Raw genomic sequence first — 144179 nt, 5'->3', positions numbered from 1 at the left:
CTACCAAAAAGATTTCGATTCCCGTTATAGGGTCTTAAAAATTACTTGATTGCTAGTGATTTAAAATCTATCCAAACAAATGTACAAGAACCACCTTGAGCGCACGGTCACACAGTGGTCCACGACCCAGAAAGTTGATTTTTGAAGTGGTCAAGATTATCCATCCATATATTTCACAGAGTTCCGGCATTTTTTGGCAACACGAAACCGTGGAGCTGATAGTCATAAGATTACTCTAGGAAGGGAGTTGAAATATTGTTTAAAATTACACAATAATTTGCTAACATTGAATGAAGAATAAATAATAAGATCCGAATGTATTTTGCTTTGCTATAATTTTTATATTTTTACTAGGCATACTTTACACCAAATTTTATGAAAATTTGTTTGATTAGACGAAGCTGAAATTTTATAATTTCTCAAAAATTTCTCAAAAAACTATAGAATTTGTGGGTTTAGCCTCAACAAACCTTTTTAAAATATGAGACATTTTGCAGCAAGCTGTGAGAAAACTTTTACACTGGGAATACCTAACTGAGGTATTAAAAAGTTTCAAATTCAGTCGATAAAGTTTTTAAAAAATTTGGAGTAAATATGAAAACAATAAATTGTTTTCAGAGGAATAATGAAAATTGAACAATTCTAGTAAATTTCCGTGCGAAAAATGTAGAAAACATATTTTTTGATAGGTTTTTGGGAATTGGACTACTGTTGACCGGCTCACAGTTTAGATTAAGGTTGACAGAATTTTTTCAGCACATATCCGGGCCGGACAAACCAAGCAGTGTTTATATAAAAACCTAGCAAAATCTGGGCATTCGATTTCAAATTGACGACAATAATATAATTTTTTTTTCCATCAGGCTTCCAAAAACCTTTCATGATTATTTTTATAAAACTTGCTCAAAAAATTTCGTTTTGAAGGTGTTTGTTGTTATTTTTTTTGTTAAATTTTCCAAATAAAGTAAATAAATCCGGACAAAATCAGGGCATTTTTCAATGAAATTCGGGCAACCGGGCCGGGCCGGACTGTTCTCAAATTTAGTAACAAATATCCGGGCAACCTGGCAACCTTAGTTTAGATTGATTGCGGCCTTAAAGTTATTTTTCAGAAAAATATCCATTTAAAAAAAATTTGTCTATTCGAATTTTAAAGTGATTGACAGTCGCCTTATGGTGGTCCATAGACACTTTCATATTTTTTATTATTTTTAAATACTTTGGAATTTGTAATCTACAGATTGAATGTTCAATAGTTTCAAAATGCTACCTTTCTCTTGGCTCTATTGGGGAAGAGGAGGCCATGATTCGTTGGAAACAGACAAGTTTTATTTTCACACCGTCAGGAAAATTTTTATTTTTAAATATTGTAGTGGTCAAAGTTGATTCAAAACATGAAAAAAATGAAATAACGTACTTCCAGGTGTGTCAATTGTGAAAAGTGATCATCAGGAAAGTAACAGTCTCCCTCGGCGAAATAAAGACTTTGAGCGTGGTTTTCCTCAGACGCTGTGTAGAGCGGGAATCCGCCAAGAGTTGACTGGAAAGTTGAATCGATCAACGACTATCAGGGCCCAAAGATTATTTGGTGAGTACATTCCATTATAATTATTACCAATACGTAAATTTAGAAGAATATTTTCCTGGAAATTTCTCATGGAAATATCCAAATTTTCAATATATTTGAGTATCTCAGATTTTTAAGAATAGTTAGCTAAATGTGGTTATGTGGTTCACTTATTTTTTTTAATCGTGGTCCCTTCAATCAATCTATTTTTAAAGGTTTTTATTTTTTTTTTTGTATTTTGGAAGTCTTTTATCTATTTCTGGGGGATTTTTGTTTATTTAATGTTTATTACATGTTTGTGACTTACGTGCGAGCCAGTGAAAACTTTTCGGAGTGCTGCGATTGGAAAAAAAAAATCTGCGATCGTAGAGCCAATGCACTTAATGCATTTATTAGTAAGGTTGAAGTAGGGAGCATTCAAAGAATTTTTTGGTTCCGTTATTCGTGAAAACAAAAGTTTGGCTAGTTAATTCTTTTAACACTAAACATACCGGCACTTTGTATATACCTATTTATACCGCCGGGGGTCAAATGACCCCTTACACATTTTCCACTAAAACTCTGTTGTTTCTCAACCGATTTTTACAAATTTTATAGTTTTGGAAAGCTTGTAACGTGACTCAAATATTGTTCTCAGACAATATTCAGCTACAATCATGGATTTTGAAGTTATTCGTAGTATAAGAAAAAAAATCCAAAAAAACATGCTTCGGGAAAATGGCTGTAAGTCAGTTTATAGGAGCGCGAAAAAAAATTCATTTGGTGCCTAAAAAACCTGAAGTTAGAAGCTATACGTTGCACATATGAAAAAAAAATTAAATTTTTTTTCAAGATCATGAACACAAAAAATGTAGAAAAGTGGTGTAAAAACGTACTTTTTAATGAACCAATCACCAAAGCTGTCCCAGTCACAGTAGAAATTTTTTGAAAAGTGAATTGGAAAATTGACATTATTTGTGACATTTTGGCATCTTTAGATTTATAAAACACGAAGCACAGAATTTTTTACAGATATTCAAATGTAGCTGTTTTTTGACTTTTTTATTAATTTACTTTTTCTGAGACTATTCTTACACTTACGATCGGCTTTGCACTGGATTTTCAGTATGTTAACAAAAGATTTAAAGAATAAGTTTATATGCACAAAAAAGGAAATTTCATACCAATTCTAGTGATGTAATTATATTGGCGGTGCAATGCGTGACAAAAATATGATAAATATATTTCTGAAAGTAAAACCAGAAAACTTGAGCGAATGCTCGTTTGTTTTTTCGTTTCCTTTCGCCCGTCTTCGTGTGCAAAATAGCTGTGAAATATTACCACCCACAGCGCCCGTCTGCCAAGCAGGAATTGGTGCTGACTTTTCAAAATTCTGAAACTACTTCACTATTTTATTTATCATATTTTTGTCACGCATTGCACCGCCAATATAATTACATCACTAGAATCGATATGAAATTTCCTTTTTTGTGCATATAAATTTATTCTTTAAATCTTTTGTTTACATACTGAAAATCCAGTGCAAAGCCGATCGTAAGTGTAAGAATAGTCACAGAAAAAGTAAATTGATAAAAAAGTCAAAAAACAGCTACATTTGAATATCTGTAAAAAATTCTGTGTTTCGTGTTTTATAAATCTAAAGATGCCAAAATGTCACAAATAACGTCAATTTTCTAATTCACTTTTCAAAAAATTTCTACTGTGACCGGGACAGCTTTGGTGAATGGTTCATTAAAAAGTACGTTTTTTACACCACTTTTTTACATTTTTTGTGGTCATGATCTCTAAAAAAAAACTTAATTTTTTTTCCATATGTGCAACGTATAGCTTCTAACTTCAGGTTTTTCAGGCACCAAATGAATTTTTTTTCGTGCTCCTATAAACTGACTTACAGCCATTTTCCCGAAGCATATTTTTTGGATTTTTTTTCTTATACTACGAATAACTTCAAAATCCATGATTGTAGCTGAATATTGTCTGAGAACAATATTTGAGTCACGTTACAAGCTTTCCAAAACTATAAAATTTGTAAAAATCGGTTGAGAAACAACAGAGTTTTAGCGGAAAATGTGTAAGGGGTCATTTGACCCCCGGCGGTATAAATAGGTATACCACATACGTATTTCGAAATCTACAAACTTAAAAAATAATATTTTGATGCAAAAACACGTGCATTTTGAAAATAAAAATAGTCATGAAGAAAAATTTCTGAAAAAATGAAAACAATAGGAGTTATAGACATTTGAAGTTCAAAAAATGTCATTTGACCCCCTCCGGTATAAATAGTGTTAATTTACCATGAACTCTTTGGAAAGGGTAAAGTACCAAATGTTACAATAATTCAAGAAATACAAGATAATACAAGAAATTCAAAATTGATATTTGGAATTTCTCTGTAAAATAACCCCTTTTCCACTCACATAAGAAATATTTATCGGGGGTCGGAGTCTAGAAGCTCACTACTTTCTAGCATTTGTGCTCCCATTTGTCTATGCATCCTATACTGCACAGTGGGCCTGGCCTAGTGAAGATGAGTAGTAAATGTACCTTCATTAACTACTCACCGGAATGCTAACATGATCTGACTGTGTATGTATCATAAGCATAAGCAAGCAGCCTTTTCTTTGACTCTATCTCCCTATCTATCTATTATTCCCTATTTATCTATTATTCCCTAAAATCTGGCTAAAATAAGTTGTTTACACTCTTCTGATCATGAGATCTAAACAAACTGATTAATTGTTTTAAAATTATCGTGGATGTTCTAATAAAATACAATCATCCATTAGAGAAACAATTCTAAGTAGTTTAAACATAACTCAGCTCGGAAAGTTGGCAACGGCTTTAATCGTGTCAATAATTCTGATTATCTCCACTTCAACTGTTAATCACGCTTTTCCACGAACCCGAAACACGACATCAACAACCATAAGAGAGGGCTAGCAAGAAGGTGGGCAGAAGGGAGCACGAAAAATGTTGTAGGCTTCGGTCCAGCTGCTCAACGATTTGAGTGAATCGTCTAAATTATTCATTTTAACACACCAATTGATCCAGACAGCTGAATGGTCTGGTAGGAGGCTTCTTCTTCCTGATTTCCTCCTGTTTGATGATGTCTGCCTTTAATTGAATGAATGGACAGACGATTCTCGTGTTGTGACTGTTTTTTTTTCTCTGCTTTGAGTCCTACAAAACGATGTCGTCATCGTTGATGATCTTCCTGCGAGCTGCGGCTGATAGCAATTTTGCATCCCCATAAAATTAACCTCAAACACTAACTTAAACGAACGAATCTGAGTTGCGCACGGATGAGTCGACAAACGTGATTCAGCTGCCGTTTTTATAATTTTTTTTTTTTTTTTGCGGGTGCTGCTATGTCTGGTTGGTTGAGCGAAAAAATGAAAGGAAGCATAAATTATGTACGTGTTGATTTGTGGCGAATGGGCTATTGATCCTGGACTCTGTATCGAACAATGGTCAATTCAGCGCGCGAAGCTTGCTTAACGTGTGCTCTGCTCAGTGAGTCCCATTTTTATTATCAACCACATTAAGGTGCTAGGTCAAGTTGTTCAATGATGGATGTATTTCCGATAGATAACCGGTATCAGACGTTTTTTTATTTCATTTGTACACTCAGAACTGTAATGAATCATTCAGGCCAATTGAAACGTTGCTGTATGTGCGTACATCAATTTAAATATTCCAGTTTTTATTTGAAACCAATCATTTCGAATGATTTCCACTCATCGACCAGGAACAAAAGCTAAGAGCATCTCGTCGAGATTCGAGAATTATGCAAAAACATGTGTACATCATCAGCAACCTACTTAAGTCAACAGAGACTCTTTTTCCTACTCCTGTAGTTGTTCCACTTCGGTCTGTTTTATATTTTCAACTGGTTTGGCAAGTGCGAACGGCAAGCCTAAAACAAAAGAAAGGTGTAGGGACAAGAAATCCAACGCTCCCAGAGACCGAGACCGAGACCGACGACAGAGAGATTCTGTTGAGCAGGAAAATACAAACAGGTCATGGGGAAAATTCTAAACATGTTTTCCATCCCGCAACACACCACTTGCTTACTTGAATACTTTCCACTCACTCACTCAGGCTAAGCGCTACAACGTTTTGACTATGGTGTGGAGAGTCTTCAGTTTTGTCGAGTGCTATTTTTAGTGTGATGCTTTTACAACACAATTCAACACCTTACTTTACTTACTCCTTTATTAGGGGGGAAACAAGATCAGTTGGCAGCTGCAGGGCAAGAGCAAAAAGTTATCTGGTACTTTACTCAAACGTATCAAATAAATATTAGGTGTATGCAACTGATACCTTACTAGCTGGTTGGCATGTTTGGAGACCGTAGATTCAATCCTACACAAGGTAGGTTCCTAGTTGGATGCATTCCACGAAGTCTGGTTCCTACGCCCATGCCAGAAGTTAGACCGGCGTCATGTCTAGACATGTACAAAGAAACCACTTCAAAGGTGAGGGAATGCGAATGAAATCAACTAAATGAATGTGGTTTTGAATAGTACAATCGAAATGTTTTCGTTTGAATTATATCTAAGAACTAAGATACTTTATTGCCCAATTAAGATAGCGCGAATGTTGGACAAAAATCTATCTTGTCATAATAAGAATCGATTAACAATGCTGAAATTACGACGGATATGAAACAAAATTTCTGGTTTATCATACTAAGGCTGGAACAAATATTAATTTCTTCTTTTGTCACCCCCCCCCCTTCGAAATTTCCAAAAACCTGTAGGGGGAAATAAATAAATTTTCAAGTATGTAATGTAAATTTCGAAAAAAAAATCAAGAATCCAAAAGATTACAAGAAGAAAAAAACAATATTTGGAAGATGGAAGTTATTTCACCTCCTGTATTCTTGGTTTTATTGAATTTTTCGATAAAAAATTATTTGTTTTTTTAGATTTTGTGCAATGATACTGTATGCAACTTGGTTGCATACAAGCTTCCGTGTAATTTATCACAATTTATTTGTTTTTCGCATTATTTTTTATTGTAACCCTCCCCCCCTCGCGATGCTCCAACTCCGAGTGACAAACGAAGGATTTGAAATTTGTTCCGGCCTAATTTATGTTGAGATAATGATCGATATGCCATTTCTTGAATAATAATTCTAAGACTTATTCTATGGTTCTCAAAACATTTGATAATCTCACAACAAAGTAAGCCATGAACACCGGTGGATGACAATTTTGACAATTTTGACAATTTTGAAAATTTTGACAATTTTGACAATTTTGACAATTTTGACAATTTTGACAATTTTGACAATTTTGACAATTTTGACAATTTTGACAATTTTGACAATTTTGACAATTTTGACAATTTTGACAATTTTGACAATTTTGACAATTTTGACAATTTTGACAATTTTGACAATTTTGACAATTTTGACAATTTTGACAATTTTGACAATTTTGACAATTTTGACAATTTTGACAATTTTGACAATTTTGACAATTTTGACAATTTTGACAATTTTGATAATTTTGACAATTTTGACAATTTTGACAATTTTGACAATTTTGACAATTTTGACAATTTTGACAATTTTGACAATTTTGACAATTTTGACAATTTTGACAGTTTTGACAGTTTTGACAGTTTTGACAATTTTGACAATTTTGAAAATTTTGAAAATTTTGAAAATTTTGAAAATTTTGACAATTTTGACAATTTTGACAATTTTGACAATTTTGACAATTTTGACAATTTTGACAATTTTGACAATTTTGACAATTTTGACAATTTTGACAATTTTGACAATTTTGACAATTTTGACAATTTTGACAATTTTGACAATTTTGACAATTTTGACAATTTTGACAATTTTGACAATTTTGACAATTTTGACAATTTTGACAATTTTGACAATTTTGACAATTTTGACAATTTTGACAATTTTGACAATTTTGACAATTTTGACAATTTTGACAATTTTGACAATTTTGACAATTTTGACAATTTTGACAATTTTGACAATTTTGACAATTTTGACAATTTTGACAATTTTGACAATTTTGACAATTTTGACAATTTTGACAATTTTGACAATTTTGACAATTTTGACAATTTTGACAATTTTGACATTTTTGACAATTTTGATAATTTTTTCAGAGCGGTTGCTTCAGAATAATGTTAAAATCTGATTTTAAAAAAGTATTAAATCTTCAAAGAAAAATCGATATTTCTGGCCTGATCTTTTATCACGTCGTATGAAACATCTTAAGAATTCACTGAAAACTGCTGCAAAAATTTGTATTTCACATATAGAATATTCTATATGTTGTCCAGACTACAAATATTTCAAGTGGAAAAAAAGTTGCGACTAATTTATGTCAGTTTTTGTATTTAATTTTAATTTGTATTTTGTATGTAATAAAACTGTAATGTGTGTAATAAAACGGCGAAAGTAGGCGATGGCTGATTGATATGACACGTGTTGTTTCGCTTTGCTGAAAATTCCCTTAATTTGTGTAGTATTATAACCTGCTGTGTAGAATAACATCAAGTAGTCAATGTTTATTCCAAATGACATTTTAAATTTAGTTCGTTTCGAAACGGAAGAAACGGATTGTGGAACTCAGGAGGATTTTTTCTGCTAGTTAGTCATGTCAATATTGTTAACACATCAGAGCAAAACTATTAGGTGCTATTAGTGATAGTTTTTTGACACAATTCTTCGTTTTCAGGAATGTTGGCCCATGTTTATCGTCGATGCAAAAGACATTCGCAAAAATTAAAAATAGCTGGATCTGAAAGTGAGTATTTTATGATCAACTTTTATCCTCTTCATGAACTATTTAATTTGATATTTAAACAGGAATGGATTTTTCATGGCGTTTTCAAAAGCGAAATTTTAAAACCAATGACCATCCAAGGGACAGAACATTGCCAAGTCTCGACATGCGTGCAAAAAGCTGGAAGAATAACGTAACGTGAGATCGTTCAAATTCTGGTATTCTGGTATTCTGGTAAACTCGCCGGTGCAGGTTTGGCTGAATCTGTTTTTAACGGGTTCTCTTTCTAAGACCTTATCAAAAAAGCTTCCCGTATTCAAACAGTCCAAGAAGAGAAGTGCTGTTTCAAAAACAAAGCTTACCAGAGAAAATGTTATTCTAAAGGTTAAAAGGAAAACAACAACATTAACAATGAATTTTGTGATTTTTTTTTTTTAATATTTATCATTATATTAAAGAAATAAAACCATCTCTTTAAATTTTATTGCTGTGTTTAAATCTGATTTCACTTTCCAATCTCGTTATACACATAGAAGTTCCAGCCTGAAACTGATTCCTATAGTTAAATTCTTTAGTCGAATAAAATTGTAAAAGCGATCGTGTAAGAAATTTAGCGAAATTTAGAAAAAAAAAAAAGAGGTAACGGCATCGTTATTTTCGTGCTCGAGTTCATCTATTTACTGCGATACATACTTTAAGTGTAATTTTTTTTAACTAAATCTGGCTTCAAAATAACATTTTAAACACAATGAAATAAAAAATGTGGAAATGCTACGTAATATGTATGTATGTATGTATGTATGGTTCCCCCATCGGTAGCTAGGTCCAGCCTATGTCTTTGTGGCTTGGCCTTCGAATTGCTTCTCAGGCTTCCACGGCCGATGGTTCGTCGAGGGAAGGCATTCAACCTTCAGAGACCTACAATGGTTGGCAATCCACTCCGCTTGCAATAGTCTCTTCAGATTAACCCCAGATGCATTTCCTCTGAAATATATGATTATCTATACAATTAAACACATCTTACCTGTCGGCAACTTATGGGATTTGAACCCAAAAGTTTTTCTTGCCGATATTGGTAATCGAACCCAGTACGCCTGGGTTACCAGACTCGCGCCAGCCTATCCACTAGACCACATCAGCGCTAAAATGTAGAAATCAAACGGAATATCACATGAAATTAATGTTAAGTCTTCTAATTCACACATATCAATATTAATAAAAATATCAACTGAATTCAGTAGCTGATTGTTAATGTCATTGGAACTGAAGGCCCAAACTTACAATCCGTTAATCTAAGTTTTTTATTTTTCAATTGAACGTAGTATTTTTAATTCACCTCGAAATATACATTGTTCTGGAATTTTTAAGCCAGATTAAATAATTACATTTTTGATGATTGCAATTGCTGAAACATCAATACTTCAAACAATCATCATTCCAACTTACTCACTTCTGCCACTCATCACACCATTAAAATCGTCCGTAAAATTTTAACTGTCCGACAATGTGCATCCCCAATAGCATTCGCTAAAATTCGTTGCAAATGTCACTCGCCCAAAGACCCCCAGACGGGGAAAATAATATTTATAACTGTTGTTGTTCCACTCGATGCAAATAAACCACACTTCAGAAATAAACTGAAGGTATAAGTTAATATCCCTTGTCATAATTTTTTTTTTTCACTTCTCGGTCCAAATCCTCTCGGCACAATAAACAAATCATTAATTTACACACATTTGCTTCGCGATTAATCACACACTTTGGAATGGGATGGAAGCCACCTGGGATCTAAGCTGGGTTCACTTTTTTCATAAATACGTACACTCATTGCAATAGCTAAAAAAAAATTCAACTCACCTAATTAGTCTTAGAAGAAGATAAGTTTGAATTGAAAGTATGCGTTACGTTTAGTATCTGTTCTGGCTTTGGCACGATCCGTTTGCGTCGACTTGTTGGCTTAAACTAACCAACTTAAACCGCGTGCTCCTGGGCGATGGTCTCCGGCTCGATGATTGTTTCACAGCTTCTTAGATTTTCACGATTGTTGGTGGTTGATTTTGACAACCCGTAGAGATTCACTCGTTTCGCGACGATTTGGTTCTTCCTGTTTCACCACACTGACGACTGTATTGTTATTTTTGGGACCCAAAATACACTGATGTTCGAGGAATTTCGTGAACTCGCGCTGTTGTACTCAGCAAGAATTTTTTTTATCGTTTTTCTAAGAAGGAAGTAAAAGATTAGAATCGGCAGAGGAAGAACGTCCTTTGCTCTGAGATCACACACTAACTATGCTAGTAAGCTTGTTGGCCCGTTGGTGGTTTGGTAAATTCTGCTTCGATTGGCGCCCTCGGCAGGTCGTTTTTATTCATCGGTGCAGATTATTTCTCTCCATTTCAGACGTCGTTGTCGTCGTCGCGCGGCTTGATTTGACCGGCGTCTTTTGCTTACAAGCGGCATGAGTCGACGACGGCATGGCAGGATGAATGTATTATTTTGCGATAAACTGTCGATTTGTGTACAACGAAAAAACGCCCGCCCAAACACTTTCATCGCGACGCCACTTTTCGCGGGGGACGCGACGAAGCTTCGAGATGCACCCCACAGCACAGCACATGTTGATCCAAGTGTAATGACACTTACTTGCTTACAGTTGTTACACATTGTACTAACTAAGTGCTCTATGGTGACATCAACATTGGTTTGGAATTCGAGAGGAATACCATCGTGGATTGGTAATTTACGGTTCTTAATTCAGAATGCCGGATTCCCTTTTCTGGATGCTGGATCCAAAGTGTTGGATCCAAGGTCCAAGGTCTTTGGCAACCTAAGTTCTGTGCTAGGATTTTGAATATTCGCATCCAGAGTCTAACTGCAGAACCAATTGTGTAGACTTACATATTGCTTACTAGACAGATTGTTTCTAAAAGTATAAACTATGACTATTTTGTGTCAGATAAGTTAATCGCTCAATGAAAACAATTGATTGAACTTTCTTAAATTTCTTCGATTAACCCTCATCAGGTCTAGTATGTAAATTTGACTCTATTTTAAGTTTGACAGCTTGTAACTTTTTTCATGCGCTGCAGAAAAAACAAATATGTTCTTAGTTCCCTAATGAATTCATGAAATCTTTAATTCTGCATCATTACATTCTTTTTTAGGATCCATGGAAAGCAAGTCCAAAAAATTCCTGATTGATTTCAGAGTAATAATTTCACACCTCGACGGAAAATCGCATTATACAGTACCGTTCATAATTGTAGAGAAATTGGAAGCACGCGCAATGTCACTTCGACTTTGAACTTCCATAACTTTTTATTCTGATGATATTTTTTGATCAAATTTTTTGCGTTAGATAGATCAACTATCACACTGTCATATCACAAAATTTGAGCTTTCTGGAGTTTGTGTGGCTTAAGAAACAGTAATTCTATGAAAATCGGACTTTTTGGACTTTTGTCATTCAAACTGCAATATCTCTGAAATTACGCTACATTTTTTATTGAAATTTTGCACAGTGATTGTTGAAATATAAAGCTAGCATGTCTGAAGTTTTCGAAAAGTTCAATCGATGAGATCAAAAGTTACGAGAGGTGCAATATTTCAGGCATGAACCTAGAAATGCGATTTCTATAGAATTTTGGACGAATTTTTCCATAGGAAAATTAGGAAGGAAGGTAATTAAATGCCTTATAATTAACTACAATTTGCGTTACTAATTTAAGGTCCATCTCTGATTTGTGTTTTGGTAAACTAACTAACAATTCTATTGAAATATCAAATCTTTAAAATCTACGAAAACTGCTTTCTTACATTGAGGAAGTTTCTATAATCTCGTCTAAAAGTTAATAGAGAATTACAGTTTCGTAGGTTATTTGGAAGCTGATACCAAATACCTAAGCCATTGACAAAAATGGTACGGCCATATGACTCGGTACGATGATGCGCAATTTTGAAAAATCTTACTCGAGAACTTCATGATCTAACGATTTTCTCGTTGAGATAAGCTAATTTACCTGAGGATGATGATGGCTCACTCTGTGGAATCGATTAAAATTGAATATATAGCAAACACAACCATTCAAAGCTAAGCGAAGACGATTATAGACTTTGCTGTAGCTTGTAACAGGAATTCAGCCCCGAAGATGAAGTGTAGAAGGATGAATGCTTTAAAAAGAGTTAATTTAATGGTCGGAGGAAGAATACTAGTTGTAAAATATTCTATATTTTGGTACACTGAGCATTTACGAATTAGTTCCGTTGTAAATCTCTTTGAATAGGTAGCCTAAGCTTGTTGCTTTTTCGACATACTGAATGTTTTGATTCCCAAGGACTAACTGTGAAATACTGGTCAAGTCGAAGGTCGTAGGAAAAAATAATGTTTTGACCTTATTATTGTTGATAGGTAACGAATTATGTGTGGACCATTGAAAAACGCTTCGTAAGTCTACATTCATCAAGTTATTTTTTAATTATTATTAAAAATCAATTCCTTTCGATGGTTTTTCTCATTAAGTTTTTCATAATAATAAAATTTACAAAATGAACTCAAATTTATTTTGATTGGAACCCGCTTACGAGCTGAATCTAAATCTGAATTCAAAACTTTAATTTTCAATATTTTTTAGAATTTCAATTCATTTTCTCAAATGAACATCAAAAACGGTTTCTGAATTTGAAAATATAAACTAAGAATTAAAATAAGTTCCAGAGCCATCAATCATGAATCCATAAGTATAGTTCGGATGTTTCGGGTTTCAATGATTTTTCTTCATTACAATTATTTATTTCTAATCCGACTTGCAAATTTAAATAAAAACAAACAAATAGAATGATGATTCTATATCTCCATTTGAAGCTATGTTATGTTTTGAAAAACTGTAGTATAAAAATATCCCATAAATCCCAGAAATATACCTACGAAAATGTTTGCTGGAATAGTAATCCAATCTGAAAAGGTAAACCAAGGATAGGCATTTAAAGCTTTTGCCTAGAAGTTAGGAGAGGATCGCCTAAACTTTGCATTGTGGTCGGCTTGTCAAATATGAGTTGCACATAAACATCATCGTTTGTTGGTTGGAATACAGTTCAAACGAAATCTTATGAAATAAAAAAAAACCGATTTTCTATAACCGGACACCATATTGTTCTATGACCAGACAAGAAAATATTTAAAATAAAATATAATTTCAACTTGAAACTTTCATTTTTTTTTCTTCTATTTTGTACCCTCAAAGGGTTTGCAGAAGATAAGGATTCCAATACGAAAATATTTTGGTCTTCTGAGAATCTTTAAATTTTGGTGTCCAGTCACAGACAATTTTCTCTATTTTTTTCGAAAAAAATTGTTCATTCTGGTGTGTTAAAAAAGCTTTTATGAAAGGCTCCATAGAATGTTCAGTGTCGAAAAACACGTAGGTACTCACAAGACCTGTGCAAGTAATTTGAGGGCATCCATAAATTACGTAACGCTCCTAGGGGGGGGGGGGGGAGTAAGCTCTAGCGTTACGAAATGTGACATAGGGGAGGGGGGGAGGTATGCTCATCGTTACGTAACGATTTGTTTCCTAAAAAATTTCAGTTTAATCGCAGCTTTTTTGATATCATGCAATTTTTGCTAAATGATAAGCAAACTAAAATCACCTTAAAATTTGTAAGCATTAAGGGGGGGGGGGGGGTAGGGTCTAACACTTTCAAAAAATCGATTTTTTTATTTCTTTATTTTCTTATTGTAAAACATTTCAAGAATGTTGTGTCAAATTTTCAAGTCAATTGAAGCAAAACTGTAGAAATTATAGGCCTTTATCTCCTCCTATCTAATACTGCAAGAAAGCAAGAGCAGAAACTTCAAACGCGTTTTTCTCGAAAGCACATTTTTAACGTCCGTGGACATCGTCATTTGAAAACTACTTATCCGATTCTTTTCAAATTTGGAACATATTTTCTACATATAAAATACCACACCCCAACGTTTTTCTTTTCTTTTTTTACTTTGGGGAGATTTTACAGATAAAAAATGGCGGATTTTTTCGTTAAAAATCGTAGTTTTTACTTCAAACAGCCACAAAAATGTCATAAAAAAATTTTTAAGCTAAATAAAAACGCTGGGGTCCAGAAAAACATCTATTAAAAATATTTTGCTCTGATTTTTTGACCTCAGATGATTCTGTGCTGAGATTCAGTGTCCACCGCAAATCCTGTTTTCTAAAAGGCATCCTCGAAAGTGCTCCGTCACCGGCTCATTTTTCAATATTTTTCTACGAAAAAATTACTAAATGTTCTTTTAACAATGCTTTGTATAATGCAAAAAATTTGAATACATTTGTTTTAACGATAGCTCTAGAAAAAAAATCGTGAAAATGGTGTTTTTTTATACAATGCACACTGATATAGAACATCAATCTAGCGGAACTAAATTAATAGCGCCCAGGAATGAAAAGATAGACTTTTGATGTCTTCGACAACTTTGCATAATTTTATAAGGCGCATACTTTGAAATAAAATATAGAGTCGAGGGCAATAGCAAGATAAAAAAGCTAACTTTTTTGTTAAGTGTTTTAGAGCTTTGGTTTCTTCTACAAAGTTGCTTATCTTAACAAAATACATAACTTTGCTCAACAAGTTAAAGTTCTACAATTTCATTCTAATTGAAATTAAAAATAAAACCTTGAAAAAACAGTTTTTAAAATCTGAAACGTTGTAGGTAAGGCAAAACCATTTTCAGTCTTGGAAACAAAGTTGAAAAAAGTTAAGATCTACAATCTTTTAGTACATTATGATGTGTTTTGAAATTGCTGAAGTGCTGTAGAAAGCATTTAGTGTAATATATTAACGATTTTCAAAGAATAGTTTATCGAATTGCGCATATTTTCGCACCATCAGCCAATGTGGATTTTATTTTTGGTGTTAAGAGGAATCATTACCATATAAAACTAGCGTGGAAATCGGTGGAACTCGAAGTAATTCTAAGATTCAAAATCTAGTATTTTGTTCACAAATATCACTTTTTTTAGACACTTTATTAGTTTCTTAGTTAATTTGATGCAATGAACTTGTAGAATTTGAGAATTAGAAATAATTAGATGATTTAACCGGTTTTCCGTTTCGAATTTATCAATAGAATCTGTTCTAGTACATCATTATATAAATGATATCTGTACCAACACGTGAAAGTGATTTAACTCCAAAAGTAAAGTAGCTTTCAGCTTTCAGTAGCTAGTGACAGGCCATTTTTTGCTCTATTTAACGAAAAAAAAAACACTTTTGAGATAATAAGTTTTCGTTGCATTACAAACTCAATTTGAGTAAAGGATCTATGACCATTTTGTAACCAGAGCTGTCAACATGTTGATATACACCATTTACTCCTGACCGAATCAAATGTTGTAAAAACAAGTGTCTAAAAAAAGTGATATTTATGAACAAAATACTAGATTTTGAATCTTAAAATTGCTTCGAGTTGTACCGAGTTCCACGCTAGTTTTATATGGTAATGGTTCCTCTTAACACCAAAAATAAAATTCACATTGGCTGATGGTGCGAAAATATGCGCAATTCGATAAATTTTTCTTCGAAAATCATTAATATATTTCACTAAATGCTTTCTACAGCGCTTCAGCAATTTCAAAACACATCGTAATGTACTAAAAGATTGTAGATCTTAACTTTTTTCAACTTTGTTTCCAAGACTGAAAATGGTTTTGCCTTACCTACAACGTTTCAGATTTTAAAAACTGTTTTTTCAAGGTTTTATTTTTAATTTCAATTAGAATGAAATTGTAGAACTTTAACTTGTTCAGCAAAGTTATGTATTTTGTTAAGATAAACAACTTTGTAGAAGAAACCAAAGCTCTAAAATACTTAACAAAAAAGTTAGCTTTTTTATCTTGCTATTGGTGGACCCCTCGACTCTATATTTTATTTCAAAGTATACGCCTTATAAAATTATGCAATGTTGTCGAAGACATCAAAAGTCTATCTTTTCATCCCTGAGCGCTATTAATTTAGTTCCGCTAGATTGATGTTCTATAGCAGTGTGCAATGTTTGCATTTTACCCTGCGATGAATAAAGTGTGAACTAGTGACATAATATGAAGAATTTCAATAATAAATACAGGGAATATCGGAAGAAATAGTAAAATCACAAAAACAATGTAAAAATACAAGCCATCATAGCTTGAACCACAACTGGAACTGAAACAATCTTATCCCATCGCAGCATGCCAAGACCCCTACGGCATTAACCCGAATGAAACCTTTTTCCTTCACTTCTTATTCTAAAATTTCTGCAAAAATATAACGATGTTCACCAAAGTATTTATAATGGATTGAAAGCATTTGCGGATGAAAAAGAAATTTTTTTGAGGTGGATTTTCTATTGAGATAAAAAAAAATTGATACTAATGTTATGAATTTGTCTTGGTACATCTTTGTACCTGAAAAAAAATCAAATTTTTGAAGGTTATTAGTGATACATGAGGAATCAAAGAAAGAAACACCATAAGCCGTTATATCATAAATTTTTCGAAAAAGATACAACGGCTCACCGGCTGGCAAGGCCGTTTGAAGGGGGGGGGTTAACAACCCCCCCCCCCCCCATGAAGATCTTTTCCAAGTAAAATTTCCACCGTTGTAACGGAAAATTACTTGGTCTTAAATGTATTTGAAAATAAGTGTTAACAAGCAAGTCAGAAATTAACATACATCACCCTTGACTTGAGGCATTTCGATCTACGACACTATTTGCCGTTCACGAATTGAAACTTACTTTGATTGTAGATTTCAATTTTCAGTTCAATCAACATTTTGTATTGAAACTCACAACTTGATATAAACAAACCCTGCCTTGTCTTTTGAATTGGTTTTGAATTAAAAGGTGTAACTAAATAAGAACAGAGTTTGAAACGAACCATTTTTTTATTTAAAAAACGTTTATGCCATTAAAAATATTATGATGATATAAAATATTCTTAAAAAACCAATTTCAGACTCAATTTTATTTCGTGGTTTTGGTTCTTCTAAATGCTTAACAAAAAGGGTTTTAATAATGAATTTAAACGGTAATTTTAACTAATTTGGGTGCCCCGAATCTAAATATGCAATTATTTCTTTTAGCTTTTGTCATTGAAATGACTTTTGAAAATAAATAAAAATCATTACACAAATTTCTGTACTTTTTTAACAAAAACTCAAATCAAAAACATATTATTCAAAAATTAAAGCTTTATATGAATTAAGAAAATATTCGTAATGTTATGTTTTAATTTTTTAACTGATAAATTTTATAGTCAAACTTTTTAAATTTTTTGACATATTTTTAACCAATTTGTCTTTATCTTATAATTCTGAATTTTGGTTTTCTTGAACCATAAGCCTTTAACTCCAAATTTTTAATAACAAAACATAGTTTCTACCTTCTGTTTTTTCTAAGAGCCAATATTTCAATCGAAACTGACAAAATACTCAGAGCTTGTAATTTAAAGCTTAAAAACCTGCGATTGAAAATTTAAAAACTTTTTATTAATATTTTTTTACATGAAATCTTGTTTTTTAGATCGATCATGATTTTTAAATTAATCTAAAAAGTTTGAAAAAAATGTTCGAAGTGGCAACTTTAAAACTAATTAAAAATGCGCAGTGTTAACTAACTTTGATTTTTGCTTTCAATATGAATAACAAAACTTTGAACTCCTTATTTTGAATTTTTTATCACTTTTTTCATCATTCACGTTATTACCGATTTCACAACATTTCTTTTTCAGATTGATTGAACATGAAGTTAGTATTTAAGCTTCAAAAATCAACTTTTTAAGCCGTTTATATTGATAACTGGAGGATTTTACGTTATAAAAGGTTTTCTTTCTGGCTTCTATAACTGGTACTTTTTAACAATATTCTTCTTTTTATCAAATTATATTGAACCATCAAACATTGAATAAATTCTGTTCAAAATTAATTTCTTCTTCGGTAATTGGTAATTTACATTTAAAATAGCGATTAAATATTTTTTGTACAAATTTAAAATAAAATACAGCGGATTTTTTTTTTTATTAAATTTTCAGTTGAAGATGAAGAAAAGAATTTAAGTTAAGATGAATAAAAATAAACAACTATTATCATTTTCCTAACAACTAATACTGGTAAGTTTTGTACCAGATCTAACATTTTTTTAAGAATTCAGATTTGATTTGAACTCTGTATTTTCAAATGTTTATTTAAAATTTGCTAAAACATTCTTTTGAAACAAATTTCATTCTTACTTTCATGACTTATGGAAAATTTGAAACTTTCGTTTTAATATGTTTAGAAAATTTTGTTTTTTCATCAGTCCTTTTTTTTTTGTTTGTGTGTTAATCATGACTCATGAGTGAGAAACGGTGTAAGAAATCCCTTTTCTTTTTTATTGTTTATTTTTGGTATTGTTATTATTTTTATCTAAATTTGAATTTCGAACCCCCCCTCCCTCCATGGACGGGTCCTTCGCACAGGCCTGCCGGCTGGACTTGAACCCGCAATCTCCACTTCATTACAACGGCGCGTCATGAAATCGACCGACACGAACGTACATATCGAGCTCCTGAAGCGGAGATTGCGGGTTCAAGTCCTGCCGGTGAGCTGTTGTATCTTTTTCGAAAAGTTCATAATATTAACGGCTTATGGCCTTTCTTTCTTTGATACCTCATGTTTCTCTAATATTTTCCGTCACCTTCGAAAAAAAAATAGCCTCCCATCAAATTCCTTATATCTGATTTTTTAAATTTTTTTTTGAATCTAAAATACAGTAGCGTTTATCACGAGATGAAATGAGTCATATTTACGAATATTTTTACAATTTCATTTGAAAAAATGATTACCGAAATTCGATTATTTTGCTGATTTACACTGCTAGATTTCCAAAGAAAAACTGTCACGTAGTCAGAATATAGTAAGATTTTGACTTATTTTGGCTTATTGTCGCACAAGTTATGTAAAAGAATGCGACTGACTACAAATTTGAACAATAAGAGCCCTCAATTTTCCATTACCTAAAAATCGTAATCCAAACACAAATTTCAACATTCATGCTTGAAATTTAATTTTTCTTGAGTTTTGCAATAGAATTGGATTCCTCAATTTGATGTTTGCAATTCGATCAACACACGTTTATCACCAGATATGGAAAACTTCCAGTCACAGCGAATTTTTAATCAACAATTGCAGATTTTTAGAGCGATGAAATACGCTTTTTCGGCAGAATTTGTGAGCTCCGTCAGAAGTCAGCACATTTTCGTAGTGATTTGTCAATTTTGTCAATTTTGTCAATTTTGTGAATTTTGTTAATTTTGTTAATTTTGTCAATTTTGTCAATTTTGTCAATTTTGTCAATTTTGTCAATTTTGTCAATTTTGTCAATTTTGTCAATTTTGTCAATTTTGTCAATTTTGTCAATTTTGTCAATTTTGTCAATTTTGTCAATTTTGTCAATTTTGTCAATTTTGTCAGTTTTGTCAATTTTGTCAATTTTGTCAATTTTGTCAATTTTGTCAATTTTGTCAATTTTGTCAATTTTGTCAATTTTGTCAATTTTGTCATTTTTGTCATTTTTGTCAATTTTGTCAATTTTGTCAGTTTTGTTTTTTTTTTGTCAATTTTGTCAATTTTGTCAATTTTGTTTATTTTGTCAATTCTGTTTATTTTGCCAATTTTGTAAGTTTTGTCAATTTTGTCAATTTTGTCAATGTTGACAATTTTGTCAATTTTGTCAGTTTTTTCAATATTGTCAATTTTTGTCAATTTTGTCAATTTTGTTGATTTTTTTTCAATTTTGTCAATTTTTTCAATTTTTTATTTAAAATTCATTTTTTTTGTGATTTTTTCTAATTTTGTTTATTCAACTGCTTAGAAATATTCACCTTCCTGTGAATTGCTGTTCATTAAAGCTTTCGACTTTTGAGATAATTTCGAATTATTCATTGAACATCCGAAACAGGCACTTTTAGAAGATGATTCAGTATCATAAAAATATGGAACAATTTGCAATATGATCGTAGAATCTCAAAAAAAAAAACAAAACCTTCCTTAACCTACCTTCCGCTGCTAGGAGGCTTCAAGCGGTTTCCTTCTGCAGTTTTCCTCTCTCAATTCAATTGTCCCAAAACATTTCAGTTTGATAAATTATGTCGAACAAACTCTTTGCGTGACATCCTCCCAAGCTGAGGCAGGGGACAAAGAAAAGGTTTCTTGCTCTCTCCGGTCGTGTCTTGCAAACAGCAAACACGCCAAGCATCCGAGCAGCATCACTAGAAGATAATCTCATTTTTCACACAGTCGCACACATCGTGTCGTCGTCTTCGTCGTTGTTGTTAATTCGTGAATGTTCCTTTCCGGGACTTACAATATGATCCCCTTTTTCGTCCACCCCAAGTTGGGGCTGATTCACTGAGTTATTCACGAATGGAGTGACTGGTTGTGTTAGAAATGCGCTTTTTGTTGTGCCCGGTTCACATTTAGTGTGACAGCTCGTGACAAACACTCACGACGCCCGCCGTCGTTGGGAAAATCGTTCTTCGGATACGATGACGACGGCATGAGACGACTCTGAATGATGGGTTGGTTAAAATTTTTGATCCACTGATTCATCTTGTTTTGTGTGAGGGGGTTTTCCTTTTCCTAAACCTGTGTGGGGTGCTTCTAGTTGATTTAAAGCTTGTTTGGCGGTTAAACGATTGTTGTTTGAAAACTAACTCCAATTTGTTTCAAGCGGTTTTGGTTGAATTCACAGTTGAAAGCTGGTAAAAGTTAAACCTTGATTTCTAGACACTTCAACAAAAATCATAGAAATGATGAAAGAATATTTGAGTTTCTAGAGACCAGGTTTGGTTGCCAACTGAGGACAGAGCAATCTGTAACACGACAGTTTAAGGGTTACCTCAGCGAGGCATTGAATGCAATTGTAGCATATTGTAAAATGGCCAGATTGATTGCATACCAAAAGGCGTTTAAAACCTTCAGAGAAATTCATCTCAACGCAATGAAGAATGTCAAATTTTTGGAGAGACATTTCGGTCGCAAATATGACAAAAATGACAAAAGTGACAAAAATGACAAAAATTTAATGAAAAAAACCAAAAATGACAAAAAATTCAAAAAAATTACAAAAATAACAAAAACTGAGAAAAAAAAACAAAAATGACAAAAATGGCACAAATGACAAAAATGACAAAAATGGCAAAAATGACAAAAATGACAAAAATGACAAAAATGACAAAAATTTAAAAAAATGACATAAAAAAATGACACAAATGACAAAAATGACAAAAATGACAAAAATGACAAAAATGACAAAAATGACAAAAATGACAAAAATGACAAAAATGACAAAAATGACAAAAATGACAAAAATGACAAAAATGACAAAAATGACAAAAATGACAAAAATGACAAAAATGACAAAAATGACAAAAATGACAAAAATGACAAAAATGACAAAAATGACAAAAATGACTAAAATGACAAAAATGAGAAAATGATAAAAATTTAAAAAATGACACTAATGAAAAAAAAATTTAAAAATGACACAAATGACAAAAATTAAAAAAAATGACAAAAATGACAAAAATGACTAAAATGACAAAAATGACAAAAATGACAAAAATGGCAAAAATGACATAAATGACAAAAATGACAAAAATGCCAAAAATGACAAAAATGACAAAAATAACAAAAAAGATAAAAATGACAAAAATTACAAAAATGACAAAAATGACAAAAATGACAAAAATGACAAAAATGACAAAAATGACAAAAATGACAAAAATGACAAAAATGACAAAAATGGCAAAAATGACATAAATGACAAAAATGACAAAAATGACAAAAATGACAAAAATGACAAAAATGACAAAAATGACAAAAATGACAAAAATGACAAAAATGACAAAAATGACAAAAATGACAAAAATGACAAAAATGACAAAAATGACAAAAATGACAAAAATGACAAAAATGACAAAAATGACAAAAATGACAAAAATGACAAAAATGACAAAAATGACAAAAATGACAAAAATGACAAAAATGACAAAAATGACAAAAATGACAAAAATGACAAAAATGACAAAAATGACAAAAATGACAAAAATGACAAAAATGACAAAAATGACAAAAATGACAAAAATGACAAAAATGACAAAAATGACAAAAATGACAAAAATGACAAAAATGACAAAAATGACAAAAATGACAAAAATGACAAAAATGACAAAAATGACAAAAATGACAAAAATGACAAAAATGACAAAAATGACAAAAATGACAAAAATGACAAAAATGACAAAAATGACAAAAATGACAAAAATGACAAAAATGACAAAAATGACAAAAATGACAAAAATGACAAAAATGACAAAAATGACAAAAATGACAAAAATGACAAAAATGACAAAAATGACAAAAATGACAAAAATGACAAAAATGACAAAAATGACAAAAATGACAAAAATGACAAAAATGACAAAAATGACAAAAATGACAAAAATGACAAAAATGACAAAAATGACAAAAATGACAAAAATGACAAAAATGACAAAAATGACAAAAATGACAAAAATGACAAAAATGACAAAAATGACAAAAATGACAAAAATGACAAAAATGACAAAAATGACAAAAATGACAAAAATGACAAAAATGACAAAAATGACAAAAATGACAAAAATGACAAAAATGACAAAAATGACAAAAATGACAAAAATGACAAAAATGACAAAAATGACATAAATGACATAAATGACATAAATGACAAAAATGACAAAAATGACAAAAATGACAAAAATGACAAAAATGACAAAAATGACAAAAATGACAAAAATGACAAAAATGACAAAAATGACAAAAATGACAAAAATTACAAAAATTACAAAAATGACAAAAATGACAAAAATGACAAAAATGACAAAAATGACAAAAATGACAAAAATGACAAAAATGACAAAAATGACAAAAATGACAAAAATGACAAAAATGACAAAAATGGCAAAAATGGCAAAAATGACATAAATGACAAAAATGACAAAAATGACAAAAATGACAAAAATTACAAAAATGACAAAAATGACAAAAATGACAAAAATGACAAAAATGACAAAAATGACAAAAATGACAAAAATGACAAAAATGGCAAAAATGACATAAATGACAAAAATGACAAAAATGACAAAAATGACAAAAATGACAAAAATGACAAAAATGACAAAAATGACAAAAATGACAAAAATGACAAAAATGACAAAAATGACAAAAATGACAAAAATGACAAAAATGACAAAAATGACAAAAATGACAAAAATGACAAAAATGACAAAAATGACAAAAGTGACAAAAATGCCAAAAATGACAAAAATGACAAAAATAACAAAAAAGATAAAAATGACAAAAATGACAAAAATGACAAAAATGACAAAAATGACAAAAATGACAAAAATGACAAAAATGACAAAAATGACAAAAATGACAAAAATGACAAAAATCACAAAAATGACAAAAATGACAAAAATCACAAAAATGACAAAAATGACAAAAATGACAAAAATGACAAAAGTGACAAAAATGCCAAAAATGACAAAAATGACAAAAGTTGAAACAATTTTAGCACCACTGACTCTCAGTGTGTGCTGCACGGCTAACTAAATCCCAAAACACAAACACTCAAAACCCAAAACTTGTAGCAATTTACATTTTTACTTATACGACACATTAAAAACCTAGGCTAGCTTAACATAATTTCTACTCACGGGCCCGTTCCTACTCTAACATCAAACGCACAACAATCATATCACAGCTGCTTGGACGGCACAGAGGTATCACAGCTTTCTTTCGTAATATCACAGTCGTATCTGGTTTACTGGCAACCCTGCCTGGCTGCATTGCTTCGACGGGCGCGCACCACTGCCCGGAGCACCTCCGCTGTCTGCTTCCGGCTGGTTGTGTTGCAGCTTGGCCAAATGAGCTGGGCCCCATAATGCGTTGAGCTCCCGAACTCGGCTCTCCAACAACGACCTATTAAACAACGATCATGGCTTAGCATTTCCATTTTTCGGCACAATGTTTTTGCTACTCACCCACTTGGGGTCGTTTTCGTTATCCAACTTCTAACTTCCACCGTCGGTTAAATGGATACAAGGCTTATGTTCTGTAAAACCGAGACTTTTCAAACACCATTTCCGGAAGGGGATTTTTAGTTTGTTTCACTCACCCTTTACGGCTGTTTCTTTTTGTTTTCTTTTTCCGGTTATTTCCTTCGAGCTCGGTACTGTCCTCCGTCTGCGTTTCCGCTGGGATCGTCTCCAGATGCCTGAAGGTTTATATAAAGATGTCTGCTTGTTTCCGAAACAGTAAGGTTAATCAAATGTTCTCACCTTAAAGCCTTCCATAAACACTTGCTTCCTTGTCAACAGTGGCTCTGGGACGCGAGCGAATCGTAGATTTCAATGGCGAATCGGACTTAACAAATAATTTCTTCTGCTGGTGTCGTGTTTAATCGTTGATTGTTGTTTACGTTCATCATAGTTTATGTTTCGTTGCACGTGTACGCTCGACAATATACACTCTTAATTCTAAACAGTTAATTTTGGCTCGAATAAATACAATTACTACACTCTCGAAATTTGATAACCACAAATACTTAATTATAACGCTACAAAGTAACAAAAAAGTTAAAAATGACAAAAATATTTATTGAAACATAATTTCTGAGTGAGGCTTGAAATCAGAATAGGGATTTAAGTTAAACGGTCTCGCTGTATGATAGAACTGTTCTGCTTAATTTTCAATCGGATACTTCTTTTAACCAGGAGTTTCAGATGGAAATTAAGACATTCAATTTTTGAGTAGAAAAGGTTTCAAATGGCATTGGGAGTGTACCACTTGGTGGAATCTAAATAATTTATCATGGTCAATTATAAGAAAAGGTTTCAAGTGGCAACATCATTTACAAAAATGATTTCCATGCCACATCACCCTAAAAACCCCAAACAATCATCACATGACCTGCACCTCCCTTTCTCTATCGAATAAATGGACTAGACCAGCATCGTTATTCGTTAATTTAGAATAAGGAGATCCGCCTAACAATACAGTGAGGTTGTATTGCTTTTTCTCAGCAATTTTTCATTTAATTCATAGTACAGTGTTGAATATCTCGAACCAACTTCGGTGTGCAACCATTATTCAATTATTGACCAGTAGGGCTGCAGGTGGACCGTAGTTGATAGCAAGCTCAAGCTCAACTCAACCTGAAGTTCCTTTTCGTTTAGAACACTGGCCTTATTGTGCGACGCGCGTGAGATGACATTATTCAAGTCACCTTTCCATCACGAGACTCTACACTGTAAATTTTTGCCTCGATTTCCAGCAAAAAAAATTGCTGGAAACGTTCAGCAATCCCAATTTTTGCTGGAAACCAGCAATCAGTTTTCGAATTGCTGGTTTTTTCAGCATTCGGTTGTGTTCTTGTCATTTTCGCTGAAAAATCAGCAATCGGTTTTCAAATTGCTGGACTTTCCAGCAATTGATCTAGTTTGCTGGAAAATCAGCAATCGCGTTGTCAATTTGGAGTTTGTTTTTGTTTCGTACGCTGAAGCAAGGTGAGATTCTATTTTATGAATATAATTATTTTATTTTCCTCTATATTCTAGCAACCAGACAACAAGTCAAGGATGATTTTTTCTTGGACAGGATTGTGGATTTCTAAGGATCTATTGGATTCTCTAAAATATTCTAATCAAAACTATTTTTACAGGTAGCGAATGATCAACACTTTGGCACGAAGCTGCCAGCCCAGAACCGGTGTTATAGAATATTGAAAAAAAATATCGTGTTTCAACAAATAAATATATCCCTTTATTGAAAAATGGGAGGAAATAATTGTTTTTATTGCTTATTATATGCACAGCCAGTAATCAAAATTTAATTTTGAATTAAAATATAAATTCAATACTAAATACAGCCGGTTGTGTTGAAAGAAATAGCTGGTTTCCAGCAATCTGGATTGCAATTTGAATTGCTGGAAACCAGCATTAACGTTTGCTGTTTTGTCCAGCAATTTAAATTGCTGGAAATTTTGCTGGAAAGTCAGCGGGACAAAACCAGCAAAATTTTGCAAAAAAAAAATTTCTATGTATTCACCTTATTCCGATAGTCGATGCCCGGATAAAAAAAAAATCGGACAAAAATCGGTCGGAATTTGGTTCTTTCAACTAGTGAATCGGGTCGAAAACACACCAAGAAACGAACCAAATTCAGACCAATTCAGTTCTTTGCTGACACATTCTTGACCGAGTTATTTCCAGACCAAAATCGGTAAATTTTCCGACCAAAATCGGTCAGTTTTCCGACCGAAATGGTTCCGAATTCAGACAAAAATTGGTTTGTTTTCTGACCAAAATCAGCTTGTCTTCTAGATCAAAATTTATGCTGGTGATTAGTGTTGGAATTTATCAAAAAAAAAGTCGCAGTCTTAAATAACATTTTTTTGTTCACACATTAAATTCATATAAAATTACATATAAAGATCCGATTTGAAACAGTTGTGGCGACCGTGTGGTTTATGGGAGATCCTGCGGAGGAAGCAAGTTTGGGAGAACGGCCTCATAGAAATTTCTCGCTGGTATCGCTGGTGATTGTCATTGTCAGAGTTGATTGATCCGACAGAAAATCGGACAAAAATTGATGGGGATTTGGTCCGTTCAAACGAACGAAACATGTCCGGGAAAATTTTTTAGCCCGCCAAGAAAAAATTACCGAATTCGAACCAAAATCGAACCGATTCAAAATGATCAATTTTGTTGTCTGTCATTTGACTCTGTTGCTGCGGCAACCGGAAAATGGTTCGGAAAAACGAAAAAACCCAGACATATTTTAACTGACAACCATTACTTAGACATTCATCGGTCCGGTTTGACAATCTCTACCGATCTGGAAGTGAGTGAAGGGGAAGAGATTCATTCCCAAATTTCATCCGAAATGAGGTTCCTCGGGCCATTAAAATTCCTATTTCGTACCAGCACATATTAGATATGTAACTTTTATTTCCAAAAAATTCTACTCCATGCAACACATGGTCATTTAAATGTCAGACCTATTCCATAAATGTAATAAAACAAAGTACTTTTTATTTATTGAAATTTTGATTTATCAACTGATTTCGTTTTGTACAAATAATATTATATCGTACTACACACAATAACCTACTTAAAACAATATTAAAAGCACTTCAAAAGTTTTACTGACTAAAAGCTCATTCAACATCACATGGTACCCACGCTCATATCACATTTGTTGATTACGTTTTTTCTGATGAAAATTTCGAATCGAACTGTCATATAATCATTCTGTGTTCAAATCGATCACAAAATAAAAGTCCTCAAGGAATGATTAAAAACTGAAGCTTTTCAACTTTAATATAAATCTTTCCAGAATGCAAACAGATCCTCATCGAGTCCCGGAATGATCCGCACATCGAAGGGTTGGTCCTCGTTCTCTCCGTTGATGAATTCCAGCACGTCACAGTCCATCGAGAGGGTCACTTTGTTGCTGTCGGTGCAAGGTTGATACGGCGCCAGCGGGGTTGTGGCCACTCTGCGTTGAGAGAGAAAGAAATTGGTATAATTAATTTATCAAACACTTTATTCAGCCTTATGTTTTATCGTCAGTCTATCAGAAATAGCAAAAAAAATGCGGAAATTTTATTCTGTGCAGGAACTTTTTCGCTTTGAGTTCATTATCATGGTTATAAATAACTTTGCCTCAGTTTTGTACACCATGCTCAATTATCGTAATTGAAATTGATTAGAAAGCTGCATATGCACCCGATCATATTTGAAATATAAGCCAAATTTTTTGTTCAACTCCAGTTCCGAACTTTAAAGTGCCAACTTCAGTAGATGAATAAGTCACTCTCGACCGTTCGAGACATCCATCACTCTCTAGCATCAGCTAACCCACAATGGAGCAGATAATAAATCTGTCACATACTTTCCGGTTCAAGATGGCAGAACTAAAAGAAGAACGGAAAAAGTTTTACCACTTTCCCGCCAATTCAAAAACCTCGTGTTTCCGGCATAATCCGGCAACGCTCGTCGGAGCAATTTTCCGCCCCATACAAATTCGAACATGCCGACGTTCGCAAAAAAAGATTCCCAGACTGACGATGCGACGAAGCTAATTCCCAAACCCAGGCACAAAATGCCGAAATCTCATTAAAAACTTTAACCCTAAACTGTTCTGGAGCGCGACGCAAAATGAGACCATTTCCGGTTTTTCAGCTCTTTCTACACTTCCACATAGCTTCTTGCTTACCCGTTGATGGCAAAATCGATGAAGAAGTTGACAAAATATCGCGCCATCCGGGCCTCGTCGGATTTGGGTGGGAAGTCCGGAAAGAGCGCCGGCGACCGGAACAGGTACAGGAGATCGTCACAGTGCACCACGCCGTAATCCTCGAGCGAGGCCGTGTAGAATAACGAGTACGAGTGGCGACCCCGGAAGCTGAACTTGTACACACTGACCGGAGCGAGGTTGGTGTTGGCGATGGTCACGTACTGCTTCACCGCCGCCTGGTACGGGTAGATGAAACCGGCCTCGGTGTACATCTGTTGGGGAAGTGGGGGAAAATAGAGGGTTAAAATTTAAATACATTTTAAGAAATCAAAAATGCCAAAGGATTTATTGTATTTCAAGATATAGATACAATAAATAAAGATTTTTGGTAAAAATTTTAGATGTTTCTTAATTCTATTTTCCAACTTTTTCGTTTTAATAGAAAATTCTATCTCTGGAAACACATAGAAAATTGTATGACTTTTTTTTTTGTAAATGGGTATAGCGATGCGACTGATGCGATATGTGGAGTAGGCGACGACTTTCACGAACGTCAAAAATTATCGCTCCTTAAAAAAGTTGTTCTAACTGAGATAGAGAAAAGTTTCGATTTATTTCATATAGAAAGAATTAGTATAGAATCCAGTTGAAAATAATCGCAAAGGTGAAAAAAATTGTGATGTGTGCTGTATCAGAAAAAAACTACAGATGTGGGAAGAAGCAAACCAGCTTCAGAAACTTTGGTTGCAGTAGGTTGCTTCCTGCCAGCTGTCGAAGATTACCTTTTTGATGAGATCCAACCTTTTTTACGATTTTAGACTTTTGCATTGTATTATTGTACATAAATCATATGAAACGTTTGGTAGGGAGCTTCAAGCTTTATTTCTCCCTTAGTTTCAGTTGGTTTTGCGATATTTACCACATGGTTGGCCTGGCCGTGGTAATCTCTGCAATGCAATTTGAAATGTAACAGAGATGACGTTGAAAAGAAAAATGAAGGACGCAAGTCTTCCATTTCCAGGATTTTTTTTTTAATGTTTTATGCAACATGTTTCGACAATGTTGGTGGAGGAAGAAGAAGATGAGGAATGAGTAGCTGATGCAGTTAAATAATATCTTTTATATTCGAATATCACAGCTTTTTAGATTTGAGTGTTGAAAGTTGAAAGTTATATTACTCACCAGAGTTAAAAAATAATTTCTGAAATTGCTATTTTTTCGGTTTTGCAAACTGCAACCGAATATTGCTCATGAGATGCAGGATGATGTTTGTGATTGATTCAAACTAAAAGTTTTGATGGAATTTCAAATCTGTAGAAATAATGATTTTTTTTTATATTTGATTCAGAATTTCGCATGTACAAATAAAAACCCACCAATAAAAATACCACGGGTAACATCTTCTTTTTTTAGAATTATACGAAATAAATTATCCACGCATTTCCGAGATATTTGGATTTTAGTAAGTTGGTGTTGTTTCAGCTTTGATTATGGGACTTGAAAGTATCGAAAAGTACTCAAATTTGAAGCTTAGTAGAATGTTATACAGCCTTAAACAGGACTGAGAAAATTTCAAGTGACCGGTTTATGGAACTTTTGGTTACCAATCATTCTCACTTACACAAATTTAAAACTTGTACTATCTTTTACAGAGAATTTACTTACAAGATGAGCGTTAAAATCTGTAGTAAATGGGAAGAAAAATATTCATTGAAACTTTTCCAAAAAAAATACAGCCTAATTTATATCTTTTGAAATGTTGGAACGGATATTTCGCAGCAAAATTATTAATAGCTATAAGCTACAGCTTTGAACTAATAGGAAGTTTTTCATTCAAGTTGACTCCTCACAAATTTGTACCCCATTCGCTCCAGACATAGAAGGCACCCGCTTTGCTGCTTTTCTTGCGAGAATCAATTTTAAACATCCAATGAAAGGTTTATAACCTAGGTTTTTAAGAAATGTGTAGATGAATAATATTTGTTCTCATTTGGTAAGCTTAACTTATAGCTAACTAAATTTTCTGTACAAACTGGTAGCTTAAGAATACAAAAAAAAAGTTTGGTTTGATTTCAACAAAAATTTTGGATTTTTTTCGAGGCCCCAATACTCAAACATGAATGAGCTCTGAGAAGTGTGTATGTGTTAGCTTTTCTCCTCCTCTTTTTGCCAGTATTTTTTGCTCTGTTGTGTTGTGAGCCTACTTGGTTGAATGATTCAACTGAATCAAAGCAATCGAAAGATTCCTTTTAATTCAACCTCGAAAACGCTCACTGAAGAAGGTAGTAAGTTGCTATCGAAATACCAGTATATGAACTTTTCATTTACCGTGGTTGAATAAAAAGGAATCTTTCGATTGCTTTGATTCAGTATTTTTTGTTTTTTTTTTATGTTTACCCAGTTTTGCTCAAAATGCCCTCGAAACAAGAAACGTTTGCGATCGCATTGTACAGTTCAACGAACTGTACAATGCGATCGATGGGACAAACAACAACATACACATAATTAATAAACAATTAGTAAAGTAACCATGGAGATGGCCCATCACTAGTGGAAAGAAGGAGAAGAACAACAGTGGCAAGAAGTGCCAGCGCCGAAGGAAGGACCACGAGCCAAGAACTATTGGAAGGTAATCGAGACAGGAACCAGAACCACTGGAAGGTCGTAGGTGCAGATCCATTGGGAGTTCATTGTACCGGGGCCATTGGAAAGTCGGCGATCCGGGAATCGTGGAAGGTTGTCGGACCAGGAGCCAACTGGAAGGTCGTCGGACCGGGAAGCCAGATGTAGGTCGATAAGCCAGAAAACACGGGAGGTCATCGGACAGGTGCCACGGAATATCGTTTGGTCGGATCGTTAGAAGGTTGGCGAGTCGAGAGCCAGCGGAAGGTCGTCGTCCCATTGGGGAGGCGTCGGACAAAAATAAGAGCGTCGAACCGGAACCAACAAGGTCGTCGGAGCCTATGGGAGATCGTCGAATTGGTGCCATAGAAGGTCGCTGGGCTGAGACGGGCCAGATTCACTGGTAGGTCGTCGTACCAAAACCCATGGAAGTTTGGCGGGCCGATGGAACTTCTTCAAGTCAGGAACCATGTAGTTGTCATCGAACCAGGAGTCACTGGTGGACTTGCAAACGGGTACCCCGGGAGATTGCCAAGCCATGGCAGGTCGTCGGTCCGGAAAGCCAAGTGATGGTCGTCGGACTGGGAGGCGCAGGCCTCAGTAAAGGCGTCGAGACGAAGAAGAATGCTTCGAGGAAGGGAATCGAAACCAGCAGTCAGATGGAAGGTCGCCGGATCGGAGCCAGATGGAGGTCGTCGGATCAGGGATCATGAAAGGTCGACGGACTAGGAGCCAATTGGAAGATCGTCGTACCTGGAGGCCAGTTGGAGGCGTCGAGCCAGGAATCATGGAAGATCGACGGGCTAGAGCCACTGGTCGAATGTAGAGCCGGAAGCCAGAAGTAAGGACGTCGAGCTGCAACAGGGGCGAGAGCGTTTTGCAACGAATGCGGCGTATGAGGGCGTGCGCAGAAGAGGAGCAGCCCCATCTTCAGGAGGAGGCGCCGCAGGCAGTAAGGAGCTTGCGAATGTGTATGTTGAGTAGAAGTGTTGAGATTTGTCTCAACGTATCAATCGATCGGACATATAACAACATACGCATAATTAGTAAACAATTAGTAAAGTAACCATGGAGATTGTTTTTGTATAAAGTACAGTTACCAGAACAGATCCCACCTTTCCACTGCCCAAAGTGCTGCTACAACACTTCCACTATTTACCATATCTTAAAATCCTCAACAACTACTCGCAAGCAAGGTAGCGGCAGACCAGCGAAAATTATGGACCTAAAAGGACTTCGTTCTCTTTCTCGTGCCTTCAACAACAAGGATTCACTAAGCCAGCGGGATGCCGCTAAAAAGTTCGATTGTTCTCACCAGTACATTGGCAAGACATTGAAAAAAGTTGAGATTGATTGCCGAAAGACAAGAGCCCCAGAATACACTGAGGATCAGATTTCGACTCTTAAATCTCAAAGCCGCTGGATTGGACGACGAAAGTTACTTTCCTCTTTCAAAGATGCACATCCCCGGAAACGATCGATACTATTCCAAAGATAGTTCTAGCACAAGCATTATGGGGCAAGGATGCAAATGGCCTTTAAAAATGTGTTGAAATGAGTTATCCTTGTTTTTTTTCAGGCCCCTATCAAGAAATAGTTATTTCCCTTTCGTCGATATTCTTCCCCAAACATGGTTGCTAGCGATTTTTCGTTTTGAAATTCCAAAGTTTTTCCCGGTTTTTCCAGTTTTTTTCCCGGTTATAAATGATAATTTTCATATTTATTATAATCGTTTTTTAATATAAAATCATGTTGAATAAAAAAATCACTGTAAAGGGCCTCAAACTGTTTGTAAGAATTGTTATTTGTTTGTAAGAATGTAAGATTTTATTGTGTAACAGGGTAGAGACCTTAGATTTTAACATTAGCTTGTTTTCGATACATTTTTTACATAAGACATATATTTCAGCCTAGCAAACTTTAGAGTTTTGCTTAGGCAAAACTTTTACGTAGAAAGAATTTAAAACTTAACACTTGCGACATAATGCGCTTCGTTCCTCAGGCCAATTCAAACTAAATATACAACAACATTGGAAACCCAAAAGATATCTTTTTCTGGTGTAAAAGAGGTGTAACTCTGCTTAAAAACGTCTCAAACTGCCAAATTATTGTATATCGAACACTGAATCATTCGGAACTCAAACTCAAACTGGTATAGTAGCACCTGGATAAGCGAGAAACCTTTTTAAGTGAGAGAAAACACCCAGTCCCAAGCTTTTAAAGCACAAAACCTCTTTAAGTGTGCGCGTAAAACCTCTATAAGCTAGAGTCGTTTCCCTGACAGAAATTATACCAATTTTGTATTGAATTTTCGATACCAAAACGATTATCAAAGAAAAAAAAATCCAACTCACTCGAGAAAACTCCGAACTGGTGCTTCAACTGGTTTCTTATAAACTAGTGGATTTTTATCAAATACACATTGTTTTATTGCATTTGTAGACCACTTTAATGCATTTGTAAGTTCTTGACCCTCTATTATAGAGAACCTGGTTAAGTTAGAAACCGCTTTAAGCGAGAAAAAAAAAATAAAAATAAATAAATAATTAAATAAAAAGAAGAATTAAAATTTGCTGTTAAATTTAGTCCTTCCGCCTTCGGACTCTCACTTATCCAGATTCGACTGTAGTTAGTTTTGTCGATAATAGTTTCATTATTAAATTTTGTAGCATTTGAGTTATTATGTCATATTGCTTCGCAATTAGATGAAAACGCGATTTAAACTTTATTGTTTACTAAAAAAATATATAATAAGCGTTTATGAGATAAATCTATATCGTGAATGTCAAAAACTACTCTTAAATTTAGAAATAACTTTAAAAGTATTTTGGAAATTCCGTAAAAAAGTTCAAACATGACCATTTTTCCGGTAAGGTGCCGAAATTCCAGGTTTTTCCCGGTTTCCCGGTGGCACGATGAAATTCCATAGTTTTTCCCGGTATTCCCGGTTTTCCAGTTCGCTAGCAACCCAGCCCAAATCATCACAGCTGACGTATTTTGATATCGCTCGACTGCTTATTTTTCTTGTTCGATGTTGCCTCCAGAGTAAACAACTTTTCGCTCGATAAAAAAGTTGTGGCCTGCGTGCGTTTTCAGCAGAAACCGAGATCTACATGAGCAAGGCTGTCGAAATCACAGAAAAACCTGTTTCAACACTGAATTTTGAGCAAAATTCCGTCATCGAATCTGTGTCACAGATCAAAGAATTTTTAAATTTTTCCTGAATTTACAGAAATTTTGTACAGATTTGCAAAATTATATATTTTGTTGTCACTTATGAATTTTTATTTCTGACTTGTTGTTTTTTTTTCTATTAAAATTGTAAGTATGTAGTTTCCCATTTGTTGATATTTGACATGATTTCCCAATGAACTTCATAGAAATAGTGTAATAGAAAACCAACACAGACTTTAAGGTTCAAATCATAGAATTAGAGATATTTTTTAGTCGAAAACACAGATTTTTTTTTCGGCAAACTTGCATATGAGTGGTCATTAAACACCAGATGAAAAATTTGATTGTAATTTTACTACTTTCAAATGGAAATAACAAATGGTTTAAGTTTTACCATTTTTTCAATTTTTGTAATTTCTTGTCATTTTTATCATTTTTTTACCTTTTTGTCATTTTGAGATTGTCTGTGAATCCCAAAGGCGCAAAAAGTAAAATCTGCAAACTTTATTATCATTTTCCAAAAGAGACAAGAAGGTTATGGCAAAATTACATCCTGACGTATTTGTGATGGAAACATATGTATTCCAGAAATATGTTGTTTCATATGTTGTTTATTTTTAAACTGGCTCTTTTGGCTATTAAATTCAATTCATCTATTAAAGCCATTCTTCCTTGCGACTTAAATCTTTAAATGATTTGGGTCACAAGTGGAATATTCAATGTGAACTTCACATCTTTTGTAAAAAATTTTAAAGTTCAACTGAAACGCTCTGCTCCTACATACTTACATCAATAAATCTTTGTCCATTCTCCTTGGAAATCCATTGTCCATCAGGGCGGCCACTGAAGAAACGAGCCTTGATTCGGGCCAGCAGTTCATCGGAACTATCCTTCTCGAGCAAAAATGGCAGCAGATGAGTGATGTTCCGGTTCAACTGGTTCAAAAGTACATCATTCGCCAGTATAGCTGTAGCTCGAACCGCCCCCTCGTTTGGCACGGTACCAGTCATCCAAGGAATTTGCTGAAATCTACCGTTCTGCCAGGAAACTCGTGGATCCTCCACCAGGAACGATTGCTGCTTAGATTTCGATTGCTCAATAACTGGTCGGTACAGTGTAAGAGGATCGATCGACCACCCTTTCAGTTTGTCAATGCTTCCGGCTATCGCATCCGCATCGATCGACCTCAGGGCGTCGACGATTTCTTCTGAGCGGAGTTCCTTAGCATTACGAACGCCAACGGCCTCCGCTTGTTTACGAGCCAATTCCAAAGGTTCAGCCGTGGGTATATTCCAAGGAGCGAGCGCATTTCCACTCATGGGAATAGCTCGAGAGAAGAGACCTTTACTCATAGGACTGATCATGTGCATGTGAACCGATCCAGCGCCCGCACTCTGTCCGAATATCGTCACCAGCTTGGGATCTCCTCCGAAACAACGAATATTCTTCTGAACCCACTGCAGCGCCATAACCTGATCCTTAAGGCCAACATTTCCCGGTGCCTCGTCGTCACCCGTCGATAGGAATCCAAAGACCCCAAGCCGGTATTGAATCACCACCAGTATGACTCGCTTGGTGTCCATAAAGTACTCCGGCCCGAGTACGGCAGGAGTTGCTGAGCCCGCAAAATAGCCCCCTCCATGGATGTAGACCATCACGGGCAAGTCGGCAGCATTTTTGTACCCCGCCGAAGTCTGTTGACCCTGAAACATGAGATGTTGAAACGGTTAGACATGAGGGGACACTGACGAAAAAAGGGTTAACACTGGAGAAACAAAACACGCCGACTAAGTAGGCGAACAGACGACACGTGCTCGTGAATTTGCTACGCTGCAACATATTCATAGTAGGCCAGGCCATCGAATGATGATTCAGAAAGAACCTCATCGGCTTTCTGTGTGCCTATTTTATTTCGACTTACTTCCGATTGTTTAAAATTACATTCTAAAACAACCGGGCGATCCGTGTTTCTGTGACAGTAAACGATTTTTTGTATAAAATAAACAGCTTGTCTAGCATTACACATTTTAACCCCCTTCCTCTACTATGTTGGTTCCCAGGAAAGTAAACTTACATTCGCCAAGATACGGCGTTATCAATTGTTCAACAAGTGTGAAGCGTAAACTAAACACAAATTGTAAACACAAATTTCATTGAACCCGATTGAAGTTGATGCTGGGAAAGACACTTTTTTTCTGAAAAAAACAGAAGCTCTGTGAACTTGACCTTGTCTAAAGCGGAGCGCATTATTATAATCAGCGATTACAAAAACAAAAACACCGACCGACGACTGCATTCTCACTAGGCGATACATTTGCGTGATCTTGGAATGTTTTCCGCACGTTTATAGTTCTGTTTAGCAAATGCCATTAATTGTCAGGCGGCTGTCCCGGACATACATTGTATTTTCTTAGCAAATTCAATTGAAACACCATTTGAGGAATGTATCTTCATCTCTGTTTAGGGGAGATGCATTGTTTTTGGGCAAAAAAGGTCTGGTCAAGTTTTTAAAGAAGTTTTCTGGAATTTTTCCTAAATTAATAACAAAAAAAAAACAAAAAAAAACCTGCTAGGAGTCGCAGTCGATAAGACAAAAAGTTGAACCCATTTCAAAGTATCTGGACCAATCAATCATCGAAATGTTACTGCCCTTTTTTTCTATCAGGTCGGCAACCAAAGGTAGAAAGCAGCTTGACGGCTCTTTTCTGAAATGTTACAGCCACCTTCATGTGTACATGCACGCTGTATACTAAATAGTATGCAAACAGCAGCTCGTTTTGTTGATAAACAGGAAATTTTTGTATATCAGTTACTATTAACATAGCGAATCAGCCTACTAGGTTGGTACACCAGTATCTTAGTAGGCGACGCACGTGTCGGCACAATTTCTCACGCTGATAAAGTTTTGCCTACACGTGTGCGTAAAATATGCCCGCCTGCTAAGACGACGACGATGCCGAGCCCTTCCGCCAAGCCAAACATTTTCCACACTCGCATGGAAAGCTGCTACCTAGTTAGTTGGGTTCGTACTAATACTTTTCCATTCATAACAAGTGGCGCGGAGATGAGGCGCCGGCTGTTTTTCTTCTTCTAGCCGAGGGATGATTGTTGTTGTTTTCCAGGTTTTATTTAATAAAGATTAGGCTATCCGGAAGGTCGCACGGTTGTCGGAAAAAACAGTATCGATTGTCAGGTGATGATCGTTAAAAAGTCGTTAAGAATTTTTTAATTAAACATGTGTTGTCTTCGAAAAACAAATAACATACGTTAATTATTTCTGGATTTAGATAACCAATAACAGGCAAAGTTATACAACCACTCTGTTTACAGTATAACAATTATATATCTGTACATTTAAGGTTCTGGTACCAAAAAGGGTTAGGCTTGATTGTTGAAAGTTCAAAATTTTGCAAATATTTCCAGCGGGAAAACAAAAAATTTCAAAGTTTTCAGAAATATTAAATGCCCAATTAAAAAAAAAACAAAAAAGGAACGTAGGAATTGATCTAATACATGGGTTTTCAGTTTTCATTTGGCTCCAATTTTTTACTTTTTCCGATATCAAAACGTTTTAAATTTATTAAATATGCCATTTTTTGTTACTTTTGCATTTTCTTCACTTTTGTCAATTCTGTCATCATAGACTTTTTTGGATTATTTTTTTCATTTTTGTCATTTTGGTCATTTTTGTAATTTTTGTCATTTTTGTCATTTTTGTTTGTTTTTTTTTTGTCATTTTTATCATTTTTGTCGTTTTTGTCATTTTTGTCATTTTCGTCATTTTTGTTTTTTATTAACTTTTTTGTCGTTTTTGTCATTTTTGTCATTTTTGTCATTTTTGTCATTTTTGTCATTTTTGTCATTTTTGTCATTTTTGTCATTTTTGTCATTTTTGTCATTTTTGTCATTTTTTGTCATTTTTGTCATTTTTGTCTATTTTTTACTATAAAAATTGAAAAAATCACACCGATGTAATTGATATTACGCTAATCTAGTTTGTAAACCTTTGATTGACAAAGAAATTTTCTTCACTTTTGTCAATTCTGTTATTATAGACTTTTTTGGATTATTTTTTTCATTTTTGTCATTTTGGTCATTTTTGTAATTTTTGTCATTTTTGTCATTTTTGTTTGTTTTTTTTTGTCATTTTTATCATTTTTGTCGTTTTTGTCATTTTTGTCATTTTCGTCATTTTTGTTTTTTTTTTTTGTCATTTTTGTCATTTTTATCGTTTTTGTCATTTTTGTCATTTTTGTATTTTTGTTATTTTGTCATTTTTGTCATTTTTGTCATTTTTTTTACTATAAAAATTGAAAAAATCACACCGATGTAATTGAGTTTGTCAGCCTTTGATGGACAAAGAAACTAGCGGGTATTTTACGATCATAGAAAGCGTTGTCTCTTACCGTCGGCTTTTCAACACCTACTCTTATACTGATTTCATTGATAAACGAAAGGCTAACTAGATTGTATATTTTTCTTCGGTCATTGTTTTATGGAATCATTAGCTAGTGATGAGTAAAACTTCTGATCACAATGCAACCCAACTGGGAAATTTCACTAACGTCTCGTCAGAAAAAAAATCCAACCGGGTTTCGATACATTGTATCAACCAGCTAAATTCCCGAGCAGTTAGCTTGTTACAGCATTATCCATATCGTAACAAGGGGCCGACCGATTATCGACGATAGCGCGTGTACAAATTAAAAAGCACGTGTCACGAGTTAAGACGACGATCACCTTCGTATTTTGTTTCTCTTTAAAAACAGTTGAAAAATATACTGTATGCTACGAAAATCCAATTCAACCGATTTACATACTCTATAAACATACCTTGGGTCGATACACGTTCAGATACAGACAGTCCTCGCTACCTTCAACCTTTGCATTAGGGATTAAGTCGTTCTTCTGTACACAGGCCGATTTTTCTGAGCTCGCATCGTAAGGCAGTCCTCTTGCTCCTACTTCTCGGGCGTTGTTGCCATCCCAAGGCTCGTTCGGAACTGGATTCTGTAAGAGGGTGAGGAGGTCGAACATGAGAATAAATTTCTATCCAATAAGCGTGCAAGCACGTGTAATATCATTAAACAGAGAGAGAGGAAAAAAAATCCGATACTCTGGGCTGGATAGAAATAATCGGTTGTTAGGAGAAGACAAGACAAATTATCGCCACATGTAGCAAATCTCCCCGACTTTTGGTCTATTATTTCGCTATGATACCGTTGTTTATCATCGATTGTTGCTGGAAAACTGTATCCCTATCAATAAACGGAGCAGATTTTAAGACGAGACATGTGTACACATTTTGTTCGAATGTTTCAACATTTATTTCAGTTTTTTTCTATTGACGACCTATTCGGAAATGTACGAACAAATACGAGTTTTCAACTAAACATTGATAAAATTTGTACTGATAGAACAGAAAAAGCTTTTATAATCCTTGCTTATTCACATATGTACATAGCAAAGGGTGAGTTAATTATGCTGGTTTACTGAACTTTAAAGAAAATATTTGCCACCTGACTAGTCAGTCATAGCGCTTGTTGTTTAACAATGGGCACCAACTTGCCATAACAATGCTAGAAATGTTTTTGATATCCATGCACGTGACACTGTTTGTTACATTTTATCCAAACATTTCCAGGAGCCTGGTTGAAGGCTTGATTCAGTGTTGTTTAGTGCAGATTTCAATATTATTTGGTTGGGAAACTATATCACTAGGCGCCAACAGTGATTTCTGAATAACCGGCATTCGTTAACCTTCTGGCACAGAAGCACATTTAACTCTAATCCGATCTTGAGTGTCAATATGCGACGCTGTTGGAAGTTTGGCGACTTGTTACATCATTCGGGTGCATCCGAAAATACAATTTCTTTGGGGGCCCTCAATGCTTGAGCACTAAGTGAAAATTTGGTTTGAGCATTCCATAGCTGATCTACAGTCTTTTTCCCAAAGCATGTTTTCTAGGATTTTTTTTCTGAATCAAAGCAGTCGAAAAATTCCCTTTAATTCAACCGATTGCTTTGATTCAGTAGAATTATACAATCAAGTAGGTCTACAACACATATAAAAGGATTTTTTCGTAGACTTTTAATAACGAAAAACTGTTGTAGCTGAATTTATTTATGAACATTATTTCAGAAACACTACGAGGTTTCCTTTTTAGACACGAATGCCACAAGGTGGTAAATAGACTGGCCCAAATTTGTATGGGATGATTTTTACAACATTTTTTTCAACGCGGCACCCCCTAGGTTGGTGCATTTAGGTGAAAAAATGACTTTCTGAAAGTTTCAGGTCATTTGGAAGAAGCACGAGCTGGCGCAAAGGACTTAAAATTTGTATGGAGATTTTCGGCAAAATGTATGAAAAATCGACATACTTTCACTCTTTGTGTTCTAAAATATTTTTCCAGTAAGCTAAACAGCTCAGAATTTCAGGAATTGTAGTTCAAACAATGATAAACAAGTTTGTAGAAGATTTTGACGCGATATGATTTGACTGTGATGAGTTATCCGCAATTGAATGTGTAATTTTTTTCGCATTTCTTTGATATATCGTGAACGGTGTATGGGCTAATAATCGCACTAACTTGATCGCGTCCTCGCACAATGCAGCAGTTTATAGTTTTTCAAACCTGTCTTTAATTTTTTGCAAAGATATTTGTTATAAAATAAGCTACAACTTTGCCGAAGACTCAAACTTTCTATCTGTAATTCTCATTGTGTGACAATGCGATCAAGTTAGTATTAATAACCCAACTATACACCGTTCACGATATATCGATAAAATAAGAAAAAAATCACACATTCAATTGCGGATAACTCATCATAGTCAACTCGTATCACGTCACAATCTTCTACAAACTTGTTTATCATTGTTTGAACTACAATTCCTGAAATTCTGAGCTTTCTAGCATACTGGAAACATATTTTGGAACACAAAGAGTGAAAGTATGTCGATTTTTCATACATTTTGCCGAAAATCTCCATACAAATTTCAATTTCTTTGCGCCAGCTCGTGCTTTTTTCAAATGATCTGAAACTTTCAGAAAGTCATTTTTTCACCTAAATGCACCAACCTAGGGGGTGCCGCGTGGAATATAGGGATTTTTTTTGTTATGGGCCAGTCTAGTGGTAAAGTGTCATAAATAAACCTTAAAAAAACTACGAGGTTTCCGAAACTATAAATTTTGTAAAAATCGGTGGAGAAGCAAGAGAGATGTATTGGTTTTAGTCAGAAGCGTCAAATTGACAGGCACTGTAACGGGTAAAAATTTCTGGGACGGATGATGTTCAACTTGTAAGCACTCAAAATCGTTTCGGGTGTTGAGATTTTTATCCAATCCAATGGATTTCTTTAAGCACCTCCTGCGTAGTTTTCCGCTAGAGAGATACAAATCTGCTATCTGTCGTATTTATGAAAAACCTTTTTATTTTTATCAGATGGCGGTACTGAAGCGAATCAGGTTAGGGTGACATGAAATCATTTAGATTTTATATAAATTCAACTGTGAATTGAATGCTAGTGAATTGATCAAATGACTGGCCATAACATTTTCATTCATCAACTGTTGAATAAATGGAATGAAAAAGATGATTTTTTATAATATAAAAAACTTCTCCGATGTCCCAACCGACATTGAGCTATATTGAAATTAAGCTAGATTAATCTATTCAAATGCTTTTTTTAAACAAGTGTCCATTTTAACCATTTTTATCTACAAAACAATTAATTATTTTCAATTTACCTATTTTTTTCTTATGTTTATCAATCAATTTAATATATTACTTAATCGGTATAAAACATTTCTAACATCGACGGTTTTTAGAACGTATAGCATTCTAGATTTCCCAGATATTCAAGAAAAATATCGAGGCGAGTCCGTATCAGCCCGGATTCCCTGATTTTATTACAATGGTCCGATTTTTGTCCGGATGTATTCACATAATTTGTTGAATTTACCAAAAAATCAAATTTAGTAATAATTTGTTTTAATTTCTGATCCGAAAACAGATATTTCATAATTATTTTCATCAAAATTAATAAGAATTTTTTTGAAGCATTGAACACATTTGATGTGCTTTTCCAAAAAAAATTAGAGATACAAGTTTCTCCTATCTTATCCTGATTTTGTTTGATTAATGATTTGTCTCTGGCTCTGATTTGTCCGGATAATACCCGGTTTTTGTATATGAAAATTTCAAATTGAATGCACGGTTTTTCACCCGTTTATGAAAAAAAAATGTCCAGGCTCATAAACGTGCTGAAAAGTTCTGGAAAGCATAATATAAAATTCCATTGTTTTTCGCACCACTTACACTCGATTCATTAAGACTAGCACGCACATAGAATCGCTTGATCAGATAATTATTTTTACTTTGTTAAAAAAAATCATTTCAATACGAATTAAAACCTCATAAAATCTGCCAGCCTAACTTTTCATGTTTGCTTCATGCCTATCCTTGGCGCTCATTCTTGTTTATTATGAAAATAAAACAATTCCTTTGGTAACTATGGCAACTATGATAACGCACTATGAGAGATAGTCATACAAGCAAGCGGACAAACTTATATTAATTGGAGTTTTGGTTTTATCAACGCTTTTGTTTGTACTTCAAAATTATCGACGATGTCCGGTGAGTTTTAATAATAATTAAACAAAATTTACGAGCTACTCGAGAAATAGCTTTTGTTTGATTAATATTAAAACTCACCGAAAAATTTCGATAATTTCGAAATACAAACATGTATTGAAATATTTTTAACAATTTGACTGTCATTTCTTTTGGTTACGATCGTAAGATGAAAAGGTTATATTTCACGATCATATTTTGGGAATTAAATAATAAAATTTAAATTTTATAAAAAAATGGGAAAAATATACATGTATTTGAGCGGAACTCAGGCCCCTATCCTTTCAGTGGCTGCCCTTTTATATTTTAAACACTTCTAGCCAGCTCTAATTTTCACAAAATCACGTTTGAAAAGTATGGACTATATAGGTAGCCCGTTAGGATACCTAGTTTCAAAGTAAAAGACGGGTGACCTGGGAATCTGAAAAACTGATCTGATCGTTTTATAAATACTTTTCATAGAGAATAGATAAAAAAAAACTGACCCTGGTGAAATTCTAAAAAAGCTTCAAATCTTAAGATCGGAACTGAACTTTTCAGAACTTGTTAAATATCCACGTAAAACATGAAAAAAAAATCAGCCGGACCTAAATAAACTCGTCCGAAAACTTTATTAATTTCATTTTTTTCTGATTTACTTCATTTTCTCATACTTTATATTCTTATTAGTGATTCTGAAGCCTCTCAACACTGTATTTTCATAGAGATTAACGTGTGCATCAATGATTTGTACGTAGAAGTTGTTTTGTAATAACTAATAAGTGATCATAAATTTGCCTTGTTACTTTTTTATCAAACATTTATATCTTTGCAATTTTTCCTCATTTTTCTATATCTTAAGAATGGAAGAGTTCTGAAACACGAGCTTTTTTAAACAAAGATTAAATGAAATTTAGTTGATTTTTTTTCCAATTTTTGTCCGCGTGAGTTCTCATAGTACAACACAGTGCCATATTTTGTTGATTTTTCTGTGTTTCCTCTGCTACTTTCATCATGAGGTTTGACAGCTCTGAGCGCTAGTGGCGACTCCACTCGGAAAATTAGCTTTTTCCAGTGATCCATTGTTATGAACTGCTGATGTCCTCACTTATTTGCCCCGCTTTTTGGGATAAGTGGGTACGGTAGATTTTCCCTTAAGTTTCTCAGGAAATTTTCAACCAACTTTGTTTTTTTTGTTGAATGCGTTACTTTGTTGCTCGAACAACCTAAAATTTTGGAAAAAGCACATGGTACTATTAGTAAGGCATCTTTTAATGACTATTGTGGGTAATATATGTTGCAACGCACTAGAACCGATTTTATCGAAAATATATACTTATTCTACAACAACAAGAACTTTGCCCAACTTTGTATCATCCGAACCCTAAATACAGTAGTTTTTCGATTTTATCACTGTTTGATTTCATCAATTTTTTACCACGGACATTGTTTCAATTTTATCATGCTTTTTTAGAAATCATTCAGAAACCATTTCCAGGGCCTTAATTTTCTTTCAAAAGCGTAGAGCGTTTTTGTTCATGATATTTTTTTGTATGGTTGATGTTATGGTATAAAAGTGTACAATAATATTTAAAAGTCATTGAACTGGTCCCGAGCAGACATTGATGCCTAAATTGATAGCAAACTGAGACCATGATAAGGTGTCAACAGTAAATTGATAGCATCTTTTGCTATAGAATTTTGAATGAGAGCAAAATGAGGCATAATTAAGGTTTCATAAATTTTTATTTGATACCCAACTGAGACCACATTTTAGTATCAACAGCAAACTGCAAGCGAAATTTGATGTAGAAGTTAATTTGATAACAAAATAAGGCATCATTGAGGTATCTATTTCTTCTTATGAAATACAAACTTTAAGACTAAAACTATCTTGATAGCAGAATTTGACATCATTAGGGTATCCATATTCAAAAAAAAGTACAAATCTGAAATCAAATTTTATAATGTTATTTCACATAATGGTGTAAACTCACATGGTTGTAAGTACATAGATAGCGGTCACCGATCCATCCACGCTCTCAATTTCAAAATCAAAATAAGCTTCTATGATTAAAAATAGTAATTTATTAGCGTCCCTTAACTTTGAGCTCGTCTAGGCATTCTAAAAATTAAGTTCTAACAGGCATTTTAAAAGTTATGCAAGTTCACTTACTTTAACTTGACTTATTTTTGAGTCTTTTATTAGTTTACATTTGATAGCTAACTGAGACCACAATAAGATGTCAACTACAACTTGATTTCCGCGAAAGTTAAACTAGGCATTATAAACGTTTAAATTTCATGTGATTTTAAACTGAGAATATGCGGAATGAATAGTAAGGTCATGGTCATGATCATGGGGAATCGTGGTCAATGGTTTTTTTAGAAACAAACTGAAAAAATTACACGCCAAGAACAAATTGATTGATTTCACCGTTTGCAAAACTAAGAATAATAAAAGTATCTCTAATGTAAGGATATATATTTATATAAAATATTGGAATGGTTTCAAATGAGGGATATTTCGGGTTAATATTTTACTTTTTCAAAAATAGGATTTATATAGTTCACTTATCTATAAACAGTAAAATTCCAAGACTGAACTGTTTTTGCATACAGAAAATGGAGGTGAGATAAGATGAAGAATTGAACTTCAGCTTTAAGAAGTATTCTGAAAAACGTGATTTTCGAGCAGCCTTATGTTGGAATATGAGGAATATGAGTAAATACGAAATCGAAAAAGTCATTTCTAAATCTTATCCGAATATTTGGGTAATTCAAAAATTCACTTGAAGCACTAACAGATTGTTCAACGCATTTTGATGATATCCACATAATCCTTCAATAAATCTTGCAGTTTCAACCGTTGTTGTTTTGTTTTGTTCTGAACTTAAAATTAATAAGAGAATGTTCTGATATGTTGAATAAGAAATATCCTTATATTCGTTGGAATATGTTCAATTTAAATAAACAAATCTAATAGTTTTTCGAAATGAAGAGTTAATCACCGTAAATTTATTTTTATGAAATTATTGTATCGGCTATATCGGGGAAATTTATATTCTTTGAGAAAGAATATTTAAGAATTGAAAGATTATAGACGGATAGAAGATTAGAATAAGGTGAAAGATGTTGAAAATGAGCGGAAATGTAATTTTAATTTGAAAAACTTTTCACTTTTGTTCGTTCGTACTGCAAGTTTCCGCTTGTGAGATGAACCACGCTAGGCCTACTATTGTGTGGTGGTAGCTACAAATCTATCCCGTATCTACCACTGCAAGGTAGTAGGCCCGTGAGGAACTAAACGATGAAATGTGATGAAAAGTTTTTCAAATTAATATTACCCTTCCGCTCATTTTCAACATCTTTCACCTTATTCTAATCTTCTATCCGTCTATAATCTTTCAATTCTTAAATATTCTTTCTCAAAGAATATAAATTTCACCGATATAGCCGATAAAATAATTTCATACAAATCTAATAGTTTAATTCGATAATTTTTATTAATTTTTCCGCAAATAATTCAAGAATGAAATGTTTTTTGTCACATTTGTAAAGTACATCATTTTAATTCAAACTCTTATTGAAGATGTATTGATACAAGAAGCAGTGGGTATATGCTAAAGGTTACTGAACCACTTTGTTTTGATACCGACAGTGTTTTCGTTTTGTCGATTACGTAAGTTTTTATTGCGATAAAATCACCACGGCAAAGGTTGCAAAGGATTCAGCTGCAACCAAAATATATCAGAACCAATTTCAACGGCTTGGTGATGGTGAGTAAAACAGGAAATAAACTGAATAGTATTTATAATAAACTTCCGCTTCCCTCACAGGAATCACAACTAGCCCAGCCGCAAAAATCGCCGAATGTTAATCCCGTCACCCATCCCGGGACCCTGGATGTGTTCGTTTTGCATACTATGATATGTCCACACAATAACAAAATCAGCAGCCGAAGAAGGAAGACTCCTGCCGGCAACGCAGCGTAGAAACGGACCACTCCCGTTTCCGTTCAATCGTCAAAATGCTCCAAGTGTATGGACGAAATAAGAGAAGGAAACGGTTTTGTGGAAGGAGCATCAACTTGGCCTTAAAATCTTTGTAAAAATGTGTCCGAAGACGTAAACATCACTATTTTGATTATTAAGCAATTGGGCTTTGGGAAAAGATTGAAATTTTGACCGGAATCGATTCCAGCTTCGCCAAGATTTTCCGATCTGCTTGAGAAAGAACAAATAGAAAAGGTTACTTCATCTGCTATAAAGGTGTGTGTCATTCCATTTTTTTTTTAGATCAGAATCTAAAATGAGCTACAGGGATCAGCATCCTAAAATTAAGTGAAAACAAATCATTTCGTTAAAAAAATATTCTTCAAAAAAAAATGGCAAAAGGGCATTTATTCAATTTCATTAGGCTTACACTACGCGCAATGGAATAAACGATTTGTTCGTTGCTGCAGAAAAACTGAATCCACCCCCCTTTTGCTCGGGGGACAGGATAAAGTACCGACATATGATAAGAGCCTTCCGATTAACATGAGAGATCGGCAACTAATCTCATCAACGAACACAACGCCTTCGACGCCTAGTGGAGAATAGGATTGAACTAAAATTATATATATAATATCATTCTTGTTAGTTTACGAAAATTGAAATATTAAATCTAAAACATTCATGACATCGTCACAATTTCCACCATCAGATTTTTTCATAACAGTATTTCAATTGTATATATTCAGGCGTTTCAGTGTGTAAGCTTATTTATAGATATACTATGTATATTGCATGACGGCAAACAAACTATGGACTTCATAGTATTATGAACATTGCAGTGTGCCTTCGTACTTGCATAAGCGTAGGCGATATTCATGATTCATTTATATCTTGAGGAGTTGCTATAATATCCTCCTCATCCGATATAGTAAATGCCATGTACTTGACATATCAGATTAATCTGAAGCTGATTTACATTTACAATATGACATGCAGTTTTTTTTAATTAAGAAAAGCTACTCACAAAATAAAAAAAAAATCGCTTTACATGTCATGACGTTTGAAATCATGCGTGCTGAAGTACATAATTTCTCTTGCTTTTCCGATAAAGCTGAAATTTTTTACCTAAATTTCTGTTATAAAATTATTTTTTCAGCCTTAAAATGAAAATAAAGCTATGCTAGTAAAATGTAATCGTTTGATAATTGAAAAATTGAATTCAACCTCAACAAATAAGGAATTATTGAGAGATATAAAGTTCAAAATGGAAAATTTTCATTTACAATATTGCAGTTCTAGCTAGCCTACCTTTATGTATGTTGTTTGTCGATTTTTAACATTTATAATAATTTATATTATCAGATTACTTTATTATGAATCTGCTAACAGAGAAAACTGATGGGAGCATTAAATCTACAGGTTTTGATTTCGAAATTCATGACAATGACATAGTTTAATCATCTGTAATTTTTATATAAAATCACTAACTCAACAAATGTAGGCTTACAAGTGTATAGATTTCATACACAATATATCATCGAAGAAATGATTTAAATCAGCATTTCTCTTGCACGGTGCATACCACCCCCAGTCCCCCTTCCGTATATGAAACGCCTGAATTTATACAATTTCTTCTGTTAATGTCTACTTTTATAGTTGGAAAATATAAAGACCAATTTCAGTGATTGGATGATTTTTTAACTTTCTGGTTCATGTTAAAAATTGGCTTTGATGATTAAAGAAAACCCCGAATAGAATTTAATGCCAATATAATAAAAAAAAAATTGCTATCACGTTCTCTGTACAAATTTTGTTATCCTTTGATTGACTTAAGGTGGTAAAGCAAAGCGATGCCTAACTTAACTTTTTTTGAAAACGAAATATGCCTCGATTTTGAATATTTTGAGGGCATATCAATGCCAAGTTTTGCTATCACAATAGATTTATTGATGCCTTATATTGACGTCATTATGCTCTCAAAACGTTTAAAAAGTGAGGTGTCATTTGGGTCTCGAAAATAGCAAAAATTGGTCTCACTTTGCTAACCAAGTATGAAAATTTATGCTCTCATTTTTGCTGTGTACCACCTTATGTCAAGCAAAATGATAGCAAATTTGGCCCTCAGGGCGTGATAGCAAAATTTGCTGTAATTTTGCCATAAAAGTCTGCTCGGGGTTACTTTAGCAGTTAGCTGTATAGTTTTTTAAATCGTCATTTGCATTTTAAAAACATTTGTAATAATCGACTTAAGTATTTTAACGTCACGCAAATGCTAGTGTTGTTGTTTGTGCTTGTTGAGCCACTTTTAAAAAGTACACTTTTTTGTTTATGCGAATCATATTAAGATGCGGGTGAATTTAAGCGTTTTTGAAAAGAGATAAATGTCTCTGAGAGATAAGTGATCAGAAAGTATGTGTAAAATGGCCAAACCCAACTATTTAAAAGCGTGTTTTCTCGGAATAAGCTATAATGCGCTTATCTTAAGGTTGCCAGATTGCCCGGTTCTATCCGGGTTGCTCGGATATTCAATACAAAATTTGGAAAAAGTCCTGCCCGGCGCGGTTGCCTGGATTTCTTTAAAAAATCTCCGGATTTCATTGAAAAACCCGGGTTCATTCACTATATTTGCCAAATCAGAACAAAAAATAATCAAGAAAGGTTTTATGGAAGCCTAAATACGATTTTAATTTGCTGAAAGTTTTGATAAAAATATTTTTTTTCTTGAATTTTGCAAAAAAAAATCTTTGGTTTTGATCAAATTTGCCCGGATATTGCCCGGATTTTTAATCGACAATTTAGAGATAAATTGACCGGATTTGTCCGGCTCGGATACGCAACTTTAACTTATATCCTTTGGCTCCAATAAGTCATTCTTGGTGTCTCATAATTGAAAGCTTTCTTTAAAATCTCAATTTGAAAAACAATTTTTATTCACTGTCATGTAACAAAAAAAGCTGTTCTTAGTTCTGAAGGGGTGTTGTATGCCAAATAGTTTGCTGCAAATCGCCAATTTATTTATAGAGGATTTTAACCAATTTGGTCATTTTGTCATTCTTCCTCTTGTATGTTTCCAAATACACGAAGAAATGTTCAAATTTTAGCCATATTTTAGGTATTTCTATGAAAGAAACATGGTTCAAAAGTGTTTATAACGGAAATCATGCAAAAACTAATCGTTAAAAAAATAACAAATAAATCGGATCACAAATTCCACCTTAATCTTCCATTTTTAGAGGGAGTTTCTAAACAATTTGAAAGTATTTTGATTAATTTGCATAGATGATCTGATTTTTAAGAAAATGTTACCGAAATAGAACACTAAATTTTATGTTTATTTGAAATTGACATGTTTTGTTACACAAACTCACTTTTTGTTGTTGTGACAAGTGGAAAACTATCGCTCAACTAGGAAGAAGGATCAGTAAAGGAATTTTAAGTCGAATGCAAGAAAATCAAAGTTAAAATTTTCCTTTTTTACCTTTTTTCACCGTTTTTTTTTAAATTAAAAGCCAACAGGTCTTCAGAGCAAAAAAGCACAAATTAATTTTGAAATTCACTTATACAAGCTCATTCTTTAATTCTAAAGTAACAATAACACAATAAACAAAATAATCTTGCACAATGAATCACATAAATTCACTGCCAAACTTCACAGGCTGATTCGCAGGAAAACACGTGCAATCAAGTCAATGCCTACTTCTCCTGCAGCTCAATTTGCACACAATAAATATTGTAATGATTTAAAATTGTTGATCAGCCAGGAAAAAAAAACAAAGAAAGATTGTAATATTAAATTAAAATGTTTGAAAAATTATATGATATAATATTCAAATCTCATAGATGAAGGTTATCTTTTTCAAAATTATGTCGTAAAATAACAATGCGTTCTATTTTATTATCGATTTCAGAAAATGTTTAACTCAGAAATAATTGAAATTTCTAGAAAAGACGTAACAAAGTTGAAAAAAAAATACAAATGTCGATGACTGAAAGAAATATTAAGAAAAGAATTCACTCCTTGATCTACCAATTGAACAAAATCTATGCCTTCAACAAACTTCCTCCCATGTGAGAGAAACATAAGCTCAAAGTAACGGCTAAAAATACTCAAACCTGATATGGAAGAGGAAATAAATTCAATGGTTCAGTTGTTTTCTGCTAAAAATAGATTCACAGAATTTTGATAAGTAAACACTTATTTGCTAGTCGTTTTTTAATTTCAGCAATGTTCCCGAAACACATCGACCGTACTATTCCTGAACTTGTCTCAAAACAAATAAGCCACTGTGTGTTTTTTATTCTGTTTGTCTTCTCTGTCCGAATAATTAAAAAAAAAGTAAATATTCAAACACACTTATTTACGTAGAATAGTTTCCTAAAACAACGACTTACCGCAAATCGTAGCTTTCCGACCGGTGGACTCGCAAACGGGATCCCGAGGAAGGCCTCAAAGGGTCCGGCACGCAATCCGTCCATGAATTTTCCCACCAGACAGCCATCGGCGATGCAAACTTGAGGAGGAGGAGCAGAACCTTCTGTTGTTTGCTTTTGCTTTTGTAAAGCTTCTGAAGCTGCACCGGCGAAAATTGCCAACAGCAGCAGCGCACCTTTCTGCACGTTTCGTTCCATTTTTCGCACTCTGGTGCCGATGTCCTGTAGTTACTTTGCTAAATCACTTAATCGATGGCACTATTTGATTTGATAGTCTACCACGCTTTGGTCCAAAAAAGGTTTAGGCTTGCAAATTTATGTAGTTTAATGCGATTTTTCAATAAAATATAGGTGTCACTAATTATCGAAATGCATCGCCCTCAAAATGAATCTACTAATCGATCAAAAAAAAAAAATTATCCGTTTGTTTGGGAAGTTTCGAATCGGACTGGAAAACCACCCGCTCTCTTAACCCGACCACACTGTTTTGTGCCGGAGGATTGTTGTGTTGTCGCGATAGCGGCTCGAGAGTCACTGATCGCTTCGTAAAACGACGATGCTTTTTATGAATGAAAAACTACTACTCGTCGCGCGCGCGACTCGATTACGTTTTATGGTAGGCGCGTTAAACAGTATTGGAATCAGAAAGCAACCGAATGTACAGTGCAAAACTTCCCTACTCATACAGGTCCATAGGCAATGTTTTGAGGAAACCATTTCGATTTGTTTGTAAATTGCAAATAAAACTATTTGGAGGAGCTGTAATCAAATTTGTTATTAAAAAATCCAAGATTGATCAACTTTCAATACAAATTCACACACTTAACCCAAATCCGCTCTAAAGTGTCAATATGACACTGTCAATATGACTTGGTTGTATCTTCATTCAGACAAATCAAAAGGAAAAAAAATTCTGGGACCCTCAATGAATTCATGAAATTTTCAATTTTGCATTATTAATTTTTTTTATGGAAACATCCAGACAAAAATCTCCCTAATCAGACCCTGAGTGTCAATTTGACACCACCGTTTTCCATCGCTATATCTCTCTAGTTTTTCTAGAAACCTCAGTAGATCAGCTAAAAAAAGATAAACAATTATATCATTAAATGATCATGAAAGCGAAATAAACTTTTTCAGTGAAAATCATTTGGTAAAAATTAGTAATGCAGCATTTCGAGTTCAATGATTCAGGTGGATGTGAGTAGTCAATCAAGCTAAGCTAAGCTAAGCTAAACCTCAGTAGATCAGCTAAAAAAATTTCATTTAGTGTCCAAGAAAGCTGAAGTTAAAAGCTATACGTTGCTAAACGTTTTTTTAATTCATTTTTTAAGATCATCACCACAAAAAATATAAAAAAAGTGGTATAAAAACCGTACTTTTCAATCTATGGACCGTAAAAATTGTTTTACTCATAGTTGAAAAATTGTGAAAAGTGCACTTAAACTTTTGATTTCTTTTGTCAATTTACAATTTCCCAAATTTTCTAAGGAGGAGGCCATGAATCGTTGGCAACTAACGCGTTTCATTTTCACTCCGTCGGTGAAAATTTAATGTTTTGATATTTTAGAGGTTAAATTTATTCAAAACTTGGAAAAAATTAAATATCGTACTTTCAAATGTGTCAATCGTTAAAAGTGATTTTCAGGAAAGTAATTGTCTCCATCGGCGAAGTAAAGACTTTGAGCATCGTTTTCCTTAGGCGCAGTCCGTCAAGAGCTGACTGGAGAGTTGAATTGATCAACGACTAACAGGGCCAAAAGATTATTTGGTGAGTTTGTTCCATAATGATTATTACAAGTAAATTTGAAAGAATAAATGTTTTCTGGAAATTTCGCATGGAAATCTCCAAACTTAAAATACATTTGAATATCTCCGATTTTCAGGAATAGTTAACAGAAAAAAGGTCGTAAGTTCCAGCATTATCTGGCTCAGCAATTTTTTTGTTCCAAAACGTAGTCCCTTCAATCAATTGATTTTGTGGTTTTTTTTTTGTATGCCTGTGTGTTCTAAGGACTATTTTCTGATTTTGATGGCTTTTCGTTTATTTTATGTTTGTGACCACGTGCGCGTGTTTAAAAACTTTTCGGAATGCTGCGATTGGAAAAAAAATCTGCGATAGTTGGGCAAACGCATTTAATGCATTTATAAGTAAGGTCGAAGTAGTGAGCTTTCAAAGAAATTTTTGGTTCCGTTATTCGTAAGTACGAAAGTTCGTCTTATAAATTCATTGATATTTACCATGAAATCTTTGGAGAGGGTTGAGTTCCAAAAATTGCATGTTACAATAACGTTCATTCTTTTTTTTTATAATTTTTCTTTCCAATGTTAAAATTATTAAATCATAAGAACGTAAGGTTTATGACAGGGTAAGTACTCAATAAAAATGTTTGATTTCCCGCATTTTTCCCGCATAGTTTCACAAAAATTCCCGATTCTCAAAAACAAACAAAAACTACTCACAGAAGCTCTATTTAACGGTTTTCTGCCATTTTTTCTAAATTTTTTAACTTACAGTGTCGGACAATAGAATAGGACCACAGCTCAATCCAAAACAGAAAGTGACAAAACTTTGAGAAAAAAAAACCATTTAAGTGCATCAAACCATTTACAAATTGTAAATTCCATTCTTCGAAGAAATTAAAATCATCCATCGTTAAAACAATTTTCCTTTATTTAAAAATGCGTTTTAAGCATACTTACTGACTAAAATGACGCGACATAAAATAGGACCATAGACCTTTAGAATTCATGGTAAAAAAATTTAAAAAAAAGGAAATTCATACCGTGATCGATTTGCAGGGTTAGTACTTGGTGGTATAACCCTTATTACGCATCACTTCTCGCACCCGGTTCGGCATCGACTCCACCAGCTTTTGGCACGTTCTCACCGGGATAGCGTACCACACCGCCTGGATTCTCTCCCACAGCTGCTGCTTGTTTTTTGATTTTTCGGTGTACACCTTATTTCCCATAGGTTCTCTATGGGATTGAGATCAGAGGACTGTGCTGGCCACTCCATAACGTCTATCTTATTATCCTGGAACCACTTTTTAACCGTTTTAGCGGTATGTTTGGGGTCGTTGTTCTGCTGGAACTGCCACTTTAGGGGCATCTCCCACCCGGCGTGTGGCAGCATTACTTCCCGAAGTATCTGGGCGTAGAGATGCTAGTCCATAATCCGGTCGATCCAGTACAAGGGACCCACCCCGCACCAAGAAAAGCACCCCCACACCATGTTGCTACCTCCTCCATGTTTGAATGTTTTATTTGTATACTGGGGCATATACGCACAGCCGAGTGGGCGATGGACCCAACTCTTTCCGTCTGAGCCGATGAGGTTCACTTTGGTCTCATCCGACCACAGCACATTTCTCCATAGTTTCTCCTCTTCCGGACCGACCCAATCGAAGTGATCCTTCGCATACTTCAGCCGCGCCTTCAAGTGCTTCGGCGTCAGCATCGGCACCTTCCGGGGACTTTTTCCTTCTAGTCCCTTCTCCGCCAACCGTCGCTGAATCGTCCAGGAACTCACAGATAAGTTCAGCTCGTCTCTGATCTGCTTGGACGCTTTGAAAAGGCCCTTTTGCGAGGCCCGCTTGATTGTCGAATCGTCCTTTGGCGTCGTTTTGCGGGGGCGGCCGGTCAGTTTTCGTTTGCCGGTGCTGTGAAGTGCGTTGAAAACGAAAGTTTTCGACCTTCCTAAGTAGTCGGCAATCTCGCGTTGGCTTTTGCCAGCCTTGTACAGATTCCGGATGATTGCTCGCTGGACTTCCGTGCAGTGCTGTGCCCGACCCAGCGCTTTTTCGCTGAAAACAGAGTAGGAGGAAGGAAATCTTCATTTTTTGTTTGTTTTCATGATTTACATGATTAATTTTATGGGAAATACTTACCAGGGCACGAAAATGGACAAACAACACCGAAAACAACACCTTTTCTTCAAATCTAGAGCGCTGAAAATGCCGGAACAGCCGAACCGATGAGCTGGTCTTATTTTATGACTTTTTTCACCCTCTGACAGCTTTCTGTTCGAGTAGAACAAACGGGTTGCTTTGATTGCAACAAACGTGCAGTATACAAAGTTGGCATACTACAATAAGTGCTTGCCGCTAGGTGTCGCATATTATTATATTTGAATTGGTAGTTTAAAGGTGATTTAAATATTTTGCATTAGAGCGGTCCAATTCTATTGTCTGACACTGTAAATCAATTTAAAAAAAAATCCATCGTGACGGCCCTATTTCTGCGCATTTTCATATCTCGCTAACATGAAACCCAGTTTAAATATCAATAAGATCATTTTAATCCTCCAAAGCTGTTCGCAAAGTATCCGTTTCGGGAAAATTTATTCTAGTTTCCCAATGTTTCAAAATTGAGTAGATATGTTTTATCAGGTTATCTGTAGGTGGTTCCGAATGAAAAGAGCTCTAGAAAACAATTTTATTTTCCAAATATTTATATATTCGGATAACTTTGCTGTATTTAAGTATTTTTTTTTTAGTTTTTGAAATTATCAAGAAAAAATCTATCCGACGATGTGTAAATATGTGGGAGGTCAAATGAAAAATTAAACCGCTGCCCCGAATTTTCCGGACAAAAAGTTCTACTAACATGAATGAAAATGACTTCTAATTTTGACTTTACTTCGCTGTATTTCATTTCTTAATGAACCGACTATTTAGACTCAAATTTAAGTTTTTTCTTGTTAATTTGATTATCATTTTCATAGACCATACTTGGTCTCTCAAAAATCTCAGTTTTTCAGTATATTGGGATGATCCTTAAGATAATTGGAATTGACAAGAACAACTTTGGAAAGCCAAACAAAGCCAAATAAAAATGAGAAAATGCTCAAAGTTTGGAACTAAAGAGAAATGGTAACGGTGTGGGTAATTCAAGAGAATTTTGAAGTCAGTGATAATATCAGACCAGTGCTGAGAAATATCGCTCATGGTCGTACGACTTTAACAAAGTAATCTATATGAATATCATCTCTTTGAAAATCCTGTCATAAAGCAACGCGATCAGAGCATTCAATGTTTCTGTCATCATGTTGCTGACAGGAATTAATGTTGCATGACCTTTGTAGCATGCCAACCCAGTTAGATCGCGTTTGTTTATTTACAATATGTCTGTTCAATCAACTCTAGTCGAAACGGGTCGAATCAAGTAGAAATGGATTGACAGTTGATCACCTGTCTCTTTCCAATTGACTTCGACCGATTTCTACCAAGTCGAAACTAATCCTGCTGCCGAGCTGGATTGGTTTCGACTAGTTTCAACTTGCTCCATTGAACATCGACCTGACTAGTTTCGACCAAAACATTGGCTCGTTGAACGTCTATCAGTTAACAGAAACCAGTTGAAACCGATTTTTACTAACGATTGAACGAAGCTAATAAAAATCTCGTTAATGCATCGACAGCAAGCAATAAAGTTCGAGCTGTTTTCGGGACATGAACGGATAAATCTCAGAAGGTTAACTTCTACAGACCGGATCAGGTAAGAAGTGTTCGTTTTTTGTCAATAAAAGTCTGAAAACGAAATTTGGTTTAACAGGAACGTGGAAGTCTAACTTCCACTAACCGTTGGCCATCTAGCATCGACAAATTTTCCTCAGAACCGCGTCAAATTTTCTGACTTCGAGGAAACGTCAGTTTTTTCATTCCAGAAGCTTTCAGTTGGTTTGGAAGATAAAATACCCACTCTAGTCCGGATTCAGGTATTATCCAGCATCTCGGATAATCAAGAGCTTGCTGATCCTGTTCCGATTGTCGTTGAGGAGTAGTTCAGAGCATCAACCACTTCCGTCGATTTACCAGGTCTTCCAAAATGAAAATCTTAGGCCACCGTTTATTCCGGAAGAGATTCAATATGGATCGGCACTTGGCAAATAGTTATCACTGGGTGTGGTGAAGCATTTTTAATAATTTTTGTAAAAAATAAATGTTTTGTTTTGTGGGTCAGTTTCAGTTTTTTATTTAGTTAATTGAACAACAAAAAGATCCCCTCATTTGATTCCGATGATCTCTTTTAAATTTTATTTTGCCTCTAAAATATTGGTTTTTCATCGATGGTATGCGCAGTTTAATTCAAAATCATATTAACCAAAACAAAGATTTCAAGCCGAACTGTATGCCTAAATTCCTTTAATCCATTAAAAAAAATGCTATGAAAAGTTTAGTCGACAGACAACGTAAATAAATGACCATCATGCTAGCTTGGATGTCAGTCATTTAAAAATGTCGCGATATCCGACAATATGTAACAGTGATATGATACATATGTAGCATGACAGGGATATTTACGAGTGTATCAATATCACGTGACATTGTATGTTTGATGGTTACCGTTTGCCTGCTCTGTATCAGACAAAATAAGTAATTTATCATTTTAAACTTATTGTTTTTTTAGAATAGAGGTATTCAAAACAAAGTGCTAAAACATTGTTTTTTCGAAAATTCTGTACTTAGAGCATGAACATCATAAAAAGCTGTATTATAGTATAGCGAACGATCATCAAATGGCACATTTCGTACAAACGATTCAAAACAGCCGGAAATAAGGAAAATCAAGTCACAAGAAGGTAATTTTTTAATCTTATGTACAATCATATGTGTTATAACTAACATTCCAGCAAACATTTTTGTAAGTATATTTCGCAACAAACTTCGTTGTACGTTTCATACACATTAAAGAATCATCGCATAAAACTCGCAAAAACAGCATTAATCTACCAAAGTGGAGGCAATATACATATGTACATATTTTCAAATTCTGGCTTAAACGATAAGAATTATATAATTATTTTTTATTTACATACACACAAAATTTTCGAGGCCGGAAATTAGCAAAATTTTGCTCAAATTTGACCAGCTAAAAAGTTAGCAATGAAATTAGCAATTTTTCATAACTAAAATTTTAGCAAAATAGTCGAAAAGTGTCCGGACTAAATTTTTACTTATTTTTCAGTATATAAAATTATTTTTGCTGAAATTTTAGCAAAATTGTTTTTGTCCAAAAATTAACTATAATTTTAGTAAAATGAAATTTTTCGATAATTGTTGGTGCTCTAAAAAAAGATGAAGATATCAAAAATGAAAACTCGTTTATTGACGCCCGACTTACAGATTATAATCACATTCATTTTTATCACAATTTACGATCAATACTTCAAATTTATTCTTATTCACTTTGTCGATATTCTTTACGTCTCCAAAATCGACCACCAGCGTATTGACCATATCGCTTCCATCGGCCCCATGTTGCAGATTCCTTAGACCTATCCAATGACCACGTACGCCACCGTTTGCACAAATGGATTGCCTAATCGAATTTCATGACAATGGAATATCAATCAAAATTTTAATTTTTTGCATTACACTGACTTATGGAAACAGTCTCCATGGTTGAGATAGCTGTACGTGGTAGGATAGAAAAGAATTGACCAATCTGGAATATGAAATGAAAAGATCAGCAAAAATTCTATTAGGAATTTCAACTTTTCAAGCAAACCTATATTGTGATATTCTTGAATTAAATCCAGTGTAACGAGTGTTATTCCAATTATCCAGCGGCACCCATTTTTCCACGGGTAGCATTCTGACCGTTTGCATTAGTTTTTCACTGGTAGGTTGACTAGGTTTTTATGGGTAAAATCTGCGAAACAAAATTATTTACAATTCGAAAAGGCGTATTATAACTTGGGGGAAATCCACTTTAAAAACGCCTCCAGGAGTAACGGTTTGATCAATCAGGATATTGTATATGTCTATTTCAATCATAAATAGAGCAAATTGTTTTCGTTATCATCCTTCTCGTCAGATCGCTCGTTTGACTATGTTCCTAAAATAAATCAATTGAAAGATTAAAAAAAATAAAGAACTGAAATAAATTCTTACCTATCACGGATATGCATAAATTCGCTGCCTGGAAATGATGAAAGCAGAAATAGAATAAAAATGAAATGGTTATAATATGCATTTAAATGTATTTAAAATATTTATAGTAATATAATAGGTTTAAGATTCAGAATTCAGTATAATCAAGATAATACAAACAAAATTATCTTACATTTACAGATTTAAGGAACAAATTACAGGATTTAATTTAAAATGCAAAGTTGAGATTCGATTCTGAAAAAAATAAAATATTTCAACGGAGGATAAAATACAAAATTGATAATTAAGAATGGAATTTCAATGTAAGCTTTGAAATTCAAATCCGGGATACAAAATCAAATACACATTTTTAATTTAAACAAGTATTCCTTTCTCAAACGAGTAATCTTCTTAACATTAATTTTTCATTTCAATTCTTACTTGAATTCTAAATTTTAATTATCTTAAACAACGTCGTGATAAGCATTAAAACAAAAACTTATTTGATGAAATAAAAAAAAGATTACCTTGTCGTGAATTCGTTTAGCTGGTAGATTCGAAGAAAAAGAATAGCAAGCAGAGGCCGATGAAAGGAAAAAATGCCAGAATATTTGATTGCCGATCGAGGATTCTGGAATGGATCGATTTACGCCTGTTTCCATCAGGTGTATTGCTGGAGCTTCCTTTTTTGCCGAAACAAAGTGGGGCCTGTGATGCGAAACAAAATAAGCCTTCATATAGGTTTCAAGTTTCATTTCGAGTTGTGACCATTATTTTGTTCAATCTTGAAAATGGTTATGTTAAAAAAAATCACTAATGAACGTTGCGGTATAGACACTTTTACTTACCTTTACATATTACGGAAAAATCCACGGGCGGTACGTTGATCAGTTGCCGGAAGCGAGCTGAATACAAAATGAAGATGACCCAAAGATAGATCCGGGGCGACATAATGTTGTTTTTACATCTACATGGTATATAAGAAAAGAGGCGTTCGTAAAAAAATTGGATTTCAAAAAACATAATTTGCAACTTACAACAATCTTTGGCTCTACCTTCCAAATTGACCGCCTCGATACAAAATTGTCATCTTAGGGCTCGGCCAAAACCACCGGCTGTTCGTTGCCACTCCGGAAGATGATTTCGTTAACCAGAAACACAACTTTTAAAGTTTTACGGGAACACGATTCAAAACAATAACTTATCAAAACAAACCGCACCATCGGGAACGAACACGTTTCGAGCGCAGACAAATGGTTTGAGTCGGTGCTAATGAAAATACTGAAAATAGTAGCAAGTGAGTAGTTTTTACTCAAATTGAGCTAAAGCCATGACAATATGGGAAAATGCTAACTCGAGAGTAAAAAAAAATTTTTGCTAACAGAAAGTAATGGAGTATTTTTGCTAAGTTGAGGCCGAGAAATTTTGTGTGTAGTATTCCGTCTCATGACATAACTTGACGAACATAATTCCTAAAATTCACTCGGTCCATGGCAACCGTTCTCCAATTTCTCGGGCACCCCACGTTCGCCAGATCACGCTCCACTTGGTCTAACCACCTTGCTCGGTGCGCCCCCGCTCGTCTTGTTCCTACCGGATTTGTAGCGAACACCTGTTTTGCAGGACAGTCGTCCGGCATTCTCGCAACATGTCCCGCCCAGCGTATCCGGCCAGCCTTCACCACCTTCTGGATACTGGGTTCGCCGTAGAGTCGCGCGAGCTCGTGGTTCATCCTTCGCCTCCAAACTCCGTTCTCCTGTACGCCGCCAAAGATGGTTCTTAACACTCGTCGCTCAAATACTCCGAGTGTACGCAGGTCCTCCTCGAGCAATACCCATGTCTCGTGCTCGTAGAGAACAACCGGCGTCGTATACAGGTTACACTTCGTGCGAGGGCTAAGTCTTCTCGACCGCAGTTGCTTGTGGAGTCCATAGTAGGCACGACTTCCGCTGATAATTCGCCTCCGGATCTCACGGCTGGTGTCATTGTCTGCGGTCACCAGTGAGCCGAGATAGACAAAGTCTTCGACTATCTCCAGCTCGTCCCCGTCGATCGTGACCTTGTAACTACTGGACAAGCGGGTTCGGTCGGTCTCGGATCCGCAGGCCAGCATGTACTTCATCTTGGACGTATTAATCATCAACCCAATCCTTCCTGCTTCGCGTTTCAGTTTGCGATAGATGTCTTCCACCGCCGCAGATGATCTGCCGACTATATCAATGTCATCGGCAAAGCAGATAAGTTGACTGGATTTGTTGAAAATCGTGCCCCGCATTTCGCCCACCGCTCGTCGAATAACACCTTCTAGCGCCACGTTGAACATCATGCAGGATAGACCATCACCTGAATTATATAAATTAGACGATATTCAAATCTCTATCCGTACATCCTGAAAGTATGCGAGAGAGCTCAAGTTTTGCTCTCAATGCATGCTAACCGTTGCGAGAGACAATATTTGCAGCTTCTCTCTTGAAATTTTTTTCCAAATGAACCATCTGATTTTTAGCAATCTGGTTGCACTGCTTATCGTCTAGAGAACAACAATTCGCATTACCATTGTTAACGATTTGAGCTGTCATTTCTAATGCGATTTTATGATTGCTGGGATATAGTTATGAGTTAGTGTTCATATGTTTCCAAATTTAGGAAAAAAAATGTTGGAGCGTGTGAAAACAACAACCCGAAAAGTAATGAAAGTCGAGTTCAGTATCCTCTATGCTTATGCAATTTTTGAAAAAAAAAAATGGGAAAACAATTTTCTTATTTATAAAGTTGTTTGTAATCATAATACTAAGCTTCTGCGAATTTTTCAGCACAAAAATGGGTTCTAAAAGTTTAAGAACCGCTGTTTTACTGCGATATCAATCATTTGAGAACCAAATTGAACGTTTACGACGATTCAGGGATCTGTTTCATGTAATACTAAAGCTTAGCTCATGTGCCACCATGTTTCAAAATAATATTCGATCTCACAATTGCTTTTTAACTAAAAAATATTTAGATTTTTCCGATTCAATGTCAAAAAGATAAAACAAAGTTGTTCTGTACATGATATGAAAGCACTTTTCTACACTGTTTTTAAAACTGTATCGAAAAGCACTACTTTTCGATAATGTTTTTTTTTCGGAAGAAAAAGTAGGCCTTTGCAAAACCCAACTTCGTAACGAAAAACAAACATTTTGGGACGGTATACTCGATTTTTCACTTTTTTTCGAATTTGCATAAACAATTTTATGTATACACATGCATACACAATTTTATGTAAATTCGAAAAAAATCACCTGGAAATATAAATTCGCAAATGTAAATTTGAAAAATTCACCTCAAAACTCATTAATTAACAAACGCATCCCAACAAATAACAACATGTGGGTCTCCTTGCCAACGACTGAAAATCTATGATCAAGTAGGTCGTGGAAAAAACTTTTTGACACTGAATTCAGTGCTGGGAAGAAGCACTTTTCGATACAGTTTTCACTTTTCAACACTGAATTGCATAAAAAAATTTCAACTGAGTTTTGCCCCAGGTCTGAGATATGAAAAATCGTTTGGTATACTTAACTAAATATTGACGATTTTGATTCTAAGGGCCTCAATTTTTCCTAAATTTTTCAACAAAATGGGACTTATAAGCAAGCTGTAGCAACACCAAATCCTTAATAGTAGAATTTAGAGTACTTTGGAAGCTTTTGTGAAGCTTTCGGGAACACGCAAACATTTTCTCTTAACTAAAAAAACTCTGTTCTTGGGGTGACACTAAGCAAAAACTGAGAATCTCTAGAAATGAAAATTGAATAACTCTGTGTTAAGTTCAACAATACACTAAGAAAAACAATCTGCCAATCATTCTGGTTGCGGTAGGTTACATTCGCAGAACCATAAGCATCAGTAGTGTGATCTTTTAAGTGCGCAAAGGCACCGATCTGACCTCTTTGCTTATAGGGTGTCGCATTATGTCTAAGCAGCGATGCAAAATGAACAGTTTAAACACAATTTAGAAGAAAACCTAATTATTTTTCACGTTTATGTTCTCTAGTCAATTTTGACCCCTTTTTTCAGTCTTTTGGAAAGTTTTCGATAGAATCTGCAGTAGACTGCCCCTAATTTGTATGAGAAATTTCAAGCTTGTGAAATGTTATCCTAGACTTAGAACAAGGTCTAATGCCAAATTTGGGCCAGATCGGATCACGGGAAGGAGTCGCTCGAAGAGCCTAAAGTTTATATGGGATTTTGAGACATCTTGTTCGGGAGGAACATAAAAATCTAGTTTTTCATGAATAACTTTGGTCCCCTTCGGCCGACTTTTTTTGCAAACGGTATTTCTTAAAGCCTAAACTATGACAAATATTTTATTTATAGACTGCATTTCGATTTGACTTATGATAAAAAAAATATTAGGCTTCAAAAATGGGGTAACTTTTTTCAGGGTGATATTCATCACTGTTAAAGCTGCGTCAAAACGTTCGAAGCAGTGTTTCTCACTAAAAGTGATGAAAATAATTTTTTTAAGCTTAATAACTTTTGTTCTTAACTTGAATCGAAATGCGGTCTTGAGATAAAATATTTAGTTTAGGTTTTAAGAAAAAACGTTTTCAAAAGGAATCGGCCGAAGGGGACCAAAGTTATTCTTGAAAAAACTGGATTTTCGTTTTCGAACAAAATGTTCCAAAATCCCATACAAACTTTAGGCTCGTTGAGCGACCCCTTCCCGTGATCCAATCTGGCCCAAATTTCAAATGTCGGGTCATTTGGAGCACTCTAATCTGCAGGCTTCACGAGTTTTCTCAAATACAATTTTGTGTGGACCCAAAAAATTTCAATCGGTCTCGCTTGAATTGTGAAATAGGTACCAAGCCATCGTGTTCTTTGAGTAGTGAATTAATGGAAAATCAGGCCAAAACAGTACAGGGTGATCATTAGAGTGCCTCAAATGACCCGACTTTTGAAAAAGTTATGCGTTGCATCGAGATTCGATCTGGTCCCAATTTGGCATGAGATCTTGTTCTAGGGCTAGGATCAATTTTAGCCAGCAGCGCGTAACATTCCACAAATTTGAAATTTCCCATAAAAATTTGGGGCAGTCTATCACTGATCACTGATCATGCTTGCGGATCATGGGCAGCAGAGTACGGTTCAGGCACTCTCGAACGTAAACAGCTGTATTCATTGTGTCAGTGTTCACATCCCGAAATGAGGCAATTTTCTTACTGGCGTAAGCACGCATGACTTTTCGGTCCAAAGTTTTGTCCACAGGACTAGGTTTCCGCCTATATTTTTGTTTGTCCACGAAGCTGATCCTTTTCCTTACTTTCGAATCGTATTTTGGACCGCTCCAATGTTAACTTCTTCAATTTTCGCCAACTGATTCAGCGAAATGTTGGTGATAGTACACCATTTGTGCACGATATTTTTGCGCTTTTCCGGGGAAATGCTTCTCATTTTGACGAAAATAATTAGAACTGGAGCTCACGAAACATAGAGTTTTAAATTGAACTGAACACAACTACACACAGCGGAAATCAGCTGTTTAAATGTCAGACTTAAACATAATGGAGCACCCTATATTTATTATTACGCACAATTCCGAGGAATATAATAAAACTGCCGGTGGGGTCTTGGAAAAACGAGTGCATTGTATTCAATATTAGAGTAGAATGTTTAGAAAATAAGTTAACGAACATCAATAACACGAACATATGTCATGGTACAAATGGTCTTATGAGTAAAATTTAAAAAAAAAATCCAATCTCAACAATGTGTACGTATGTACATATGTAAGTATTTGCATTGACAATACTGGATTCTTCCCTCTATTTTTGATAAGTTCTTCCTAGGATGTCCATGACTCTCTCTAAATGACTCAGCTAAAAAGCATGATTGTTTTTTCGGATATTTTTGTACCGAAACGTGCGTAGTCTCTGTTATCAATGCCCGCCCATGGCATTTAATTGGAAACGTGCGACAAAAATACATCGATCAGATAAACATTTAAGTTTATCAATCAGGTCCCAAAAGTTAAGATTTACGATAGCAGACCACGAACAGACAGTCAGTCCAGACACGAGTTTATCGGCTCATTTATCCGAATTAAGGTCACACGAGTACGCTTGCAATTTCGATAACGAACCAAGAGTAAAAATCTGATCGATGTTGGGTGCCCTTATCGAATTTCACTCTTCTTTTTCTCGAGAAATGTACACATATAGGGAAACTTTCACTCTCAGTGAAGGATAGTAAAATAATTACAAATTTTTTTTTATTAATTTTTTTTTCCTATGTATTGAGAAGTTAAAAGAGTATAAATATTTTTTTTAATCCCTCCTCTATCAGCTTTTGCAGAGCAGGAAATCCGAACGCATGAAATGCAACGATATGCAAAAGAACTGCAATTTGTGCACCTTTTTTTTGTTAAAACAAAAAAAAACAAATAGCTACAATATTCACTGGGACGAGATTGTCCCACAACTGGATTGGCACATGGTTGGGCAATGATGCATCGTTGAATATTTATGGGATACACCGAAAATAAAACTTTCGCTTGCATTCTGACCGAATTTCCCTTTCATTTTGCATGTATCAATATCATTACGGCCATCCGTCAATCGTGTAAAGACACGGATTTTTTTCAATGAGTTTGGTTCAATGGTACATTCTGATGCTAATTGTTGGGTTTGACGTGGTCCAAATATTTTTTTTTTTTGCGCTGATAAACAGCAAGGAATAATCAATACAAAATTTATTTTACATTTGTACCAATCCTGTGATTCATTTCGCCTCGAAAACTGCATTTCGGGTGCATTCTTCTCCAGACGCTGCACCATTATCGCTCAAAATTGCCGACTGACCCAGTGACACATTGACGTTCAATTGTGGCAAAACTTCCTCAATAAAAGCCGGTTCTCGCGGATTGATGGACGTGCGTGCCAAATTCGTACACATAATTCGATAAGTTAAATGCAATTTCCAGAGTATCGAATTACATGAGTCACTTAAATGACTGAAATTGCAGAATAAGGAACAAAATAATTTGAAAAATAAAAGACAAGAGAAACAAAAATTTGAAAAAAAATACTTAAATCAATTTTTTTTTCTTCTTCTTCTTCTTCTTACATCAACACGGCCAAAACATGTAGGCATCCTGGAAAATGGAAGACTTGCGTCTTTCATGTTTCTTTTCAGCGTATTACCTGTTACATATTGCTATGCATTGCAGATATTACTACGGCCAGGCTAACCATGTGATGAAAACCGCGAAAGATACAGGATACAGGGGCGGAATGAAGCGTGGAGATCCCTACCAAACTCCTTCATATAATATTTTGAATATGGGAAGACCTAAATATGAATTTATGTCGTCTGGGAAGTTTTTATGGATTATATTGATATATTGATACATTAAATGCTGTTAAGGAATTAGGAAATTACGGAACTTACCAACATTATACTCAACGCAATTAGATTTAGAATAATTAATATTACATTTGAGATTCTGTAAATCAGCTATTTTGCCTTCGTATCTTTCCGTCTACTCTGAGGATAGTATGATGGGTTAATGACATTAGCTCAAGTCCATAATTGCCAAAACAAAAATTTGAAGTAAATACTGCAAAGCTAAATTGATATTTCGAGAAAAATATTTCAAAACAGATTTGATATTTTTTCACTGATTTTCGAAAACAACAAACAAGATGAAACTTACACTTCTTAGATTCATTAGCAGACTTTTACTATTCTTCACCAGATGTCATTAAAAACCGAAGAAATAATTTTTACTCACCAAATGTCAGTACGGTTAGTTGGAAGATGTAATGCATGGTAACGCTAAAGATTGGAGTTTCGAGATTTTATGAAGCTTTTGAAGCGCTATCTACATTCAATTTTTTGAAGGCATTTGCAATATGCCAAAAAAAAAAAATTTCGTCGTCATAAATCCAATAGCGAAACATCGAGGAAAAAATACATTTTACCTTGAAGCGTTGATGACTCAATGTTTGACTCCATTCTTTTCACATTCATATACACTTTACTCACATTCCAACAAAATTATTTCTTGAAAAAACTATTTCTAACACCTCAAAATCGAATTTAAAAAAAAAACTGTCAACAAAAAACGCGTTCACCTGGAAACAGGTCCTCTCGCCTTTATCTTCACGAGATTGTCTACGTTAATATTAGCACACATGTTTCGTCACTATTTTGTCTCATAATTTTCACAATTTAACAACATTACACTTAACAATTTCAAAATTTCTCAGAATTTTCGAGGGATAAAATTTAATTTCACAGAGCTCCTGCAAAACACGTCATGTCTTCTTACTTAAATCAATTTTTTTATTAAATAATAAAATCACAGAGATCATCAAACTATGAAAGTGACAACAATTTAACCAAAAAAAACACATATAAAACAAAGTTAGGAAAACATCACGAAATGGGGAAAGAAAATAAATGTGAAAAACACTAAAAATAGCAAAAAAAAACCTAAAATAAGTAAATAATAAACAACGAAAAATTAGAAAAAGTCATCAAAAGTCGAAAAACGAAAATGGTACCCGAAATTGGCGGAAGAATAAAAAAAATACAACAAAAATGACAAAATTTACAAAAGCTCAACTGGAGAAAATAAAAAAAAATAGAAAAAGTAAAACAAGGCAAGATTTGATGCCCTCAAAGCAAAAGGCATCAGAGCCAAGGATTCTTCACATTTTAAACTATTTTTATTAATTGATTTTTTAAAGATTTTTTTAGAATTTGTTACATTTTTGATGTTCAAAATAGAAACACAAATTTCCGATTATATCATTTGACCGTATTATGTTGCATGGTCCGATCATGTCACATGGTCGTATTATATTGCATTGTCGGTTTATATCACAAGGTCGGATTATGTTGCATGGTCAGATTATGTTCCACAGTCGTTGAAATTTTCGAATAAAGATCATGGGTCGAACTATTTCAAAAGAGTTCAAATTTTAATCAAGGAATTCATTGACAAGAGAACTTGTCGTTATTCTACGTCTACTTTGAAGTCATAGCTAAAAACCTCCTGAACTTTTTTTAATTGCGTCAATTTAGATTATTTTAATTTTTTTTATTGATGAAACTAATCAAAACTTTATTTGATAAAAAAAACGCACCGAGTCTTTGTCCGTCCTTGTATTGATCATCTTCAACAAATCGCTAGAGGAGGCTGTGTTTCCTCGGACCTGGAAGACTGCTCCAATAACTGGAATTCATAAAGCAGGAAACATACACCGAGCGCGGAATATAGATTCTGAGCTGTTTCCCTAAAATAAATAAGAGTCTCGTTTATGGTGTGCTGTACCAAACTGCACGTCATACCATCTCTGAAGATCAACATAGGTTCATGAAACGCAGATCGACGACCACCAACCTCATAACGTACGTATCGAAATAAGTTAACAGACAATTCGACGCCGTATATGTAGATTTGAATAAGGCTAAAATTCATCATTCCGTACACTGAAATTAACATATTGATTTTTTTCTGGAAGGGAATTGATGGAGTAATTCGACTGATTTACTTAAACTAATTTTTAATAAAAAATGAGAGCTAAATAATATAAAAAGTTCAAATTATTAGAAATAAGTCTTAGATAATCATACTCACGGCAGTTGTTATGTAATGACACGAAAAGCATCACAACAGTCATATATCAGAACATCAAAGTAGTATACTCTTAAATGCTTTGCGTAAGGAAAATATTCCGGTCCGAAGTCTTACGTCTCCAATCAGGGAATCTTCCCTTCACTTCGCGCGATCGGACGGATTGATTCCTAAATTGTTTCTTTCTTCGGGGGAAAACGAGATCGTGCTGCTGATGGCGGAATACATTAAAAAGTTAATTACTTATTGAGGAAGGTAAGTAGGTAGTAACTATATAAAGCTTATCTTCCTCCAGCATCGGTCGCATTTCATAAGTGAACATTTTTGGTGACACATTGTGCTTTTTTGAGATTCAGGTCATAGGGTGGTGCTCGAAATGTATTGGAAGTTTGGTGTAGTTTTTCTGATCGCGGTACTGATCTTTTCCGGTGGGAAAACTTTAGCGGAACGAAATGTTCGACAGGCGTTGGCAAGTTCGTCAAAACCTCTTGTTTGCATCCAGGATGGGTGCATTCGCGGAACCCAAAGAAGCGGGCTGGACAATGGACCATACGAGGCTTTTATGGGTGTTCCGTTTGCCAAACCACCACTTGGACCGTTGCGCTTCAAGGTTTGGTTGGATGCGTTTTCGAACCGTTTGAAATGTAATCTTACGTGTTATAATCCCTCTACAGAATCCAGTTCCGTTCGGTAGATTCAATGGAATTTACGATGCCGGATTACCAAAAGGAGTCTGCGTCCAGAAAACGGATCTTTTACCTCAAGCTGTGCTCATGGGCAGTGAAGACTGTCTGTATTTGAACGTCTATCGTCCGAAGGTAGGCTTTTGATATATGAAAAAATTGTTACCAGTACTATATCTTAAAATTCACAGACTAGAGGTCAACTGTTACCGGTCCTAGTGTACATCCATGGAGGTGGTTACTTAGGCGGAACAGCTCATCCGGGTGTTTTGGGACCGGAGAAGTTCATGGACACCGAAAAAATCATACTGGTCACTTTTCAGTACCGGCTGGGAGTTTTCGGATTCCTATCTACCGGTGATCAGGTGGCCCCCGGAAACTTCGGCTTAAAAGATCAGCTACTGGCATTGAAGTGGGTAAAGAAGAACATCGATAAGTTTGGTGGAGACCCGAAGCAGATTACCATTGCTGGAAACAGTGCTGGAGCATCGTCTGTTCAGATGATGATGATGAATCCTGCTGCTACGGGATTGTTTTCTCGGGCCATTATGATGAGTGCAAGTGCCTTGGCTTATTGGAACGCTCCTATCGACGACCCTCTGGGATTGGCAAGGGCACAGGCCAATGCGGTTGAAATTCCGTCTGCTGCAACCCTTTCTTCGAGTGATCTCGTAAGTGCCCTCCGAGATATCGACGCATATAAACTAGCCGGAAGTATCGATAAACTCAAGTTCTGGGACAGGCATCCGCTAGCTTTGTACCATCCGGTGATCGAGACTTACATCGATAGTGAAACATTTTTTAGTGAAGATTGGCGTGTCAAATGGGCTTCTGGTCGCTACATCCAGGTACCGTTGATGATCAGTTACGTTCCAAATGAAGGAAGCACCATAGGTTTGAGGGCCGTTACGAATGATACTCTTTTTGAGGAATTAGTTCAAAATGCCCAAGTATTTATACCGAAGTTTGCTGGAGCAGATCCATCCAAACTACCGAAACTTAAGGAGCGGTTCTTTGGAGGCGTCTTGAATCCGGCGTACATAACCCATGAAAATGCTTTCCGGTTTGTCGATGTGGGTATTGCTCATAAATCTAATCATTATTTTTTAATTGACGAAATTATTCTCCAGATGATCACCGAAGCTGCTTTCATGTACCCGTTGATCAAAACTATAAAACAACATCAGCTCAAAGGAAGCCACCTGCTGGCTCCGATTACCGTTTCATTCTTCAACTATCGAGGCAAGTACTCGTACGGCAATGTGTACTCGGGAATAGCTGCAGCTGACTACGGCGTCTGTCACCAGGATGAGCTCATTTATCTCTTCCGTTCGCCGTTCTTTTTCCCCGATTATCAACGGAATTCGCCGGACTGGCAGATGGGACAAAAGTTGATGGCTTTCTATCTTGATTTTATCTATAATGGTAAAATTACTCAGAGCAGCGAACCCGTGACGCCGTGTACCATTCTAAAGTGTCCTATTACCGAGTTTAAGAACTCTTCTGATCCTAACATTCCGGTGACCAGTTCGGTACGTTATGGTTTGGATGAGAATTTGTACAAATTTTGGAACGAAGTATATCAAGCTTAGGATTGTTCAGTGATAAACGAGAAGAAAAAAAAATAAATTTCGACCAAACTCTGTAGGAAATAAGTTCTTCTCATTTTTAACACATGCTTCATCCTTTGTTAGTTTTGTTGAAGATCATTCAAAATAAATTTATATTGAAATATCATTGACCATATAAGCAAACATGAATCCATGGTCTACCCAGAAAATCCTTGAAAATATATCGAATGTTTGTTTGTCCATGGAGAAATCTATAATCCTTTGCAATTAAAAAGCATTTCGATATTTCGTTTTAATTTTCTTTTCTCCTCTGAAAAGGATGTAAACGCGATATTCTAAGGTGAAAAACTGGTGGGAGGAAATTTTGTTCGTTTTTAAATTTAGTGACAGTTGAAGACTGATTAAGCTTTTTATCCCATCGATGATGTACTTTAAAAACCTTTTTAGAACTGATGTGCAACCATGATTCTTTTGTGCTTATTCATTTTCGTAATATTCGCATCTTTGATGCTTCAGAGTGGAAAAATATTCGAAGCATATGAATGTGATCAAGAATGAATGTCATGTTTCTGGATCTGGACGGACAGGCACAAACGTACAGGTTTTTTAAGGAACGTAGACGACCTGATCATTGCAGGTTATCGATTGGGATAAATGAAGCGAATCAAGCTGAATTTTTTCAAGAAGCTGCAAAGAAGCTGACATTTGGAGAGATTTCTCGGAATCTAAATCCAACATGATCGTTATGCTAGTATCCATGGTTCAGTGCAGGGTTGCGATCCGTCAGCGTCATGAGGCGTGAAACTGTGACTGTAAAGACTTTCGGCCCGTCATACTTATTTGACTGTTCCTCAACGGAAACGAAATTAACGTGCATTTGTTGCGATACAAGGGAAGACAATTGACAATAAACCAGGCGGCGAAGATGTAAAACTAGCTCTGCAAGACGTAGACATCTTCGGGGCTGTTGTTGGGTTGAAACAATTTCAAGTCGTCGGCATACGCAAGTTTTGATCCATCGAGAAGCAACAGCACGTCGTTGAAGTAGATCAGGAATATTATGGGTCTTAGGTGGCTCCCTTGAGGTACTCATTGATTGAAAAATGATTCACCTGTTCGTACAATAAGTTTCCGTCCTACCAAGTAGCTATGGGACAATTTCAGTAAAGAGCCGCATATACCGATACGATCTAGTTTGGCTATGGCTATTTTGTGGTTTACCTTGTCGAAAGCCTTGTGCCTTGTTTGGTGCGTCCCGGTGATGGCATCCGGAAAGAAGCGGCTGATTCGCGCAGAACAACGTCGACACAAAAGCTTTTGTAAATATTATATCAATCCAATCTTATTGGGACAAACAGCGCACAGCCCAATGCAATTATAACAGACGGTCCAAACTTGTCAACAATTCGGTTAACAGTCTTGGTTGCAACAGATTTTTGAAATGCAAGTCAAGGAACGTTCGGAATGTTTTCTTGGAATAACGAAACGTAGCTTATTATTTAACAGTTTATACTTAAAATCTTAATACGGCTTTTGGCCTAAAACTGTCTGAAAGTACCATCTAACTGTTTGAATAGTCTTAAAGGTTTGTCCATCTGATAAAAATTACAACTGATCAATGATCAATAGTCGTCGTTGCATCTTTACCTATAGATATGTCGATTTGGACGATAAGTCAACATCCTTTAAAATCTCTCGTACCCTGATTTATACTAATTACTAGAATAAACAAATGATTCGTCGTCATTCACTAGCTAGCACTGGCTACATTCTAAATACATTCTCACTCGCTTTGTAAGTATCTAAAAGAAAAAAGTTAAAGTGGAACTTAAGAAAAACAAATGCATTGGTTGAGTTCGGTCCTGTATAACCAGATAATCTCCGAATAAAATCTATGACAGCGGTGTAACAGCTAGAAAGCACGGCGAAACGTAAATGTATAGATACATCTTTGGTAATGATTCGAGTCAAGATTTGATACTCTTGTTTTGATTTTGCTCTTAGTTCGCGAACGTTCGTTGCTTTAAATTGGCGACAGCGACCGTCGCTGATCCTCGCTCAGATCCGGATGCCAAAAGTCAACAATAAGCACTAGCCTGGTGGCGGTACCATTGTGCCATACCTCATGCTCGAAACTGTCATCGAAAATGAGCCACTGCCCGTTTTCCCAGGATCTGCGAGTTTCGATCAAATAATTTAATGGAACGAGGTTTCAATTAAATACTTCGCCATAAAAAGAAAACAAAAAACACTTACCTTGTCTCTTCAGCCACCCGTATGGAGGTACCAGTAGGTACCTTAAGACCCAGGTGAGCTCGTATCCTGCAGTTGGTGGGTCCACAATGCGGCCACACATGAGTACCAGGATGCATAACACTGAACTTAACCTGACCCCGTTTGCAGCTACGGGCCGCTGCAAATTGTTCCACCAACCGGCAGGTCAACGGAGCTTTGGCACAGTTTTTATCACTCCGATAACCACGGAAGAACAGTTCAAACTGTTTCCAATCCCCGGTGTCGCGCAAATTTTCGGCTTCATCCTTGAAGTTGCCTGCCGAGTTCAGAAGCTTGAGTCCCTCATCTCTTATAGCTGTCCACTGGGAACGAATAAGCTCCAGCTGAGAGACGAACCCAGTTTGCTCAACTGTCCAAAAAGGACGCGACTTCAAACTGTCCATGTTATACAGCGATCGTTGATACATTGAAAGGAACAGCTTTTTCTCCGCTCCTTTCTTGTACACCTCCAGGGCTTCCTCCTGTTTGCCAAGTCGTTGCAAAGCGTCGCCCAAATGGAAGTAGAAGCGCCCGTCCTGGGTTCCCTCCTGACCACTTTCAATGCCTTCACGCAGATACTGCACGGCTTGTTCCATGTTTTTGTCGTGATTTTTAATCACGAAACCGTAGTGTACTAGGGCGAATCCGTCGTCGATCCAGCGCATCAGTGTTTCGTGCAGCACAGCTTTCGCTTCGGCCATTCTGAAATGAGAGATTCAAACCAAGTTTTTTTTAATGTGGTGAATTTCATTGATTAGTAATAAAATTTAAAATATGCTTAAAAGCTTCCTTATTTTTCAGAAAAGTATTCGTAAGAAAATGAATTTCAGAGAAACATAAAAAAAAAAAACAAAAAAATAGAGAATGTTAAAACTACAGGGTGAAAATGTGGCTGTGATCCGGCACCCGGTCATGAGTATGAGGAACAATTTTTTCGTACGCTCCTTTTTCTTATGTCTGAACTACGTACCTCAGTGTCAGTAATTTCTCATTGTCTTTGAACGGACGGTTAAAATTACCAACATTGTAGTTCACGCACCTCAAGACATTACGAGTAGATGTGTACATTCCTTATGAATTGTACGTTAAATTCGGGATTCCATGAGTAGACGATAAGAATAGACCATCTCAACAGTGAATCTTGTAGGAAAGATAACGTCGGGAGATACCTTTGGAGTAGAGAGACTCTACTATATTCCACTACTAAATATGTGCTGTAACAGGCGCGATGTCAGAATAAACAACATTTGATTGGCACACGACGAACGGGAAAAAAACTCGGACCAGCCCACGAAAAATTAAGAAGGTCGGCTTGGGGTCGTCTGCGTCCGATCCTACGGTTGAAGCTTTGGATTCCGTGGAAACGTTTTGTGAGTGATTACAATGACTACATATTATGATAATGATACTTGCAGACCGCAGAAAGACCTCTTATTCAACGTAATCATTTCGTTAGGGCCGTCCCCGATTGAGATTAAAGTCAAAGGCCATAAGGACGGTCGGGTTATATTTAGACAGTTTATCAGTTGATCGATTGTACCATGAAACTAGATTAACACATTGATGAGACGGGGTCGCTTGCCATGCCTTGGGATACAATTTGCAAAAATTATCGTCGATATGATTTATTTATCATAAAAGGATTGGAACCCTCCTAGTCATTCGTCCTTTGTTGGAACTATTTACATTTTATTTGATTAGTGGTATCGAATAGGTAAATAAGTGTACCCCTAATACAACGAGACGAACAAAAGAGTACCTAGAGTCTTAGTCAGCCAAGGGCTGATTTTAATTGGAACGATAAGAAGGAAATCAATTACGCAGATGCTATCATAAGTTGAAAATACTCGGGCGTATGTTCAACCCAAACGGTAGTCTAATAAATTCATAATCCCAACTTACGCAATTGCTCTTTGTCGACCTTTCCGAAAACTTTAAGGAAGCAAGTCTCGAGTCGTTGGATGTCAACAGAGAAAATCTACCTGGTTTTTAAAAAGAAGGGAAGAAGGTTCAGAAAGTGAAATACTTTCAGTATCTTGATAGCCAGATGAAGCCTGTTAGCCTGTTACCAATAAAGACATCTATACACGGATCAATTAAATAATTCGATTTGCATTTGCGGATCTTCGGTAAATTTTCTGTCATGCTTCATCTCGAATCTTTAGCACAAATGCCAAATCCTCTCTGTAAGATCGAAACTTAGTGCACAAACATATGCAGTGAAGATACAAGTATTTATGTCTCGCAACATGTCCTGCCCAGCGTATCCGGCCAACCTTCATCATCTTCTGGATACTGGGTTCGCCATGGAGTCACGCGAGCTCGTGGTTCATTCTCCACCCTCCACACTCCACACTCCGTTCTCCTGCACGCCACCAAAGATGGTTCTTAACAGTCGTTGCTCGAATACTCCGAGTGTGCGCAGGCCCTCCTCGAGCAATATCCACGTCTCGTGCCCGTAGAGGACAACCGATCTAATGAGCGTCATATACAGGTTACACTTCGTGCGAGGGCTAAATCTTCTCGACCGCAGTTGTGGAGTTCATAGTAGGCACGACTTCCGCTGATCATTCTCTGCCGGATCTCACGGCTGGTGTCACTGTCTGCGGTCACCAGTGAGTCGAGATAGACAAAGACTTCGACTATCTCCAGCTCGTCGCCGTCGATCGTGATCTTGATGTTACTGGAAAAGCGGGTTCGGTCGGTTTCGGATCCGCAGGCATGTACAGCATGTACTTCGTCTTGGACGTGTTAGGCATCAACCCAATCCTTCCTGCTTCGCGTTTCAGTTTGCAATAGTTTGCGCCGCAGATGACCCGCATTTCGCCCACCGCTCGTCGAATAACACCTCCTAGCGCCACGTTGAACATCATGCAGGCTAGACCATCGCCTTATCAAAGCCCCCTGCGCGATTCGAATGAACTCGACAATTCACCCAAAATCCGCACACAGTACTGCGTTCCATCCATCGTCGCCTTGATCAATCTGGTCAGCTTCCCGGAAAAGCAGTTCTCGTCCATGATTTCCCATACGTCGTCACGGTCGACCGTGTCGTAAGCAGCTTTGAAGTCGATGGATAGATGGTGCGTAGAGACTTGGTGTTCGCAGCATTTTTTGAGGATTTGGGGGATTTGCCGTAATGTGAAGATCTGGTTCGTCGTTGACCGTCCTTCCGTCTTTTCATGAAGCCGGCCTGATTAATTCCAACAAATCTGTTTGCTTGTGGCGTTAGGCGGCGAAGTAGGACTTGGGGCAGCACTTTGTAGACGGCATTTAGGACAGTGGTCGCTCACGGTCCAATTTATCGCCCTTCAAGTAGATGGGGCATATTACCACCTCCATTCACTCTTTCGGTAACTGTTCTGTGTCCCAGATCCGGACCATTAACCGGTGTAGGCAATCGGCCAACTTGTCCGGGCCTACTTTGATGAGTTCAGCTTAAAACGCATAAAATAATCAATTCGGCTTGTATCCATGGGTGCAAGAATATACCAGAATTTAATGTTGGCAAAACACTGGCTGAGTCCGAAAAAATCTCTGATCGGTAGCTCGATTTTTCTGCTACATTTTGCAGGGCATGAAGTATAGCCATAGCTTCAGCGAAGAATATCGTACATTGATCCGGGATTTGGCAGTGAAGCTCTCTGTTGCCACACGAAATACCGAAGCCAACCTGATAGTTTGCTATTGATCCGTCAGTGAATATTTCCAGAAAGTTTGTATAACGTTGTTCTAGATGGTGTTTAAACAATTGGATTGCATTCTGCATTACTTGCACCCAATTTAAATTGTTTTTTTATCGACCAATCAACGATTGAGATTTCAACGTCCCAAGATCGGCTGCGTACTGCTATATGATGGGGATCGTTTTTCTAGTGAGTGTTTCGAATGTCTCCATTGACCTTTCCGTAGCGGGGAAGATAGTACCATGAGATTTTCCAAGCATGCGTACTGTATTAATAGCAAGTCGTTCAGTAAGTCAAAAATTCCACCGCAAGGTTCCACTTAAAGTATAAATTGACAGGACTGGGCTGCTGCACATAGCTCCGGCTGCGATGCGTATTCCGGAGTTGTAGGTAGGCATGAGAGCTTTTAACGAATGTGTGCCTTTTCTCGCTATCGTAGTTAGGGCATAAAATATTCTTGACTCACCGATGCTTCTGAAAAGATTTAAAACACTGTTTCTCTGACTCCGACCTCTATACGGCCGGCCACCTATTGCACGTATCGAATTCAGACGGGATTGCAGTGCTGTTTTAGTTTCGAAAATCTGTGGCGAAAAGTTGAGGGTTTTGGTAAATGTCACTCCAAGTGAGCGTGCTTTTTTCACATCGGGAATGCTTTTTCCGAGGACCTTAATGGCGAGGACCGCTTTGTGTTTCCTTCTTCTACAGACATGGAGAACATTTGACTTCTCGGACGAAATTGTGAATTTGATTTCATTAGCCCATTCTACAGTTTTGGTGACGGTATTTTGCAGTTTTTTCCTAAGACTTTTGAGCTGTGAACCTGATGCAAGGAGAACTATGTCATCGGCATAGACGAAGGTTTGGATTCCACGAGGAATTCTCTCAAACAGTGGCTCCATTGCGACAAGGAAGAGTGTTACGGCGAGGACTGAACCTTGAGGGACTTTGTTTTTCTGGGACTTTAGCTCTGAGAGAGCTCCTCCAACTGAAACTTTGAACTTTCTATCAGTGAGGAAGTCTTGCAAAAACAAATACGGTTTTCCACTGATACAGCACTTGGCCAGGGTTGCAAGAATCGGTGCCCTTTGTTCCCTTTCTTTGCTGAGATCAAGTAAGGCTTGTTCAGAGTGTTGCTTTTTTCGAAAGGAGCATCCAGACTCTAATTCCGTGAGATATTGTTTCACTCCTTTTCCATTTCTGAAAGCATATTGCTGTAGATCCACAGTTTTCGATCCTCTATCCATTGGACAAGCCTACGGTTCACCATGCGTTCCATGGTTTTTCCGAGACAACTCGTTCACGATATTGGCCTGTGGCTCCCTGCTATCTTTGGGTCTTTGTTAGCTTTGGCAATAGGTATGATGATAGCTTCTTTCCACGGAGAGGGAAATATTCCATTTTCCCACAATTCATTCAAGCAATCCAATATATCCATGGATACACGCGTCCTTACAAGGAAAAGAATTGGACACACCGTGTTGACACATCGCGAATTTTTTACAAAAGGCATCCAAACATGTCTTTCTCGCAACATGCCACTGACGTTGGCCCACGTCATCAGAGATTGTAGACTGTACGAGAAGGAAAGAAGAAACAACATCGCAGCAGCGTTAAACACGGCGAACGAAGACAACCTAATAAAATTCCTCAAAAGTTTAAATTAAATTTACAAAATCTAAAATTAAGAATGTGATTTAAAATTTTCTTTTAACAACAGGAAGAATGACCATGTTGGTTAAAATCCTCTCTGATTAAATAGAATAGAAATAGAGAAATTCGACATACCACGACAGTCTACAACACAGTAAGTGGCCATCATTCGTTGGATCAACGATGACTGCTTTTTAACCCGAACGGAAGCCTAATAAATTCGTACTGCCTTCTAATAGAAATAAGAGCACTTTTTAAGTTATTTCTATCAATGGTACATATCTGAGAGGACGAATGACCAAGTTGGTTGAAATCCTCTAGAAATAAACTAACTAGAACAGAATAGAATATGTAAGTATCTGATAAAAATTACTTCTATTAGGAGAAAAGTTTATGAAAACTTCCTTCGTTGTACCAGGTATAGGATTACATCTATTTTTGGTATAAACAATTAATATCTGGATAGAATGATCACATCAAGCCAACAAAACTTACCGATTGCCCAACAAATAGGTAACGGCCAGCTGGTTCCGGTACTTGGGTTCACTGTCGAACCGCTCAATCAGCAGCCGGTGCACCTCGACGGCCTTGCCATACTGGCCCCGGAAGCGAATCCGATCGATGGTCCGCTCGGCAACGCTCGCAAAGGTTTCATCATCGACGGCATCACCCTGGGCCAACACGTCCCGGTAGGCCTCGATCGCTTCGCCCAGCATCACGTTGCTCTGTTCCTGCTCAGCCAACAGGTCCAGCGATCGAGCCTTCCCTACAAGTGCCGGAATCAACCGCGTGTGGCGACTCAGCAGCGACTCGTAAGCGTGCAGTGCTTGCTTGGCATTTTTGAACTGTGATTGTTCCGAGTGGTGGGGTGGTGTTGAGGTGTTTCGGTGGCAAGTTGTTCATTTTTGAGTGTAACACAAATTGTTCGTTCGGTCCGTCGATGAGATGTTGTTGTTGTTAGCGAATCACACCAAAGCGTAATTTTTGAGGGGTTAACAAAATGCGGCATGAAAATGAAAAATCACACTTTAAGTTTTAGTATTTAGTAAGGTAACAGTGCCTCTGTTAGCGGCTTCTGGAAATGGTGATTCCAATTTATTTTTACATTTTGCATTTGGGCCGGCTCTTGCGGAACAAATGAAAAGTGTCGTTTGTGGGTAGTTGAATAAAATTCGAATCAGCATTTCAGGATTTTGGGAGAAATTATAGTCAGAAAGCGAAAAGTTGTAACAAACAAAATTCATCACAGATTAATGCAATTTCGACATACATTCTTAAGTTATATTTATACTATTGAGTAGATGAACTATTTATTCATACAATCAAACGCGAGAGTACCATTTGTCATTGGAGAGCTCGTTCGAGGAACAATCGTGCAACAAACGGCACTCAGCTCAATCAAACTTAGTTGATTAGTTTGTTTAAACCGCGATAGTCAGGCTACGTCTTTGGTCTTTAGTCCAGGTAGTCAATTAGCAGAAGAGCTTCAAACAGTCAGTCATCCACTAAACGTTAATGATAATGATGATTTCACAAACAGCCTTTGATTTTTCCGTAGATGGCTTACAAACGTATGAATATGTCTTGGAACAGATGAATCAGGTTGATCTTAACTAAATGTAGTAGGGAAGATCGAGTGTTTTTTGGTTTTGTAATTTTGTTGAATTGTGACTGAGCTTTTTTTTTGTCTAAACAACCTAATTTAGTCTAACTTATTCGAATCCAAACTCCTAGGGAAAGTCGGAGAGAAAACGAAACAAGTTGTAGGGTAGATTGATAGTTTGAAAGGAAAGGGGATACATACCTCATCGAGATGTTGCTTGGCTCGATTTAGCTCATCAGCGTATGACGAGGAACCGCTAGGCCTAGACGGAATTTCTAAACGTGATGCAAAACCAAAACAAAACATTTTAACTATACAGTAGGACAAAGGTTGGCAAAAATAAAGAAAATGGATCTACCGTTCATGAAATAGTTCTACAGAATCACATAGAAAATGTAGGGATGAAAGATCGCGTATGATGTGAAGAAATGATGAAGGTGGATGATTCAAAAAGAGGGCACACGTGCGGCCACTATTCTACCATCGACTAATCTAGCTGTAGGAGTCGGTATACTTGTCCAGCTTCCTTCATCTTCGTCGTCTGGAGCAGCTTCTGCGGGTGGGTCCTTTTTGACCTCTAGTTTACCGTACTTTTCTTCGAGCCGCATCATCAGCTCGGAGTCGTCCACATCGGAAGGTTCGTCGTCCTGATCCGAGTATAGTTCTTCTTCGTCCTCATCGGACGCATACTGTCTGAGGTATTCCTCGTCTTCGTAGACCAATTCGTCTCCGTATTCCTCCTCGGCGAGAAATTCGTCGCTCGGAATGAACAAATTTTCTTTGCTGCCATTGTCTACCGGCAGGGGTGAAGCAGAATCATCCTCGGAAATGCTTCCAGAATCTATAGACGATGTTCCAGGGAGTAGAAATTCAACATGCTTCTCTTTGGCCACTGGTTGACTCGAGGTCGTCGCAACTGTCTCACCGGCTGGTGAACGATCACGAGAACCAACGGTTGAAGTTACGGGAGTGATTGTGGTTGTTAGGATCTTTATACTTGCAGTACTAGAAGGGCTAGAAGGGGTCATGGTCGTGGAGGGATCCGGGATTATAGCATGAACTGAGTGGCTCTGAGAAGCACGAGGTGGAGGTTGAGGAGGCGAATGGATATCCGAAAGCATTGCTTCTAGGGCACTCTTGGCCTCACCTTTACCGGATCCAGGAGACGAATCGGCGCTATCGTCCGCAATAAAGATTGGATCTTTATGTAATCCATATATAAGCTTGCCAACTGCCCCTTTTGGAGGTTTTTTCTTCATCAAAGGAGAATCCTTATCTGGTTTGACCGTTATTTTCTGTACAGTGTCAACTGTCTCATGAAGTTCTGGCTTGATTTCGTCTTGAGGAGCACGATACATGGCATTGAATTCTTCAAACGTTGTCGGTACAAAAGTACCAATCTCACGTTCTTGTTCTTCCAATTTTTTCTCCTCCAGCTCTTCCAAGGAGGCCAGATCTTCTTCTTCCTCTTCCTCAATTTCTTCCAGGAAATCTTCTTCATCGTACTCTTCGATTTCATACTCATCGCCCGAATAGAGCTCACCGTCATCGGCTTCAATCAAAATAACTACAACAAACGGTTTTACTAAGTAAAAATTTCAAAGCTCCTCATGTTGGAACTCACCATTTCCCTCAATGATTTCTATTTCGTCTTCCTGACTGGCAGGATCGGCATTCACAAAGTCATCGAGAACCGATCTAGTCTTGGGGTACAATTTTGCAGGTTCCAAAAGTTGTTCAATATCCTCGACCTTTCTGATTACAGAAGCAACTTTGGATTCACTCGATACCAGTCGCTCCTGGAGGACACTACTGATCTGCTCTGCCGTGGCCACCGATTCCCGTTGTTGGCTGACTTTTATACGCGCAAAAGAATCCAACAGTTTCGCAATCATTATTTGGAAATGAGGAATCAATAGTGCCACTCACATCAAGAAAAATTCAGGCTTTTTATTACAATTAGTTATAATAAAGCACAGGTAAGCACCAACCGTTTTGGGACAAACATGATTCGATTTGTCTATTTCTTATACTTTCAATTGATAACCTAAATTTAATTTAAAAGCCGAACCAATGTTTGCCTTACGGTTTAAAATAAACTTAAACAGCTTAAACTGTAACTAAAAATGTGCACAAATTATTGTGGTCAAGAAAGTGCAATTTACTGACACTGCTGGTGAGAGCACACTACTTTGTGTGTTTAGATTTCCATTCAAAAAAAAATTGGGCCATGCGACAGATTAAAAACCATATTTGAAGAAGAAAAAACTAACGCGAAAGTTACGCAGATTAAAACAACCGACTAACAACATCAAGTTAGAGTAAGAAACAAGAAGAAGGCCAAATAAAAACGATTAATCATACAAAAATAAAATTAAAAATAATCAAAAAGAGTGAACGAGTAAAAATCGTGGGACTCACACGACTTATTGCCGGCGGAGGTGGAGGATTGGTCGGAAGATTGATTACCGGTGGTGGTCGACGGCGAACCGACAGAACCCCTTCCACCGGGGGGCTTCAAAACGAGCCGGGCCGCACCGATCAAAGCGACCCCGACTAAGATCTGTACCGCAACTGCAAACATCGAAATGTTGTAGGTAGTTTTGAGAGAGAAAAAACCGGACTGTCAATTTTAATTGACAATTCAAACTGAATCGACCGCTACGTTTACATCAGTGTAAATTGAATTGATGGTTGAATTTTGATTTGAACATTTTTTTTTAGTTAAGTTTATAATTGAGACAGTAAAGCTACTTTTGGAAAAAAGATTAATCTTATCCTACAAATGATTATTCAATGTGAACATGAAGATTCTTTGTGATTCTGTAGTATTATTTCAAGTGAAACAACCGACCGTTTCAAAGATTTAACAATGTTTTGTAGACTATATCAATTGTTACTGGCGCTTTGAACAACAATAGACAGATTTAGTGTATCGTTTCTTATGGATGACCCCTCAATACTTACGAGATGATTCTTCGCGAGTGTCTTCTTTCTCCTGTTGTTGCAGTTTCTGTTGCTTTCGCTGATCTTGCTCAGCCCTAAGTTTCGCCAGGTATTCCTCCTCACCATCGTCGTTATCGACGAAGCTATCGAAATCGTCATCATCGTTGTTATCGTCATTTGCTTCATCATCATCTTCATCGTCAACATCAGCAGCAGCTTGAGGTTGTCTGCTGGAAGCACGGCCATTATCTTCGTCATCTGCCGCGTGATCATCATTGTCATCCTGCAAAAATTTCCCATTTGATTCGTGCTACTTAGCCAATCGATAAAGTAGGAACTACACAACACTCAAAAATACCTTGGAAGTATCTCTGGCCCTACGCACTTCATTAACTTGCCCATCGCCTTCCCTAGGCAAGTTAAGCATATCAGCTAGTATATTGTAATTCTCAACCAATTCACTCATTTGACTTTTTAAATCCTCAGCGCTTACATTCGGTTTTTCTACAGGCTTCTCACTTATTAATTTATCAATTACAGTTTCCGCAATCGGTTTTCCATCAGTCTTCGAATGGTTTATACCCACCTGTTCTGTTTCGATCATCACCTCATCAGTCTTATCGTTCCTGGATTGTTCATTTGATTCTAGGTTTTGTTTTATATTAGCATTGGCATTCAAAGCGTTAGTTTTTAGCTAAATAAATATGCAGAAGTATTTAAACGCATGAAAAACACAAAAACAACCTTGTCCCTTACCTCTTCATCGAACGGCGAATCCTCATCATCATCGTCATTGTCGGCCAAATCATCATCGGCATTGTTGTTATCGTTGTTATCATCATCTGCATCATCGTTGTTGCCATCATTCACATCATCATCATCATCATTGTTGTCATCTTGATCATTGGGAATGCCATCATCGTCATCATCATTATCATCGATGTCGACCCCAGCAAGTTCTTCATCATCATCGGCATTGGGAGATGATTGAACTGGAACATCGTTGGCGTCCTCTTCTCCATCATCGTCGTCATTATTATCACCATCGTTCTCTGCCGATTTCAAACCAGGGGGAAATGCAACCAACAAAACGAACATTTAATATTAGTTTAGAAATTACTTATTTTAGTACCGTTTTCAGGGAGTCAAAATTTTGTTTATTCCAAAAAGGGAAACCCCATTAAATAGAAAATTGAAACCCTTCGTAGCAAATATTTTGGGGAAAATTCGATCGAAGAATAAACTTTATCACGTAAGTTTTGATATTTTTCAAATATTAACATAGTTCTCTCGGTTTGTTAAAAAATTATCAATTTCGATTTTTAAGAATTTTTTTTTATTTTGTTCCAGGGCCATAGCGTCGGTTCCCCCAGCAAGTCTCAAGAATTATCCTTCTGGAAACAAGGTTGCCGAAAAAATATGTAGGGAAAAAAAAATTCTGTGATAACTTTCTGTGATGCTATTTCCTTTAATTCGATGATGTTGAAGTAGAAACTATTCGTATAGATTACTTTACGCATTAAACGATCAAGATATTATCAGTTGGAATTAACATTTTATTTTTTTCGAGGTACGATACGTAGAAAGGGGTAAAAAAGGGTTCGAGTAGGCGTTGACTCGCTTGGACGTCAAAAATTTTCGCTTTATGAAGAAATTGTTCTAACTGAAGGAGAAAAAAAATATTAAATAAAGAAGAACCAGTATCGTATCCAGTTTGAAATAACCGCAAATGTGTACAAAATTGTGAAGTGTCCTGTATCAAAAAAGCTACAGGATGTGAGCTGAAAAGAATCAGCCTCAAAAACTTCGGTTCCGACATAAAAAAGCATCAGCCTGGCTCCTACAAACTTTAGATGTACGAACTCAGCGAAAAATATGTCCTGTCGAAGAAAACCCGTTTGGTGAGATCCAACCTTTTTACGATTCCAGAATTTTGCATTGTATTCCATATCGACCGAAAATTTTTCAGAGATGCTGAATTTTTTTTTATTGATCTCAAAAAAAAAAAGACAGCGTGCAAGGAAAGAATGAAAGTAAAAAGGTCATCCAAAATAATCAAATTCTTGCCTCTTAACTGTTAAAATGAATATCCCGGAAAGTTTCAAAAATAAAATGTGATCTCAATAAGTTGACTAAGTATAATTGCAACGTTAGTTTATAAACATATCAATGAGAAGTAAATAAAAGAACTAACCATCTTCATGATCATCGTTGTCATCATTTTGATCAATTTCATCATCCTCATCTTTATCAACATTCTCATCATTATCATCGTTCTCATCATTATCGCCATTATTATCATTCCCATCATTTTCATCATCATCGTCATTATCATCATTTCCATCATTCTCATCATCATCGTTGTCCTTTTGATCATCTTCATCATCTTCTAAATCCAATTGAGCGTCGTTGTCGTCGTCGTCGATTAGATCATCATCGTCGTCATTCTGATCACCGTCGACGAGCGAGTTGTCAGCATCGGCGCCATCTTCATCATCGTCATCGTCATCAGCGTTAGCATCATCACCATCATCTTCAGCATCCTCATCATCATTGTTGTTGTCGTCAGCAGCCTGGTCATCGGCGTCGTCGTTGTCGTCGTCTTCAGCATCGTCGTTAGCTGCTTGCTCGTCATCATCATCGTCGTCGTCGGCGTCCTTCTGTTGGTCAGCGACTGTTGATCGCGCTGCGCAACCGACATTTCAATCGAAGGAATACGGGGGAGATGATTTTAACAATTTTCGAAAATAACGTATTATGGTGAAAGCCGAATTTTCAGGTAACTCCAGTCGAATCAAAAGCAATGTTAAACGAAGCGAATCGTTTATGGATATGTGAAAGGTGAGAGGTTCTATCAGCTCTCTGTAGATCGTCGTCCCATCGGTTTTGTCGATACAGAAAGGTGACTTCTCGAGGTGGAATTGAAATGAGTGGAAAATCAAGCCAATCAATCGGAGGAAAAGCTCACTAACAAGACAAACGACACACTATGCGAGACCATTGGAAATTACTCACTCGGGCACGTAATTAATGTTTGAAGTAGGAAAATTTCGATTTACCATCATTATTGTCGTCTTCATCGTCGTCATCGGCATTTTCATCATCGACGTTATCATCCTCATCATCATCAATACCATCGTTATCGGCATCATTATCATCATCAGCCTGATCTCCTTCGTCGTCATTGTCGTCATTATTGTCTAAATTTAGAGCTACTTTCAGTCTTACGATTTTATTGAAATTCATAAGTGTCTTTTTTGTGTTGTAATGTTTGTCAAGAAACGTTAAATTGTAACTTTCTGAGATAAAGTGTCAAGTTTTTTTTTTCTCAAACATGTTCGTAAGAAAGCATTTTTAAAACAAACCACTTAATTTAGGAGGTAAAATATCCTCACGTATGTGTTTTGAAAGAATATTTAAAATAGAATGGTTGTAAGCTAAGACTAAATCACTTTGTAACATACCCTCATCTTCATCCTCATCATCGGCAGCATCGACGGCTTCGGCCTCCCGGATCTTTCTCTCGGTCGCAACGATTTCTTCCACCTCATCGTCATCCAGTTTGACCGTCACTTCCTCTTCATCTTCATCTTCCTCGTCTTGACCATCCTCGTGGTCTTCCTCTTCTGTGTAGGGAGTTCCATCGTCTTCTTCATCGCCATGTTCGTCATCATGATCATCGTGACCGTGCTCCTCATCATGATCATCTAGCTCATTCAAGGCGTTCAAAATATCCTCCTCGTGGTGGTGATCCCGATTTTCATCGACCCAGCCAGTCAAGTATTCCGCATACCTAGATTCCGACAGAGGTGTGTCCACATCCGAAGCGCCCTGGTTTTCCATGATGATCAAACCTATCAGTGCACCCAGTCCGGCCAACAGAATGAAGAACACAATCTTGGCACACCAATGGCCACCGGTTCCATGGTCATCGTGGACGTGCATCTGAATATCGCCCGGTTCCTTGGCGGCCTGGGCTGAAGATGGTGCCTTCGGGGCTGGAGTTTCCTTTACGGTATCCTCGTCATCTGCAATGAACATTGAACAAAAATGTTTACTTTATTATTGATTTTTCTTTAGATTATCTTCATGGCCAAAGTAACCATTTCTACTTTATCCCGGCTTGCACAACTACCTTAAAACTATCGCATTAAACTATTCTCAAAGCCATAGCGCATTCTATGCTCTACACCAAGTTGGCCCACATTTATAAACAGCTATTAGAGCAAGTTCACTGGTGTTGGAAAAAAGTGGTAGAAATTTTGTCACGTTTTAGCTTAGCTTAGCTTAACTTAGCTTAGCTTAGTTAACTACTCATATCCACCTTAAATCATTGAACTTGAAATGCTTCAATTACAGGTTTTTTTTAAATCGATTCTAGAGGAACTTCGTATTTTTTACATTATTTTCAAACTATACATTTCGAATTCCATGATCGCTGGCGTGGCTAAGCAGATTAAGTTCCACGTCGCCAATGGTTGCTACTCCGTGATTAATCGAGGCCATCAATTTTGCACAAAGTCCAAAAGAATGGTTCTTGGGATTAGTAGCCATTCTCATTGCACAAAACTAATGCTCTCGCTTTTTTATATGATTTATATGATTAATAACGGCGCCGGCCACGTCCTAGTAGTCAATGGGGAAAAAGGAAGGATTGTTAGTAAGATACTATTTAAATTTAACTAGCAACCTCTCGCTCTAGCACTCCAAAAAAAAATTGAAGTTGTCAGAACCAGACATAAGCTAGTATCACAAACTATGAAAAACCGTCTATATGTCTGCGAATCCATATTCAAGTATCCAAGGAAGGGATTGTGTTAGTTGGTGAAAGGTAGTATTCAGGATCCATTTTGGTAAATGGTGCGATCATGAGTTTCCTACACCTCCTATGCTCCTAGACATTTCCTAAGGAAACTCCCATTTCTATGAGGCATTTCATAAATGTCCAATAAAAATGGATCGAGTAAAATATTGAAGGCAAATCAATAAGATCCAAATTTCTTCCTTGATAAACTAGCTCTTTTTCCTAAACGTGATCCCTGTTGAAGCAAAGAGTTTGCGAAAGGGCTTTAATGGTTGAAGACGGAAAGTAACTTAAAATGACACAATTTTTTCAAATTGTTTTTCTATGAATATTGCCTTTTTGAAAACTCTTTGATTCTTTACTCTCTGTTGCCTGACATTTTAAATTATCAAAAATGTTTGGTATAAAATTTCAAAATGTTAAAGATTTTCCATTGAATTTTTTATCAGTCAACCAAATGTTTCAAATAAGTTGAGTTTATTTGTAACAAATTCTATCAGAAATAATAAAAACATGATAAAGAAAACCAATTTCAGTATATCACTGGATCTGCTGTTTATAATCATGCACTATTTGATTTTAAAACTTTAAACGTAAGTATTTTTGAATGGATTCTTTCATAATTAATTTATTTTCGAAAGGTTATCTTATCAATTGATATGTATTTCATTTAGCATTATTTCTGCAATGGAAATTTTTGAAAACATCTCTAGTTGACAAAATTTTTCATGGTTTGAGATGAAAACTTTCAGAATTTTCCAAATCCAAATTTCAAACTTTTAAAGTTTTATTTATTCTATTCACAAATATGAAAAGTCAATTTTTTCAATTGCTTTTTGAATAAAAAATATATATTAGTTACAATAATTTTTCAAATCTGTATTTTTAGAAAAATCTTCAGAAAAAAAATCCAGATTAAATTCGAAATTTTCAGTACACTAATTGACACATTTTTAATTTCTGAAGTTTCTAATACTTCAAATTTCTGAATTTATGTTGAACGTACATATGTTAATAATGTTTTAGTTTTGATATTTTCAGGTTATCTATTCAAGTTTTCAAAATTCCAAATAATTCCATAGTTTACAAAAATTTAGAGTTTCATCTTTTAAATTCTTTACAATCAACATCTTTAAAATTCAATTTTCAAAATATTTTCAAGTATCTAACACTTCCAAATTTTCATGCTTTCCCCAACCTGAAATGATCAAATGTTCAAGTTTTCAATTTATAATTTTCTTTAAATATTTCTTATCCAAATAAGAATTAGAAAAATTTTACTGTAGTAAAGTTTTAAAAAGAAGATTTCAATAAATTATCAATTTTTTATGTTTCCTGCCTGATACATTAAAATCTATTTTTTTATTGTTATCTTTTCTTTTGAACCGCACACTGGTATTTTCGTATTCAATTAAGTAAGCTTGAAAATTGCAAATGAAAATATTAATAGAAATAATATATTGCAATGCTCACTGCTCGCTGGTTGCTTATTTGAAATCTCTCAATTTCACTGTTTTCCCGAATAAAATCGTTATTTAAAAAAATCGCGAAACTAGAACTTCTATCACCTAATTGCAATTGTAACACATGAAAAGCTGCTCGAATATGCTTATTCTCTATTTAATTTTGTTTTATCATTTTGAGGGCAAATTTAAAATCAGGAACGAATGATGTAAATGAACTATCTGAAGTAACTATCTCTCTCTCGAACCATTTATTAAGATTCCAAATAGTTTCCTGTTTTCCGGCGAACTTACGCCGTTATTATAAAAAAGGGATTATTGAGAAAGCGATTTTCAAAAAAGAAACTGAAAAACTACAGATCACATCTGCTGTTGGAAGGCTACATAAAAAGATACAAACAGTTGCACTTCAACAAGCAAAAATATGCCACAGAAAAGTAATAAAAATAAATAAATAAATAAAAATAATAAATAAATAATACTTAGCTCCGGTATTTTCACAGCTGAATCAAAGTTTCTCCAACAACCACCGGAATCAGCCAAAAAACCAGCTTAAGCATCGATTTCCTAAAATTCAGAGGGTCCTTTTGGCTCCCTTATCGGTCGCTCCATTATTGGTTTCACAACTGGGTTCTTCCGTACCGAAATAACGTTTTACACTTGATTTTTAATAAACTTTGAAACTTTTTCACAAGCTTGAAAAAAACACGTCAGTTTTCAGTCGCAGACTACTTAGATCTCCTGGTAGAAATTTTGTCACGTTTTGCACATTTAGAAAATTTAGCCATGCAAAAACATTTTCAAGATCCGTGGCCTTCAAGTTTTTCTACAATACGTGTTGTATTTTCGCATGCTGTGATGCAAAAATAGCAATATTTCTATCACATACGGCTGAAATAGAAACAGTGCTGTAAAAAAATACAACGCCCAAAGATCTTGAAAACATTTTTGCATGGTAAAATTATCAAAATGTCAAAATTTCTTCCACTTTTTCCCAACACCAGTGAACTTGCTCTAATGATAATTGTCATATTCGATCAATCGAAGCAATCAATTAAAAATTCAAAATTTAAATCCAAGCAGTCATAGACTGCAAGCACATGTTTTATTCGAATTCCATTCGTAACTGTCCTAGAATAAAAAAGTAATAGTTCGTACCAAATCAAAAATAGTCTTATTCTTGGAAGCATCTGGAAGACATATCAATTGGCGACAAGAACACTTCTGGAATTTAAGTACTCAAGAATCTCAGTCAACTCAAGAATGGCAGCAAATAAGGAATTCCAAGCAGCGATTTTGCATATGACAAAACTTCTCCCGCGGCTGGCTGTTCCAGAAGCACGTGCAAAATTTTCCATATTTTTTAAAATAAAAAGTTAATGTAAACTAATGAGTAATGAAAATTATTCAAGATTTGATACATGGTCGTTTATACACGTACATGGCATGTGCAAACATTGAGATATTTGATGAAAATAAGAAGTTTTCAGTTCTTCGAGGGTCGCGAACCATTATAAGAACCTTCCCCGGCCTCAAATATACCTGCCATGTTAAGCGCAAATTTTTCGGAAAACCGAAAACCAGAAAGTCGATTTTTGGCCAATTTTTTCTCGAAATAACATCAGATCTCAACGTTTAATGCATTTCAAATCATTTGGCAACAAAATTAAAATTTCTATTTTTCCTATTTCTATCAGTCCTCTATTTGGTGATTTTTAAGGGTCAAAAAACCGAAACCTTGAGCCAGTGTTCCGATTATCACTCATTTTCAATGAATGTTTCTGATTGCACTTCGCACCTGAACGTACAACGGTCAGGTTTCGTTATTGATTGCTACTGGACCTACCCGATCATCGATCGTTCAATTCATCGCTAAAATACAGATCACCTCGTACGATGCTTGCTGTCAAAACAGTGCAGCACCATCATCAAATTGGAATCTCACCAATGCGCAATGCATATGGCGAATCTTGTTGGTCTTCGATCAGGAGTGAATGGATCAGGCAGTGAGTGAGTGATACATGAAGCCGATCATTAGCGTATTTTGTTTGATTTGATATATAGCAAATTAATAAATTTATTTGTTGTTATAACGTTTTTTAACATCTGTATGATCAAAATCAAATTGAAGTTGTGTTTGTGAGGGAAAGATGTTCACTTTCGTCATGTTTTTCAAATTTTACAAGTTCTCTTATTAAACTGTCGTTCGTCACGTTAAAACCGATGATTCTGAATGATGCGACTCGGTTTGCATAGCTGATAGGAGCGCTGATCGAGATTGCATACCAGCCAGGCGAAGCAGTTGCGAGAGGCGCTATCCCATTATACAATCTGAATGTTTCCAACAGGAAACGCATCCTGAGTGTTTGTTTTGATTGATTTTCGGAAGACTGCCTTGAGCACTTTGAGGCACCCCTACATCAAGTCCGATTTAGCTGAAATTTTGCATAGGTCAGATTTTTGGGTCAATCTACAAATTGTATGTATCATATGATCAGTTTGAGAAATTCGACTTGATCCTTTAGGCTGCCACCCTAATGTAAATGTATGAGAAAAACAAAAATATTTACAAATTCATAGTGACAGGATTTCATTGTCCTCCAAAGTGGGCTACCATAAACTCGAATTACTGGCCATAATAGTTTATAAGAAGGCACCGGGTCATCAACAAAGCTTGTTTTCCGTGGCAACAAAGACACATTACACCGGCTTCAACAAAGATGTAAGACAACGCAAAAATAATAATATGAGGGAAATCCTAGAACGTAGTACAATAAATTAAAAATAATACCTCGGGTTGACGGGAGATTCATTTCCAGATCGCGTCAAAATGCCAACGAAAAAGGCATCACAATTGCTGGCCATCAATCTAGCGAAAGTGGACGGGTTTCGTCCCATATTCTTGTGACAAAAAAAAAACCAACGGATGGCGTCGAGGCATTGTAGAGGATTTTCAGCGACTTGGCTTGCTTTACCTACTATTGAAACTACCACTGTTATGTATCTTTATTTTGATTTACTTAAGGGGGGGGGTAGGGTCTAACACTTTCAAAAAATCGATTTTTTTATTTTTTTATTTTCTTATTGTAAAACATTTCAAGAATGTTGTGTCAAATTTTCAAGTCAATTGAAGCAAAACTGTAGAAGTTATAAGCCTTAATCTCCTCCTATCTAATACTGCAAGAAAGCAAGAGCAAAAACTTCTAACTCGTTTTTCTCGAAAGCACATTTTTAAAGTCCGTGGACATCGTCATTTGAAAACTACTTATCCGATTCTTTTCAAATTTGGAACATATTTTCTACATATAAAATACCAGACCCCAACGTTTTTTTTTTTGATTTTTATACTTTGGGGAGATTTTAGAGGTGAAAAATGGCGGATTTTTAAGTGAAAAATCGTAGTTTTTACTTCAAACAGCCACAAAAATTTTAAAAAAATATTTTTAAGTTAAATAAAAACGTTGGGGTCCAGAAAAACATCTATTAAAAATATTTTGCTCTGATTTTTTGATTTCAGATGATTCTGTGCTGAGATACAGTGTCCACCGCAAATCCTGTTTTCTAAAAAGCATCCTCGAAAATGCTCCGTCACCGGCTCATTTTTCAATATTTTTCTACGAAAAAATTACTAAATGTTCTTTTAACAATGCTTTGTATAATGCAAAAAATTTGAATACATTTGTTTGAACGATAGCTCTAGAAAAAAATCGTGAAAATGGTGTTTTTTTATACCCGTTAGACCCTACCCCCCCCTTAAAGATGTTTTAATCCTTTTCGTCCTTTTATTCATTCTGATTGGAACACGAGTTCAAATTTTTCTTAGGAACCTAAGTGATATTTTTTCTTATTTTTCTATCTATTTAAATTATTTTCTCTTCATGGCAATATTTATTGGATTATCCATTGAAATTTAATTTTTCATTCAAAAATATGAAATTGCCAATGAAACCAACAAAAAACAGGGTCATATCCTCGAAAACATCTGACGTTTGTACACCATTCGAAAGAGGTAGACGAACAAATCGACAAAATGTCGCGAAACCCGCCACGTCAACATGACGGAAACCGGGATGATGCTCCACGTTGTCCATTTTTTTGGGGGATTTTTATTTAGACTTAATACTTCGAGTGTGTGCGGTACCGGTGTTTAAAAAGATGTGAGAGGATCAGAAGAGAGGCGTGGCAGACGTGGAATCACATGTTGTGTATAAAAATAAAACTCGGCTCTTGCTGAACTCGGAACCTTGATTAACATATTTTTGTCAAAGAGGAAATTGTTCCTAATCCTTAGAGTCATAGGTGAAATGGATACATTAATCTTATGCTCTATTCTTTAGATCTTCATAGGCTTTTTAAAATCCATTGTTAATTTTATTTTTAAGACCATCGTTTCTTCAAGTTCAACCATTAATAAATAGTGTTGTTTGAAACACTTACTCAAATCAAAATATCTCGGAAACGCATGGATATTTTTGAGTTATTTGCAAAAAACAAAACATATATTTATTTATTATTTATTATTTATTTTGTTTTTTCATCACCATCGAAAACGAGCCGAAACCGAACCGTCCTAGCCGCCAAGAGCCAAGGCCAACTTAGTCTTCCTTCGTGAATCAACGAAGGAAGACCACGTGATTCGTACCGCTGCTGGACACTGGACCAAACGTTGCTTTTTATAAATTGCTTAATAGTTTAAACAATTTCATTTTCTTGTAACATTTTCTTTAGACTATTTTTTTTTTCTTTTAACTGTTTTCGTTTATTGTAGGTATGATTTGTTTTTTTTAAGCACGATAGACGTTCACGTCTTTAAATATGATCGAAGGCGGGGGGTTGAACCCAGCATCAGGAGATGTTCCGGATGCTGCCTGCAAAGATGAGGAATACCTGGAAGAATTCCACCAACCTGGTCCTTCAGGTGCAAATTCATGTTCGGCAGATGGTGTTTAAAAAATTCAGAGTGTATCCAGAAGACACATCTTTTTCTGGTCCTTGGGTGGCTTTTTTCCAGCCTATATCAAATGGAAAACCACAGATCACAAAATATCTGGCCAGATGGTCCTCAATTACCAATATAACCTGAGTACGGCCAAAAAAATTGCGAGTTGTCGTGGCTAACCAGATAGCCGCAAACGAAATTGTTGCAAGCCAGCTTTTCACAAGAGAAAATACCGCATTCATTCCATCCCGAAAGGTTGAAATAGAAGAAGCGATCACTGAAATGAGTCTGGAGGAGGAATACGTTAGATCCAACGGTGTTGGCAAATTCAAGCACCTTGATTCGACTTCGGACAAAATCCTGGATTACCGCCAACTCGTAAGTGCCACTGCCGAAAAAGGATCGAAAAAACCCACAATTAACTCCAAATCGCACTAAATCACAGTAAGGCAGCTCAAACTTGATTGGTATCATGTTTTTTTTTCAAAAACTTCTATTAATTTCTCGAAAAACGTATGAAAAATGCAAAAAAATGTGAAAACATGATACAATTATAAAAAGAAAAAAATATAACGCATAACAACAAAATAATAAAAATGACACAAAAAAAATTAAAATAACAAAAAAAAAATTGAAAATAAAACAGTTTTGTTTTTTGTCATCTTTTTTTAATTTTTGTCACTTTTGAAATTTTTGTAATTATTGTAATTTTTGTCATTTTTGTCATTTTTGTCATTTTTGACATTTCTGTCATTTTTGTCATTTTTGTCATTTTCGTCATTTTCGTCATTTTTGTCATTTTTGTCATTTTTTGTCTTTTTTTTTTAAATTTTTGTATTTTTTGTCATTTTTGACTCGTTTGTAATTCTTGTAAATTTTGTTATTTTTGTAATTCTTGTAATTTATTGTTTTTTTTTATTTTTCTGTAAATGATGCATTTATGTAATTTTTGTTATTTGGTTAAATTTTGTTATTTTTGTCATTTTTGTATTTTTATAATTCTTGTAATTTTTGTCATTTCTGTCATTTTTGTCATTTTTGTATTTTTTTTTTTAAATTTTGTCATTTTTGTCATTTTTGTGATTTTTGCAATTTTGGCATTTTTGTCATTTTTGCATTTTTGGCATTTTTGTTATTTTCACTATTTTCACTATTTTTGTCATTTTTGTCTTTGTGTCATTTTCGTCATTTTTGTCATTCTTGTAATTTTTGTTATTTTTTGTAATTTTTGTAATTTTTGTCATTTTTGTAATTTTTGTAATTTTTGTAATTTTTGTAATTTTTGTAATTTTTGTAATTTTTGTAATTTTTGTAATTTTTGTAATTTTTGTAATTTTTGTAATTTTTGTAATTTTTGTAATTTTTGTAATTTTTGTAATTTTTGTAATTTTTGTCATTTTTGTAATTTTTGTAATTTTTATCATTTTTGTAATTTTTGTCATTTTCGTAATTTTTGTAATTTTTGTAATTTTTGTAATTTTTGTAATTTTTGTAATTTTTGTAATTTTTGTAATTTTTGTAATTTTTGTAATTTTTGTCATTTTTGTCATTTTTGTCATTTTTGTCATTTTTGTCATATTTGTCATTTTTGTCATTTTTGTCATTTTTGTCATTTTTGTCATTTTTGTCATTTTTGTCATTTTTGTCATTTTTGTCATTTTTGTCGTTTTTGTCATTTTTTTTTCATTTTTTTCATTTTTGTCATTTTTGTCATTTTTGTCATTTTTGTCATTTTTGTCATTTTTGTCATTTTTGTCATTTTTGTCATTTTTGTCATTTTTGTCATTTTTGTCATTTTTGTCATTCTTGTCATTTTTGTCATTTTTGTCATTTTTGTCATTTTTGTCATTTTTGTCATTTTTGTCATTTTTGTCATTTTTGTCATTTTTGTCATTTGTGTCATTTTTTGGCATTTTTGTCATTTTTGTCATTTTTGTCATTTTTGTCATTTTTGTCATTTTTGTCATTTTTGTCATTTTTGTCATTTTTCTCATTTTTGTCATTTTTGTCATTTTTGTAATTTTTATCATTTTTGTAATTTTTGTCATTTTCGTCATTTTTGTAATTTTTGTAATTTTTGTCATTTTTGTCATTTTTGTCATTTTTGTCATTTTTGTCATTTTTGTCATTTTTGTCATTTTTGTCATTTTTGTCATTTTTGTCATTTTTGTCATTTTTGTCATTTTTGTCATTTTTGTCATTTTTGTCATTTTTGTCATTTTTGTCATTTTTGTCATTTTTGTCATTTTTGTCATTTTTGTCATTTTTGTCATTTTTGTCATTTTTGTCATTTTTGTCATTTTTGTCATTTTTGTCATTTTTGTCATTTTTGTCATTTTTGTCATTTTTGTCATTTTTGTCATTTTTGTCATTTTTGTCATTTTTGTCATTTTTGTCATTTTTGTCATTTTTGTCATTTTTGTCATTTTTGTCATTTTTGTCATTTTTGTCATTTTTGTCATTTTTGTCATTTTTGTCATTTTTGTCATTTTTGTCATTTTTGTCATTTTTGTCATTTTTGTCATTTTTGTCATTTTTGTCATTTTTGTCATTTTTGTCATTTTTGTCATTTTTGTCATTTTTGTCATTTTTGTCATTTTTGTCATTTTTGTCATTTTTGTCATTTTTGTCATTTTTGTCATTTTTGTCATTTTTGTCATTTTTGTCATTTTTGTCATTTTTGTCATTTTTGTCATTTTTGTCATTTTTGTCATTTTTGTCATTTTTGTCATTTTTGTCATTTTTGTCATTTTTGTCATTTTTGTCATTTTTGTCATTTTTGTCATTTTTGTCATTTTTGTCATTTTTGTCATTTTTGTCATTTTTGTCATTTTTGTCATTTTTGTCATTTTTGTCATTTTTGTCATTTTTGTCATTTTTGTCATTTTTGTCATTTTTGTCATTTTTGTCATTTTTGTCATTTTTTTCATTTTTGTCATTTTTGTCATTTTTGTCATTTTTGTAATTTTTGGAATTTGTATAATTTTTGTAATTTTTGTATTTATTGTAATTTTTGTACTCTTTGAAATTTTTGTTATTTTTCCAATTTTTTTATATTTTTTGTTAATTTTGTCGTTTTTGTCATTTTGGTCATTTTTGTGATTTTTGCATTTTCTGATATTTTTTTTATTTTTGTCATTTTTGCAAATTTTGTAATTTTTGTAATTTTTGTAATTTTTTGTCATTTTTGTCATTTTTGTCATTTTTGTCAATTTTTTCATTTTTGTCATTTTTGTCATTTTTGTCGTTCTTGTCATTTTTGTCATTTTTGTCATTTTTGTCATTTTTGTCATTTTTGTCATTTTTGTCATTTTTGTCATTTTTGTCAATTTTGTCAATTTTGTCATTTTTGTCATTTTTGTCATTTTTGTCATTTTTGTCATTTTTGTCATTTTTGTCATTTTTGTCATTTTTGTCATTTTTGTCATTTTTTTCATTTTTGTCATTTTTGTCATTTTTGTCATTTTTGTCATTTTTGTAATTTTTGTAATTTTTGTAATTTTTGTAATTTTTGTAATTTTTGTCATTTTTGTCATTTTTGTCATTTTTGTCATTTTTGTCATTTTTGTCATTTTTGTCATTTTTGTCATTTTTGTCATTTTTGTCATTTTTGTCATTTTTGTCATTTTTGTCATTTTTGTCATTTTTGTCATTTTTGTCATTTTTGTCATTTTTGTCATTTTTGTCATTTTTGTCATTTTTGTCATTTTTGTCATTTTTGTCATTTTTGTCATTTTTGTCATTTTTGTCATTTTTGTCATTTTTGTCATTTTTGTCATTTTTGTCATTTTTGTCATTTTTGTCATTTTTGTCATTTTTGTCATTTTTGTCATTTTTGTCATTTTTGTCATTTTTGTCATTTTTGTCATTTTTGTCATTTTTGTCATTTTTGTCATTTTTGTCATTTTTGTCATTTTTGTCATTTTTGTCATTTTTGTCATTTTTGTCATTTTTGTCATTTTTGTCATTTTTGTCATTTTTGTCATTTTTGTCATTTTTGTCATTTTTGTCATTTTTGTCATTTTTGTCATTTTTGTCATTTTTGTCATTTTTGTCATTTTTGTCATTTTTGTCATTTTTGTCATTTTTGTCATTTTTGTCATTTTTGTCATTTTTGTCATTTTTGTCATTTTTGTCATTTTTGTCATTTTTGTCATTTTTGTCATTTTTGTCATTTTTGTCATTTTTGTCATTTTTGTCATTTTTGTCATTTTTGTCATTTTTGTCATTTTTGTCATTTTTGTCATTTTTGTCATTTTTGTCATTTTTGTCATTTTTGTCATTTTTGTCATTTTTGTCATTTTTGTCATTTTTGTCATTTTTGTCATTTTTGTCATTTTTGTCATTTTTGTCATTTTTGTCATTTTTGTCATTTTTGTCATTTTTGTCATTTTTGTCATTTTTGTCATTTTTGTCATTTTTGTCATTTTTGTCATTTTTGTCATTTTTGTCATTTTTGTCATTTTTGTCATTTTTGTCATTTTTGTCATTTTTGTCATTTTTGTCATTTTTGTCATTTTTGTCATTTTTGTCATTTTTGTCATTTTTGTCATTTTTGTCATTTTTGTCATTTTTGTCATTTTTGTCATTTTTGTCATTTTTGTCATTTTTGTCATTTTTGTCATTTTTGTCATTTTTGTCATTTTTGTCATTTTTGTCATTTTTGTCATTTTTGTCATTTTTGTCATTTTTGTCATTTTTGTCATTTTTGTCATTTTTGTCATTTTTGTCATTTTTGTCATTTTTGTCATTTTTGTCATTTTTGTCATTTTTGTCATTTTTGTCATTTTTGTCATTTTTGTCATTTTTGTCATTTTTGTCATTTTTGTCATTTTTGTCATTTTTGTCATTTTTGTCATTTTTGTCATTTTTGTCATTTTTGTCATTTTTGTCATTTTTGTCATTTTTGTCATTTTTGTCATTTTTGTCATTTTTGTCATTTTTGTCATTTTTGTCATTTTTGTCATTTTTGTCATTTTTGTCATTTTTGTCATTTTTGTCATTTTTGTCATTTTTGTCATTTTTGTCATTTTTGTCATTTTTGTCATTTTTGTCATTTTTGTCATTTTTGTCATTTTTGTCATTTTTGTCATTTTTGTCATTTTTGTCATTTTTGTCATTTTTGTCATTTTTGTCATTTTTGTCATTTTTGTCATTTTTGTCATTTTTGTCATTTTTGTCATTTTTGTCATTTTTGTCATTTTTGTCATTTTTGTCATTTTTGTCATTTTTAATTTTTGTAGTTTTTGTCATTTTTGTCATTTTTGTCATTTTTGTCATTTTTGTCATTTTTGTCATTTTTGTCATTTTTGTCATTTTTGTCATTTTTGTCATTTTTGTCATTTTTGTCATTTTTGTCATTTTTGTCATTTTTGTCATTTTTGTCATTTTTGTCATTTTTGTCATTTTTGTCATTTTTGTCATTTTTGTCATTTTTGTCATTTTTGTCATTTTTGTCATTTTTGTCATTTTTGTCATTTTTGTCATTTTTGTCATTTTTGTCATTTTTGTCATTTTTGTCATTTTTGTCATTTTTGTCATTTTTGTCATTTTTGTCATTTTTGTCATTTTTGTCATTTTTGTCATTTTTGTCATTTTTGTCATTTTTGTCATTTTTGTCATTTTTGTCATTTTTGTCATTTTTGTCATTTTTGTCATTTTTGTCATTTTTGTCATTTTTGTCATTTTTGTCATTTTTGTCATTTTTGTCATTTTTGTCATTTTTGTCATTTTTGTCATTTTTGTCATTTTTGTCATTTTTGTCATTTTTGTCATTTTTGTCATTTTTGTCATTTTTGTCATTTTTGTCATTTTTGTCATTTTTGTCATTTTTGTCATTTTTGTCATTTTTGTCATTTTTGTCATTTTTGTCATTTTTGTCATTTTTGTCATTTTTGTCATTTTTGTCATTTTTGTCATTTTTGTCATTTTTGTCATTTTTGTCATTTTTGTCATTTTTGTCATTTTTGTCATTTTTGTCATTTTTGTCATTTTTGTCATTTTTGTCATTTTTGTCATTTTTGTCATTTTTGTCATTTTTGTCATTTTTGTCATTTTTGTCATTTTTGTCATTTTTGTCATTTTTGTCATTTTTGTCATTTTTGTCATTTTTGTCATTTTTGTCATTTTTGTCATTTTTGTCATTTTTGTCATTTTTGTCATTTTTGTCATTTTCGTCATTTTTGTCATTTTTGTCAATTTTGTTATTTTTAAAATTTTTGTAATTTTTTGTAATTTTTGTCATTTTTGTCATTATTGTCATTTTTGTCATTTTTGTCATTTTTGTCATTTTTGTCATTTTTGTCATTTTTGTCATTTTTGTCATTTTTGTCATTTTTGTCATTTTTGTCATTTTTGTCATTTTTGTCATTTTTGTCATTTTTGTCATTTTTGTCATTATTGTCATTTTTGTCATTTTTGTCATTTTTGTCATTTTTGTCATTTTTGTCATTTTTGTCATTTTTGTCAATTTTGTCATTTTTGTCATTTTTGTCATTTTTGTCATTTTTGTCATTTTTGTCATTTTTGTCATTTTTGTCATTTTTGTCATGTTTGTCATTTTTGTCATTTTTGTCATTTTTGTCATTTTTGTCATTTTTGTCATTTTTGTCATTTTTGTCATTTTTGTCATTTTTGTCATTTTTGTCATTTTTGTCATTTTTGTCATTTTTGTCATTTTTGTCATTTTTGTCATTTTTGTCATTTTTGTCATTTTTGTCATTTTTGTCATTTTTGTCATTTTTGTCATTTTTGTCATTTTTGTCATTTTTTTCATTTTTGTCATTTTTGTCATTTTTGTCATTTTTTTTAATTTTTGTCATTTTTGTCATTTTTGTCATTTTTGTCATTTTTGTCATTTTTGTCATTTTTGTCATTTTTGTCATTTTTGTCATTTTTGTCATTTTTGTCATTTTTGTCATTTTTGTCATTTTTGTCATTTTTGTCATTTTTGTCATTTTCGACATTTTTGTCATTTTTGTCAATTTGTAATTTGTCATTTTTGTAATTTATGTAATTTTTGTAATTTATGTAATTTTTGTAATTTTTGTAATTTTTGTAATTTTTGTTATTTTTGTAATTTTTGTAATTTTTGTAATTTTTGTAATTTTTGTAATTTTTGTAATTTTTGTAATTTTTGTAATTTTTGTAATTTTTGTAATTTTTGTAATTTTTGTAATTTTTGTAATTTTTGTAATTTTTGTAATTTTTGTAATTTTTGTAATTTTTGTAATTTTTGTAATTTTTGTAATTTTTGTAATTTTTGTAATTTTTGTAATTTTTGTAATTTTTGTAATTTTTGTAATTTTTGTTATTTTAGTAGATTTTGTAATTTTTGTAATTTTTTAATTTTTGTAATTTTTGTAATTTTTGTAATTTTTGTAATTTTTGTAATTTTTGTAATTTTTGTAATTTTTATATTTTTTGTAATTTTTGTAATGTTTGTAATTTTTGTTATTTTTGTAATTTTAGTGATTTTTGTAATTTTTGTAATTTGTGTAATTTTTGTAATTTTTGTTATTTTTTGAAATTTTGGTATTTTTTGTAATTTTTGTTTTTTTTTGTTGTTCTTTATATTTTTGTAATTTTTTTAATTTTGTAATTTTAATAATTTTATTTTATTTTGGTTACTTTTGTAATTTTTTTAAATTTTTGTTATTTTTGTCATTTTTGGAATTTTCGTAATTTTTGTAATTTTTGCAATATGTAGGTATGTATTAGTAATTTTTGCAATTTTTGTAGATTTTGTCATTTTTGTTATTTTTTTTAAATTTTGGTCATTTTTGTCATTTTCAATTTTTTTTTTAAATCTTTTTATTTTTGTTAGTTTTGGATTTATTTTTAATATTTTGAATTTTTGTAATTTTTGTGGTTTTGTAGTTTTTGTTATTTTTGTCCTTTTTTGTAGGTTTTGTCATTTTTGTCATTTTTGCAATTTTTTGTTATTTGTGTCATCTTTGTAGTTTTTGTTTTTTATGTTTTTTTTTTTGTAGTTCTTGTAATTTTGGTTATTTTTGTATTTTTTTTTTTTTTAATTTTTGTGACTTTTGTTATTTTTGTTGTTTTTGTCATTTTTATAGTTTTTTTAATTTTTTGTAATTAAAATCACTTGTAATTTTTGTAATTTTGACAGGTTTTGTAACTTTTTTAAATTTTTGTTATTTTCTAATTTTTTTCTTTTTTGCCATTTTGGTAGTTTTTCTCGTTTTTATTTTTTTTCTTTTTCACCTTTTTTTAGTTTTAGTGATTTGTTTTATTTCTGTAATTTTTGAATTTTTTCTTATGTTTGATATTTATATTTTCAATTTAATCAAATTTTTTATTTTCTTGGTGATTTTGGTATTTTTTTCCATTGTTGTAAGTTTTTGAAATTTTTGTAACTTCTTTTTTTTCGTTTTTTGCCATTTTCTTTTTTTTTTTGAAGTTTATGTAAATTAGGTTTTTTTTCTAGATTTTGATTTAGATTTTCGTTTTGATTTAGTTTTTCGTTTTTGTCATTTTTGTAGTTATTATAATTTTGTCAATGTTTGTTTAATGAAATTTTTTTAAATTCAATTTGTGACTGAAATTAGGTAGCATTAAAAACATTTAACTAAAAAATAACAAAACACTATAAAATTTAATGTCTAAGATTGTTTATGAAATATACAGAAACTTAAACTTTAGAAGTTGTGAATTCTACAAAAATTACTTTTTACTTTTCCATAAAAATACAATGGTAGTAGAGTTTAAATTGATGAAAATATGAATAACCAATTGCATTGCCGGAGAAGTTGACATAGCAGATCATTACGGCATGCAGCAGTTTCATTGCTCGAGCGATTTAGTCCTAGCAAGATCTAATACGACGCTATGTAAATGTATGATTTCTGAAACACCGCCGTAACAACATCCGTGAAAATCTAAGAGCCGCTGATAGACAGACGAAGCAACGGTTGAAAAATAAATACATGCAGATAGAAGAACCAAAGCAGAAAGTGTCCGCGGAGACTTGCGACTCGGAAAAATCTATTTAAAGAATTTTCACATAAGCTAATAAAAGCGGTCTAAATTAATCTTCGCTCTGAAGAACTGCTCAAAATCATAGAAGAATCCGTACTTTTTGGCTTAGAACTAGGTACTTTCTGACATATTTTGGATTTTACTTCAGTTCCAGACTATCAATGATAAGCTCGATCTTTCATTTGCTCTTACCCTTCTTCCTTTTCTTGTCCTTGTTGCGCTTCCTTGGTTGGACGTCTCCAGACATTGCTTTGGGGTTACTATCCGGATGTGGCACTAAATCAAGATTTACCTAATGAGCTGAAACCGAAAACGAACGACAGATCACGATAAGGGCACTACTTAAGAATCAAACTCAAAACGCAGCACAATAAGTTCCATAAAAGGAACCAACCGGACGGAAACGAACCTGCGTGGCCGCGAACCTTGGCAGCAGTATTTCAACACGGTTAACTTTGAGTCTCGACCGCACCGAAGAACTTCTCAGACTGAGGAGGTGTGATCTTCTTGATCTCGAACCAGCATTCGTTGGTCAGCGGGTTTATTTTTACGTGTGGTAGATTTTCTTTTGCAGCATCCGCACAAGCTGTATAGGAGGATCGGTTCACTTATCTGCTTCTTTCTGTGCACTGATGAGAATGTTGATTCTGTGTTTTGCTGCTGTGGTCGCGCACGAGAAACAAGCGATGAAGATAGCGAGAGAATCATTCAAAATGTTCACAGAATTTAACACCGGTTCTGGGATCGCGAACGGTTTTTTCGGAACTGCGATGAACGAATGAGTAACCAAAATAAAGCGAAAAAAGTCAAAACGTCAAATCCGAAAAATACGTTTAAAGGCAAAATAAACATCAGCAATTCTAGTACTACTGCGAAATCGATTTTAGGGATGCTAAAAATACTTGCACCAACAAACAGCAAAGAAAAAAAAAGGCTAAAAATATTTATCAAAGCGCAACCTTTCAAATGACCGCGATTCAGATCCGAATTCTTAACATACCGGTGCGACCGGTGTTTACAATTGGTTAACGTATTAGTCCAAAAATGTGATTCGTGTCTATTTGTTTTCAGTTTTCTCTAGGTCGGATAATAATTTCGGTGGTCCAATTCTTGTAAGAATAAAGAATAGTGATAAGTGTTACAGATGTCAGGCCGAGTCTAGATTTTTTTTGTTTTATTTATTTAAGACACTTTACCATCTTATGGCATTCGTGTTTCACCAAAAAATAAAATGCTGCACCGAATTTCTATTTTCCTCACCTGAGTTTACTTCAGTCAGTTTCAATAAAAAACATATTTAAATTTTCCACAACTCTTCGAATGTTGCTGTCGAAAATTACGAGTCAAATGTATTAAGTTGAGCTAAGAATGTAATCATCAAAAGTGTTCACAATTCATTGCTTTACTTAATACTGCAAAAAGGAAAACATGACGAAAGTATCAACATATAACGAAAATAGTCAAACTGTCACCCAACAGTGGTGGTACGAAGGAAGTTTATAAACACATTCTAACGACGAGATAGAACTCGAACGACTATTTGAAGATTTGAAAGTTTTATATCAATCGTCATCCATCTTGTGAATATAACTAAGAGCAAGTTCACTGGTGTTGGGAAAAAGTGGTAGAAATTTTGACACTTACGGCACATTTTGAAAATTTTCCCATTGCAATAACATTTTCAAGATCAGTGGACTTCTAGTTTTTTTACAACACGTGTTGTATTTTCGCATGCTGTGAGGCAAACATAGCAATATTTCTATCACATACGGCTGAAATAGAAACAGTGTTGTAAAAAAATACAACGCCTCAAGATTTTGAAAACATTTTTGCATGGTAAAATTTTCAAAATGTCAAAATTTCTACCATTTTTTTCTAACACCAGTGAACTTGCTCTAAGAGATTTGAGCATCAGTTGCTAGATCGATTGAAAATAAGATGATTAAATTTTATGTAACACTGACTTGATTCTTTTCTACCATAAGTTTGAATATTATTTTTCTTACGATATCAATTCCCACCAGCGAATGAACACACCGAATATTTACGTATTCTAGTACTGCCATCACGAACTCCGTTTTGTTATGACAGATGTCACTTCAGGTGCGATTTCACGCACACTTGCTCAAAATCTCATTTTTTTGGAAATGTGTGCGTGCAGAAGGTGTTTTGGTGATGATTTTGCTGCCAGTTTATTCGAGTTAAGCCAGTAGCCATTCAATACGGTCAAATTACTTGCAGCAGTGCTTTTTGAAGGAAGAAAATAATTTGCAAATGGTGAATAGGAATATTTTTCGATTTTCTTGCCTCAGCGTTAAGTTTTCCATTGAAGAAAACAGTGTTTTTTGAACGTTTAAACATATGGGCAAAGTTTGATGTTACTGTTGGGTGAGGAAATGTACGGGAAAGTGTTAATTTTGAAGACATTCAGCAGAAACTTTCCATTGGCTATTTCCATAGACTACTGAGCTAATGGCGAATGGTGGAATCAGATGAATGGTGTGTGGAAAAAGTGAGTTGAAGAAAAGTAGCCCAGTCGATGTTAGGTCGTTGTGAAATTCAGTGATTAGGTACGCGTACTTTAGAAAAAACGAATAAATTGACAATGGAAGAAGTGCAGGTGATCGATTGTCCTCCGACACCGGAAATGTTGTTGCCCTCGGTCACTCCACCCCCAAGGGCTCTGCTGCTAGAGATGCTCGACAGTTCCTCGGCAGAAGAGCTGGACAATTACGAAGCATCCGGGGAAGGTGGTTCCTCGTCGATTGCCGGGCAAGGTGAAACGGCCAGTGGACGAAATTCACCGCCCCCGAAATGTGCCATCTGTCTGGGGAAATGCCGTCAAAAGTGCTACACCGATTCATGTCGTCATCAATTCTGCTATCGGTGTTTGCTTGAATGGAGCAAAGTAAGAAAAAAAGAATAGTTTGTTCATTCATTGCCACGATATTCTTCTTTCAAGAACAAAGAAATTGTTTATTAATACTTCCATTTCTTTATAGATTAAAGCGGAATGTCCTCTTTGCAAACAGGTATTCCGATCAATCATCTACAACCAAAAAACTTCGGATCGCTACCAAGAGCACATGATCTCGATTGTTCCGCCGTCTGCGTCTCCATCGTCGGCGGCCAGAACTGAAGGCCAGGGCTCAGCATCGGGATCGGCACGGTCTGCTGGTCCCCAGGTGTATCATCGGTTAGATTTCACTTTGACACAACCGCCACGATTTACTTACAGCGCCACCCTCAGGGTTCAACCAAGTCAAAGTGAACGTTTACAGCAACTTTTCCTGCACCAGTCCGGGGATGTGCAGCGGTTTAGTCGTGAATTTCCCGACGATACCATTCCCTCTCGCCAGAGTGGCCCAGAATGGAGACGCTATATCTACCATCGAAGGTTGCACGCACGACCACTGCCGGATATCAATGGGCGGATGCGAGAATGTAGCGCTGCTTTCTACAGGTGAGCTTAGAGATTTGATAAATTGAAGTAGTTTTTTCTAGGAACTTTTTACAAGGAACTTTTACAAAGATTCTATGCAATTCTGTTCTTTAAATACTTTTTATAAGATCCAAGTTCAGTTGCTAATAAAATAAACCACTTGAATTGAAACAATAAAATAAAAATTCCTTTTTCCACTTTCAGTGAAAATCCAGCCCAAATCCATCGACTGATGCCCTGGATCAACCGGGAACTGATAGCCCTATGCCGTGGAAATCCGGCCCAGGTAACGATGATTATGGAAGATGTGCCGAACCTGCTGCTGACGCACGATATCACCTCGACGGTGTTCCGAGAACGGGTATCCTACTGGGGTCGTGCTCGTACTGCCCATTTCATTCACGAGCTGCTCAACTTTGCCCGTTCCCCGTACGACATGATCGGATACGACCGATGCGTGCAGTACGATCCTTACATCAACAGCGTGGTCGTAGTTACTTCCTCGTCCTCCTCATCTTCTGGTTCGGAAACAGAGGACGATGTAGTACGTGTAGTGGAACCTGCGCCAGGCACCTCTAGCATGATGGACTCGGCCAATGCTGGAACATCTAGTGGAAGCCGCCGAGGACGGACACAATTTACTATCGAAACCCGATCATCCGATCAAACTGTCATAATGACAGGATCATTTGGCGGAGCTGGTGTCAGTGGAATAGTTTCAGTTTCCACTTCGGGGACACAGACTGGAAGCTCGGGACTAACTGGAAGCAGCATCGATTTGAGTCGAATGCATCCTTTAACATCTTTAGTCCCGCAAAACGCAAGCCGCTTGGAAGACGGGGAGAACATTTCTCTTTCGTCGAGTGATAGCGATGATTGTAGAATAGTTGGAGCGCTGAAACCGCCGCACTTGAGAACGCCAGAAATGGTTAGCCTAGAATCGGAGAGCGATAGCGATGTGGTTTTTGTAAACGAAGATCAAACTGCCAGAGCTGCTGGAGTTATTCCAATGGATAGCAATGCAGTGTTGGACCAATTGTTTCCAAATGAACTTTTAAATGTCGATCTATCTAAATTCGAAGGTGTAGCATCTACATCGGAATACAACAATGGTGCTTCAACATCTTCCGGAGGTGGAGGAAGCATGCGGAAATTCTATGCTCGTCCACGAGTGAATAGGCACTCGCAAGGGATCGGCTTCAAGAGCATATATGAAGCAAGTGATACGGACGATAGCAATGAACCCGTACTAACTACCAAATCTGAATCATCTAGCCATGATGAGGTAAAGTTTAACATACGTAGTCCAGTGGCGACCTCAGCGGTACGAAAACGAAAAGTCACAAAGAGATCTCAGAACATACTAACTACAAGCAACGATAGCAGCGACGAAAGTTCTACTTCCGATTCAGAGTCGAAGTACAGTAGTACCAGTTCCAGCACAACCATTAATTCCAACTCAAGCTCATCCTCCGACAGTGACAGTGATAGCGATTTCCAATCTGATGAACCACCAGCAAAGAAAAGATCTCGTCGTTCCAAAAAACATACCTCTCGCAAAACATCAAAACGACACCGTAAAGAGTCCAAGAAACGCTCCAAATCCAAAAAACGCAAAACCTCTATATCTTCTAATAAACGAAATAAGCGAAAGCGTCAGAGAGTTACCCCCAAAGCAATGAAAACGTCTTCTGAAAGTGGCAAAGGAACTTCGGCCTCGTGTAATTCGATACCGTCATCAGAAATTGCAGCTGTATCCAGTGGAAGACATGTATCGCCTCCCAAGTCTGTTGCCAGTGAATCATCGTCAGGACAGAAGCGTAGAATCAAAAGCGCCGTTATTAAACCTGCCAGACAAACAGCCACCAAAAAGCGTCGAAAAGTTCCAATCTGCTCGGAACTGATTACGAGTACGGATTTTTCCAGTGACGGAGAAGATCAGCAACAGGGTTCGGAATCGGTAGCACAGCACGCAGCTCCGCATGAAAAGCTGAGATCTTCTACACCAGCGACCAGTTCTGATGAGGACACCTCAGATAGCGAGGCGCATTGCACTATCGCTTCGCTGATTCGGGTTGTATCGGAGCAACAAAACACGTCCACTAGTAGTAGCACTGGCAGCAATAGTAGTAATAGCAACAACACTACTAACAACACCACCAACTCGGGAACGATTGACGCAACGAGCTGTAGTTTAGCTGATGCCCAAGACCAGAGTACATTATCTACGCAGGACGAAGAGCGAGCAGAGGACGAGGAGGAGTATCAGGAGGACGAAGAAATCGATGTCGGCGGTGTGACTGAACACGTGAACGAGGAACATAACACTCAGCAGCAATTGTCCCCGGGAGATGCCGAAGATGTATCGGTAACGCAGGCCATTCCTGTTGGTGCTGAGGTGGAACTTTGAGACCTGTTGCGGACTGTCAGTTATGAACAGTGGTAATAGCAAGTATGCATTTGGTAAGTATTGAATTCGGTATTTTTAGTAGCGTTTTAGAGTGAAATTATTTTTTAAATGAATTTCCTGAAATTACCTTAAATTAATTGATGGCAATACATTTAAATTCGGGTGACATTAGGAAACATCAACTGGTAACGTTTCATCTCGCCGCACGTGTAAATTAATAAAATTAATCGGCGATAAAAACTTATCGATGACGCGTTACTCTTGCTTTCCCGTATGAAGATTCTATTTTTGAAAATCTGTTGTACCAAACTCATTGAATTCCGCTTATTTGATTCCTGCTTCATGAAAAGTTACATACATATGAAAACAAGATATAATTATCCTACTTTATAACCATTGAATCAAATTAATGATCGCCCAAAGTTTAAATCATTTAGATATGTCAATCAACATAAGATGTACTTACATAGGTAATCAAGATTGACGAAATTTCATTTCTGGTAATACGAAATCCTAAATATTTCGTTGAATTTTTTTTAAGGCATTTTATCATTTGGATTTATCCTATCCTAGCCTATATTTCTCGTAAGAACCTAGAATTTAATTTTGAAAAAAATATTGAAATTTGATTATTTTGCAATCGACGTTAGAATATCATTCAAAATCTGACGTTTTCGATTGGGGACAAACTAAAACAAATTTATGTAAAATAAAATATATTTATTACTCAAACCTCAAATGAATTTATGTAAATTTCGTCAACAAACTGCTTCTGAACTGCATACAAGTTCCAAATATATGTAATTCCAAATTAAACAGTTTATCCATGGTTCACTTGAGAAAGCTTAAATTGAGGCGGCGTCATGTGGATCGCACATATGCCGTTTTTTTTTCTTCAATTTTTGAAGTGTTTTAGTTTTTCGGATACAGTTTACTCAGGTAAAATGGGTTTTCAAGTGTTTATTTATAAGTTATAGAATTACTTAAGTTAACTTGAGACACAATTGTTTTACTTTGTTTAACACAAAAATTTGGGGATTATACACACATCGAAGAAAAAACAATTGAAAATAGCAGATTTTAAAACATGTGACTACACAGGCAGTCTGGCGGACGCGATTTTCCTATCACAGAATCAATGCCTAATTTAAAGTGAATAAAAACTGTCTTTGGTATTATGTCTTATTTTAAAATGGTTTGGTGATCAACTTAAAAAAAAATCCAACTGAGCATAGTTATGACTTTCATACTTCTTATTCCAGCTTTCAACCGGCCCCGCATTGTCCATAAGCATCAAGTCCACGAAAGTAGTTACAGGAATTGTACAGAATAGTGCTGTAAATAACTATTATAAGCTACTTATAAAACATCACCCTTTTCGGCTAATTCAATAGCAAACGATTGCTAAAATCGAAATACCACCACTGGATGGCAACTTACATGCGACTTATATCTCATCGATCGACGATTCAGTAACGTGAAAAATGTTCTGTTATTAAGCAGGTCATTTTTGAAACCAGTTTCTCCCCTTTCTGTAATTCCGGTATGTTGATTTATTTGATATTTTGTTATTTTATTAGAAGTATATGAATATTTGAGTAATTTATTCTTGAACGAACGCATTCGCTTCACTGGATAAGATAAGACAAACAATACAAAGTTTAAAACGTAGTATCGAGTATAGAAAATTCAACCAACTACCACACTTGCTCTGACAGCTCAAACTTGTTAGTTGTAGTATAATAAACTACATCGATCCAATAGTCGACATGAAAATAAACTTTCAACCACTATTTGAAAAAAAAGTTCTAATGACCCTACCACATTAGAAGAACCGTTTGAAATTAGTTGTATCTCCGATCAACGCGCAGATTCGGCAATGCAATGTGTGTAATATAGAATCTTACCCGTAAGCTCCAGATTATACAAACTATGATTGAATCCTAAGAAACCTCTTTTAATAAAAAAAAACATACTCGAAAAAATCTAAATGTAAATCGTCTTACTCAATGCGAAAGAACATTCCTTTTAAGAAGCTCTTGGTTTAAGGTTGTATCGGTCTTTTAATAGATCTATTGTTGGAGGAAAACAAATTGTAAATTAATGTCAACAAGGATGAGGAAGTCCTACTAGCATATAATATCACATATCACGGGTCACTGGCGACCTATTTTTTTGTTGTTGTATTGCTTTAACTTTGCCTAGACCAAATTACTATTTTAGCAAGAACATTACAAACGAGTGAGTAGATTGGCAAATCGACAACATCAACGACGATAAGGAAATGCCCGAATCACACGGAACTTGATAGTTGGCTGAATTCGATGGTCAAGTTCGTGGATGGCGAAGCGTAAAATTTTACGTCTTCCAGTCAGCAGTTGTTCGTTCATTCATTCGACAGGTGCTTCTAGGTAGCCTGACTTGTAGATGCGCGTGGTTGAGGATGGTACCTACCTTTCAATGGCTCTTTTGGAAGCCTGTTTTGTTTCGAGAATTTTTTTTATCAGAACATCGTTAATCGTTCAGTATATTGTGTCTTTTCAAATGTCTTTAATGTTATGCAGAGTTTAGATTTTTTTTAAGTTTGTTCCTGATGGAGCTACCCTTTTTTTAACTTTACTTTTTTCCATTTTTGTTATTTATGTCATTTTTGACATTTTTTGTCATTTTTCACATTATTTTCGTTCTGACATTTTTGTCATTTTTTTTTATTTTTGTGTCATACTTTTAGCATTTTTGCTATTTACTCATTTTTTTTCATTTTGTCATTTTCGAAATTTTTGTCTTATTTGACATTTAACGTGTGTCATTTTCTCATTTTTGTCATTTATATCATTTTTGACATTTTTATAATTTATGTCATTTTGTTTATTCTTTTCGATTGACATTTTTGTCATTTATGTCATTGTTTTTCATTTTTGTCACTGTTGTCATTTTTGTCGAATTTTTACATTTTTGCCATTCACTTATTTTTTTCATTTAAATCATTTTTAAAATTTTTGTCTTTTTTGACATTTTTATCATTTATGTAATTTTTTTTTTAATTTATGTAATTTTTTTTCACTTTGGACACTTTTGTCGTTTTGTCATTTTTGTCACTGTTGTCATTTTTGTCATGATTGACACTTTTGACATTTTTGTACTTCTTGACATTTTTGTCCTTTTTTGATTTTTTTCCATTTTTGTCACTGTTGTCATTTTTTCATGTCGTTTTGACATTTCTGTCATTTATGTTATCTTTTTCTATTTGAATTTTTTTCAATTTTGACATTTTGACATTTTTTTTTAAATTTTTGTCATACTTTTAACATTTTTCCCATTTTTGTCATTTATGTAATTTTTTTTAATTTTTGTCATTTGTGTTTTTTTACCTCTTGTATTTTGTTTTTTTTTTTTTTTCATTTATTTCACTGTTGTCAATTGCGTCATATTTGTCATTTTCATAATTTTAGATATTTATGTATTTTTTTACATTTCTGTCATTCTCGTCGTTTTTTTTTCATTTTTGTCACTGTTGTCATTTTTTACACTTGTTGTCGTTTTATTTTTTTTTCCTTTACGTAATTTTTGTCCTTTTTGTCACTTTTGTCATTTTTGACATATTTCCAACATATATGCCATTTTTGTCATCTATGTTGTTATTCCATTTTCTTTTTATTTTAGGTATTTTTTGTCATTTCGAATTTTTTGGAATTTATGTCATTTTTGTCTTGATTCACACCTTTGACATTTTTGTCCTTTTCATCATTTTTATCATTTTTTCTTTCATTTTTGACATTTTTCTCGTTTTGAAATATTTGTCAAAAGTCTAATTTTTTTTCATTATTGTTCCTGTTGTCATTTTTGTCCATGTTGTCATTTTTGTGCTTTTTGTCATTTTTCAAATTTTGGTCACTGTTGTCATTTTGTAATTTTCATAATCTCTGTCATTTTTGATTTTTTTTAATTTTTTTTCATATTTATCGTTTTGACATTTTTTTCACTGTTGTCATTTTTTTTTTCATTTTTTAATATTGTTGCCATTTTTTCATATATGTAACTTATGTTTTTTCATATCTTTTTCATTATAAACATTTTTCGTCATTTCTGTCACTTTTGTTATTTTTAACATTTTTGTCATTTTTGTATTATTTTTAAATTTTGGTCACTGTTGTCATTTTTTTTCGTTTTGACATTTTTGGCACCACTGTCATTTTTGTCATGATTGATACAGGGTTGCTAGCGAACCGGGAAAACCGGGAAAAACTTTGGAATTTCATCACGTCACCGGGAAACCGGGAAAAAACCGGGAATTTCGGCAACTCACCGGGAAAACTTTCATGTTTGAAATTTTTGCACGGAATTTCAAAAATATTTTTGAAATTATTTTCAAATTTAAGAGTAGTTTAGAGTCTCGATATAGATTTATCTCATGACCGCTTATTTCGTTCATTAGTAAACAAACGAAGTTTGAATGGCTTTTTTTAACTAATTGCGATACTTTCACTTTTTTCGCGTTACGCAAGTGTTCTACATTAACAAGCATAGCTCAAATGTTATAAATTTAATAATGAAACTATAATCGACAAAACTTAACACAAAACTAACTACAATCGAACCTGGATAAGTGAGAGTCCAAAGGACTGAACTTTTTTTCTCGCTTAAAGAAGTTTCTAACTTAACGATAAAAAAAACGATGTTTTCTTTTAAAGAAATAGTAACAAAGAAATGCATTAGAGTTATGTAGAAATGCAACTATTCAATGTGTATTGATAAAATTCCACTGACTCCAGTTGATGCATCAGTTCGAAGTTTTCTCACGTGAGTTTCAATATAGAACTGTAATATTTGCTCTTTGGTAACCCAATATCCTTTTGGTATCAAAACTTCAATACAAAACTGGTATTTTCTCCAATTACCTTGGTCTAGTCAGGAAAAGGACTTCAGCTTTTATAGGTTTTACACTCTCACTTAAACAGGTTTTGTGCTTTAAAAATCTTGAGATTTGGTGTTTTCTCTCACTTATAGAGGTTTCTCGCTTATCCAGGTTACACTGTACCAGTTTTAGTTTTCGACGTCAAATGATTCAGTGTTCGATATACATATTTCATTAAATTATTTTATACAAAAAGCAAGTAATTTGGCAGCGTGAGACGTTTTTAAGCAGAGTTACACCTCTTTTTCACAAGAAAAAAATATTGATTTTCAATGTTGTTTTATTGTGCGTGAGGAACGAAGCATGATATCGCAAGTGTTTAGATTCTAATTCTTCCTACGTTAAACTTTTGTTTAAAGTTCCCTACGCTGGAATATATTTTTTATGAAAAATTTGTATCGAAAGCTCCTGTCGAAATCTAAGGTCTTTACTTACCCTGATACAAAATAATATTTTACATTCAAACGATTACAGTTCCACCCTGTATTGTACACGATATTCTATATTTTGATGAATCTTTAGTTAAGAGCACTACTAATTATTCATTCTTTTGTATTGGAATGATAAACATTTTTTTCTAAAACATGTTTTTGGATTTGTACAAAAAAAAAATTACTTCATTCAGAAAATAACTAAATATTTTCCTACAATCTGATGATTTAAGTTTCGTTAGATATTATGTTTCGATGTATTTTTTTACATATTTCTCTACAACCTATACATTTTTTTCTAGAATTGTATAAAAATTCTAGAAAATTTCACAGGGGCAGAAAAGGGCATTCTAGTTTCAAGATGAATTTAACCGGACTTATTTTTACAAAATTGTTGAAATTGTGGAGCAAAACAACGAACAGATGCCATTTTCGTTAGATTCGTTATAAAAAAAATTATCAAAACCTGTCAATTTGATACGAAAAGACTACGTGTTAAAAGACGCCGAAGTATGTGTCATGATTTCTAATTTTGGGATACATTTGTTAGAAGTCGTAGGCCCTTAAAATTGATATTTTTTTAATTCACCATAATTTTATATTAAAAACAGTTTAATAAATGGGGAAATCATCATTTATAACCGGGATAAAACCTGGAAAAACCCGGGAAAAACTTTGGAATTTTAAAACGAAAAGTCGCTAGCAACCCTGTTGATAATTTTTGATCACATAAATGATTTCATTTTTGACACTGTTGTGAATTTCGTCATTTTTGTCATTTTTGTAATTTTTTTCATTTTTGACATTAATGTCATTTTTTTCACTTTTGACATTTATGTCATATTCATTTTTGACATTTTTGTCCTTTTCGACATTTTTGTCGTTATTTTTTCATTTTAGTCACTATTGTCATTTTTTATCGTTTGGACATTTTTTTTTTCTTTCATGGTCATAATTTTTAAATTTTTGCTATTTTTGTCATTTTCGTTCTTTTTGTCATTTTTGTCACTGTTGTAATTTTTTTTTTTTTGAGATTATCATTTTTGTCCTTTTTATCTTTTTATTCATTTTTGACATTCATGTCATTTTTTATTCATTTTTGACGTTTTGAGATTTTTTAATTTTTTGTCACTGTTTTCATTTTTTAATTTTTTGTTGTTTTTGTTTTTTTTTAAATTTTTATCGTGTTGACATTTTTGTCACTTTTTTTCATATTTTGTCATTTTTTTCATATTTTTAACAATATTGCCACTTTTTTCATTTATGTTAATTTTTTTTTTCATTTCTGCGATTTTTACATTTTTGTCATCTTTGTCTTCTTTGAAATTTTTGTTATTCTTTTTAAAACTTTGGTCACTGTTGTCATTTTTGTCGTTTTTTCTGGTTTTTTTCGTTTTGTCATTTTTGTCATTAATGTCATTTTTGTCACCGTTGTCATTTTTTCATGATTGACATTTATGTCACTGTTGTCATTTCTGCTTTTTTTGATAAATTTTTCAGTTTTGTCTTTTTTCTGACTTTTTCTCGTTTTGACCTATTTTCAAAATTCATATCCTTTTTTTATTTTTGTCAGTGTTGTCATTTTTTTTCTTCATTTTTATCGTTTTTGCCGTTCTGACATTTTCGTCACTGTTATCGTTTTTTTCATATTTTTTTTTTCATTCTCATAAGTTTTTTCATCACTTTTTTAGTCACTGTTGTTCATTTTTTGACATTTATATTCTTTTAATTTTGTCATGTATGTCATTTTTTTTCTTTATTGTCACTATTGTCATTTTTTATAAATATTTTTTGACATTTTTGTCATTTCTGACATTTTAATTGTTTTGACATTTTTGTCATTTATTTCATTTTTTTGTTGCTGTTTTTATATTAGTCATTTTTACATTTTTGTAATTTATTTATTTATTTTTGTAATTTTTGTTATTTTTATCGTTTTGACATAAATGTGCATTTTTTTTCTTCATTTTTGTCATTTGTAGTTTTTTGTGATTCATGTCATTTTTGTCGTTTTTGACATTTTTCTCAACTTTGTAATTTTCTCATTTTCGTCACTTTGTCATTCTTGTCTGAGTGTGGAATGGATTGGATGGACTTATGAAAACTTTTGTAAGAAGGAAGGAAGAATCTCTATCGGAGAAACCTGGAAATGATCGTTCGATTGTACTACATTGTAGTTTGCTTTTTTTGATGTTAAATAGGGAATAATTTTTTTTATTGTAATTTAAACAAATCATGTTTTGAGTTAAGATCATGAGGGAGAATTTCATGCGTGCGACAAATAAAGAAGGGGTGTATTTTCTCGTTTCTATCGTACTATTTAAAAGGGTATAAAAATGTCTCTCAGTGAAGCCGAATCCGAATCATTCACGCAGACCTAGGTCATATTTAGAGCTCACGAATGCAATAAAATATTAGCTAATTGCTTGTGTCTACAAATTATTGGATTTATGTTAATTTTCAATGGTAACCGCTTTAAAAATGATTAATTCTGCAAACAATGCATTATGCATCGGATGACTGTTCGGTGGAGAGGTTTAAAAAAAAGCCGTATTGCTATGCTGTACTGTTTATCAGATGCATCTCGTTTTAATTTTTTAAAAATAATCAAATCAACACGCACAGAACACAAATCAACGCCAATGGTAACAGCCAAGTTTGAATAAACTCTGTTATTTGTGTTTGGCTCAAATAGGACTTGTTGAAAAAAAAAACATGCAAAAATTATTTGTCCTGTATTTAGTAATACTCCGATTAAACAAGCTAACAAACAATCGAACATCCAACAACAACACAGCAAATGCAATGATTTATTTAAATTCGCGCCTCGTTCCTGTGTTGTTGGCCAACCCGGGCAGACACCCATTGAGTCCGCGCCAGTGGAATATTAATTAAGCATACAATAATCGATTGGAAGAAGCCTTTTGTCAACATCAAAAGAATGGGCCATTTCAAAGCACACACCGGTCCGGGAATTTGCGTTGTCCAGATTTCGAGAACCCTGATGATCGATGATAGCAGGATTGGTGTGGTGCATCGGTCCCGGTGGAAGACAGTTTTTTTTTCTTTAATTTCAAAGTAAATTTTTGCTGAAAATGGTGATCCAAAGACCCCCCATCTATCCGAAAAAGAACCGTCGAGTCACGAAACGCTCAAGAAAGGAGAAGATTATCATCGCGCCGTCATCAGTTAGGGTTTAGCTTGCAGTTGTGTGGTTCTGGAATGACCATTGTCCGACAATTCTAAAAAGAAAGAAAACCAGAAGGAAACTCTCAGCGATAGCTATCCAATAAACATGTCGTAAATGCAGACAAATTTGCATAATGCCAGTGCGCTTTTTTTTTTTGCAGGACAGGGTTTTCCTATTTGTTATAGTATTAGTCACCGGGGGAGGTCAAGAATCTATCGAACTTGGACCGTGGTGGACAGCAGCGTTCGACTCTTTGGTCGATGAACCTGGACAAAATCAGCGGGTTTTCGATTACAGTTCAGTTCCCAGTTAGTTGGGGCTACCGATCTTCGAGAGGAGGACGCGAGTTCCTCTTTTTGAGATGGAACAACACAGAAGCTACTACCTAGCATGCAAATGAGTCAATAAAAGGAGCGTGTAACATTAATTTTGTTCCTCGGCCTTTCTAAGCGGAACACAGGTCCACTGTGGCTTTGTTAATTCTAACAAGATCAAAATGTGAAGATCTCTCCGTTTAGGCGTTTCATTCCACAAGTTTTCATGAGGCAGAATACTTAAACAGCATGATGTTTGGCTATGAATTAAGTACAGAAAATTCCAGGATGACTTAACAATTCAACTTCATTCAAGCCCTACATTCCGGGAAACGGAACTAATGATTTAGATGATGTTCAAACAAGGAAATGCTGAAATCTAAAATCTGAAAACACCCACAGAAAAAACTCGATTCCAAAAATCGCAACTGCGATGCGCTTGTTTGAAGTGTTGTCGTTGTATAATAAATAACATTGTCAATGTAAATTGAAGCTTAGCTTAGCTTAGTTTGTTTGCCTACTCATATCCATCTCAAATTATTGAACCCGAAATGGTTCTCTTACAATTATTATAATGTTTTGATAATTCTAAACGAAAAACACATTGAATACATTTCGAGTTGCATGATCGCTGGCTTGGCTAAGTAGAACGAGTTCCACTTCGCCAATAATGGTTGCTACTCCGTAATTGATTGAGGTCGAGGCCATCAATTTTGTGCAAGGGCCAAAAGAATGCAGCTTGGGATTAGCAATTCATTCTCAATAAAACTCATGCTCTCCCTCTTAAAAAAAAAAGAATAATAACGAAGCCGGCCACGTCCTAGTAGTCAATGAGAGATGAAGGAAGGATTGTTATTAGGCGGGGTCTCCAATTTTCATTCAATCATTTGAAACTGGACTGCTTTGGAAGTTCACAATCGAATTACCTTTTGTTGCCAAAAGAAAACTTCAGGTTGCTACAAAAGTCAGTAAACAAATAGAAGTTTCTTATTGAAAAATTGTGATTTTTCTGGAATAAGTGGATAATGCAAATATATAAGATAAAATAAAGGAATTCTTCCAATTATGTTGTGCCTTGGAACCCGAAAGTTTGTTTATGTGCTCGTTTTATGAATCATATTCCAGGTTTAAAATTTCCGATATTTACCTAAATTTCCACTGCTAGAGTTCAATTGGCGGTAAGTTATTGAATGATATAAATTTCTTCGTTATGATTCATATCTATGATGACACATTGGAATTGTTCAGATACTGAGTCAATCATGGATGTGTACTTTCACAATTATTCAATAAAATTTTTTAGAAGAGTTGATTCCAAAGATTTTGTGGTGGTAGATAATTTTTTTTTTATCTGTTCTTCCAATATTTATTGTCAAGAGCGAGTAAATGCGCTATATCCAAGGTCGATAACCATAGATGATGGTGCACAATAATCCGAAACATATAGTTTGATTAAACTCTCAGTAAAAACATTTAAAAATTACAATTTATCAATTGATTCACATCACTGGTACTTCAATATCGGATTTTTAATAGATTTAAGATAAATATTCCTTTCAAAACTTTTGGAATAGAACATTTTCTCGGAGCCGAAATAAACACGTCAAAATATCCGAAAGATTACAAGAGCAAAAACCAAAATGTGGAAGATGAGAGCTTTATCACCTTTGATATTCTTGGTTTTATTGATTTTTTGATACAAAAAAATAGTTGAATTGTAGGTTTTGTGCAATGATATTCTATGCAGCTTTGTTGCATACAAGCTTATTATTAGTTTTTTCAATTTATTAGTTTTTTGCATTATTTTTTATTAACCCCCACCATCGCGTTGTTCCAACTTCGAGTGACAAAAGAACGATTTGAAATTTGTTCCGGCCTTATCAGAATTTACTATTGAATTTTTAGTACAACTGTAGTTTAAAACCACACCTTAACTTGCAAATGCCACTTTCATTATTTGCACTACAATTCATTTATAACGTCTATGCAGAATTTTACGAGTTTTCGGCTATTTAAACTACTGTTTTGGTAAATTTTTACGGAACACGACTTTGTGATGCTATTGTAATTTTAAATTGACTGTATAAAATTCAATTTACACTGATAATGTTATAGTTTCGCACCCAGGTTTTGAACAGTTGGCCATGAATTTTGGACATCAGATGCTATTTTGATGTCCAACATTCATGGCCAACTGTTAAAAACCTGGGTGCAAAACTATAACATTATCAGTGTAAATTGAATTTTATACAGTCAATTTAAAATTACAATAGCATCACAAAGAACCTTTAAGGAATTTTAAAGTCAAATTACAGGATAACAGATTTTTTTTGTGAAAAATAAAGAATTTTCTTCTGCCACCTTGCAATGAACTGACGAATTCAAAATTCAGCTCCATAAGGATTAGTTGCAAAAGATTCTTTAATAATAGAAGCAAAAACGCAAAAAATTGATTTTTTAAAGTTTTTTTTTCATTTTAAGTTTCATGTCGATTTTGTCTTTTTCAACTCAAACTCTTTGTTTTACTTATACTTTTTTTCATTCTATTTTTTCGTATATCGTTTTTAGGACCACTCCCGAAATTTTTTTTTTTAGTAAAATATGAAAACAAGATGCATTAGTTTTTCTGTGAATTTTGTATTTTTCTTCTGGTCAATTTAATAAATTTTTTCAATTTTATTCATTTTGGCATTTTTATGCAGATCGTAGCAAGCCATGCTCAAGAACAGACGTGTTTTTTTTCGCCGTCGGTTTTTTCTGGTTTGTTTGATCGCGAATTAAAAAATGCGGTTAATTTTATCTATTTGGGACTTCTGTTGCAATAGATACATTCTAAAATTAGTTGAAATGTTTCCAAATTACTTGCAAAGATCTTGCGAGGTTTCGTTTTTGATAGAAAAATGTGCGCAAATGATATTTCTGATCGGTGCGATGTTTATACTTCATGATGAACTTTGTCATGTTAATACTTCGATGAATCAAGCGAGGTCAGTTCCGGTTGAGGGATATAAACTTCCTGAAACCTTATTTTTGAGGGAAGAGTTGTTTGGTCAGATTTTGATGCTTCAGTTGAAAAGTTGATTGCCATTAAAATTTGGCGCATGTGGATGGCTCTTTGTACAAAAAAGAAAAAGATCAAACTAAATTTGTTACTTCTTTTTTTTCGGGGAGTTTTTTCGGCTTGCAGTCTTGTTTTTAGCAAAAATGACGTACTGATTTACGTTTCCAACGTTTCGATCCTTATTGAATCTTCTTCAGGGACTAAAACAGTTCATTTAGTTAGTTCTGCTGATCATAATTTATGCTTTCTTACCGAAAAGATGCCGTTTTCTTGTGAGTGTCGACTCAGCTGGTGGTGTATATCTGTCTTTTGATCTATTTTCCGAATAATTTTATTTAATTCGTGTTTTTTGATATAAGGTTTAGTGTATCAACTACTGTACAGATGTTTGAGGATAAAATCCGTTTGTCTAGTATTTTGGGAATAATTTTCCACAGCCTCGAACTTTTGGACAGTCCTCACTTTTCACTTATTTTGGTTTGATCAATAATCAGTTGTTGTGTATGTGTGTTGATGGTGTAGTTTTTGTGTGTTTTTTTTTATTATCTGGCAGTTCGCTTATTTGTTACTTCTGGAATTTTCAATATTTTTTTTGACATTTTTGTCACTTTTTTCGGTTATGTTATTTTGTTTTCCTTTTTTCTTTTGCCACAGACACCCCCCCCCCTCCCCTTCCCCCTTCGAAATTTCAGAAAAACCCGAAGGGGAGAATTAATAAAGTTTGAAACATTTTATGGAATTTTCGAAAAAAAAATTATCAAATATCCGAAAGTTTATTCCAATTTATTAGTTTTTGGCATTATTTTTTATTACACTCCGAGGGACAATAGAAGGATTTGAAATTTGTTCCGGCCTTATTGAAAAATTTTCCTAAACGCTTCACATTTTCAAAAAAATCTTTCAACTATAAACCTTCGAGAATAATCTCTCGCTGTAGAATCATTCGTTAATGGGTGTAGAAAATATTCCATTCTCGGTGCAGGATGTCCCGCGATACGCAGTAGGTGGCAAAAGTTTAACTTCTTTGCTGCTGTTCATGTGATCTTCAGATCTTGTTAGCTCAACTAACGAGGGGTCACTCGATAATGAACCGCCTTCAACGACGAGTACGAGGAGGGGGATCCAATAATCCAAACGAGAAGGTATAAAATTGATTATTGCAATGACTCAAGTACCGTTTGTTGTATGGTTTTCTATCCTTGAAGATCACGGGCACGTGCGGAAAGTATTGAAACAGGATCGCTAACATGGATTGGGAACAGCAACGACCACGTTGAGAAGTGAATTATCCCAGTGTGCTCCGGGATAGTCGAGAAAGTATGAATTGTTCTATAGGTCGACCCTTTCGTCGACTACTGACTAGCTTGAAACGCATTTCGGAGGATCGCGATCGCCAATTCCAAACCGGCCCCGGTCCAGTAGAACTCAACTCATTACTCAGGCAAACAGTCGTCATAAATTGAATCGTTGTTTATTGCAATCGTTTCGTTTTCATTACATGCGCATCTTCGCATCGTTCTTTCTTTCTTCCATTTTTTTTTCGTTTAGGCGCACGTGCAGGGATTTCCAGAACCGAAGTCGTAATTCTTCGTTCAGCTCCACCCGAGATCATCCGGGGTGTCTCGCTTAGGTTAGCATAAACGAACGAGAGAACCCCACCATAGTTGTCGCAGATGGTTATCAGATTCTAGCATTGCTCTCGCGCGATCGTCACATGTAATTGAATTCCTTCGCCTTTTTAACCATTTCGCGCATTTTGAATTCTTTTTCTGCCAGCGCGTTGCATTGCTGTACGTACGTAGAAGAAGATTCTTTCGTTGGTCGTTCTAAAGTAGAAGAAGGAAAAAAGGCACCAGGAGTAGATATCTACCTTTTTAAGCCTAGTGTTTAAGGTGGGTGGACAAAAGGTAAATAAAATAAATGACAAAAGATATCGTGTCGCAGTCTCTAGCCTAGCAGGCCATGCAAAAGGTGGCGAGAGCTGATGCCCAACCCCTTGGCTTGTTTGCTGGCTGACTGGCTGCTGGCCAAAGCCTCCTTCGTTCGATGGAGATATCATTTCGCCCGATCTTCCTTAGGGATGTTCAACCGGTAGGAGGAAAGGTGCGTACAGAATGGATTGGAGTCATTTATCTTTCAACTTGCAAGCCCGAGAAGCATTCTAGGTTGGTACCTAACCAGTTAAAATCCCCTGTCTCAGTTCGAGTTTATTAATTTTGCACGGTAATTTCCATGGAAAGTCGCCGGGTTCGAATATTAATCAAACGTAAATTGCTATGGGAACATATTTTGAAAAATTACATTACACGTATCAGAAATGTGCAACCTAACCTACTGGAGTGTGGAGGCTGCTGAGCTTGTCTAGGCTTTGAGTTGCATAATATATTCTTTGCATTTCCACGACACCGCACCGGTTGAATGTTCGAACCCGTTGTCTAGCTTGATTCTAGCAAAGAACCAATCAGTTTTTCTGATGGGATATTAGAGTTAGAAAACGAACATGCTCATAGAGTTGATGAGCTCATTAGTTGTATTTTCCTTGATTATTTATTTATTCAGAAATGTTTTCTGATATCTTTTCCACATCTTTGTGGGGGTATTTGTGTTTGACAGAATCAATTTTAGTAAATTTCATTTAAAAATTTAAATTTTGTTTTATTTGCTTATTTTTTTTATGAAATTTGTAGTTTTTTCTGACTAGCACAAATTTTTGTTTTGCTGTTCCTGGCATTCCTGATAATTTATTTTTTCCTTTATCAAAATCATCCTTTTGAATGTTTTCAATCTAGAAAAAAAAATACAGCTTTAAGCTTGACAAATATAGAAAAAATATGTTCAAAATTGTCAAATTAACCTAACTGATCAAAATTATAAAAATGACAATAATGATACAAAAAATTTAAAATATAAAAATACAAAAACAAAAAATGTCAAAAACGACAGAAATGCTAAAAAACTCAAAAATGAGCAAACATTTGAAAAAAATGACAAAAATTCGCAAAAACGACGAACAATTATTTTTTTAAAAGACAAACAAAACTAAAACGACGAAAATTACAGAATGGAAGAAATAAATAAACTTACAAATATGCCTCCAATCACATAAATAACAAAAATGGCTAAATGACAAAAATTACAAAAAATAATTAACAAAATGACAAATTTCACGGTGTCTTTTCTAGAACAATTTAAAAAAATCTCTGAAAATTTTCCGCATTATAGAAGAAACTCTCCGCTATCCAACGTACTATTCAAGTGAAAAATTGATCGGGGGGTCCGGAACGACTTTTGTATTGAAGATTTGCGAATAAAATACACGAGCAAAATTTTCAAGTTTTCGCTAACAATATTTTTCCTCTGAAATTCCTTTTTTTTTCATTTTTTAGCTTTGATGGGTGAGGGTTCTTTCAAAAATAAATAATAACTTCATAAATTTTGATAAAATTCATTTTAAATCAAAAATTTTGGCAAAAATTCATAAATTGTCTAGAATTAGGCTTAAAATTAACTGGCCACACTGTAGCAAATTAATAAAAGCACGGTAATAAAGGTTTATCCTCTACACGAAAAATAAAGAAAAGTAACTAGGGTTATTTTTTTTTCCCCCTCTTGCGATGTAAATTTTACTTTTTTTTATTCACCTAGCAAAAAGATTACTTTTATCTATTTTTTATAAAAGGTAAATTCGTTCGACTCATATCGGGACAGTCAACAATATAAGCAAAGTATAATTATAAGAAACCACCATAACTAAATGAAATTTAAGGCTATGTTCCGATTTACATATATTGCTCACGGATGCAAACCTTTTCTGATAAATAATCTGCTTAACCTCACTAAACAGCTTCGGCAAATATCTACCTTTTTGCTAGGTGAATTGTATTGTTTTATTTGGCTCAATTCAGGAGCACTTTATCTTGCTGCGAGGTCAGCTTGCAAAGCTGTAGAGTGTGCAAAGAGTAGAAGGTACACGGAAAATAATAAAAAGGTAAAATTTACCGAGATAGCGAGGTGAACGCTCGTGAAAGCCAAAAAGGTAACTTCTACCTCTTCGAGGTGAAACTCACCTCACAGCGAGGTTAAATTTACCTGAATCGAGGTTGGAAAAAGGTACAATTTACCGAAAAATAAGGTTAATTCAAAAAAGGTAAATCTTACCTCGTAGCGAGGTGAAGTTCACCTGAATTGAGCTGAATAAAAAAGTATAATTCACGTAGAAAAAAAGGTAAATCCAAATAAGGTAAAACTTACCTCGTAGCGAGGTGCAGTTGACCTGGATTGAGCTAAACAAAACTCTGAATAAGAAACTCGCTTGAACACGCCTGTCTCTCACAAAATTAGACAAATAAAATAACTGATAAGTTTTTTCATTTACACTTTGAAGATTCTATATCAGTGTTGCCTCATATTTATTTATTTTTTTTAACTTTTCTATTATTTTGTACATTCTTCATCTCATCTCCACACAAATATAAAAATTGTCGATATACTCAAAGGCGCCCAAATTATCTGCATTGTTCAAATTTTTAAAAACTGTCAAATTGCCAAAATCGATAAAATTGCAAAATTGTAAAAAATTGTTAAAATAACCAAATTTGTCAAAATTGTCAAAATGTTTCTAATTGCTCTAAAATGTCTAAATCGCCAATATTGACAAAGTCGTCAAAGTGTCCAAATTGTCAAAAATTTTCAAATTGTTCAAATTGTCAAAATTGTCAAAAATTTTCAAATAGTTTAATTTGTTTAAATTATCAAAATTTTTCAAATTGTTTGAATTGTCAAAATTGTCAAAATTTGCAAAATTTACAAAATAGCCAGAATTGACAAAATTGGCAAATTTTTTCAAATTGTTTAAATGTCCAAGATGTAAAAATTTCTCGATTTTTCTTTTAAAAGGCCCAAAAAATAGCGTGATATAAAAAACTTATATCAAAGTAAATGATGAAAAAAAAAAAAAATAAAGAAAAACAATAAAAATGACCAAGTTGAACGAAGTATTGACAAGTATGACAAAATCGAAAAAAAAATGAAAAAATTATGAACAAATGATAAAAATTACAAGAATGATATAAATTACAATAATGATAAAAATAAAAATAATAGACGATTTTTGGCCAAAAACTTGTTCTCAAGATAAGACCGGTTCTCGACGTTTTATGCATTTTTATGTTTTTTGGAATTAAAATTTCGAGTTTTCAGATTCTCTGTGATTCCCCCTAGATGGATTTTGAGGGTCAAAAATCGTAAGTTTGAGCGCTTAAAGGCACCCCTAAATCAAGTCCAATTGAGCTGAAATTTTGCACAGGTCAGTTTTTTAGGGCCAATCTACAAAATAGCTTGCCTAGTTAATCTTCATATCAATAAATATTACTTACTGCAAAGACGCAAACAAATGTTTTCAAAAAATTATCAAGATTTTGTTTTTAAACCTGGATTGAGATAAGCTTTCGTCTTTCCATAGGTCAATAAAACAATTGTTCTACACATATAGGGAATTCAAATAGAAAATGATCACGATTTGATAATAATTGGTAGTAATTTGAGGCAACTGTACCTAATTTTCAGAGCATTTTTTTATGTCGACAAGTATGGACCTACACCTATGATCAACAAAAAATTAGAGGAACCAAATCTGTAATCAGTAAGCAAACTGGGAGTAGAAACAGAAAAAAGAACGATCGACCAGGCGCTACCAAATAATCACTTCGGGGGGAGAGTTTGAAGTTTTTTTTTTTCGAAAATCAGGTCAATCGAGTAGGCCAGCTACATACTAATAATAATCCATCTAGGTAGGCTCTGAGGTCGGAAATCGAAACTCCAATTGATCAACTTTTCGCGACTATCGCGGCAAACCCTAGGCTGCAAAAAGCAATGACGTCTTGATGTGGTCGATTGGTGTTGGTTAGTCGGTTGCTTGGATCGTTTGCTACTTGCATCAATAGAGTTACTACGGCCTACTGCGCGACCGAAAATAAGCAGGTTCGTCGCTGTTTTTTTTTAAGCAAAGGGCGCGCATACAAGTCTCTGGTTTTTTTTTACATAATCCAGAAGCTGCTTGCGCGCGTTTATCAATGGCGAATGATCAAACTTAACCGAGAGCTGCGCACCTATCCAAATGTCGAATGATGCAGCTAGAAAGATCTTCCTCGCCTAAAATCCTGATATACTGACCTGGCTTCGGTTTGTAGTGCGGTTTAGGGCTGCTTTTTCACCCGCTTGGAGTTTAACTTAAACGCGCGGGATAATAGAGATATTTTATTATCATTTCGGACTGTGCGCCAATACCTAACAGCATAATAATGGCACAACTGATCGCGGCATCGCCGGACGGCAATTTTGAGCTCGGTACAGTTCAATCCGTAAAACTTATTCAACGGGTAGGTAATCACGCATTCGAAAGTGTGCCCTCTTCAGCTGGGTTCAAGCCTCGAATTGCACGTGCCTTTTGGGTTTGAACAATATATAAAAATCTCCGACTGAACCGTTGAATCCGGGCAAAAGGTCAATCCGATGGATGCTTTGGAATAAATAAGTATACAAAGTTTTGCGAACCAAACCGAATCGTTGTTGCCGAATGCAATTATGTGTCTCTAATTTGCCATTCAGCTTACTTACAATTGCTGTTTCAGCTGAGCTCTTTGTTGGTTTTTTTTGTATTGGCTCATTCAAACCAAATCTTTCTCACGAACACGTGACTTCTAGATGGGATTTTTACAAGATATAAGATTTAAAAGAATGACCTTAAATATGTTTTGTAACTTTTGAAAAAAACTTTAAAAGTGGACACTAGGTATAATGAGAACACGCTCAACATCCTTCAACTAGCTCCTCAACAAGTTTGCTGACAAGCTACCGTAGCTGGCATCCTCACAAGTACCGGAACAATATTGTTCAAGAACAAACAATCGATCCCGGGACAAGACAAACGGCATTCAATTATTGCAATGAAGAAAAAGACTTTCTACTTTGAAAAACTCCTCAGCTCCTGTTAATCATATGCCCTTCGCATGGTAGAACATTCACCTTTCTGTATACTTGAGTAGGCCATGATTTTTTTTCTTTCGTTTTCCAAACTGTTATTTTACGGCACGCATCACACATCGTTATAACTTCAGGGATCATTTACTGGCGCACTTTTTACAGGTTTGGCAAAGGTTACTCAGTTATTATTTTACGCTAGCTAGGAGAGTAATTGTTGAGATTTACGCACTTCCAACTGTAAATCGCAAATACACAGCAAACATTTATAGCGCCAATCATACGCTTTTCATTCGATCTACAGGAGCAAAAGGCAAAAATAAATGGCGAATGATGAATCAATCAGAGCAAATCTATAAACTTATAGAAGGTACACAGCAGGTTAAGCACTAAAATTGAACGTGTAAAAATGTGTGCGAATGAACGAGTGCATGAATAAAATCAACCAATAATCGTGAAATGCCCACTTATAAAGTTATAAGTAAGAGAGAGAGAATGAGAAAAAATGTATCCATTGCACAGTTGGGTGAAAAAACCAACAAACCTAACTGAGGCAAGAAAAGATCCAAACGAGACAGCCACTTGCTCGATGTGCGAATCATAAAGTTTTATCGTTATTACCTGAACTCATTAATTTTATAATGACTGTTAATTACGCTTAGGGTTATTTTTTGCGCTAGGAGAAATGCGTTGCTACCTGTTATGTCGGGTATTTCGGAGTATAAAGTACGTACAACTTACTCGGATGGCCGTCGTACCAAACTGAATCTTTTATTCGTCTCACACTTGGAACATGGTCAATTGTATAATCAAGGTATGTCAAATTGTTGTTTATGATTGTATTAGTCTTCGGGCGTAGTGTACGACACTACACTCCTCCCTTTCTTTATAAATTTGTTATTTCATTAAGCGTAAAGTCTTTGAGATAGGCTGGTCGTTTGGAATCCCTTCGAGCACGTTTTGGACATTCGTTTGTCGTTTCCTTCTCGAGACTTTCGTTTCGCGTTTCCTCCTCGGGACTCCTTGTTTGGTGTAAGTCGGTCAACTCTGAATCTTCGCTATGAGGAGGAAGGTTGCATGATGTGGTCGCTCCTCCCGTTGTATCTGAAAAAAGCTTTTTGAGATGTGAGACATTTCTGTACATTGTAGTGCCAGTTGAATTGGATTTCAGTTTAACCCTTGACCCCTCCCTTTGGATAACCTCAAATTCTTCTGGGTCGAATGTTGTTGACAGTTTGTTATCTTTTTGAGTCCTTTTGACGACAACTGTTTCTCCCTCCTTCAAGCTATTGTGTTGTGTACCACGTCTGTTGTTGGCATATTCTGTAGATTGAAATTTCTTAGCCTTGTCACGGTCTTGGATTTCTTCGAGAATGTTTTCCGGTTTTGTCATCAATCCTGGTAACTTGTCTTTCATAACCCGTCCAAACATTAATGAGGAAGGAGCTACTCCAGTTGTTGAATGCGGCGTTGAGTTTTGCATCAAGACAAACATGCGTAGATCCCATTGCCAATCGGACCCTTGTTCTTGGGAAATTTTCATTCGTTTTCCGATTGTTCGATTTATTCGTTCCACCTCCCCGTTAGCTTGAGGCCAATACGGAATGGTTCTTCGATGTTCTATCCCAAATTGCTCCAAAAACTGACGAAAATCTGCGCTCACAAACTGTGGACCGTTATCTGTTCTTAGGGAAACGGGCATGCCAAATCTACAAAACGTTTCGTGAAGAGCACGAACGGTGAGGGTAGCGGTGATGGTTTTCATTATTATTACTTCTGTGAACCTACTAAAGTAGTCGATTATCACCAGCAAATTGTGCCCTGACGGAAATGGTCCGGTAAAGTCAATGGCCAAGTGAGCCCATGCCTTATCTGGTAATTTTGTGGAACAGATTGGTTCTGGTGGGTTCAAGCCTGATACTAAGGTGCAAGCTTTACACTTTTTAACGTAGGATTCTACTTCTTTATCCATTAGGGGCCACCATACCTTCTGTCGTAGGTTTCGCTTCATTACCACTATACCGGGATGTGTTTCGTGAGCAATGTCCAGTACCCTCGATCTTAGTAAAGTAGGTATTATTAGTCTATCTCCTCGGATCAACAGGTTTCCGGACCTTGACAGTTCCGAAATGAACGGTTTGAAAACTTGAGGTACCTTACCCAATTCCCCTGTTTCTAAGGCAGTTATTGTGTCCCTTAGCTCTGAATCTCTACTTGAGATGTCTTCAACTTCTTCAAGCGTAACAGCTTTGGGTATATCCAGTCTGGCCAAGTGATAAATGCAAGCTTCTTCTGAAGGGTCAAATTCCTTAGGAGTTTGTACTGATAATCTTGACAACGCGTCCGCCAAATTGCTGGATCCGGGTTTATAAACAACTTCAAAATTATAAGCTTGTAGTCTCATCACCCACCTTTCAATCCTTGCGCATGGTTTCGCTCGTACTGTAAACAAAAATTGAAGGGGTTTGCAGTCGGTAACTAGTTTGAATCTGGTTCCAAGAAGGTACAACCGGAATTTCTCGACCGCCCACACTAATGCCAACGCTTCCCGTTCTGTCTGGAAGTATTTCTTTTCAAGGTCTGTCAAAGCTTTACTAGCAAATGATATGATTCGCGTTTTTTTATAAGTATCCATTTGCAACAAAACGGCACCCAAACCTGCCGGACTAGCATCTGCAACCAGGACACATGTATCTTTGGGATTAAAATAGCCGAGAAATTTTGAAATCTTAACTGATCTCTTTATGTCTTCGAAGGCATTTTGTTGCCTAGAGGTCCAATTGAATTTTTCTTCACTTCTAAGAAGTTGTCTGATTGGCTCGGTTTTGTCGGCCAGATTTGGGATGAATCGACCGATGTATGTTACCAATCCCAGGAAGCTTCTTAGTTCCGATATATTATTGGGTGCTCGAAAAGACTCTATGGCTGCAATTTTGCTTTCAGTGGGTCGAATTCCGTGTTTTGACAGTTTGTGACCCAGAAACTCTATCTCAGACGCATTAAAAACACATTTATCTTTGTTAAGTAAGATATTAGAATCATCCAGTCTATTTAACAGTGCTTTCAGACGTCTGTCATGCTCATCTTGAGAACCTCCAGTAACTAATATATCGTCGAGATATACAATTACTCCCTCGAGTCCCGCGACTATTGATTCCATTACTTTTTGGAATAACTCGGGTGCGCAACTTATACCAAACATTAAACGTTTGAACCTGTCAAGGGAAAATTGTATTTATCAATAGAGAGAAGAAGAACAAGGAAAAAAACACGTTTACATTGTTTCTCCTGAAGCAAAAGTTTATTTTAATACATTGTTTTTTTTTATTATACAAAGGAATATCTGACTCGTTTGGATTTTACCTGAACAATCCCTGTTTTGTTATGAACGTGGTTATGCCTCTGGAACGTTCAGATATCTCCACCTGATGGTATGCCTCTTTGATGTCAACCTTGGAAAACAAGGTTGCTCCGTTTATTGATCCAAACAACTCGTCCACAATCGGTAAGGGGTGAGTTTCTCTTAACACCGCCTGGTTAGCTTTCCGCATGTCGACACATAGCCTTATCTCTCCAGAATCTTTCAGTATAGGAACAACTGGTGACACCCATGCTGAAGGTTCTTGAACTCTTTCGATAATATCTTGTTCTAGAAGATATCGAAGTTTAGCTGCTACCTTTTCCTCCATAGCAAATGGTACTCTTCTATACGCTTGCTGTATTGGCTGAACGTCATGATTAATAGGAATCTCAACTATAACTCCTTTTATCTTTGGAAAAGTGTTCGTTTCTTTTAAAGAATTGATGTTGAAACCGATTTTCAAAACATTCAATAGTTTTGCAGTTTCATCTCCAAGGAGACATTGCTTCCCATCTTCTGCTATGTAGAACTGCGCTATGGTTTTATTATCTCCGGCTCTTATTTCTGACGTGAACATTCCAACCAATTTCAAAGGCTTTTCAGAACCATACGCTTTGAAAGAACGATCTACGTTTGATTCGAAACGAACATCTGCTCTTGATTTTCGCAACTTATCCCATGTCTTCAAGTCAATCAGATTGGCTGCCGCTCCTGAATCAATAGCCATCGGGATTCGAACTCCACCAATCTCAAATGGGAAAATATTTTGACCCATAACGAAACAAATTTCATCGTCTTTGTTATGCAACTCTTTTTCGATAGTTTTCTCGGGAAAGACAGCTCTAATCCGTTTAGCGGATGGCTCTCCTTCTGCTCGGGTGCACCAATTTGCGAAATGTCCAATTTTACTACACTTGTAGCATTGAGCATCTTTGGCCAGACATTCGTGGGAGTCCTTGATATGTCCGCGTTGACCGCAGCCGAAACAAATCCTATTGTCGACCTTAAACTGATGTCTATCCGTTGGAAAACTTTTTCGATGAATGTTTGATGATTGATAACCTCCACGTTGACGAATGTTTTGAAAATCTCGGCGGAAACTTGTGTTATCTTTTCCAATCCATCTTCCACGGGAACTATTTCCAAAATCAGGTCGCATAGTTCGGACATTTGAAGCATCTTGTCGGGGGTATAGATAGGTTCTTGGAGCCCATCTGCCTTGGGAGTCATAACCATACTCTGGTCGCATAGATCGTTGTTGGGCTTGTGTATACTGGTAGCGACGTTCTGATGACGGCATAAGCGATGAACAGTACGGACGTGAAGTCAATATTGGTCCATCAAACTGGTGTTGTTGAACACCAACCTTGCAAACTGCACCTGTTGGTCTTAGTGAAACTTCCGCGCTTTCTAGCTCTTTGCACTGTTCTTCTACTTCCTCAAGTGTCCTACCAATAGCTACTACTTCGTTCAACGTGCGATCTTTTTCCAAAACCTTTTTTCTAAGAGCTTTAGACGTGCTATGTTCCCCAATTTGATCAATTATCATGGATTCAAAAGTGGCTTCATCAAAATCGCAACGACTTGCCTGAATGCGTAACCTCATTACAAAATCGTTGAATCTTTCCCCGGTTTGCTGTCTGATTCGTCGCAAAATATTTCTTTCGTATGTACGTCTACCAGCCGATGGTTGGAAATGTGCATCTAGCTTTTCGATTGCCACATCGTAAAAAGGAGGGTCCTTAGTGACATAACGAACGTCATTTACTCCTGGTAAGTGCTCGAAAATATCCTGAAGTTCTGGACCACCCAAATGGAGCAACTGGTTTCTCTTAGCCCGCTGGCCTTTAATCGCATTGGCTTCCAGATAATATTCGAAAGCTCGTTTCCATTTCCGCCATTGAGAGGCGAGTTGTGCTTGGTCAACGTTAACATCGAATGGCTTTATCGCTCGTGAAGGATCCATGCTAATAAAAATAATCGTTGTTAATTTTTTTTTTTTTTTTTTTTTTTTTAGAAACAAAACTTCCTGTGGTGAAGTATCAATTATGCCTAGATACACAAGAAATTGCAACTTATGCGGTTTGAAATTTATTTTTACCACTCCGTCTTATTGTTCTCGCAGTGGAATAAATCCATCTAATCCGTCACATGTTCTCGCAAGAGATGGATAAAATATTCTGAAATGTGTTCTTGTTATTCTAAGCAGAACAATCGGTTATTGATTGCTTGACTTATTCAAAGTTATTCCATGTTTTTTTTTTTTATACTTCCAGTTTAAAAATTTACCTTAGCTTACTTCTTGTTCTGCGTATCAAATAATAAAAAAACAAAATGTTTATTAGAGGTGAAATTTTCTCTCATTGTAAACTCTGTCAATTCAGCAACACTGTTTTACTACGACTTATCATCGATGACAATTATTCAACTGGCCAGCAAGAGAACAAGAAAGTCAAAGTACACTCACTCACCGACCTTGTTTCCTTTCCTTTGATTTGCGTTATTATTTTCCCCTTGCATTTATACAATCACAACTACATCGATTCATGTACAAAGCGAATCACGCAACATGTTTATTTGTCTCTTTCCTTTTTTTCACGACTCTGACTCTCAGTCATTCCTCCAAACGTTTGCTAACGATATCTCGACACCAACACACGCGTGTGAATCCGACCCTCGGTCCTTTTCACAATGTTTCGAATATAGTGGCTCATTCATTTTTGTAAAACAAATTTCTCCCACGAATCTGACTCTCGGTCACTTTGCCAATCGTTAGTTCAAAACATCTAAGTACAAACACACGCGTGTGAATCCGGCGCTCGGCCCTTTTCACCATTTTTCGAATATTGTGGCTCATTCATATTTTAATCTAGCGAAGAAAGTTTTCCTTTTTTTTTTTTGAATATTATGGATTTCGATATCTACCAGTATTTGTGAATCCGACACTCGGTCCTTTTCACATCTCTCCCAATGTAATTCATTACACAAGGGCTCTCTCCAAAACAGTAAATCCGGCGCTCGGCCCATTTTACGTTTTATCCGTTCACTTTGCTTCTGGTGCAATGATATTGGAGCACTAAAAATAAATGAAAACTTACTTACGTGTCCAAAGTTTCTAATTGCGATGTTGGAAAAGGAAAAATCTAGCCTCAGTAGAGCTACGAAAACTACGAGCAGTATTTTCCTCCGGGCGATTCGATCAGCTGTTCTGTGGGACTCACTAAGCCTCGTTGCTTAACTGTTTTCATCTCCTTTCACTGGAGTCACAAACACAATTACCATCACATTTTTCTCTCTCTGAGTTACCCAAATCGCTCTGCTGGTAACACTACAACCACACTTTTCCACTCGGTCTTGAATTTTTCATGAATTTAAAAAATGGCCACTTCTAAAGATTTTTTCATTTTCACCCATAAATTGATTTTTTTCCGATATAAACACATTTTATTTGAAACACAACTTTCTATCATGACCAACTCTTGGTCATTTGACTTCATCGGTATCCCTTCTTTCACTACCCGCCAATTCAATTAAATTCCCAAGATCACATTTTCGGAAGCCATCTTTAATACCATAGCCATCAATCTATATAGCCCCAATTTTCACCACAGGTAACTTTTGATTTCTTTTCTAGAAATTATTTCTTATACTTTCGGTACTTACATATTTCACTCCCGTTCAATTAACTTTTTCGCAACCACAAAACGCAACCGCAAAAGACCGCTTTTTTTCCGTCGTCGCCAGTGTTATGTCGGGTATTTCGGAGTATAAAGTACGTACAACTTACTCGGATGGCCGTCGTACCAAACTGAATCTTTTATTCGTCTCACACTTGGAACATGGTCAATTGTATAATCAAGGTATGTCAAATTGTTGTTTATGATTGTATTAGTCTTCGGGCGTAGTGTACGACACTACACTACCCATCAGCACCTCGCAAAGAATGCCGTTTTGCGTTGAAGATGATTTCTTGAAGTAATTTTAATTATATACTTAAATTTTTCCAAACATGGAAAATTATATCAATTTTTCAAATTCACGGATTCATTGTCATTTATGTTGTATTTTTATGCCATTAAAAGCATTGTTACCTTTTCAAGATAATATTTCAATTGCCTTAGGGTAGTACTTTGGGCCCCTTTGTGATCATACTATAATTTCGATGTTTTCAACATTTTCGATTCTTTAGCTTAACAGAATGCCCACCTATTTCCGGTTCGTTATCACGCTTATGGAGCTTCATGACGCTACGAAGCGAGGAAATCGTAAGGTCATCGCACATTTTACACCTTGACGGCCAGAATGGCTTAGCATGGAAATTATGTTTTATGGGTAGTGATTAGCCATATGTAGGTACATACCTATACAGCACCTGGCACGATTCAGTTTGACTCGGTTGAGATTTGCCATTCTGTGTGCCAATGGGCGACACTTTTAATTAAAATATGTGCTGATGATCCCAGGAATGAAGTGTTTGCTACATAGTACATGCATGAGTGTCATTTGTTGTAGCAGTAGCAGCAGCATCGGTGCAAAATTAACATTGTTTGCATGGTGATGGTCTGCTGGTTAGAAAAATGATGATCTTAACCATTGGCCATGATAATTGCTAGCTGTTATCAGAAAAAGATATAACGAACGTGCCAGCGCTGCACAGGAGCTTTCAAAATATCGTTCGAGTTGGTTATTATTCTCGAATGAAATGAACACAAAAGTATTTTCAAGATCTCGATAATTAAAAATTACAATTTCATTAATGTTGTTCTCGAAATTTGACCCATTTCTATAGCAGCCTATTTTAAGATATGTCCCATAGAAATTCACGATTCCGAAAATCAGATCTGAGTAAATTTATGTGTCCCCAGAAATGTTAATAATTGTGTTTTGTACCTGAGACAATCGATTTTCATGTAAAAACAATGCTCTACTTTTTAATTTTATTTCAGGTATATTCGTGGAGCATTAAACTGGAAAATTGGAGGATTCTTCGAAAGAAAAATATAGCTGGTTCATATTCGAGCCCGGTGTTTTCCGGTGTTGAGTTAGAATTCCTAGAGAGCAAGTGAGGAGTTCCGTGGTCTCAGTGGAATAGAAAAGGTAAGTTTCGTAATTTTATGGAATAGCTATTATAGTACAAAAAAACGAAGCCCTACCGCAGTCCCGTTTGAAGTTGTCGATATAACGAAGCATGAAGGCTGTGGTTTGAAGCAATTTAGTACAGGAATCGAAGCGAGTTGTGTCGATGATTGCTGGATTCGGAGAGAAATGCCCAAGGCTTAAGTGCACCGTTCGAAGGTTATCAGTTGTTGTCTGAACAGTACGCTCTTTCGGCCATCGTTGTTCGGATTCGTAGAGGGTGGTGCCCGGAACCATGAATTTCGCATCGATAATAGATGGAACCTATTTCCAGTTTCTGGGATCGGTTGACATCCGAATTTCAACGACCCGTAAGGAAACAAATTGGTGATATTTTCGGTGAGCCTTGGAACGAATCCACGCTAGGCAGGCTTCTGCGTCGCTCCACATGTATCGGTGGCCAATGCGAAAGTGTGTTGACTTGATATGGAATTCAAGAGACGTGATCCCAGAAAGGCTGATTTTAGTTCAAGTCGAGGAATTGATTCTGTCTTGAACGAAACAACCTTAGTTTTGGATCCAACGAAAGCAACTTGAACTACTCTATCCATCTCCAAACGAAAATAGGCCACGCTGGAGAAAGCGGTATCACTCGCGTCTACGACGACATGTATTTGCAGGTTCTCGAGATTCTTTGGGAATGAAGACGGAAAGTTACATCGGGGAATTCGCACTTTGTCTAGTTCTGGGAACAGATTCGTCCATTCTCGCCATCTCACGTAGAAATCTTTCGGAATATTTTCGTCCCACTGCGTTCCACGGGCCAAGATATCCTGCATGAGGATTTGTCCATGCACTAAGAAGAACGAGATGAAATCGAGGGGGTCAAACAGGCTCATTACTACCTTGAGGACCTCGCGTTTAGTTGGAATGTGCTGCTCGTTCAGGATTTTTTCAGGGTCATCTCGAAGTGGGGAGAAGGTAGACTCAAATGTGGCCCCATCCATGATGAGAACCTTCGGCTTCGCCGTTAGATGGTCACCGAAAAGAAACCGTTGAGTTTGGCAGTCATGAATTCGAATCTTGATTTGATTGATCATTTCCATCAAATCACCGCAAACTGCCACAGGGAACTGGCGGAACTGATAGAGAATTTAAAAAAGTGGGGTTAAGAGCTCTGACCCCCTGAGAAGGTTCGAGTTGAAAGATACCCCACCGACCTTGGCAGCTGCGTCCCAAATAAATCTAATCTTCCCCTGTTTTTTTAGCACTGGTTACGACGCTAAGAGGGAGACACCACACACGTTCCGGCGCAACAGACGCCAGCTCTTCTAATCTGGCTTGATGCGAATACCCCTTACGCACGTAATCGGCTATCTGCTCACGAAACTTCGCCTCCAGTTGTGTGTCCGTGCAAATCTTCTTTCCAAGCACTCTTCCCTATGGGATGCCATGGGTAGCTGTCAGAAAAACTCAGGTCGTCAGTCTTCCAAATAAGCCCAGTCTCGAATCCGATACCTGATTCCAATCGTCGTGTCGTTTCTTGCAGGAGTTGCCTTGCCCGTTTGTCATCTTCGGTGTCAAGAATACTCTTCGGAATCCTTACACCCGAACTCTCCAGGTCGAAAAAATCACGTAGTTGTTCGTCCATCTCCCTATCTGGATCAGATATCGCCGAGGTGAAAATTTATGACGGCTGGTCAGATTTCCAAAAACCCATCCGTAGATACTCCAACCCAATCTGCACTCCGCCCCGATCGGATTTTTTGAACCGCCTTCGCAAAGCGTTAATGGGAAAAAAAAGTCGTAAATTGTCCAGACCAATCAGCAATTGTGGCTGTACGAGTTCAAATCTTCAACCGGAAGACCACGAAGGTGAGGGAAGCGGCGCGACAGCACACGATATTTTAAAGCTTGCAAGGGGATCATTGGACGAAGACAGTGTGAACATGGTTCAATCGGTACTGGCGAGTAGATTTTTTTGCGGAAATATTTAGTTCCACTAGCTGCGATTGCAGTTCATCCTGGGTTGCATTCCCGGTCCACTTCAGAATGAGCAGCTGCTTAGGGCCATCCAGGTCGAGTTGATTGGCCACGGAATCTTCTAGAAGGGTGTAAGACGAGTCCTCATCGATTAAGGCGAAGATCAGTTCAGAGCGACTCTTTCGTAGAGGACAAACGGAACCACTCTGGAAAGTGCCCAAGTCAAATCGTCCGAGGACACGTGACAGGCGGAAAAACTGACATTCTTGTTGTTGTTGACTGATGGATGGAGAAGTGTGTGGTGTTTATGACACCATTCTTCAACTCCGCATCCTATTCAGGACCGACTAGGCCACTTTCCGTGACTTCTCAGGCAAGTTCGGTAGTGTTTTTTCAGCTGGGCTAACTTCAAGCGCTCGCCCACGTTGACTGCATTGAATTGTGGGCACTCAGCAACCCGATGTTCCTCTAGTCCGCAACAGAAACAAGGTTTACTTAGGTGGCAATTTAACGTTACACCAGCTTCGTCCCGATCCCACTATGAGGCAGCTCCATACAATGAGGCGGCAAAAAGTATGATTAGGTGTTTTGGACTATTTTGTTATTTTTGAAAATTTTGTATGAAAATTACTATTTTAACTAACTTAAAATAAATTCCAACAAGAATTGTGCATAAATAGCTTTTAAAGTACGGTGCTTTGTGTTATTTTTGACCCAACTTTTTATATCTTTTGAAAACCAGGTTTTGGACTAATTGATCATTAAATGATAAATAACATCAAGACATTTCATGAAACTCAAGAGATAAATATGTGAAACGATTGATCAATCATGAGAAACATTTTTTTGACAAACCAACATCAACTTTGTTGAATTTTTACTCATTAATGGGTAAAAATTACCCATTTGCATGATATTTTCAGCTTTATTTGACTATAACTCAAAAAACGGTGCTTTAAGGTGCCTGGAATCTCTTTCATTGTATTATTGGGACTTGAAAATAGATCTTGATAGTGAATAGAGTATGGGGAAATGCGGGGATTTTTTTTGGCAAGCCCTTAAAGTTGTTGATTTTTGAAAAAAATAATTATTTACTCATTTTTATTATAGATCAATTTAGAGTGTAAAAATTTTGAATGGTTCAAATGATAGCTTTTAATATAAGCTTTCATATGGTGTACTTTGAATTAAAAAAAAAAATGTTTTCCATAGAAATATATGTGATTTAAATTTTTTTCTTCATCATATAAATTTTTCAATTTTTCAAAGTCTGATGTCTGTGGTGCGTTCAGTATTCAAGATAATGAGTGGAAAAACTGGGAATATCTTAGTTAAATATTCAGTTATTAACTAGTAAAAATAAAAAAGCGATCCGATAAAGTTCAGTTTTTGACTTTTTGCCGCCTCAAACCCCATAGTGGATCCATTTGGGTGAGAAACAATCTTATTCCTTTCGGCTTACGCTTGTCCGAGTCCGGTTGAGTGCTACCGAAGGTCGGATCTTTGAAGGAGACTCTACTGACCATGGTCATCAAAGTGGACATAAACAGACCAAACGTTTCTAGCGTAACAGATTGCTGCTGACTTTCGGAGGCAGCCCACTACATTTGCTACGGAACCGGAAGCTTTTAGACTAGCTCCTTCATGAGCATTAGATACACAATACCCTCTGCTTGCCAGCAATCAGTGAGCAGATGAATTTTTTTTAAAGCTAGTGCAAACTGCATAATGGTATCTAGGCGCTCTAATTTCGGTGCTGGAACCTGTCGAATTTTGCCAAAAAGTGATTCAATCCCGAGCTCAGGCCGGCCAAATGGCGATCGTAGGGTGGATATCACAAGCGACACTTTCAACGGCAACATAAAATCGGCTTTTTACGGACTCATAAGCGTACCATGTAAGCATTTTTGCAGCCAAAGCGTATTTTCAGTTTCTGTGAACCTGCAGTCAGAAGTCGACTGTTCAAAATGGCTAATTAAAATTGGCCACTCTTCCAGGTTCTCGTCGAAGGTCTTTTCCCAGAACCTTGTGCGTGGTTATCTGTTCCTGGAAAGTCTGGTGCGCTGAGCCACAGGTTGATTTTGGACGACTGAAGCTTGAGATTTCGAGTTCAGTAGATGGGATCTGAAAAAGGAATTGTCTGCACCAACTCTGCACTTTCAACCTTGAATCGCGACTAGAACTAGCCACGGATTCCAAGACGGAACCACCATGGCTGGTGGCCGCAAGTGCCTTGACGATTTGGTTCCGTTTGTCAAGCAATTCCCTCCTTATCCTTTGCTCCAACATTTCTTTTTCTTCTTCCGCAAGCTTCTTCCTTGCTCTCTTATAGCCGCCAATTTGTAAGACTGGCTGTTAGCCAATCGGTAGAAATGCAGTGAACTCCTATCAATACCTAGGGTCGGTACGCTTACCACTCTATATGCTATGTTGCAGGGAAGTTCGGGAGGACTAAGGTAAAACTCCTCAGTTACAATAATGGTACCTTTTATTTAAGTTTGCAGTTTATTCACCCACCACTTTCTTAACTTATCTAACCTGGCTATTTAGTTGCGGCTCCTTCCTCTTCTCCTGTGTCGTCGAGCTCGGGTTCCTAGTCGATAACTTGAAGATCTGAGAACAACACTAGGAATGAATTGAGGACCTACTTTTGCATTGTACCTCTGGCTAGCGGAAGACAGCTGGAAATTCCTTTTAAATACCCGTTGGCCTGGTAGGAACGAGGGTGAGTAACGTTTGTGGCGTAGATCATATGTTTTTTTTGTATATTCGTAGGTTTTTTAAAGCTGATCTTGTACAAATTCGTTAATTTTTTTTGCTTATGCCTCTGAATTTGTTCATGCGTTGTTCTTTAGAAAGATCATCGGTACATTCTAATCGGTGATCGAAACCTTTAGAAACAATTTCGTGGCCAAATATAACGTAGTGCGGGCTAAACTTTGTGGACGAATGAATTGTATTGTTCAGCATGTATTCAATTTCTGAAATTCTAGTGTCCCACAACGTTTGGTCTGTTTTTAGGTACGATCTTATCATCGAGTTGATCGTACGGTTTAGGCGTTCAGCTGGGTTAGCCTGGCTACGATGGCGTGAATTAGTCCAATGCTGTATTTGGTACTTTTCGACAAAATTACAAAATTCCTTAGACAACAACGGACCTGCATTGTCGGATATGATTATTTGGGGGGCTGAGAAACGCCTGACCCACTGCTCTTCTAACACTTTGCACAGATTAACACTCGAAATCTTCCGAACGGGGACAAGCATTTGGAATTGCTGAAGCGTGATACTCCACCGGCTTAAACGGGAGGACGACCTCTACTTCGCACGCATTATAAAAGTCAGGGCTGACGAATCGGTAGCCAAAATAAATTTGGTTCCCTCAATGTAGCCCCTAAATTTTTCAATGCAGCGAAGTGCAGCTAGTCCTTTCTTTTCAGCCGCGTGGTAGTTCAGCTCAGCGCCTTTTAGTTTCTCGGAGTGGTACGCTATTACCTTTTCCTCGCCATTCTGAATTTGAGTGAGGACGCCTGCGATAGCCGAATCACTTTCGTCGGTTTGGACTGTGAATTGAAGCGCGAAATTTGGATTAGCCATCACAGGAGCCGATATGAGGCGGTCTTTTATTATTTTGAAAGAAGTATCTGCTGCCGTGGTCCACTGCACCCTCTTTGGCTTGTTCTTCAACAAGTCAGTGAGAGATGCTGTAATCTCACTGAAATTTTCGATAAACCTACGGTAGTAGTTGGTCATACCGAGGAATCGTCTGAGTTGTCTTAACGATTTCGGAACCTGATATCCAACGATCGCTTTTACGCGATCGGGATTAGGACGTAAACCATCTTGGGATAAGACATATCCAAGATACGGCAATTGCTGACAGCAGAACTTCGATTTTTTTAAATTGATGCAGAGGTTTGCTTTTCTTAAGTGCTATGCAAGATCTTCAAGTCTTATTATCCGGATCGATCCGGAGCCAGCGTCTTCACTTGCTGCCAGCCAAGGTTCTCGTCAACTGTGCGGATTTCAGCGGCTAGACTTCGCCGCCACGAGCTTTTGGGCCTGCCTCTTCTTCGATGACCTTCTGGATTCCAATCTAGCGCCTCTCTGCAAATCTCGTTTTCATCTCTTCGCAGCGTGTGCCCAATCCATCTCAACTTACGTTCCCGAATCTCGATTTCTAGCGCCTTTTGATGACACCGGCGATGAAGTTCAACGTTTGAGATCCAGTTTCCAGGCCACCAAGCGCGGATGATGTTCCGCAGGCAGCGATTCACAAAAACTTGCAATTTTCGCGTCGTCAGCGCATATGTGCACCAAGTTTCACACCCGTACAGCAATACGGATTTGACGTTTGAGTTGAAGATTCGGATCTTAGTTCGTAGAGATATCTGACGTGAGCGCCAGATGTTTCTGAGACTCGCAAACGCAAATCGGGCCTTTCTGATCCGGGTTTCGATGTCCTTCTTGGTACCACCATCAGGCGTTATCTGGCTACCAAGATACAACCTACTGCTCCCGATTCATAACTTGTTACGGAATCCGAAAGAAATGACCGATCTGGAACTTTGGCGACGACTTTTAGCATGAAAACACGGACACGAATTGGAACTTGGAATGTTTTAACCCTTGCCCAACAAGGCAAACTGGAACAACTTGCTAGAGAGGCTAGCCGCCTCAAGCTTGAAATTCTGGGACTGAGCGAAGTCCGTTGGCCTAATACTGGAGAACACAAGACACAATCCGGGCAAGTCCTGCTTTACTCTGGCATACGAGGAGAACATGCTACTCGGGAACGAGGAGTTGGTTTCCTGTTAAGCCCGCAGGCCTACGCGGCCCTCATTAGATGGGAACCGATAAACGAAAGAATAATCGTAGCCAGATTTAGAACACGGGTTAGAAACCTTACAATGGTCCAGTGTTATGCGCCAACTGACGTTGCCGATTTGCAGGAGAAAGAGCAATTTTACAGTCAACTGAACAGCGTGGTAGAGAGAATTCCGAAGAGTGACATTCAAATCCATTTGGGCGACTTCAACGCAAAGATTGGCTCCGACAATCAAGACCTTGAGCGCATCATGGGGCGCCATGGCCTAGGACAGATGAGCGAAAACGGAGAGCTGTTTGTAGAATTTTGTGGCAATAACAACATGGTGATCGGTGGATCGCTCTTCCCCCATCGACCAGCACATAAGGTCACTTGGGTATCCCGAGATGGCCGAACAGAAAATCAAATTGACCACATCTGCATCAGCCGAAAATGGAGAAGGAGTCTTCTTGATGTTCGCAACAAGCGAAGCGCAGACATTGCATCTGACCATCACCTCGTCCTTGGCGAGATACGACTGAGAG

General features: G+C 35.3%; 5 protein-coding genes and 1 long non-coding RNA gene across 18 annotated transcripts in view; 2 read left to right on the top strand and 4 right to left on the bottom strand.

Annotated features, from left to right (window-relative positions):
• The window catches only part of LOC129757862 (uncharacterized), a 14042-nt gene extending 3347 nt beyond the window's left edge, over nt 1-10695 (bottom strand). Inside the window, exon 1 of one of the 3 annotated variants that reach the window (XM_055755214.1) lies at nt 10195-10695. Coding sequence is in view for 1 of the 3 variants with exons in the window: in XM_055755213.1 (XP_055611188.1) it covers nt 10068-10073 (6 nt within the window). In the remaining 2 variants the exon portion in view is untranslated. Of the gene's footprint in view, nt 1-9361; nt 9385-10067; nt 10091-10194 lie in introns of those variants that run through there. The other 2 variants (XM_055755213.1, XM_055755215.1) reach the window with 2 other exon arrangements.
• A 16777-nt stretch (nt 10696-27472) lies between these two features.
• Nucleotides 27473-52058, bottom strand: LOC129755542 (juvenile hormone esterase-like). 2 transcript variants are annotated; one of them, XM_055752091.1, is made up of 6 exons: nt 51664-52058; nt 51498-51633; nt 39325-39501; nt 35280-36194; nt 28675-28967; nt 27473-27954 (listed from the first exon to the last, which is right to left on the bottom strand). In XM_055752091.1, exons 1-6 carry the CDS (start codon nt 51732-51734, stop codon nt 27774-27776), a joined length of 1773 nt encoding a protein of 590 aa, XP_055608066.1. In that variant the 5' UTR covers nt 51735-52058; the 3' UTR covers nt 27473-27773. The 2 variants fall into 2 exon arrangements, with proteins under 2 accessions (XP_055608066.1, XP_055608065.1); XM_055752090.1 differs by having other exon boundaries at nt 51498-52058.
• Nucleotides 52059-58659: 6601 nt separating this feature from the next.
• Nucleotides 58660-60799, bottom strand: LOC129755543 (uncharacterized). Of its 4 annotated transcripts, none has more exons than XR_008739278.1 (7): nt 60454-60799; nt 60265-60383; nt 59944-60200; nt 59438-59465; nt 59255-59381; nt 59052-59195; nt 58660-58988 (listed from the first exon to the last, which is right to left on the bottom strand). It is a non-coding gene; the product is annotated as an uncharacterized LOC129755543 (long non-coding RNA). The 4 variants fall into 4 exon arrangements; XR_008739277.1 differs by having other exon boundaries at nt 59944-60124; XR_008739279.1 differs by having other exon boundaries at nt 59944-60068.
• Nucleotides 60800-69189: 8390 nt separating this feature from the next.
• Nucleotides 69190-71382, top strand: LOC129754956 (juvenile hormone esterase-like). Of its 2 annotated transcripts, XM_055751224.1 has the most exons (5): nt 69190-69299; nt 69401-69654; nt 69719-69862; nt 69919-70800; nt 70858-71382. In XM_055751224.1, the coding sequence occupies exons 2-5, from the start codon at nt 69421-69423 to the stop codon at nt 71317-71319; spliced, it is 1722 nt and encodes a 573-aa protein (XP_055607199.1). In that variant the 5' UTR covers nt 69190-69299; nt 69401-69420; the 3' UTR covers nt 71320-71382. The 2 variants fall into 2 exon arrangements, with proteins under 2 accessions (XP_055607199.1, XP_055607197.1); XM_055751222.1 differs by lacking the exon at nt 69190-69299 and having other exon boundaries at nt 69363-69654.
• Nucleotides 71383-72790: 1408 nt separating this feature from the next.
• On the bottom strand, nt 72791-104442 carry LOC129751948 (aspartyl/asparaginyl beta-hydroxylase). Of its 6 annotated transcripts, XM_055747743.1 has the most exons (16): nt 104076-104442; nt 103859-103966; nt 86925-87488; nt 86520-86660; nt 85655-86146; nt 84217-84512; nt 84047-84154; nt 83482-83743; nt 82936-83088; nt 82139-82369; nt 81662-82081; nt 80996-81355; nt 80716-80789; nt 79407-79756; nt 73555-74274; nt 72791-73472 (listed from the first exon to the last, which is right to left on the bottom strand). In XM_055747743.1, exons 2-16 carry the CDS (start codon nt 103911-103913, stop codon nt 73322-73324), a joined length of 4377 nt encoding a protein of 1458 aa, XP_055603718.1. In that variant the 5' UTR covers nt 103914-103966; nt 104076-104442; the 3' UTR covers nt 72791-73321. The 6 variants fall into 6 exon arrangements, with proteins under 6 accessions (XP_055603718.1, XP_055603715.1, XP_055603716.1 ...); XM_055747740.1 differs by having other exon boundaries at nt 80996-82081; XM_055747741.1 differs by having other exon boundaries at nt 81029-82081.
• A 1424-nt stretch (nt 104443-105866) lies between these two features.
• Nucleotides 105867-111493, top strand: LOC129756134 (E3 ubiquitin-protein ligase Topors-like). Its single transcript, XM_055752909.1, has 4 exons — nt 105867-106574; nt 106669-107129; nt 107313-109571; nt 110781-111493. The coding sequence occupies exons 1-3, from the start codon at nt 106272-106274 to the stop codon at nt 109516-109518; spliced, it is 2970 nt and encodes a 989-aa protein (XP_055608884.1). The 5' UTR covers nt 105867-106271; the 3' UTR covers nt 109519-109571; nt 110781-111493.
• Nucleotides 111494-144179: the final 32686 nt, after the last annotated feature.

This window comes from Uranotaenia lowii, chromosome 3, assembly GCF_029784155.1.
Source record: "Uranotaenia lowii strain MFRU-FL chromosome 3, ASM2978415v1, whole genome shotgun sequence".
Lineage (NCBI taxonomy): Eukaryota > Metazoa > Arthropoda > Insecta > Diptera > Culicidae > Uranotaenia > Uranotaenia lowii.
Note: the sequence above shows the minus strand (reverse complement) of the source record. Positions and strands in the feature narration are given on the sequence as shown.

What these genes read in the sequence shown, in the direction of transcription:
- LOC129755542 (XM_055752090.1), bottom strand. Translation starts at nt 51,734, where the DNA reads ATGGAACGAAACGTGCAGAAAGGTGCGCTGCTGCTGTTGGCAATTTTC. An exon ending in TCGGAAAGCTACGATTTGCG is followed by an intron (nt 39,502 to 51,497) that starts GTAAGTCGTTGT and finishes ACCCTCTTACAG; the next exon opens with AATCCAGTTCCGAACGAGCC. An exon ending in TGAACGTGTATCGACCCAAG is followed by an intron (nt 36,195 to 39,324) that starts GTATGTTTATAG and finishes CTCATGTTTCAG; the next exon opens with GGTCAACAGACTTCGGCGGG.
- LOC129751948 (XM_055747740.1), bottom strand. Translation starts at nt 103,913, where the DNA reads ATGTCTGGAGACGTCCAACCAAGGAAGCGCAACAAGGACAAGAAAAGG. An exon ending in CACTCGCGAAGAATCATCTC is followed by an intron (nt 83,089 to 83,481) that starts GTAAGTATTGAG and finishes CGATGTTTGCAG; the next exon opens with TTGCGGTACAGATCTTAGTC. An exon ending in CCAAGCAACATCTCGATGAG is followed by an intron (nt 79,757 to 80,715) that starts GTATGTATCCCC and finishes GAACAATCACAG; the next exon opens with TTCAAAAATGCCAAGCAAGC.
- LOC129756134 (XM_055752909.1), top strand. Translation starts at nt 106,272, where the DNA reads ATGGAAGAAGTGCAGGTGATCGATTGTCCTCCGACACCGGAAATGTTG. An exon ending in GTTTGCTTGAATGGAGCAAA is followed by an intron (nt 106,575 to 106,668) that starts GTAAGAAAAAAA and finishes ATTTCTTTATAG; the next exon opens with ATTAAAGCGGAATGTCCTCT. An exon ending in TGTAGCGCTGCTTTCTACAG is followed by an intron (nt 107,130 to 107,312) that starts GTGAGCTTAGAG and finishes TTCCACTTTCAG; the next exon opens with TGAAAATCCAGCCCAAATCC.
- LOC129754956 (XM_055751224.1), top strand. Translation starts at nt 69,421, where the DNA reads ATGTATTGGAAGTTTGGTGTAGTTTTTCTGATCGCGGTACTGATCTTT. An exon ending in TTGGACCGTTGCGCTTCAAG is followed by an intron (nt 69,655 to 69,718) that starts GTTTGGTTGGAT and finishes ATCCCTCTACAG; the next exon opens with AATCCAGTTCCGTTCGGTAG. An exon ending in ATGCTTTCCGGTTTGTCGAT is followed by an intron (nt 70,801 to 70,857) that starts GTGGGTATTGCT and finishes ATTATTCTCCAG; the next exon opens with ATGATCACCGAAGCTGCTTT.